The sequence below is a fragment of the Astyanax mexicanus genome, chromosome 2 (assembly GCF_023375975.1).
Source record: "Astyanax mexicanus isolate ESR-SI-001 chromosome 2, AstMex3_surface, whole genome shotgun sequence".
Taxonomy (NCBI): domain Eukaryota; kingdom Metazoa; phylum Chordata; class Actinopteri; order Characiformes; family Acestrorhamphidae; genus Astyanax; species Astyanax mexicanus.
The window spans coordinates 20,929,363-21,073,541 of record NC_064409.1 but is presented as its reverse complement, the minus strand read 5'-3'; the positions used below and the strand labels follow the sequence as shown (position 1 = coordinate 21,073,541).

General features: G+C 36.5%; 3 protein-coding genes across 5 annotated transcripts in view; 1 reads left to right on the top strand and 2 right to left on the bottom strand.

Moving 5' to 3' along the window:
- itih2 (inter-alpha-trypsin inhibitor heavy chain 2) overlaps nucleotides 1–11,942 on the bottom strand; it is a 22,606-nt gene extending 10,664 nt beyond the window's left edge. Inside the window, exons 1-10 of the mRNA XM_007234981.4 lie at nucleotides 11,753–11,942; nucleotides 11,366–11,404; nucleotides 7,651–7,689; nucleotides 5,404–5,576; nucleotides 4,803–4,907; nucleotides 3,781–3,943; nucleotides 3,386–3,622; nucleotides 2,322–2,438; nucleotides 1,570–1,738; nucleotides 67–192 (exon numbers count right to left, since the gene is read on the bottom strand). Of these exons, the coding sequence (XP_007235043.3) occupies nucleotides 67–192; nucleotides 1,570–1,738; nucleotides 2,322–2,438; nucleotides 3,386–3,622; nucleotides 3,781–3,943; nucleotides 4,803–4,907; nucleotides 5,404–5,576; nucleotides 7,651–7,689; nucleotides 11,366–11,404; nucleotides 11,753–11,845 (1,261 nt within the window). The 5' untranslated portion in view covers nucleotides 11,846–11,942. The remainder of the gene's footprint in view (nucleotides 1–66; nucleotides 193–1,569; nucleotides 1,739–2,321; nucleotides 2,439–3,385; nucleotides 3,623–3,780; nucleotides 3,944–4,802; nucleotides 4,908–5,403; nucleotides 5,577–7,650; nucleotides 7,690–11,365; nucleotides 11,405–11,752) is intronic.
- A 13,207-nt stretch (nucleotides 11,943–25,149) lies between these two features.
- Nucleotides 25,150–54,544, bottom strand: itih5 (inter-alpha-trypsin inhibitor heavy chain 5). The gene is made up of 14 exons (XM_022671386.2): nucleotides 54,286–54,544; nucleotides 54,152–54,196; nucleotides 51,938–52,101; nucleotides 50,479–50,589; nucleotides 48,344–48,603; nucleotides 46,696–46,865; nucleotides 43,472–43,588; nucleotides 41,619–41,790; nucleotides 40,293–40,605; nucleotides 36,772–37,400; nucleotides 34,297–34,347; nucleotides 29,275–29,391; nucleotides 27,671–28,048; nucleotides 25,150–26,254 (listed from the first exon to the last, which is right to left on the bottom strand). The coding sequence occupies exons 1-14, from the start codon at nucleotides 54,427–54,429 to the stop codon at nucleotides 25,935–25,937; spliced, it is 2,991 nt and encodes a 996-aa protein (XP_022527107.2). The 5' UTR covers nucleotides 54,430–54,544; the 3' UTR covers nucleotides 25,150–25,934.
- Nucleotides 54,545–70,148: 15,604 nt separating this feature from the next.
- sfmbt2 (Scm like with four mbt domains 2) lies at nucleotides 70,149–135,125 on the top strand. 3 transcript variants are annotated; one of them, XM_049473812.1, is made up of 22 exons: nucleotides 70,149–70,250; nucleotides 81,377–81,518; nucleotides 87,897–87,991; nucleotides 89,595–89,835; nucleotides 95,474–95,494; nucleotides 108,020–108,108; nucleotides 109,036–109,279; nucleotides 112,592–112,689; nucleotides 115,353–115,454; nucleotides 116,071–116,218; nucleotides 116,320–116,402; nucleotides 120,968–121,094; nucleotides 121,920–122,033; nucleotides 123,482–123,524; nucleotides 125,497–125,561; nucleotides 126,672–126,811; nucleotides 127,035–127,144; nucleotides 128,428–128,603; nucleotides 130,047–130,213; nucleotides 131,913–132,161; nucleotides 132,328–132,459; nucleotides 134,153–135,125. In XM_049473812.1, exons 2-22 carry the CDS (start codon nucleotides 81,452–81,454, stop codon nucleotides 134,291–134,293), a joined length of 2,652 nt encoding a protein of 883 aa, XP_049329769.1. In that variant the 5' UTR covers nucleotides 70,149–70,250; nucleotides 81,377–81,451; the 3' UTR covers nucleotides 134,294–135,125. The 3 variants fall into 3 exon arrangements, with proteins under 3 accessions (XP_049329769.1, XP_022527106.2, XP_049329770.1); XM_049473813.1 differs by having other exon boundaries at nucleotides 70,172–70,250; nucleotides 81,381–81,518; XM_022671385.2 differs by lacking the exon at nucleotides 95,474–95,494.
- Nucleotides 135,126–144,179: the final 9,054 nt, after the last annotated feature.

Here is a 144,179-nt window from a genome sequence, read left to right as displayed (position 1 = left end):
TCTGATTGTACGCATGCAGGTTGGTCAGTGTAGGTGTGTGTTGCTGTGGGGGGGGGGGTTCCTCACCCACTGTGGGGTCTCCGTCAGACACCAGGATGATCATGGAGACAGAGCGGGGGTCTAGCATCCCCTGATTGTGGGCTTTCATAAGGATCTGCACTGCCTTCAGGATAGCCTCGTTGATGTTGGTGCCTGAAGTTTAAAGGAAAAAGAGAGCATCATATATTATCTGAACAGATGAAAATAAACATAAATTCATTAAAAAGAAAGGAATGAGCTGGACTGATGAACAAAGCTCAGTTCCAGAGTTTTCCTGAACACTCTAACCAGAGTCCCCAGTGGACCCAGTGTTCAATTCCATCAGCAGCTCATCTGATTTACCAGCATAAAGCTCTGATTATCCAAACCAGCTGCTGATATGATGAGCACTGTAAATAATACTAGACCCTTTAATGAACACAGTGATGTAAAACCATCACTTTTCATATACATGTGTAGCCCTAGCTAAAAATAAAAATCTGTACTTCTGAAATAAATTTAAAGAAAATACTTTAGTCATAATAATGATTTAAAAAGTGATACGTAGCTCATAATAAATACTGTGTTCTGTGTAAATATTTTTTGTACAGAGTAAACATTTTATTTATTTTCTGTTTTAATGCAAGAATGCATCTTAAAATCTATTATGGGAACTACTTAGGAAGAAGTGAGCAAGTTTATTGGGACTAAGGTGTACTGACACTTTACTTTTGCTCATTTTAATAAAGTGGCCATTACATTTTGGGTCACAATGTTCACCAGCATCCACTCAGGCTATAACTTTTTTTTTCTAATTTCTTTTTTTTTTTGAGTGTTTAAGAAAGTAAACACATATTATTTAAGGTGGTATTTCCTATGACAAACAAGTTCCCAGCTTATTTAACAGTGTAAATAACAGATGGTTTTAAAAAGTGTTAATTCAGTATAACTCTATATTCTATGATATCAAGGGTAATTAGGTAGGTTCTTTAAAAGGTGAAATTCTATTATTGGTCTAATTTTATAAAAAAAAAGTGTACATATAATTCTATATTCTATAATATCAGGGCTAATTAAATAATTCTATAAAAGGTGAAATTCTATGATTGGTCTAATTTAATAAAAGTGTATATATACAAAATCTAAATTCATAATTAGCATAACACTTGTATTTGTACAAATAGCTCACAACCATTATTGACTAAAGCCTGCTAAGCTTGTGTACCAAATAAAAAAGAGGAAGCACATTATGTTTTATCTGCCATATTTATTTAAAAAACCCTCAGTGAACATCTAATAGTTTTTAATAATTGTGTGTTTTATTTTCTTTAGTGGTTACAAACAGAGAGAAGGGAAGTGTGGATCGAAAGTGTTATACATGTTATTAGCATTTATTTTAATAGTAGAGTTTCACACCGTAAAGTATCTTAGTCATATTTACAGATGCCTAAAACCTTTACAAACTACAGTGTATATATGACATGACATATGACATATAGCATGTGCATATATAACATCAGTAATTTATGAAAAGTTGAAAATTTCTCTCACCTCCATTGGGTTTAATGTTCTGGATGTATTTCTTCGCCTCCGCCACCTGTATAGATGTTCCAGCCACTAGGTCCTCACTCCAGCAGCGCACATTGTGGTTAAAGTCGATGATGCTGAAATAGTCGTCCATCGTTAGATCATCCAGGATGGTCATCATGGCCTCCACTGTCTACAGCAAAGTGGTGTAAAGAGAAGGGTATGAATGGAAGAAACAATGCAAATACAGAAAAAAACAAAACAACTTATTTTACATTTTCAAGACCAAAAAAACATAGACCAGTTTTTTGTTAGAATCTCATTAAGAAATGCAGTTTCCTTTATGAACCACCAGGAGTCAGAGTTCTTATACAGGAGAGAGGTAAATAATTACAGCTGGACTGTTTTACCTCTAAAACTGTATTTGTATGATATTGAGTTTGTTGTATTCTCTACGTTTCAATATATCAGTATTATAACTAGAGAGTATACACATAACATTAAGAATATTAACAAAATCATTTATAGTAATTACTAATTAATTATCAGAAATGATCAGTAATCAGTACTGTATCACAGCATTGACAAAACAGTTTATGGTAGATACTAATTTATTCTCAGTATATAATTCTCCTTTAATAATTAATTGTAGATACTGAATAATTCATTGATAATAAATAAGAAATACTCAGATTAATAATAAAGATACAGTACATGGGATGAAGCTATTCAGTCCTGTGTGAAATGATGGAATATAGAAAGCAGTGTAGATTTACCTGCTTCATCTTCAGTCCCCACATGCTTCCGCTCACATCAATCACAAACACAATGTTTTTGGAGAGGGGAGTGAGATCAGATGGAGCGAAGAACTGAACAAAGTGACCATCAGACACCTGAAACAGAGAGAGAAAACACAGATAGAGAGAGAGAACAGAGACATACTGTTGGGTTTATGCAGCATTTTCTGTGATCATGTGTGCTCACAATAACTGTTTATAACAATATTTATTTCTTACTTTTTTCCCATTTTAGCTTAGTCAATAAAGCCTAGTAAAACCACTTACTAGGACTCTTTCTATCACTAACAATGCTTTTGGCACAAAGACAGGACCAGCACATGCCTCTTTAGATACGTGACCAATTGTGCTCTTTGTTTCTCTTTGACTTTGGCTGCTGATGGAGAAGCAGTGAAGAAGTGTCTTGGGGTATTTTTGCACCGCTATTGTTTGATCCAGTCCATATCTACTAAACCATATCCTGGTTCATTTGAGGTGTGAAAACACTGTTTTGGATGGTTCAGACTTTCAGATTAATTACATTTAGTTGATTTAATCTATCAGCAACATCTATATATCATTGCAGTCTATTCTTATCCATTAAACAGTAGAAGAAGAAAAAGAAACTGTGCTGAAATTTTTCTCCCCTTGGCACGCAGGCATGTCATGCTGCAGTAGTGAAACAGCAGATTACACTGGTGATTCTTGTATCTACTGGAACTGTAAATTAATGCTTATTTATAAACAGAAATAAAAGGGATCTGAAGGAAATCTGTTACACTCATTCAGCAGTGAGATGCTCCTGCATTCAAAGGGAGTCAGATTCTTGCAGGGACAACACCAGTAAATGCAACTCGACAAGCTAAGAACTTTCTAAAAATCATTGGGAAGTACTGACGTATGTGGTGATGACAGGATATAGTGAAGTTGTTTAGTGCACTTCATTTCTAAACTGCAGTGTGAAACCAAAATTAACTGCACTAAATGTATAGAATACAAAGTAAGAAATACATAAACCTTGCTTGTGTGCGCATATATGTGTTTGTGTGTTTTTATATACATACCTGAAGCTCTCCAGCATTGCTCTCTCTCTCCACATCATATCTGACTGTGAAGACCCCGTCCACGGCGCTCTCCGTGCAGTTGGGACACTTGCGCTGCTGCTGGACGGTGGGCTTGAAGACCACGTGGGCTTTGTCTTTAGTGTGAGTGATTTTAGTCACGCCTGAGAAATGATCCCCCAGCGTGTTTGGTGTCTCCACAAACTTAATACCTTTAGGCTCAAAGACATACACATCCACCTGATACACACACACACACACACACAGTCACCGGTACACAATCAATACACATCAAGTGCTTACAGAATACAAAGTAACAAAGAAGCACAAACCAAGTCACTGTATGTGTGTATTAGTTTGTTTGTGTGTGTGTGTGTGTGTGTGTGTGTGTGTCTGACCTGCAGCACTGGGACGAGACGGCCGGGCTGGATGTGAAGAGTGTGTGTGTAAACTCCCAGTTTGCGCTGCATCAGCTCCTGATAGTGCAGCTCAAACTCCACCTTACTGCCCGGCGGAACATGCACCTCCGTCTTAAACGTCTCCATCTCCTGAGAGTTAGTCCTGACCACAGAAAGAAAGAGAGACAGAGAGAGAAATATTAGTCAATTACTAATAAACTAATCAATAAACTAATAAATGGATGGATGGATGGATGGATGAAAGGATAGATGGATGGATGGATGGTTGGATGGATGCCAGTTGAGGTGTATCAGCCCAGGCTATAGATAGGTAACTGTGAGCACATGGACTGGTGGATGGACAAAAGATAAAAAAGTGGATGGATGGACAGATAGATGCAGCTATGGATGGACATACAAACAGATGGATAGGATGGATGTAGGGATGGATGAACAGAAGGATGAGTGAGTGAATAAACTGATGGATGGGTGGATGGATGAGTGGTTGGACATATGGATCAATGGATGAATGAAGTGATACATGGAAAAGTGGATGAATAGAGGGAAGACCAAATGAAATAATGGATGGTAAACTGATGGAAAATTAGATGAATGAATGGATCAATGGATGGATGGATGGATGGTCAGTGTGGATTGATAACAGAAAAAGGAAAGGATAGTGAAACATCTATATATGTATATGGATGGGTGGTTTAATACATGAACATATGGATGAATAGATGGAAAGAAAAAATAATGAATGGATGAAGTGAATGGATGAATGAAGGATGAACAGAAGAACACACAGACAGATGGATGAAAAAATGGATGTATGGATAAGTGGTTGAATGCATCTGTTGGTAGATGGATCGATAGATCTGTGGCCGATTGGATGATTGAACCAATGGAGGGTTAGATGGATGAACTGAATGAAGTAAATTCAGTGTATCTTAAGTGTATTTTCCTCAGGCGTGTGAGTGTGTGTAGGGTGGGGCTTAGGACAGATGCATGCTGGGATATACCTGACGATTCCGGCTGCTTTGCCGCGGGCTCTGGCCTGAGCATAGAGATTCCGTGCCACAGTCTTTTCTCTCACCGAGCCAACAAACGTGATACCATTCACATTCCTGACCACACACACACACACACACACACACACAAACACACACACACACAAACACACACACAGACATATACATATAACAATGGAACTGTTTTCCTATTATAAAATAAGCTGTTAGTAATACATTTGTCTAAATGCTATTTAAATTTATACATTTAATACATTTGTCTAAATGACCACTCCCTTTTTTTCTACACCCCTTGCCCACAGGAGTTTTTTGGTGGAATATTTTCAGTCTAGCAGTGAAACTGAGGTGTTTAAAAACTCCAGCAGCACTGCTGTATCTGATCCACTCGTATCACCACACACTGACACAACAGCACCATGCCAGTGTCACTGCTGTGTTGAGTATGACCCATCAAAATGTAAAAAAACTACATTACATTTTAGTGGAAGGTGATCATCATGAATTTTAACTGAACTATCACATCCACATGAATTTTTACACCACAAATGTATACTTTTATATGTGTGTGTGTGTGTGTGTGTGTGTGTATTACATGGTGAAGTTGGTGATGAAGGCTCGTTTGGGGATCTGGACGTTGAAGCCGATGCTCTGGGCACTGAGACCTGAGTTTACCACTGAGCTCCTCACTGTGGTGTGGGCGAACCGCGAGGTGATCTTACTCTCCACCTTATAACTCTTCACTGTGATATCTGTCCCCCGTACAGCCTGCACACACACACACACACACACACACACACACACACAAAAACACAGACACAAAAGAAACGCTTAAAACGGGACTGGACCTGGGTTATCAGCATGCTTTGCTTTAGAAACCTGAAGCCACATAACTGCTTAGTGGAAGTGCATGCTAAAGCCATGTTAGCATGCTATTGCTTGGCTAACATCATACAGGATTTTTACAATGCATGTGATTGGTCTGTGACTTTCCTGGACCATTAAACCCTTTAATGCACAACATTGGTCAAAACTAACACGACAAATATTTATTTTTTTAAATCTTAAATTGATTTCATCATTCAGTATTTAAGATATTCCTCAATTCCCTTGATCAATATAAATCCTTATTTTATTTTTTCTTTTCTTACTTTTTATAGAAAAGCCCTTTTAGTTTGACTACCCCTTTAATGCACAACATAAGTCAAAAATCACCCACATTCATTTTCTTGATTTTTAATTTCCTCTCTTGCCTAATAAAGAAGCAGCTTTTGCATTTTCATATCAAGTTTACACACACGGGTCAGACACGACCAACATGCATTTAACATTACACAACTCAGCTCAGCTCCCATCACACAGCTAACTCAGTACTGTTTTAACATTGTTCTAATCTGTTACTTTAGAAAATATCTGTAAATAATTAACACTTATTCAGTATTTGCAACATGTTTATCATTTTGTCACTCACACACACACACACATACTACTATATATTAGTTAGCTAAATCTAATATGTTGTTAGCGACTTAGCTAAGTACATGAAACTGTAATACTATATAAAACATTGTCATTTATTTTGTTTTATTTTGTCAATTTTTTTCAGTTTTTGTCAACAAGAATATCATCATTGACAAAAATACCCTGTAGCTAAATAGCATACCAATGTACTTAGCTAAGTTGTTAGCAAAGCTAACTACAATAGTTAGCTAGCTACAGTGGATTTAGCTATCTAAAATAGAATATGTCAACAGCTAATTTCTAGCTAATAATATTTTTTTGACTTTCTGACAGGTTATGTTGTCACTCTCAAGGTAACCTAAATCTAATCAAATATTATGCAGATATCTTTCACTACTGGCATCAAATATTTCCTAAAGTAATGTTAGAACAATAGTGAATTATATGTGTGACAGGAGCTGAGGTGAGCTGTGAAACAGTAATGTGGATCATGTCTAACCTATGAGTGTAAACTTAATATGAAAATATAAAAGCTTCTTCATAAAGTAAGAAAGGAAATAAAAAATTAAAATTTGTGCTAAAAAAAAAAAACCCTCAGCCATACATGAATTAACATAGAAAATGAATGCGGGTCGTTTTTGACCCATGTGTGTGAATTTGATGTAGTGATATGAAAATTGTTTGTTTTAATAAAGTATTAAAGTAAGAATAAAATTAATGATTGGTGATGAAAAACAAATATTTAAAGAAAATTGGGAATATTCAATCACAAAATAAATTAATATTAAAAAATAAAACAAAGAAAAACTCAGCCAGAATCAAATAACATATGAAATGAATGTGGGTAATTTTTGTCCCACGTTGTAGGGATAAACAGTTTAATTAAATTAATTAATCTGGATTATGATCTGTCTATTAGTCATTTCAGTGCAGATCAGTCAAAAAAAAGTAAAAAAAAAAAAACTAGACTCTATACAATAGGCCAATCTATTCACTTATTAACACTGCAGTCCTGCCAACTTCTAGCTGAACCCTAGAAATGTGATGTTATGCAAACAAATCTCTAATACTGAACTAAAATGCTAATACAGCTAGCACAGAAATCCACAGAGTTCACATTCCAATTTAATATTAACTATTTTAATTTTTGTTTGAATTAATTTTTTATCAAACATAATTAAGCTAATAAACTTTACCAGTAAAACAATATGATAATAAAAGAACAACTGGAATAAATTAGAGTAAAGTGGGTCTTTGAGCAGAGAAACTTTAGAGCAGGAGTCAATAACCGCTGTGCTCTGCAGCCTCTGCAAACACAGCCATCGATCAGTGATAAGAACAAAGAGTGCCTGGAAAAAAGTTCAAACAACAAGACGCCTACCTCAAAGTCCTCTTCCTCCTCACTCGTCAACACGTTCCTCTACAACACAGAGAAAAAAACACCAGCGCTTATAAAACATTCATCACAACTAATCACAACAATATTTTGTGATTAATCACAATTAATCACATTTTCCTTTATAACATTGACATTTTTAATAGTGGATATTTAAATGTAAATAAAAGAATGAGCAAGATTGGCAATATAGATTTTTTGTATTAGTGGTGTCAGTTGTTTAAAAATAATTATATTAATCACAATAATATTCTGTGATTAATCATGATTAATAACATTTTCCATCCTTAACATTGAAGTATTTAATAAGAGCATTTGAATATAACTAAAGCATTAATGTAATAATACAATTATTTGTATTAGTGGTGTCAGTAGTTTAATATAATATAATAATAATATAATAATAATTGTATTAATAATTGTATTAATCACAACAATATTTAGTAATTAATATTAATTAATCACATTTTCCTTTTTAACATTGAAACTTTAATAGTGGATGCTTGAATGTTAATAAAAGAATGAATGTAATATTAGCAATGTATTAATCACAACAATTTTCTGTGATTAATCGCAATTAATCACACATATTCTTTGTAAGACTGAAGTTTTTAATAGAAATGTGATTTTTTTTACGACGGGTGTTTTTTGGATCACATATTTTATTTTAATGTTTTAAATAATTTAATCTGATATTTGATTATATTGATTATTATAAGACTTTGAGAAATATATATTTTTTGACCTCAGGCAATATATTCTATTAATTTTAATGTCAAGAAGTAGGCATGAACATTAAGATTATATTAGGCTTTTAAAATTTACTGTGAATTATATATACAGTCTAATGAACATTTACCTCATATTTCTTCTTATCATCAAAATATTAATAAAAAAAATCAAATAATAGGGTTGAAGGGACAATCCACATTTCAATACAGTATGGATCTTTTATTATATATATATTTTATGCATATTATGCATTAGCAGCAAATATTTGGCATTAATTGCAATTTATATTTGTTTGATGTCCAATGAAAGTGTAATGATGGATTTTTGTTTCATTTTGTTTTATCTCCTAATGTATTCTATTACATTCTATTAAATTATAACTTTATAATGCTTTACGTTGTTTCTATTAATCAAAAATCTTTAAAACAAGTTTAGGGGACATAAACGGCATCCAGTTCAGAGAACCACATAGATAATTGGTAACATTTTGCAAGGATCAAAAATAACAGTACTTAAGGCATTGCTAAATGGTTGTGTAACATCTCAACTAATTATTCATTGACATTAGTTAGGGCATTAACGCTTAAGAATGTTGCAAATAATAATAATACATTGAAACATATAATAAATTGAAAGTCTCAGAATATTTTATGATTAATCTCATTTGTTTCTCTTTATAAGACTAATAATTTTAATTGTGGATATTTATTGTAAAAAAAAAAAAGGAATGGCAAATATGTTAGCAGTGTAATTTGCTTAGAAATAATTGTATTAATCACAAAAATGTTTTGTAATTAATTTTGATTTAAAAGGTTTAGCTTAGCTTTACCCTCTGTAAAATGATCAAAACAGCCCCAATATTTAAACATACTGTATATGTATATACATAAAGAGGTGATACGATACCACATTTTCATGTCCAATTAATATAGATACCAATCAGGTATTAAGGTTTAAACAGTTTCATTTTATAATATGGTTACAATAATTAACAGTACTTGCAACAGTAACAAACATTGGTAAATGGTTATTACTCCTCTCTATTAGTTTGTCATTAAATCAGCCCAATACACTATACTATCCAACTTCTATCTGTGGATGTATTTACATGAGGTTTGATGCACAAAATACTGTATGATATGCGTTATCCTCAGGTATTGCTAACTGCTAACAATGTTAACTTAGCACAATGCTAACAATGCTAACATGGAATCTAAAAAAGGGACATATACAGCTCTGGAAAAAATTAAGAGACCACTTCAGTTTCTGAATCAGTTTCTCTGATTTTGATATTTATAGGTATGTTTGAGTAAATTCCAAATAAAAATATTGTCATTTAGAGTATTTATTTGCAGAAAATGAGAAATGGCTGAAATAAAAAAAAGATGCAGATCTTTCAGACCTCAAATAATGCAAAGAAAACAAGTTCATATTTATAAAGTGGAATAACCCTGGTTTTTAATCACAGATTTCATGCATCTTGACATGTTTTCTTCCACCAGTCTTACACACTGCTTTTGGATAACTTTATGCCACTCCTTGTGCAAAAATTCAAGCAGTTCAGCTTGGTTTTATTGGCTTGTGGTCATCCATCTTCCTCTTGATTATATTCCAGAGGTTTTCAATTTGGTAAAATCAAAGAAACTTATAATTTTTAAGAGGACTCTTATTTTTTCCAGATCTGTATATTGGTTGTTCACCATAAAAAAGCAGCAAATGATCATAAAAGTAGTTGTAGAAAACTCCAAAATAGTTAGCTAACTGGTTTTTGAAAATGTTTTAAAATCATATCATAAGTACCAGCAATGTCTGGCCCTTAATTGACCTTCATATTACCTCTAATAAGACTCCCTTAAAGTTTGCAGCCTATCTGCTTAATATTCTCTGAGAACTTTAATCATCCTACCTATATATATATATATATATATATATATATATATATATATATATATATATATATATATATTAAGATAGAATATATTTAAATTTAAAATGTTTAGATGAAATAGATAAAATTGATTAAAAAATTGGACAGCAGTTAATGTGATGGCAACGGTAGGTTCTGGTAATACATTATTAGTGGGGGTTTTATTTTCTAAAGGGGTTCTATTGGTCCGTTCATCAATACATCTTGGCACAGTGTAAGGGACAGTTTGTCTGTTTAAATTTTGTAGTAAACTAAAAATCTACATAAATTGAGATGGAGGCGACGATATAGAGTGAAAAACTGTTTTTACAGGTTGCAGGTAAGTTTTACAATATTTTCCTTCTAATTTGTTTCTCGACAATTTCACATTTTTTATATCAGCTTTTAGCTGTTTAACAACTGTAAAATAAAAGATTTTACCAAAGAATACTGTTTATATGTTGATATTGTTGATCTGCATATCATGTTCACGTTCAAAACAATATGCAAAAACTGAAATGTAAAAAACATACATTTTCTGTCAACCCTGCTGCCAGACAATTACCTCTTTCTTACAGTTTAAAGACTTTTTTTTGTTATTAATTTATTTATTTTGCAGTGTATAAACACCATTGTCCTTACTAAATTACCTTTAAAGTAGGGGTGGGCAAAATGGTAAAAAAAAATATTATATCACAATATATACCATAATATTTTAACTAAAATGCATCTTAAAATCTGCTGTTCAAACACTCTATCTACTTATCTACTGTACTTATACACAGATTCATTTATTTATTATTTGCTGCATAATTTGCAATCCAATTAAATGGGACTAATAAAATATGCAGCTTTAGTTTTCACAATATCCACAGTATACTCAAGATTTATAATCATACCATAGAAAAATTATATTTCCTGCCCCTACTTATTAACAGCAATAACAAAAAAGTGTCAACTAGTTTAGCAGATCTGATTATAATGTAATTGGATTAACAGGATGCAGAGCCTGTGGCATGGGTCAACTTCACTCTATACAAACTCAAACAATTGATCTCTTACCCTGAATCTGCTGCTGTCGAGATTATCCACATGATCTGACTAGAAGGACAAAGAACATATTATATTTAAAACACATTTGTAGCTTATATATACATTTTTAAATGCGCTTATAAATACTGTAGTTGAAAAAGTATTTTTTGAATAATTTATTATTTGAATTAACATGTATAATCATTACTTTCTGGGTACTGGTTAGACTTTGGTTGGTTAAACATTTGTACTAGATCAGTCTTGTTAAATTTGCACATTACTATCTATGGAATCATTTAATTATGCCATATTTATGGGTATAATGACCCATACTCACATATTAATGACAACAAAACCTTTACATCTATCATTATTCCCTTTAAACAATCACATCCACACATCCATCTCATCTCTTACCATCTCACTCTCCCACTCTCCATCTATAATGAACTCGAAGGCCCGGCTCTGGGCCAGCAGAACGACGGCCAGCAGCAGCGCTGGGAGCTTCATGGTGGAGGACAGGAGTGAAATCCTTCCAGCAGAATGCAGAACGTCCAGCTGAAGTCTCTCACTTAGCTGAGAGACGAGGCCAGATTATCAGAAACTAGACTCTGGCCCTCTGAGCCTCGTCAATATTTGTTGTGCTCCACAGATCTCCAAACAGGGGAGCTCAGAGAAAGAGCAAACCTTTGAAACTTGACCTGTGGAGCGTGTGTGCAAACAGTGCACAAGCCACAAGCCACTACAAATTGGAGGACTGATCATTTTATCATACACCCACACAGGCTTAGATTAGTGTTACATTATTAATACACACATACAGTATAACACACACTGAATTTACTGTATATAAAGTATTTAGTGCACTAAGTTCTTAATAAATGCTAGTCCTCCATATGTGCTTTGGTAAAGATTTTCACAAGTCTTTTTTGCAAGTTCAAGTCAAGTCTGAAGCCATTATGGGATGAGACATGGTCGAGTCTATATACTAGTTCTATTAACTAGTTAAGAGACTTATGAAAGCAATTGATTGCACTGGATTTTATTTAGGGGGTTCAGAATAAAGGGGGCTGAATACCTTTGCATGTCACATTTTTCACATTATTATTTGATTAAATTCTTAAAAACCATGTAAAAGTTATCATTTTCATTTCACTTTATAGTCGTGTGCTACTTCGTGTTGGTCTATCACATAAAATGTTAATGTAGAAGAACTCTACGTAAAATTGACTTTTGGTGTAGTAAAACAAGATAAAAAGTACTTACTCCCGTTCTCCCACACCTCTGGTCTCCCACAGCGTTCTGAGATTTTACACCAGAGTTCTCTTTTAAGTACATTTAAGTTTGGATAATAAAGTGACAAAATGTGAAAAAAGTTCTAATGAGCATATTCAAATTATTCTAATGAGCATATTCTACTATTCTGCTGACCAGATGTGCAAATGCACACACATAGCTTGTCTAATCCCACATAGAGAAATGCTGCCTATAGAATAGAATACTCTGGATCAGATAAATAAACATAACTCTGTGAGCGCAATGCATAATGCTGTGAGCTAGAGGTGTATAAAGCCCCCAGTATTGAGCTGTGGAGCGGTGGAGGAACTTGGAGTAATTAAATGAGCTCCGTCCAATACTTTTGAATGGGATGAGTTGGGGAGTTTTTGCTTTTGCAATCGAATCCTCACAGTAATTTCCAAAAAATGAAATAAATCTAGTAATAAGGACAGTAGAGACAGTTACACCAACAAAAACAGGATAAACTCTTTAAAAACTCTTCATTTCAGAAGAAACAATGAATGAGCAGGTGTCCCAGTACTGTTGTCCATATTGGGCATGTCAAATGAAACACTTGCCATATATTCTGTCCACTAGAGGGCACTCTACTCCATCAGTTTTGCTTCCTTAAAGACAGCAGGTAAACAAAAAACACAAATATTCCATGTATCCATATAGGCTGGATAATTCTGTCCTGAAATGCTGAAGCCAAGAGGTCAGAGAGGTTAAGACCAAACGTTGTATTTAAAACAAATCCTTTAACTTCTCCACTGTAATATCACATCTCTCTCTCTATGTGTGTATGTGTGCGTTTAGTTATGGGAAAGTATGGGTGTGTGTTTTCTGGAGCTAGATCAAAGCTAGACATTCCTGACCTTAGGGACAATAGAAAAGAAAACCTTTTAGACTGAGCGTGCAACAGCAAACCCTTCACTTCCCCAGAGTGTGAACTATGTGTGTGTGTGTGTGTGTGCAAAAACACAATAATAAGTTAGAATTGGGCGATATGGCCCAAAAAAAAACTTAGATTTTTTTTTTTTTAAAAATCCGATTTTCGATTAAAATCGATTTTTTCCCCTACTAAAATCTCCTAAAAGTCGCTAAATGACGTCATCGCCTAATTTGCATAATACATGTTTTTGAAGCTGTAAAGGATTAACATTGTGAGAGAGAAAAAGGTGAGTAAAAAACACTCTAAATATGTTAAAAATGATACAAATGAACTCCAACAAATGAACAACTTCTGTTGCTTTTTAAATAGGCAGTCACGTCTGAAATTACTTTATTTTAACGTAAATTACATAAATCATTTTTTTGCCGTGTTCTTAAATGTTATTATAAGAGCAGTTTTTTTATTTTATTATTTTTTTTAGCTTTCTTGAGTTTTCTTTATTTTCAAACCTATTATAGACAAATTGTTGAATAGCTTTTTACAAAGAGGGAGACACTGTGGCGAGGTGAGTGACAGGCTACGTGGTGAATGAGGTGAGTGACTGACTGAGGTTTTTTTTCGTGTCATACTGAAGACACTTTTATATTTATATTTCTGCTCTGTAAATACGGGGCGGGGTCAGTCAGCACGCACAGTGTGTTCGTGGAGCGGTGCGTGTGTGTGTCTGAGTGTGTGAGACTGCACTGTGAGTGTTGTGGGTGGGGCTCACGGCAGCTCCCGCTGCAGCGCGGGGGACAGTAACTGAGGAGCGTGTGTTCATCTCAGAGTCGCCAAAAGTCTCCAATAACACCACAAAAACTCGCTAGATTTGTCGCTAGCCGTTTTTTTTACAAAAAAAGTCGCCAGAGGGTGTGAAAAGTAGCTGAATATAGCGACAAAGTTGGCAACACTGCTCCGCCGTCATGTTGTGTGTGTGTGCGCGCGGGAGGGAGGGATAGAGGGGCGGGGCTGCCCAGCTCTAATACAGGTATACTGTATGTGTTACTTTAAAGGAGAACTTCTGTGTAAAATTGATTTTTTTGGTGTAGTAAAACATAATATAGAATATTAATCTTTGTTGAATAGCCCCTTTGAATAGCATATTTTGCCCCTGCAGATGAATAGCTTTTTACATGGTTATCCAGGCTCAAAGTAGCTCCACACCTCATTGGTAGAATCCAGAAACCCTGACACTTCTAGCGAGGCATTAATAACTTTAACAGTGCACAATAAGCTTGTTAAAAACCACTGTTATCTGCAGGTGCAAAATATGCCCCATGTCATCTATTTTAAAGCATGTTTGGACAAACTGTAAAAAAATGGCTGGATCTCGGAAAGCTGCAGGAGAACAGAAGTGGGCTATTTAACAAAGGTTAATACTCTTTATCATGTTTTACCACACCAAAATCAATTTCACATCGAAGATCTCCTTTAAATGGAGTTTGTCTATTATCCTTTTCTAATAGGGCTATGTTGGGTGTACACTAAATATCTTAATAGAAGTAATCATCATTCTCATGGGAGAATAATTGTTGATGATGATCCTTGTCTTAACAAAAGTTTGTTATTTATTCCAAAACAAGTATAAACATTATCTTAATGTAATAATCTGTGTTATGTTAATGAGATTGTGGTCATTTTTTTATTTTTAATAGATGTACAGTGTGTTCGTTATCCTAACAGGAATGTGTTCATCATCTCACAGAGATATATGTTTATTATTGCAAAGGATGTATGTCCATGATTTGAAACAGAAGTATGTTCATTATCCTAATGGGGATGTATTTCTGGGAGTATACTCTTTATCCAAGAATGACATCATTATATTAATCAAAAAGTAAGCTTTTAATTAGTGGGACTGATCATTGTCTTAAGCTTATGAGTAGCTTAATTTCCGAAATGTTCATTATCCTAATGGGAGTATGTTTTTTGTACTTATGTTCATTATCCTAATGTTCAGTATATTTATAGGAGTATGTTCACTGTTGCATTTGTGAATGATCATTATATTAAAGGGAGTAAGTTACTATTATAATATTATATAAATTCTGCACTTTTAATTTGTTTATTGAGCCCTAAATTGATTGTCAATTAATTACAGAATTTTTTTACACATGTAAAATTAAAAAAGAGTGGAGAAACATCAGCTCTACTGATGAATGTTGGATGAGTGAGGATGCGTTAGGGACGGGTAATTGGGTATGGAGGAGTCTAGTCTTGGATTAACCGCAGTGCCAGTGATGATTCACCTCTGAAGTGTCTTTTCTGGTCTGGGTGTAGGTTTAATGACCTGAGGAATCTGTGCCTGGAGAAAACAGTATTCTGCAGACTGAGATACACTTATAGAATTTAATGAGCTACTTTGGATAATATTCGCTTGTGGTTGACTTGGAAAAGTTGGAACACGTATATGTGATGATTATATGTCATTTTAACCACTCCATTAACCAGCCAAGTTCATTGCAAGTGCAAACAGACACCCAGCTAACAGAGAACGTTAAAGGAACGTTTAATACAACATTTTGAAAAGGTTAACTTGTAACATTACAGAAATAATGTTCCAGGAAAGTTTCAAAAACTGGTGACATAATAATGGTTTGCATCACAACATTTCTCACATAATGTTCCCAGCTAGATAAATACTGTACTAACATTATGAAAACATGAAAGTAATATTCCTAAAACTAAAAACGTAAATATAATATAAAAACACCTTTGTTAGCCATATTGTTAGCTCCTATCCCAACCTCCTATCTGTTTGAATGGGGAGACACATACAAAAAATGGTCTAATTATCAGTTTAACAACATATTTTAAATCCCTGATAAAAACCTTACCATAACCTCATGAACAGTTTATAGCATTTAAATCAATAATGCACTAAAAATTTGATTTTTTTTTTGGTATTGTTCTGGCTACTGCGCTTACACAGATCTCCTTATTGAGGATTGGCTTCCCCACTAGCATGCTGACCCTGGAACATACTTACTTTTTTACTGAAAGGTCCTTGAATGGGTGCTATGATAAATGATCGATCCCATTAATAACATCCCTACTTATAAGCAGTCATAGGTTAAATTATTTTCCTGTGCTTCAGTGTCAGTATTTTACATTGCGTCAAAATTTGATGAATGGACCAGTAGAAATGCTTGAAACAAAATCTTTTAATTGAACTTCCATTGAAAGCGCAGATGTTTTTTTCTTCTTCTGTTAAACTGCTGTTGTTTTTATTGAGCAATAGATGAAAGTGAAAGTAAATGTGATATTTTGATCAGTGTGGGAACAATGTGCGGAAACACATGGGTCACTGTGTTCAGCTGTGTGTGTGTGTGTGTGTGTTTGTGTGTGTGTGTGTGTGTGTGTGTGTGTGTGTGTATGTGTGTGTGTGTGTGTGTGTGTGTGTGTGTGTGTGTGTGTGTGTGTGTGTGTGTGTGTGTTTGTGTGTGTCTGCTTTTCTCTTCATAGTTGTGTGTGTGTGTGCTCATATATCCCTGCAGTACAGGCTGTATTTTGTATTGAAACACATTGGGGAATGTTTGAGGAATTTCCCTGTAATCTTGAGGGAACAGGGCTGACAGAAGCCCACAGCTTGGAGCAGAACTGAACTGGTGCTGTTATTATTATTCATGGAGTTGGACTGGCTGTAGTGTTTTGACTATTATATAAAAAAACTAAATAAAATGATGTAACTGTAAAGAATTCCATCTGCTGCTCTGTTACAGATAATTGGTGTCACACATTTTTTGTCAGTGCTGCTACACCTGTTCATGTATTTGAAGGCATGCAACCCAAATTATGATGTTCTAGACGTCTGGGTCAGAACTTCTACAGAACATCAGACTGGTATGCCTGACATGTAGTAGTCAATACCTACTAAAAGATCAATGTGCTTCAATAAAGGACAACCAGTAAACCAGAGATAGGGTCATGGGTACCAAAGGTTTGGATTAACCTCTAAATTTACAGAAATTAAAGGATCTGAAGCTATTTTATAAGTATGTCCAAAATAAACCCCACAGAAAACCTTCAAAGGTTTTGTGGAGTCCATACCTTAAATATGTGTGTATCTCTATATTCAGCTCTGGAAAAAATAAGAGACCAGTAAGAAATGATGAGTTTCTTTGATTTTACCAAATTGAAAACCTCTAGAATATAATCAAGAGGAAGATGGATGATCACAAGCCATCAAACCAAGCTGAACTGCTTAAATTTTGCACTAGGAATGGTATAACGTTATCCAAAAGCAGTGTGTAAGACTGGTGGAGGAGAACATGCCAAGATGCATGAAGACTGTGAACTGTAAAAACTGTAAAAAAACACATACACTCATTATTATTTCACCACAATATATATATAACTAAACATTTAGACTGACATCAGCTAATAACTCTAGGTTATATTTATTTAGCTACACAAACAGAAGTAGTATCTAATGCATGTGTAACACGTGTGTAATGCTGCAATATGCAAAACATCTCAGCATGGAGTTGTAGAGGTTCCTAATGTAGTCCTGTGATAATCCATCCCATGCAGCTCTAATATTCTCACAGTTCCTTCAGATTTTGCTGTAGAGGCGTAAGAGTGTTGATATCACATTAAAGAGCATCCCAAAGATTTTCAATCAGGGATAGATGTGGGGATGCAGCTGCCCTGGCATAGTATCTGTATCTTCACGGCAAGCTCTTGAGATGACGTACATCATACAGAGTCAGAAACCAAATAAACAAGTGTTTTAGACATGACTTGAGCACCTGTTAATCTGCTGCTGCTGTACTGACCTCAATTTCTGTGCATGTGTGTGTGTGTGCATGTGTGTGTGTGTGTGTGTGTGTGTGGAAGAGGGATTGGTAGAGACTGTTGAATTTTGATGGCCCAAGGCCACCATTTGGGTCCAGGAAAAAATTAGTCAGCAAGGGACTTCTTCTCCCCACACACACACCCACCAGTCATTCTCTCTCTCCCTCTCTCTCTTTTCCTCTCTCTCTCTCCCTCTCTGTCCCTCCTTCTGTCCATCTTGTGCTGTTTTTTCTTCCATATGCTAAATGACAGTGGGAGTTTTTGACTGAAATGTATCCCTACTCTAATGAATCTACTAAAATCCAAAAGTCATGGGAGAACAGAATGTTAGTCATGAATCAATAATCACTGGTGCAGAAGTTTAACCTCAGGGGGAGGGTTGGGAATGACCACACCTGCATATTAAGCTGTGGGGTGTAAGTCATAAATACTTATAATACTTCAAAAGAATTTTATTCTAATAAATGAGTCCCTTTATTAAACTGCCATCTCTGCTGGAGTAAATAGCTACCACACCTTCAGTGGAACAACCGGACCACAGTCTGTTAAAGTGAACCCCAGACCACCGAGATTGGTTCTTTTAACAGATTCGATGCTCCAAAGCAGCTTTCTCACTTTACCAAATGTGCCAAACCTGCAGAGCAAGCGAACCAAGGTCATTTACTCAGAACATCCAAAGCTAGCGTTGATAAACCCTTAATTCAAGGTGCTTTAAGCTCTAATGCCAACACAAATTTTGGCAGAATATACACATATTGTTAGTGATACACAATTTCTAGATTGTAAATCTAAATGTAGAGAATACTAAATTATTCAGCACAATAAATGGCGAAAATGCAATAAAAGCATGCTGCATTTACATGCTATTACTGGATATATGTATGTGAACATCACAACAATCTCCTATTTACCACCGACTTTCCAATGTAGGGGTGTGACCATAACAAAAACACTGATTTACACGGCTGAACACTTCTTGACTTCTTCAAAGAGTTTGGTGTCAGAAATCATTTAATTCTATGAGCCGTTTGAATAGCTCCCTTATTGTGACATCACAATAAAGAAAACCTGCATGGAACCACCCTGGCACCACTCCTTATTCATAAACCCCTACCAGAGCCCCACCCACTAGATCAGTTGAAGAAACATCATTTTGGTCTGCTGGTTAAGAACCTACAGTACAGTACAGTACAAAGCAAGATAAGCCAGCAGACTTTGTCTGACTGAGGGATCTGTACCGTGCAACGCAGTTCAGAAGATGAGGCAGATAAAAATACTTTCAAAATAAGCATGAACTAGCTTATTCATGTTTTACCATTTAGCACAAGCTAACACTAACACTAACAACATGGCCGGCAAGAATAGAGCTAGTGGTATCTCTTCATGTGAGAGTGATTTTGCGTAAAGAACTTCATGAACATGTTTTGTATAGTCCATAGACCTATTCTAGGTATAATATTTCCCCTTTTACAGCAACTGCAGATAGTTAAATAAATATTGCTGACCTAATCCTCATACCTTAGGAACTGGACTGTTGCTGTTCCTTTGTTGGACCCGACAAATAGTTTGATATCTGATATGAGCCGCTACAGTAAGATAATGAAGGAGTCGTAGAAGGTTTTCTGGCTGAGTTTGGATGTAAATTTTGTTCTATCATGTTTGGAGGTACTGGAATGACAGAATTTATTAGAAGTCATTACAAGTGTGAAGTTTTCCTGGGGTTCTCCACTGCTCTGTGAATAGCTGATTGAAGTGGACAGTAATTATGGGATTGTGGAACATCAGTGTATGAAGTTCTGCTGCAGTAGAATGGCCTGTATTGTGTATCTCTGAATGCAGTGATAACACAGAGCCACTTCATTTCAGCATGGGCTCTTCCCACAGAGTGTGTACATCTATTTGGTTGTGTGTGTGAGTCATCACAGCATAGTGACCTAGAGGGACACAAAACTCCATTCGCTCCCATAGATAATATGTCTCTCTCACTATCTGTCTTTCTCTCTTTGTTCTTTTCCCCTTTTTTTCTCCTTATCCCCTTTTCGCCTCCTCCTCTAATGGCGCTGTGCCAGTCTCTCACAAATCACCCATTTATCCAGTTTGAGTGCTGACATTTGGAACATGTTTCCAGAAGCTGATGCTATGGAGAATCGGAGAAGTGCTGACAGAACTTTGTTGTGTGTGTGTGAATACACAGTATAGAGAAGTCAGTTTCACAGGTCTGTTAAAGACAGCTTTCCTTTGAAGAACATGTATTAATGCTGCTCCCAGGTGACACAACTGTCTAAGTGCTCAATAACTGGCAATAGGGTGACCTTTCTTCTTCCACCATCACTCAGCCCAATGCCAACCAGCATGGTAATTTGTTGATGTAATAGCTTTAGAGTGATACTGCATCAGTAGCAGTTTGAAAGGATGCAATTTTGAGGTTCCGGAACCAGGAAGAATACTAGGTTCTTCCGCTGTGATGACGTATGATGTGATGTTTTGACGGTTCCACTAAACACGCTGAAAAACACCACAGTTCTTATAGGCCCGTACAGTGCTCCAGCGGTCTAAAGTGCTGCCACTATGAGCGGGAGGTCGCAGGTTCAAACCCCCGTTCATGCAGCTTTGCCGTCAAGCTGCCTGCGCTCAGAGGGAGCAAAATTGGCCCTGCTCTCTCCAGGTGGGTAGATGGCACTCTCCCCCCACATCACTCCTAGGGTGATGTCCGCAGCACAAGGCGTCTGTGAGCTGATGTATCAGAACCGAGTCGCTGCGCTTTCTTCCAAGCGCACTGTGATGCTGTTCAGCAATGTTGCCTCAGCAGCAGCTCGAAAAGAAGCTGTGGCTGGTCTGACTTCACATGTATCAGAGGAAGCATGTGCTAGTCTTCACCCTCCTGGTGTGTTGGGGCATTACTAGAGATAGGGGGAGTCCTAATGAGTGGGTTGGGAAATTGGCTGTGCTAAATTAGGGAGAAAATGGGAAAAAAAAAAATATATAATTATTTAAAACAAGAGAACCAGAGTTGTGGTTTGTTGTGGCACATTTTGGTACAGTTAAGTTTATGTCTGTGTGAAAACAAACCAAACCAAGATGGAAAACCATCCAAGATTCACACTAATAAAATACAGGTGTGAAACCGCCTTAAGTTGCACCCATTGCTGGCACAGATGTGCAAATGCACACACACACACACACACAGTCCAGTGTATAGTGCCTATAGAAAGGTACAACAGTAGTTGTCATTTGTATTTGAGTATGTAAGTATTGTGTATGAAAGTATGGATAAGTATATTCTTACTATAATCTTACTATAAGACTGAATTGAAGCACTTTATTTTGTAAATACTATCTTAAAACTATTGAAAATCAGTAAATATGTGAATAATGAATTGGCCTGCAGAACCATTCACATTTTAATATGAATATTCATCAATATTCTTCTGGATTTTTGGGCTTGTGAGGATTTGATTGAATTTGGTGACAAGAGGGTTAGTGAGGTCAAAATGTTCTTCTATTGTTTAATGGTTGATAATAAATGGTATAAAAATCTGAACCATGCAGGAAGGGGTTTTACACTGCAAATGAACTGAACTATAGTTTGAACCAAATTAAGATTCTTAGGTCCTGACTGTGTCTTGCAGCACCTTTCACATCTGCTATGTTGAACAGTCTGAAGGCCAAGTACGGAACACAGGTTTAAAAGCACCTTCAGTCTAAAACTCGGAGTACTTTGTGTCTCTCTGTTTGTGTATGTACTCGCGTGCATACATGAGCGTGTGTGTTTAACATCATCAATGTCATAAACAGAGAATGACGTTTTAATGTTTTATTCATGGGAGGGTTTCCTGACAGATTTAAAAGCAAAATAAGATAATTAATAGCAGAAGAGTCTTTATTTAAAGGCAGATGTTCACCACAAACCACATGTTAGATTTATGCGTGATTTTCTTCATATACGCCAGTAATTAAAATTAAAGAGAGACAGATAAATATAGATGTTTTCTTAAAGCTCTAGGATGTCGGCATGTCAGCACCTGAGACAGACATGGCGGTATGATGATAACTAAAAATAATACTAGACTCCGCAAGGAGAGCTGGGGATGTCTTAAATAAAAACAAATATTTAAATATTTATGTGATTGTAAACAGATGATTGTAATTATGATTTGGTAAAAAAGCAGTGTTTGTAACAAATGCCTGAAAATGTAACCAAAACCAAAAATGTAAAGAATCATCCAGACTGTTATCAGCAACAAGTCTGAAAGCCAGGGTTCCCTATCTTACAACCTGCGAAAGGTGCACCTGCCTTGTTTAAATAGCAACAATAAAAGACCACTTCAAGTAAAAGTTTGAGTAAAACTAACATTTTTGTTTTTTTCCATAAACTATGGACAATATTTCTCCCAAATTCCAAATAAAAATATTGTTATTTAGAACATTTATTTGCAGAAAATGAGAAATGGCTGAAATAACAAAAAAGATGCAGAGCTTTCAGACCTTAAATAATGCAAAGAAAACAAGTTCATATTCATAAAGTTTTAAGAGTTTAGAAATCAATATTTGGTGGAATAACCCTGTTTTTAATCACAGTTTTCATGCATCTTGGCATGTTCTCCTCCACCAGTCTTACACACTGCTTTTGGATAACTTTATGCCACTCTTGGTGCAAAAATTCAAGCAGTTCCGTTTGATTTGGTGGCTTGTGATCATCCATCTTCCTCTTGATTATATTCCAGAGGTTTTCAATTTGGTAAAATCAAAGGAACTCATCATTTTTAAGTGGACAATTTTTTTTTCAAAAGATGTATACGCTGATGGATATAGTGGTTTCGAAATAAGATGTGTTCAGATAAGTTTCTCCTGTATTGCTGTCTGAAAACAACCTAGACACATGTCAACGGTCAGACCGTTCATTGCAATCTTGGCAACACATGCACATTCAACACGTGTACCCCCATGCTTCTTTTGTGCACATGCAGCAGTGCACAAACCTAACTTTTACATCAATTGAAATTGCTGTTCACGCAAATGACCTGCTCATGCAATACATATACATTCTCCTCTGCTGAAAAGCGCTGGACACGTTCAAGTATCTGCACCTCTGAAATAGCAATATGCAAAAGTCAGAGCGCACCTGTCTCTAAATAGATCCCAGGGATCACATGGTATGATGGTATGAGTCATTGCACTTCTGTGATTCAGCATTAATGCACAAAATCACTGAGATCTTAGAGCAACACAAGCTGCCTTTAAGACCACATCTTTTCCAAGAATGGCTATGCAGTTTTCAACAAGACAGTGCAAAACCACATGCTGCACATATTACAAAGCCATGCCTGAGGAAGAAAAGGGTACGAGTAATGTGTGGGGAATTTAAAAGCAAAAAGGAAACACCAACAATCCAGTACTGTTGTACATCTTAAGACGTGTTTGCAGGAAGAATAAGACAAAACAAACCCTAAAACATTTTATCCCTTGCTTTTACCAGTGTAAAAATGTATTTTTTGTAACAGACACAGATGTAAAATAAAATGCAATAAACGGAGAACTTCAGTTTAATGGTGGTGTATTTCAGAGCAGACACTGTAATTTGAGACGTGACCCCTAGTTCACACTGTAGGCTCTCTAAAGTACACACCTGATTATTTATATTGGTGTGTGTGTGTGTGTGTGTGTGCACCTGCTGGTGGGTTTACTTTAGGTGAGTGGGGTCACCTGTGTCCATAAAGGGTCCACAGAGCCGCTGGAGTTTTCCTTGCGGAGGTTGTGCAGTGTTACTATATATAAAAAAAGGTATTAAGCCATTTTAATCCAGTATGATTCTGCAGTGCTTGTAGAATTTATAATCTCATAGCAATATCCATAAAGTGGTTTTAATCCAGTATGAATCTGCAGTATGTGCAGTGTTTACAGTCTCACATTAATAATTGTGAAATGGTTTTAATCCAGTATGAATTTGCAATGTGTATTATTTTTACAGTCAGACAGTAATAATTATGGAATGGTTTTAATCCAGTATGAATCTGCAGTATGTGCAGTGTTTTCAGTCCTAATTTATTATTGTGCAAGGGTTTTAATCCAGTATGAATATGCAAAGTGTGCAGTGTTTACAGCCTCACTTTAATAATTGTGGAATGGTTTTATTCTAGTATACATTTGCAATGTGTGTAGTTTTCACAGTTTGACAGTAATAACTGTTTAATTTTAATTCAGTATGAATCTGCAGCATGTGCAGTGTTCATAGTCTTACATTAATAATTGTGCAAAGATTTTAATCCAGTATGAATATGCAAAGTGTGCAGTGTTTGAAGTCTCACATTAACAAATGTGGTATGGTTTTAATCCAGTTTGAATATTTTGATAGTAATAACAGTCATGCATTTTAATCCAGTATGAATCTGCTGTGTTTGTTGAATTTATAGCCTCACAGTAATAATCATGAAGTCATTTTAATCCAGTATGAATCTGCAGTATGTGAAGTGTTTACAGTCTTAAATTAATAATTGTGCAGGGGTTTTAATCCAGTATGAATCTGTAATTTGTGTACATTTTACAGTCTGACATTAAAAAAAGTATGCAATTGTTTTAATCCAGTATGAATCTGCAGTATGTGCAGTGTTTACATTAATAATTGTGGAATGGTTTTAATCCAGTATGAATCTGCAGTATGTGCAGTGTTTACATTAATAATTGTGGAATGGTTTTAATCCAGAATGAATTTGCAATGTGTGCAGTTTTCACAGTTTGACAGTAATAACTGTTATGCATTTTAATCCAGTATGAATCTGCCATGTGTGTAGTATTTAAAGTTAGACAGTAATACTTTTAGAATGGTTTTAATCCAATATGAATTTGCAGTATGAGCAGTTTTAATAGTTCGACAGTAAAAACAGTTATACTTATACATATTAATCAAATATGAATCTGCTGTGTTGTTAAATTTATAGCCTCACAGTAATAACCATGTCATTTTAATCTAGTATGAATCTGCAATGTGTGTAGTTTTTACAGTCTGACAATAATATTTTGGAATGATTTAAATCCAGTATGAATCTGCAGTGTGAGTAGTGTTTACAGACACACACAGATAACCATCATAGATTATTCATTATAAAAAAAAAATCTGTTAGATTTAATTTACAGAACCAGTATAAAACCATTATACATTGAATGTCTTTATATTACATTAGATTTAGATTAGGTACAAAATGTAAACATATATAAACAGTTAAGTTATGCAGTAGTAGTAAGGCAAAACGGAGCACAGATACAATAGACATACTGTATATCTGTATAACAAAACCTCACATCTCTCAAATGGTAACTTTACAGGTGATGGAATAATCTAAAATTTAATGGATGTTTAGGATCATTTCTGCTGATCTAAAAAATAAATCATAGGAAATATTAAAACAGTGGAATGGTATTGCAAATAAAAAAGTGTAAAATGAAAAAAAAAATTCCAATGTGAGTAATATCAGTGTTACAAAATGTAGAAATTTGAGTGGAGGTTCCCGTAATTCAGAAACTGTCATTCAAAATCTATGTATGGAGGTGGGTAATTGAGAGTGTGTATACAGTATGTATATAGTGAATATGTGTGTTTTAGTGTGTATTGGCTGTATTGGCCGAATGAGGCCAGTCCCCTGTGTCAAATAGGTGGGACACTACGTAGTCCTGATACTGTCCATCGATGAGTTTAGCAGCGTTGTTTTTGGCGAACCAGCAGTCCACTGTCTGAGTGCCGGAATAGATCCGCCGGCTCTTCTTCACCACATTAACGATTCGCTCTTTCACCTTCAGCACCTTCAGACCCGACTGCAGTGGGCCAGCAGTAGCGTTAGCTTCCTGTGTGCCGTTTCCTTTTGCTACAGTGATGTTTCCAAGAACCTCAGTTAATGCAACCTCTTCATGTAGAAACTGACCTGAAGAATTATACAGAGTATTTGGCAGATTTTAGGGTATATTAACACAAAAAGCTCAATTTAACAGGAGTTTAACAGGATTTTTCTGGGGAAATATAAAATAAGATCCTTTATCCATATTAAACAAACTAAACCCAACTGAGATGGTGATTTGGGATGAGCTGGAGCTTCACAGCATGAAGAGAAAAAGCAGCAACTATTGTTCAGCACCTCCAGAAACTTCTTCAAGATGCTGAGAAAACTATTCCAACTATTATAAATCAGTCATTAAAGCTAGATGTGGTAGCTATAAGAATCTAAAGTATTACACATATTCTGGCCTATTTAACACTTTTTGTTTACAGAATAATTCTGCATGTGTTCATATAAAGCTTTAATACAGTCTTCAATATTAAGTTTACAATGTAAAAAAAATCATACAAATAAAGAACACACATTGATATGAAATGTGTCCAAACTTTTGACTGGTACTGTAAAAGATTCTGTACTTTATAATGTACAGAAAGTTTATATCCAGATATAGTAGATTCTATTACCAGGCAGTTGCTTGGCTGTTGAGGTTTCCCGTGTTTTTCACAGTGTTGCTGGCTGGTTCCTTCCCTGTGGCTAAGCCGTTGGTGTGGTGTTTTTTTGTGGTATCCTGGGTGGTTGCTATGGCTTTGCTAAGGGGTGGCTGTGGAATGCCAGTTGGTTGCTACGGTGTTAATAAGTAATTGTTAAGTGGTTGTTATGGTGTTGCTAGATACCACATCTATCTTTGAGGACAGATCTGTACACTCTTGGTATTTTAATCTCAATGTTTTCATGAGGGAGAGTCACCTGGAATAGTTTTCTCAGCATCTTGAAGGAGTTTCTCAAGGTGCTGAACAATAGTTGCTGATTTTCCTTCACACTGTGAAGCTCCAGCTCATCCCAAATCACCATCTTAGTTGATCAGGTTTAGATCAGGGGATTGTGGAGGACAAACACTTTTTTACTGTTTACTACATAATGTTTCCTTTAATTGTTTTCATGTCTTAAATAGTAATCTATAATGTAGAAAATAAATAAAGAAAGAAATAAAGAAAGAAACATTGAATGGGAAGGTGTGCCCAAACTTTTGAATGGTACTGTATATTTCTGTTCTATTTTGTTTTATTTTATTATACCAAAAACTTACATGCGAGTCGACTCAATGCAAATACATTGACATCAGGTTATTATTGGAAGAAAGTGGATTAAATGGCAGAAATGACTGTAGTGTCCACCTGCACTGGGGAGTTCATGGTATATTTGGAAACTTTAACAATGTTTCCATATTAGATCTAACACTAATATTTCAACAATGCGAGGATAAATAATAAAGTTCTGTATGATTATTAGCTATATAAAATAAAGCATTATTAATATAGTAGGTGTGAATGTGTGTTTACTTACCTAACAGCCCGTGTGTGCTCTTGCTAAGACCCCCGCTCTTCGCTATGTAGAATCCCAGGTGGTCTCGCTGATAGGGGGCGGGGTTTTTGTAATTATGCAGCAGGATAATGAACTGGATGGTTCCCTGAATGGTCACTGTAATGTTGGCGTTAGCAACAATGGCCACGCCCAGACTGTCGGACTCCACGGCGATGCTGGAGCTGCAGGGGAGGATCATGCGGTCCCGGCCGTCCAGGATGACCTTCCTCGGGGTCACCTCGATATACGAGCGCCGGGGTCGATCCACCACCACGATGATGGAGCTGAAGTACGTACGCTGCTGCTTGTGACTACCGGCCGGCGCTGGAGCTCCAATCAGCTTACCGTTCACTGTCACACCTTAACCATCACACACACACAAATATATAAACACATATACATACATATACCTATTATTAATGATAAAATATTTGTTTAAAATGACTCAGTGTATATTTTATTTAGTATCTAATAAGTGTATTCAAACTCTATTATGAATTATCTGATATTTCCTATAGTATATCATTTTATATATACTATGAATTATCCAATATGTCCTATAGATAAGATTCTCATGTTAATTACTTATTATCCATTATGGATTATCCAGTACCTACTGTGAAGTATTCAGTATCCACTATGAATTACGCAGAATTTACTAGAGATAATTCTCAGTCTACTATAAATTGTTTAATATTTACTATAAATTGTTCGTTGTAAGCTATGAACACGCTACAGTACCAGTCAAAAATAATTTACTGTTTTTCTTTTTTTTTCCTACATTGTAAATGAATACTGAGGTCATCCAGACTTTGAATAAACACATAAGGAACCGTGTAATAATTTAAAAGTGTTAAAACAAACCAAAATACTCTGTGAAGCATTTAGGTGGCTCTTATTTTGGGTGCTGTTAACTTGTGGTTTCTGAGGCTGGTAACTTTAATGAATTTGTCTTGTGCAACAGAGGAACTCTTGGTCTTCCTTTCCTGGGGCAGTCCCAATGAGAGCCAATTTCATTATAAAAATTTTGACAACCTTTGCCATTGCACTTGAGAATACTTTTAAAGTCTTTTTTTTTCAGATTGACTGACCTTCATTTCTTAAACTATTTTTTTTCTTTACTTATTTTTTATTGCCATAATATGGATTGGAACATTACTCAAATACCTCTTCACAAATTTACAACTGATGCTCTCAAACACATTAAGAGGCAAGAAATTTCTCTTAACAAGTTCAGCATAGCTGTTAACTGAATGTCTTTTTATAGCTGCCTGAACACAGCTGTCTTCGAAGCAAGAGGTGTTACGTTAAAGAATGTGAAATATAAGAAATATTCTGGTTTGTTTAACACTTTTTTGTTTACTTAATAATTCCATATGTTTTTCTTTACAGTTTGCATAATCTACAAGGCAGAAATGTGTGTCCAAACTGTTGACTAGTTCCGCACATTTTTTAATATCTACTCTTTATTATTCATTAATTGTTACCAACAATTTATAATCCATCTGTGTTGACTTATTCAGTATTGTCTATTCATTATTGAGTGACTATTATGAATTATGAAAACAGTGAATTCTGTTGTTTACCGGAGTGTTTGTGGTCAGTCACCAGTCGCAGGACGTCTCCCGGTTGCCCGTTAATGTTAAAGCACACCGTAAGCTTACTGAGGGGGAAATCCACCACAAAGTGAGGATCTCCATCCGCTACAGAGATACACAGATAAAACGATCAAAATACTGTAATAAATACATACACATATCATCAACTAATAACACCCAAAATATACTGACAGGAGTGTAACTTGGTGGGCCTTACTGACTCTAAGGTATATAGGGTTGAGTCCACAGTTGAGTCCACTACACTAAAAGGAAGTAAATCACCTGAGTATTCATTTCACCTGTTCACACACACTTTCATGTCAAACACACCTTTCCGAGTACTGTTTGGTTTACTCACATTACAAACAGTTATTCCTTGCCTGTGGTGGCTTTTCCGTTATAATCTTGTTGGAATGGTATGGTTATTCTCCTATTTACTGGCATTGACCCTGCTTGTTTTGACCTCCCCTTGTACATCTAATTTATTTAATAATGTATTTAAACTGTATTTGCAAGTGTCTGAGATTATGTGGAATGTTGACCGACTCTATAAGATATATGGTCATCTAGTTGAGCAATGCTTTCCATTCTGATTCATAATCTTGCGTGAACTATCAACTATGCCTCGGAGAAGAATTCAGAACTGATTCAATTAGTTTTGGGGTGCAATTTTAAACGTTTCCAGATCAGGTCTTCAATACTTCACTCCGACAGCCAACGATACTTTAATAAGGTCCTGCAACCCTGCAAAACCTACCTTTCGAAAACCCACATTCCAGTACACTATTCCAACAGGACAATGCTCGTCCACATACTGCCATGACCAGAAGCATCACCAGACCTATCCCTGACTAAAAATGTGTGTAACGCCTGGTGCAGAAGACGCTCCTGTCTCTCCCACACTCAGCTCTACCTGCAATCTTCAGCTTTTGGACTACGATACCTAGAATGCCCCTCACACTGACACTGCACACCGCACTACCAGCCAGTCAATCACCTGAGTATTGATTTCACCTTTCACTCCACACAACATTGAGTATTGTTTGGTTTTCCCCCAAATTACAAAGAGTTATTCCTTGCCTATGTTTGCCTTTCTGTTCCAACCTTTTTGTGTTTTACTGACTCTATTTTGCTACTACCTTTCTGTGTATGAAACCTGGACTGATTTTCACTGCCATTTACCGTTACTGACCTGGCTTGTTTTGACCTCCCTCTTGTACATCTACTTTATTTAATACAGTATTTAAACTGTATCTGCACGTCCTGTGCAGCCATGACAATGTGTGGGATTCTATTAGACGAATAAAAATTACAACCTGACACTTCTTTACTTCTCTCTGAGTGCAACTACTATTTTTATGATACGTGTGTAGTAATCATTAATTATGTTTATTTAGTTTTAAAACCTACTAAATTTGTTGTTCGAAGAACTGGCACAAATATGAAGCCACTTCTGAGCAGCCAGACTGCACTTGATCTCCACAGTGAGTTAATCTACTGAACCAGCCTCGCTCCACTTAATCTGTGAGGCAGCAGCCCTGCCCTGCTGTAACTGACTCCAGCTGATGTCCAGTTGATGGAGGCCTGCTGGTAAATGCCTGTTGGGTAGTGTTGCATGGTCACACAGCGTATCAGCAGAGACGGGTTCAGGCTAGAACTCTGTTCATAGAGAACCCTCTTATTCCTCTGCTGTAGTAATCTCTGAAAGGCCATCTCAAATAGCCACTTAAAATCTGCTCTGTTCTTCAAAAGAGCTTTACTTTAAGCTCCTCCTTTAGAATTCACTGTGATTAACACACACACACACTTGCTCTTTTTTAGGACACGGGGTCAGTATGTGTCCCAAATGTATTATCTACTGGGTAACACTCTACAATAAGGGTCACAATTAACAGTACTTACAACAGTAATAAATATTGTCACATTGTGGATATTTGACTATTCTCAACTTTTATAGTTGTATCTACACTACTTACATACAACCCTAATTCCAATGAAGATATTGAAGATATTGTGCAAAACTAAAATAAAAACAGAATACGATGATTTTCAAATTCTTTTCAATATTTGGTGGAATAACCCTGGTTTTTAATCACATTTTCTATGCATCTTGGCATGTTCTCCTCCACCAGTCTTACACACTGCTTTTGGATAACTTTATGCCTTTACTCCTGGTGCAATAATTCAAGCAGTTCAGCTTGGTTTGATGACTTGTTATCATCCATCTTCCTATTGATTATATTCCAGAGGTTTTTAATTTGGTAAAATCAAAGAAACTCCTCATTTTTTAATGATCTCTTATTTTTTCCCAGAGATGTATGTAGCCTAGTATAAAGATCATCCGATCTTCAGAGACTCAAAAGAATTTGTGGGAAATGTCCCAACTAAGCTTCTTCTTAATATATTTGCACTGTACTAACATGAATTCAATATATGCAGCTGCAACAGGGAGCCTAGCACACCAAAAAATTATCAGCATTAAAATTTAACCCTCCTGTTATGTTTATTTGTCAGAAGAGCAATGATGTTCACAGACACAGGTCAGTTTGACCTGTTGCATGTTTAATTTTCCAAAAGTTGTCTGAAACCAAAAAAATCCGTACAAACAGTGTGAATATTTCATGATTAACTCCATTAATAATTATTCTATAAATATTTAGTGCAATAGTGTTCCTTTCCTCTAACAGGTAATGGTTCAATTAGGATAATTCACTCATTTTTTATAAAAAAAAAACATGATTAAACTTAAACTTTTTAATGTTTCACTACTTTTTTTTACTTTTGAAAGACCACCATATAATTAGGGTTGCAACGGTATGAGATTTTCACGGTATGATAACCGTCTCGGAAAATACCGCGGTATCACGGTTATCACGGTATCACAGTTTGTTACATATATTATTAAACTGACCCTTAAAAAAATTACAACAAAGGTTTTTTGTTCAATTAACTATTTATTGTAGAAACTACACCATCAGGTGAAGGGAACCATGTTTTTCCACTACTCTTAAGGGCATTAAGAGTGTATATATATATAAAAAAAGTTGGTATATAACCAGATACTGCAGAAAGAGGGGATTTATATCTGACATGATCCTCACAATAGAGATTTCTATTTTAAGGCTTTCACACCTTAAAACCTTCAACATATGAAAAACAGGCACGTCAGAATTTGAAAATGAACGCATGTAAATGAATGGCGTCTTTCACATCCAGTCCGCCTAGGACCTTTACACGGACACGTGAATCCATCGTAGCACGCACTTCACGCCTGTACCTGCGTGCCCAAATTTCGGATAACTCAGCGCTTTTGCGGGCGCTTACCGCATGGGTTGTGCACGACTACATAGAGGTTTTATTTAGGTTCAGATTAAAATTATAAACTAAACACATACTTTGCGCTGCACAGCAGGGTGGTGTTCTCGGAGATGGAGAACAGGTTTGATGTATTTCCTCCTTTAGCTGTGACTTTACGGCCACATTAATTACAAGCTTGTTGATTACAAGATTACAAGTCTGTTTTCAGGCTGTTTGAATGAGCGAAATATGATCAGAATTATGTTAATTAACACTAACATAGAGGCATATAACTATTATTTAATTCAAATGATTTTTAAGAACAGCTAAACACAGTGCGGAGAAGTTCACGTGCGAGAGAGAGACAGAGAGAGAGAGAGAGAGAGAGAGAGATTTGCTTGTTCTGATGTGAGCTACTCACAGGTAAAGGTTCTCTTTTATCTCCTCATGCTCATTTTAGTCCAATACATAATTCTGCAGTTTCTCAGTGTTTTCTGTCGTATTTTGCGGCCAGCGCGAGCGCTTACAACTAATACCGCGGGCCGCGAGGTGCTGCCGCGCTGCCGCTGTTATGCCGAATCAGACTCCCTGCTCAATCCGACTCCCGCTTCGCGGACAGAATCGGCACAACACCCTCCGCTGTACAACTGCGGAAGTGAAAACAGCGCCTATAAATAGGTTAGTTAAGTTTCACTTTCAGTTTTCGTTATTTATTTCTCCGCTGGCTTGCGTTTTACCGGTAATAAGCAAACACACACGGTATGATAACCGTGCATTTTAATACCACGGTATACCGTGAAACCGGTTACTGCTGCAACCCTACATATAATACACAATATTTTTTACATAACATTTAAACATAACGTTGAAACAATTTTGTTTAAGTTTTGTTTTTGCAGGGGATGTTTGCAAGTATGTGAGATGAACCATTTTCATATTATATGTTGATTACACTAATTAAGGCAAGCAGAAAACATTTTATAATGATAAAAATACTTTTAACTCATTTTGCTAGATCTTTAATCTTTAAAACGGGTCAATTTGACCCATAAGATAAAAGGAGGGTTAGTATAACATTATAGTCATTATGGCATGGAGTACAATGTGTTTTTGGGGAGGGGGTGGAGCATCATAGGCTTCTGTGGCACCAGCTAAGCTTTTGTCCTTAATGGCATTTTCTACCCTTACATTACTTTTACTCTTATCTTTTTATAAGTAGTTTTAAAAACACTACTTTTACACTTTTACTTGAGTAAAAATCTTTTTACAGAAGCATTTTAAACCATGCTATCTATGTTTACCAGAGTAATAAATGTCAATATATGCAACTGGGATGCACACCCAGTCTTTCCCAATTCTGTGAATTTCAATTCTAACACAAAGTGCATTCCACAGCTCACCTCACACACATACACACCAACTCACACACACACACGCCCAAACAATCCCCCCTGGCTCTGCTTTTTCTCACCCTCCTCAGAACAGCCTCAATTAAAGCCTGCAGTCAGCCCTCACCGGCACTTAGCCCCTCTCAGCCCAGACCCCTCTACTCACCTGAGCTAAATTACAAGCTGTTTACACACACAGCGCTTCAGTTACGCTGCTCTGTAGTCTTCTCGCTACTTTAAAACACACACACAAACACTCTCTCAGATCACACATAATGGACTTGCAGCAGATGTTCCCAGTTGCTTCACACAGAAGAGAAATTACCGGATGTTTTGGAGAGGGTGACAGACGTTTTGGCGGTCTTTTTAACTCCATCTGTAGACGAAACACAAAGGGTCACAGTGGTGGATTTAAATGAGCTCCAGAGAGTGTTTAAAGTCCATTTCTAACGTAACGTGTGGCTTTGTGCAACAAAAACAGCCATAATTCTCGATTATATGAGCATTTCATGCCTTAGAACATAGAAGCTGCTTTTTATTACAGTGACTGTTCCGCACAGTATGAACCCAACATATTTCTTCATTTCATGCTTTTTTAATGACGAAGACATTAAAGCTACACAGGAACACATGCAGAATGTGTTTTATTTTGTTTAGATTCTTCTAGGTAGCACATTTAGCTTTGAGGACAGATCTGCACAGTCTTGGTATTTTAAAATCAGTGTCTTTATTAGGTAGAGTCACCTGGAATAGTTTTCTCAGCGTCTTGTTTTAATGTCTTCAATATTAATTTACAAAATTAATATTAATCAAATTAATCAATTAATCAAAAAAATTAATAACTAAAGAAAAATATTGAATGAAAAAGAGATGTTCTGATTTTATACTGGTACTAAGCACTTCCATTCCTACATTTTATGCCTGCAAATACATATATTCCAAAAGTAAAAGTTGGTACAGTAATTGGTTGGTAAAGCAATTGCCACTATGCAATGCTGCCATTTCTTCTCAAAACACTTAAAAGATGTTTTTTTCGCACTGAGGATACCAAGTGGTCAAGTGTATTACACATCTCTTAAGACATGCTTTTATAATTTGTGGTTTTGCATTGTCTTGTTTTTTTCCCATTTTTTCCCCAATTTACACGGCTAATTACCCAACCCACTCTTTAGGACTCCCTCTATCACTAGTAATGCCCCAACACCAGGAGGGTGAAGACCAGCACATGCCTCCTCTGATACATGTTTTCGAACTGATACATGTTTTGTTGATGCAGCATTGCAGAGTAGCATCACAGGGCGCTCAGAGAAAGCGCAGGGACTCGGATCTGATACATCAGCTTACAGACGCCTTGTGCTGCGGACATCACCCGTTTGGAGTAATGAGGGAAAAGAGCGCCATCTACCCACCCAGAGAGAGCAAGGTCAATTGCGCTCTTTTAGGGCTTTGGCAGCTGATGTCAGGCTACATAAACAGGATTCGAAGCTCCTGATGATAGTGGCAGCGCTTGCATTGCATTGTCTTATTGAGAAACTACATAAAACATCCCTGGAAAAATGTTGTCTTGAAGGCAGCATGTGTTGTCCTAAGAACTCAATGCAAAACCACATGCTGCATACATTACAAAGACACGGCTGCCTTTATATGAATATATGTGCTATGTATTAACGTATGTGTTAGGGGTGGGAATCTTTTACTATCTCACGATTCGATTCGATTCCGATTTTGGGGGCCACGATTCGATTCAAAATCGATTTTTGATTCAAAACGATTTGATTTATAAAAATTTATTGAAAACTTATTGAAAAAAAAGCCTCCAAAATATACACTGGTCCTGGAGCAGGTAATGTGTTACAAAAACAATAAAATGTGCAGGAATGTGGGTCTTCAGTGACAGAGGAATCACTGGGATATCACAATGACGTTAATGAACAATAAATAAATAATAAATAACACTGCTTTATTACCAGGCTACTAGCGGTGGTGTGTAGGTGACGCTGCTGGGCTGATGTGATGATAGCAGTGGAGCGCTAAAGTTCAGGAGCAGCTGCTGATTAACTAGTTAATTTTAGGCCGTTGTATTTCTTCTGAAAGGGGGCAGGAGGTGGAGAAATTAATTCATATTGTCCATTCCTTAATTCCTCTGTGATGGGGAGCTGAAATTAGCTCTGATTAGCTTATTGTTATTTTTCCGTTCCGCCTTAAATGCTGCAGCCCGCTGCCACCTGTAGCGTTATTTAAGGTGGAACTGGAAAGTTAGCTAGTTAGCTAGCTAACAGAAACTGAAACTAACTACTAGCGATCTTTTTTATGCTTGTTATGAAGCATTCTGCCATAAAACATTAAAACTACACGTTAATCTAAGGTAATATAGTGCTTGTTCTGCCATCTTACCGGTGATTCTCATACACCTACGCTCTGTGTGGGTCTGACGGTAAGTTCAAACTGCAGCGGCCACGGTCGCTTTGGGCAGTGGGAGGCGGAGCGAAAAACGCTTCGTGCCGCTGCAGTGTGAACTTACCGTGAGGGGTAGGGCCAAGGGAAGAAATGGGATTGGACCTTAGAATCGATTTTGGGACATTTTAAATCGATTCTGAATCGTAGTAAATGAGAATCAAGATTCTTATGTGAATCGATTTTTTGGCACACCTCTAGTATGTGTTATATATGTATTTAATATATTGAGTTCATACTTTTTTTTTTTTTTTGCATTTTCAATACTATTTAAATTTTTTTTAATTTAATGTTTCACCCTTTACGCAGACTGTTACAAATCAGAACGAACGTAAAAAAATCTCACTTTTTGCTTTGCCAGCTTCTGGACTCCGACCAGTCTGCTCCTTCTTTCTGGTTATGCTCTGGGGTGTGTCCCCAGCTGACTCCTCTTCTGGCAGCTGATTGGCTGACTCTGAATCAGTGCTGGTCGGTGCTTTCGTAGGCTCCACCCCTGCTAAAGTGCCATCGGCTAGTACCTGCGGCGTCTCCACGGACATTTGCGTGAGCGGCGTGAGGAAGTTAAACTCCAGCGAAAGGTTGGCGGCCTGCTGGGTGAACTTCTCTCTCTCGCTGCTCGTCTGGCTGCGCAGTCGTTCCTTCAGACCATCCTTTACACTCAGAAACCCCCACAGGCGCTCGACGTAGCCGCCTGCATCTGACCCCGCCTCCGCCTCGGCCAGCCGACGCTTGGTTTCCCGCTCACGATCGGTCAGCTGCACGTCCGTCTCCAGACGCAGGCTGCGATCGCTGTTGCTAGCCGTTACCTGCACGTGGAGAGAATCCGAACTGTGATTGGTCAGCTTGCCGGCCACCACGATCTCAGAGCCATTAAAGTAGTTGGAGAAGTGGTGCTGGGTGACGTATTCCACAGCATCCTCAGAGTAATCCACACGGATGTCTGAGAGCAGAGGGGTACCGATCTCGGCATAGAAGCTGGAGAAAAAGTTAAAAAGAATATATTATAGGTAGTGTTTTCCAAAAAGTTCAAGTATTGGGACCTTTACTTATTCATTGTTTCTTTTGAAATCAATGGTAATGTTCTCCACTGTCCAGAGAATACTTTCTACTAGATTTTGGAGGATTGCTGTAAGGATTTGATTGCATTCACTGAGGAATAAGAATGTTTATGCTTATGCAATGTATAGGACAATTCCGTAATCTAAGGGGGGAATTTGACAGGGGACATGCTGCTGCTGTTGTCCAATACAACCCATTGCACACAATCACTCCAGTGCCAGTGTTGCAGGGTGCCTCCGTGTCTATGATACCTCCTGGCTCCCTTCCTTTAGTTAGGCTAATACAAACAAATCTGCTGGAATCATTAGCCATACAATCATACAGCCCACAAATTTCATCTTTCTGTTTTCCTCCAAGTTATTGACTACCCACCTGTCCAGCCAGACTGGAAGTCAGGCTTCCCTGTCACCTACCACAGATCAGCTGCCCACCATCCTACTACCGATTACATTAAAGTTTTCTAACTGCTTCCACTGCTAGTGTGGCTATTCATCTGAACATATTAGACCTAAATGAATGTATAACAACTTTTTAGCATTAATTTATCAGTGTTCTGACCAGAGGAGGATGGGTCCCTCTTATAAGCCTTAGTTTCTTCCAATATATCTTCCTCCTCCAGCTCTGAGGGAGGTTTTCCTGACCTCTGTTGCTCACTGGGGATTCTGTATTGTATTTTAATGTTTTGTCTGATTCTCTGTGCTAATACCACAAAGCTGCTTTGTAACAACATTAGTTGTTTAAAGCGCTATTTAAATACATTAATACATTCTGTATTTTATGGAACAATTCTGTATTTTTTTACTACATGTAATCAGAATAAAAAAAATGATCTTAATAACATTTAAAAAGTCATTCCTTTAGCTGTCTTCATATGTTTAAACAAATATTTTTACGTCTTAGTCTTGCAATTATGGTGTGAACAATCTTTATAGCTGACTAAAAGTGTCATGTGACTTATTTATACTCGTTTGTGTGAATTCACACAGAGATATTTACTCCTGAACCCTTTAACCCTCGGTGTGAACTAATGTTATGAAACCTCATGAGCAGAATTTGGACCAATCCTGTGACTTTCTGAGCTTGACCTTTGACTTTGAGGCAGGGGTTCAGTTTGGGCTCATATGTAAACAACCGGACACACTCTTCAAACATGAGCCTAAAACGAGTGAAAAACAATTAACCCAACTCCATCTCTCTCTCTCTCACACACACACACACACACACACACACACACACACTCTGATTCTGGAGCTGTGTTGTCATTGCTGAGATCACACACTGCAGTCACAGGGTGGGGATTCCTCACAAGGAGCTCCAAAAGTTCACCACACTGTTTCTCATCACACCACGTTCAAATCTGCACTCAGGTTACACTCATTAACTCACATTTAGCACTAAATAGTGGAATTGTGGATTTTTTTTTTCATAAAATGGTATATTAAACTCATATGCCAAAAGTGATGGGACAGAAACTAGTATTATGTTCCATAACTGACCTGTGGGACATGTGTGTGGGGTCTCCAGAGATTAAATGGCAAAAATATCCTTCTTTTATCATGATCACTTTCTAGTAATAGACTTTGTTTTTAAGTATATATTGTGTATACACATGGTGGTTGTGTGGGGAGGGATGGTGGTGGGTAAGGTGAATTGGAAGTGGTGGGATGGATGTGGGTGGGGTGGGATGGATGTTGTTACATCTGTTATCTACTAGGGGTGTGACGAGACACTAATATCAAGAGACGAGGCGAGACGTCATACTGGGTTCACGAGAAAAAGCTTTAAAAATAAAATTTTAAAGAAAACGTCAAAAATGAAAAATGGCTTGAAAACTAGAGTTTTATTTGACAAAATCATATAACACAAACTTAACAGACTGGTTTCTCTCACACATTGATTCTATAAGAAATAGAAATAAGAATAAGAATAAAAAAAAAAAACTTTTCTAGGTCTTATATAGTGCAAACAATAAGTGCAAACCACAATCAGTCATATTAAGACTATGGTTTGTGTTTTTTTTTCTCCTAAATTTCCTAAAATACCGTTTATTGTTTCCACTGCAAAGCCAAAATGCAGCCAAACATACAACTTAAAAAGGGGGTATGCAGCCTACGCGACGCATAGGGGCGCTGCACTAAAGGGGGCGCCAAATGAAAACCTCAAATAAATTTTCTTTCAGGAGAAACAGCCATTCAGCTTGCTGGTTTTGCGGAGCGCGGTGAGCTTGTAATGACAGAACGTATCTCCTCCAACCCCTCCCCCCCGGGGGCGCTGATACTACTTTTGCTTACACCACAAACAGTATGTAGTTGCGCTCCTGCTGTGTTGCCAGATCCCTCTTAAAAAGTCCACACTAACCTATTTTTTCCCGAGACAGGTTAACGCTTGATGAGAAATATCGTCACGTTTTAATCTCGCGAGATCTCGTGCCACGAGATCACGTCACACCTCTATTATCTACAAAATGTTCAATAAAATCTTGATTAAAAAAAATAAATAAATGGCAAAAATAAAAAATAAAAAATTGGGGATGTTCTAAACTTTAAAAACTTTAAAAAATTCTAGATGTTCTTTATATTGTGGCCAAGTATCATGATGAATGGACCAACAGACAAGATCCAAAATGAATTGGAATTAAATTGGATTCAATAAGGATTTATATTAACAGGATATTTATCCTCTCGTATTAAGCTATTACGTTTTGAAGATGCAAGACTTTGTTTAGCTTTTTAAAATGATAATACATATGTGCATTATTCACATATGCACGCACACACACACACACACACACACACACAGTCTCCTCACCCTTTCAGCATGGCACTGGCGTCAGCGTCCTCCGGGATCCTCCTCATGGTGCCGCAGTTCTCCAGAGCCATTCTGTCCAGCAGCCTGTAGTCCACATCGTTACCCATCCCGATGGTGAAGAGGCAGAACTTCTCCTGCACCGCCGTCTTCGTGTTCCCGAGGATGTTGGGGGACTGCACCTCGCCCACCGTGGGCCGTCCGTCCGTCAGGAAGATGATGAGGGACACGCTGTTTTGGTTGGAGTCTACAGTGGAGGCCAGGTAATCCCGCAGTAACGAGGAGCCGGTCTGAATGGCGTTGTTGATGTCTGTGCCTGAGAGCGACAGAAAGAAAACAAATAAAGCATTATATATTGATAAAAGCTGGAGTGATATAAAGTTTGTTCACTAACATCAAAACATGGGCTTAATCTATGGAAGCCCTTTCCCGCCACCTAAAAAAAAATCCACCAGGATTTTTAGGAATAGTGTAAGAAATCTTTGAAAAGATGAGTCTTCAGTCTGCGTTTGAAGACTGTGAGTGACTCTGCTGTTCTGACACCCAGTGGAAGTTTGTTCTACCATCTTGGTCCAGCATAGAGAAGACTCAGGATGTTGGTTTTCTGTTGGATTTGAGGGATGGTGGTTCGAGCCGAGCCGTACTGGAAGCCCTAAGTGCTCTTGGTACAGATCTGGCTTTGATCATAATTGCCATCAGGTAGGTAGGAGCTGGTCCGTTTTTGGCTTTGTTGCCCAGTGTCAGGGTTTTGATTCTGATATGTGCGGCCAAAGGAAACCAGTGGAGGGAAAGCAGCAAAGGAGTCACATGACTAAACTTCGGAAGATTGAAGTGCAGTCGAAAAATCATGATGAAACATGATAAAACTGGCTCTCATCAGGACCGCCCCCGGAAAAGAAGGCCAAGATACAAACATGCACAGGATAAGTTCATCAGAGTTACCAGCCTCAGAAACTGCAAGTTAACAGCACCCCAGATAAGAGCCACCTTAAGGCTTTACAGAATATTTTAGTTAGAGTAACACTTTTATGTTTTAACTACATGATTCCTTATGTGTTCCTTCATAGTCGGGGTCACTACAGTATTCATTTACAATGTAGGGAGAAAATAAAAAAAATAAAAACATTAAATGAGAGGGTGTGCTGTGTATGTGGTAATTTAGGCATGTATATTAACCAATGCTAACTGCTCATTAATTTCTATTGCTTTCTAGGGAATTTACAGCTTCTCTCTCCTGAACTGAAGAAGCATACTGCAGATACTAAACATGTCTTGGCTGATCAACTACATCTGGAAGCCTGAGAGTGTGAGTAAGGTGTGGTAGGCTACCTCCAGTGGGTGAGATCATGTAGATAAACTTCTTGGCGTCTCGCACGTTGTTTGGAGTGACAGGTACCAGCTGGCCCGGCTGCCACACCCGGATACGATTGGAAAAGGTTACGAAGTTGAAGTGATCATTGGGACGCAGGTCCCTCAGGATGGTGAATAGAGCATCTTTAGTCTGCAGCAAAAAACAAAAAAGCTTTGTGAGTGCCACCAACACAGCTCTGACACATCGACACTTCTCAAGACCCCAAAGGTGCTCCATCTGTGCTATCTGGATTTTTTTACATGTTAAAGCAGATTCTTTATGTTGTGTAAGATGATATGTGAGAGGGGATCCATCTTGTCACTGATTCAACAGGTTTTTGTTAAAGATAATTTAGAAAATGTACCATATTTTTCGCACTACAAGGCACACTTAAAATTCTTTAATTTCCCCAAAAATCAACAGTTCGCGTATAATCTGGTGCACACTAATGTATGAATTCTACCAGTCTTGTTGTAAAGAGCAGTAAAGCCACTCCGCTGAAGTGCAGCGTTATACAGAAGTTTTAGTTTAGTTCTCCAGCACCGAGGCTGGAGCAGCATTAGCATTAGCCGCTCAGCTTTAGTGATAATATGGAAATAAACTGAATAATAAACAGTTAAACAGTTTTCACGAGAGAAATCTATGTAGATTCACATCCAGCGCTGAAATATTTTTTTAGGAGTTACAGTTTTGTTTAATTAGCTTACCTTTACTTAACTTAGTTAACTACCCCCACCACCATCCAGCGGTGAGACCTGCTGAATTAAAAGGAAAACATGGCAACACCCTTGTTTCTTACTAGTGTCGCAGAATGACAAAAAAACACAAAAAAATTAGCTTTGGCCCAGATCCATCTTCCAGATCCAAGTTGTTTTTGTGAATTACAGTGAACTGAACAGAGTTTTTTTTAAATATTCCTGAGCCCATGCAGTGATTTTAGTACAGAATCAGTACAGCCTGTTTTTCATGCAGTGCTGCCTGAGGAGCTAAAGATCATTAGCATCCAATACTGACCATTAGCCTTGTTCCTTCTACACAGAGATTTCTCCAGATTTTCTGAATATTTTGATAATATTATGGGCTGTAGATGGTGGGATAGCAGATGTCTTTGTAATTTTACGTTGAGGAATATTTTTCTAAAATTGCTCCACAGTTTTTAGAAGCAGTTTTTGGCAGATTGGTGAAACTCTCTTAAAATTCTATTTTTATATCCACTCATATTTGCTCTTATTGCAGCTGTTTTTATTAGTCCCTCTTACTTTTCCATGTGTTGCTGCGTTAAAAAAGGTAACTAATTCAGTTGGTAAAACGTCTCAATTTTAACATCTGATTTATGTTCTATTGTGAATAAAGTTAGATTTGCAAATCATTGCACCCTGTTTTTGTTTCAGGGTTTTTAACCAGCTTTTTTGGAACTGGAGTGGTAATTATACTTTAAGGTAATGTATGGTCTATTTGAAATACTTCTATCCATAAGTGCTAGAATAACCTCTACATATGCATTTATTGCGCTTAGCTTATGAGCAAAATTCAGACTCATGCCTTGGCTGAGCTGAAACATTTCTGAGTGAAAGGGAAAACTGTAAATCGACAAATTCACTGAACAATTTCAAAAATAATTTGGGAAAAGCACACCCCCACCCCTGCACACCCACAGGCTGAGTAATGCTAACTGCTTTCTGGATCAGTGTTCAGTCATGAGGGACTGTTTAAAGGATTGTGACATTTTTACTGTACACCTCATTCCTCCATCTCTACAGCAGATGTGCAGAGGTTCAGGGTGTAACAGGCACGGTGTGTGTGTGTGTGTGTGTGTGTGTGTGTGTGTTACCTGTCTGATTTTGGTCCCAACCATGGAGGCGCTTGTGTCAATAACAAACACCACATTCTTGGGTACGACAGGCAGGTCTTTGGGGGCAAAATAATGCACAAAATGTCCATCCAGAACCTGGAAAAGAGGAGATCTCAGTCACCTTCTTTCACAGTCTTGTAATAACTAGATGCTCTCATAAAAATATGAAATGCAATATAAAAATACTACGTAAATGTAGGTCATTAGATAAAAAAAGACAAAAATTTATACAGAAAAATTACAAATTTATTTTAGGTCATATTGCAGTGTTTCCTCTAATGTTAGTGGGGTTTATTTCAGCAGTGAAAGCAAAACAACACTTAGTAATTGGAGTTTGGCCCTCAGCCAAAGGTTTCATTTTATAGTTTTTTTGCCAGAACAATTCATTTTGATAAATTCCTACTTTAGATGGATTACCTAGTTTACTTATTTAGGGCCCTATGAATTCTGTGAGGCGGAAAACACACACAGAAACACAGAAAAGAGGAATAAAAGGGAATTTAGATATAAACACGGAAATACATTGAATTAAAATATCGAAATTAAAGAAAAAAAGGAGACATCATACACGTACCATATCAAACATCAGAAGTTACTACATCTGACAAGCACAGTAACATTCTTATAATATCAAAAATTAGCTATAAAACAGCTAGCTAGTAAACAGTTAGCAGTTTCAACACTTTTGGGAAAGTCAGTAGGAATTTCAAATTAAAAGTCCCAGGCCAGTAATATAAATGAGCATATGTTTACAACAACAGTTACTGTACTGACAAAAAATAAAGAACATCATCAAGAGGAATTTATTTTATTTGGAATTTACTAAGTAAAAGTTTACAATATCAAAATAGGATAAAATATCTAAATTCCCTTAATATTTGCAACCTATTTTCACACATTTAATCAGGGCTTGTACATATTATTATTTTCAGTATATTTCATTTATTAATGTAAAAATGTATTAGTGTGTTATTACTCTTTAAGACACACAGCTATGGAAAAAAAATTAGAGACCCTTCAGGTTCTGAATCTGTTTTTTTTTTTCTCATTTTGCTATTTATAGGTATATGTTTGTGTAAAATGAACTTTGTTGTTTTATTCTATAAACTACGGACAGCTTTTCTCCTAAATTCCAAATAAAAAGATTGTCATTTAGAGCATTTATTTGCAGAAAATGAGAAATGGCTAAAATAACAAAAAAGTTTATATTCATAAAGTTTTAAGAGTAAGAAATCGATATTTGGTGGAATATCGCTGCTTTTTAAACACATTTTTCAGGCATCTTGGCATGTTTTCCTCCACCAGTCTTACACACTGCTTTTGGGGAAATTTAAGCCCCTCCTGGTGCAAAAACTCAAGCAATTCAGCTTGGTTTAATGGCTTGTGACCATCCATCTTTCTCTTGATTTTATTCCAGACGTTTTAATTGAGTAAAATCAAAGAAACTTAAGTGGTCTTTTATTTTTTCCAAAACTAGTAGTCTATTAGTAGTCTAAAATCTCCTGAAAATAATCTCTGGCATGTGTAAGGGGTCTTCTATTACTGTTTTTTTATAACTTCCAGGTAAATATAGGTGCAGCTATAAACACTGTAGCTGTTAGTTCTTTGTCAGATATTCATTAATTTACTTGCTCTTTACCTGACAGCACTATTAAAAACCTAAAAATATGAAATTTGATGATGGAATTTGTCAAATGTAAACCTGAAATTTCATATTCTTACACCTGGTTACAACCTCTAATTCTTACACCTGGTATGTTTCAATATAACACGCATTAGTATAAATAAATGCCTGTGGAAGTTTACCTGCTCTGTAAGAGCTACATCAACATAGTTCATTTTGAATGAAGCATGAAGAACGCCAAGTTACAACAATTCAGGAGTGCACCATCACGAGCCATAACAGTACACAGGGCCAACGCGCTGAGACAGAGCCGCAATTACATCACGTTTGGCACATGCTCCCTCGTGCCAGTTGTAATAATACAGCATAGGTTTAGGGTTTTATCCTTACAAAGAAATTTAGACTAGTGCACTTTTAGATCTACCTGTAGATCCTGTGATGATATTTTAGTATTGTTGGATTCTTCTTTACGCTGGGAGGTTATTGTAATTTAATATTTAAAACGGGATAATGGAGACTGTACATCTTAACATACAGAAGCTGAAAGATGGAATCTCAGTAGATAGGATTGTACTTCTGTTAGAAACCAGGACTCTTTTATATGCCAGTGATTTAATGTACATATAATGTTCACTTTTACTAAATAAAAACAGATATATAAGTAAGCTATTTTTGCACCTTAACAATTTAAAAGCTGCTGTAAAGTTAAACATAAAAACACAACAACATAGCAAAATTAGTTGTTATATAAGAACTTAATCAATTGTAATTAATAATCAAATAATATATTGCTGTGGGGACTTTTTCTGTTTTTGTTTCATATAGGTTTATGTTTGAGTAAAATAAACGTTGTTTTATTCTATAAACTACGACCAACATTTCTCCCAAATTCCAAATAAAAATATTGTCATTTAGAGCATTTATTTGCAAAAAATGAGAAATAGCTAAAATAATAAAAAAGATGCAGAGCTTTCAGACCTCAAATAATGCAAAGAAAACAAGTTCATATTCATAAAGTTTTAAGAGTTAAGAAATTAATATTTGATGGAATATCCCTGGTATTCAAACACAGTCTTTATGCATCTTGGCATGTTCTCCTCCACCAGTCTTACACACTGCTTTTGGATAACTTTATGCCTTCACTCCTGGTGCAAATATTCAAGCAGTTCAATTTGGTTTGATGGCTTGTGATCATCCATCTTCCTCTTGATTATATTCCAGAGGTTTTTAATTTGTTGTCTTTAAGTGGTGTCTTTTTCCAGATCTTTAAATGAACCAGGCTCCTCCCTCATCATCTCTTACCATGTTCTGATCACCTGCAGCTAATTTCACACACTTTCAGTTGGAATGAATGTGGGCAGGTCCTAACCTTTTTTTTTTTTTTTTTTTACAAGAAAAGTATCTCTATGTTTGACAGAAGAAATTTCTTCAGTCATGTGTGTTTAGTGTTAGTGTTTAGTAATACTCCTTACAGCATCTTTCAGTATTGTTCCAATTTATATAATTGCACACAGTATGTAACAAATATAGGGATAAACTATATACAAAAAAACATATGTAAGTGTAACTCTTTCCATACCTGAATATCTCCAATCCCCATTTCTCTCTCTACATCATAACGCACCACAAAATCTCCCAGCATGCCATTGTTGGCGATTTTGACCTGCTGAACGATGTTGGGGGTGAAGGTGATCCTGCAGAAGGTCTCGTTCTGTTTGATCACGGTGGAAACTGGCGCAGACGCTTTACCTGTGGATAGATATAAAGTTAAGTTTACGTATATGTAATGGTGCTAATTTAACATCATTCATGTATTACATACTCTGTGTTATAAATGTGGAAATGATGCAAAGTTTTGACTCAAGTGTTCAAAGTGCATCACATTTTCCAGAGTAGTAGGCAATCCGAAACCAGAGAACAAGGTTAAAGTGCCAGAGTGTGTGTGTGTGTGTGTGTGTGTGGGCGTGGGCTGTCCCTGTAGAGATGGTTCTGGTATGAGGTTCCACTGTAGAGTATTAGAGCAGAGCATGGTGTTCTGTCAAAACAATATCAGGCGATTGATTACTCTGTCAGACAGGCTGGAAATATGGGCTGGATAAATGTAATGTGCACTGACGGAATTTTTTCCATGTCACATTTCAACACACAGTAACGTAAAACAGCAGAGCAGCTCAGACAGCTGCAGCGCTCACTCCGGCTCTTGTTGTGGCCTACAGAAGTACAGGGTGGTGATTATAGGCCGTAATTGATGGGACGGTGGTGGAGCTCTAGTTTACAGCTTTAAAGCTATAACTCACTTAGCCCTCACATTATGTAAACTATCCTACTACACATGTCTCGTCTGTAGCACAACACTGCTGTCATGCAAGAACCTTTAAATGGAAGTTAATGTTCGGCCACAACAACTGCCAGATTCACATGTTAAAAAAAATAAAATAAAAGAAGGATAACAGCAACAATAGCTTCTTAGTTTTGATAATATAATACAGGCCAACAATAAAATTCTATACCAACAATTGAATATATTATTGGTGCACATAAAAAAGTAAAGTCATGGTAAAATGTAATGTTTAATGTAAAACTAGTGATTTTGGATGATTTCTATTGGTCCATTCATCATAAAAGTCCAATACAATGTAAAGAACAACTGCCAGATCTAAAAATGAAAAATATCAAAAGTGAAGATAAAAGGTTTTTGCATGACAGTGACGATATGATGGATCACCATTAACAATATTTTCTCAGTTGTTGACCTCTTGACCTAAAACATGCAAAATAAGGGTCAACTTTATTTTTCTACACCAAAAACTTCTTATTATGTTTATTAAAATTATTATTTTGCTCATAAGAATGTGTTTAGTGCAAGTAAATATTATGTTTCCTGCAAAAATCCTGTATCTCCACAATGACTTTACAAACTTTACAGGAGAAGTAGAAACACTTTCTTATCTTTCTGTGGAGGTCAGTAGCCTTGGAGCGATAAACAATATTATTGAATATTGCGATAAATAAAGTCAGTAGTGATATTAAGTGCACTATCATTATAATCATAACCATGAAGTCACAGGTCATGTATTATTGAATTAAGCGTGTGAACATAACAGGTTCATATATCCCACAGGTCAGTGCAGTGTTCTTTTTCTAGCTTCCTTGATACATGACAAAAGTCATGGCACATGATAGTAATTCATGTCACATTAAATGTGGCATGTTTTTGTGGAACATACCGTCTGTCTTGCTGCTGCTGCTGGATGTCAGTGCTTTGCTTTTCCGTAAAGGAAGCACCTCCAGGTATTTGATGCGTGAATGCTCCACTATGGTAACGCCCACACTGAGCTTGCTGACCAGTTGTAAAGGCCGGACGCTGGTCACATGCTCGTAATAACCCAGTCTCCTCTGCAGCAGCTCCTCGTACGTTAGGAGGAATACGGCCCGGTTCCGTCCCGGAATGGTAACGGCCATGCGGAACGTCTCCATCTCTCCATCACTGAGAATAAAGAAAGAAAAAGAGTGAGGAAAATAGAGAGAATGTCTAGTAATGTGAGTTTTAATCTGTGGACTGTTAGTATACTGAATATAGCTAGACAATAAAGTTGATATTACGGAACTGGAAAATGTGGCTTTTTTCCTATTGATTTTAGTCCAGTTTTCTATTTTATTAGATATTTCCATGTGGAAACTTTACATGTGGAAAATAGACATGAACATAGAAATATGAATCTAATTTACAGTTATCCCCCTTTATCTTATTTAAGGGAGCGCCCTGAGGAATCATGTACATACAGGTCTAATTCTAGAATTGTGGGTACATTTGGAAAACATGAAAAGATTTGGCTTATCAGTCAACTCTGTTATCATTAAATGGTTTAAAGCGAGTACTGATAAGAATTTTTTTGTACTTGCCAATAACGATACCTACTTAGAATCAGAAGCATTATGTAATAGAGCAGATGCTAGTGTATAGTAGTGCAACAGTCAACAGTTAAAAATAGACATTAGTTTTACTGTATGTTTTCTTACCGCAGCATAATCATGTGATATCAGGACCACATCAGCCAATAGAATGAGACTTTGTCAGAAATCAAGTAATCAGGTCTATCAATAATTATTGAACAAATCCACAGGGTCTGAGGCAAGTCTTTGATGATTTAGGCAGTGTACACCATGCCTTATGTATGAATTCTACCAGTCATGGTGTAAGAAGCAGTAAAGCCACTCCGCTGAAGTGCAGCGTTATACAGGAGTTTCAGTTTAGTTCTCCAGCACCAAGACTGAAGCAGCATTAGCATTAGCCGCTAACAGTGCTAAGTGCTAGCTCTTTTAGCTTTCAGAGGTGAGTATTATCAGACTATAGCACTTTACTTACCTAAATAAACATTTTTCAGAAGAGAAATTTGTGTAACTTAATATCCAGTGCTCGTTTGACTTGAGGAAAATGTTTTTTTTTTTTTTTTTTTAAGAATTACAGTTTTGTTTAAATAGTTTAACTTTTAGTTAACACTCCACCACCCCTCAGGGGCAAGACCTGCTGAATTAGAAGGAAAACATGACAACACCTCTGTTCCTTACTAATGTTGCATAATGCGCCTTATAATCTGGTGCCTTTTATGTATGAAAATAGACCAGAAAATAGATGGGAATTGTTGATTACGTTCAACATTAAGCAGACAAAGAACTGAAATACCAGTTGTGGTAAACTCCAAAGCCTGTAGACAACTGTTTTTGGAAACTTATTTAAGTAGTTTAAAATGATTTAAATGTTTAACTGGAACACCAAAAACTGCATAGCCCAAACAAGACTGCATTTTCATTTTAGCAATGACTATCACGATCACTCCACCTGCCAACCTGCAGCTCTTCTTCTCTCTGCTCTCAGTCTTCTCTCCACTGCTGAAACTGAGACTTAATCCAGTGTTAAGCTGAGCTAAAGACGTTGCCATGTAGGTCAGCCAGACCTCTATCTGTACCAGTTTTTTCCAGTTTCCAAGTCTCTTAGGAATGTGTAGGAAACAGTACTCGTTACTCTCTGGCTTTTTAATGTAATTTTTCAAAAGGAAGATTTTTACATTTAATAGTTACAGAGTTCTCTGTATTTCTGTGTCTTTTTCTAGTTATTATGATGAAAGTGTGAATTTGCAGTGTTGTGTGAATGCTGCAATACAGAGTGTAGTAACACAGTCTGCACCAGCATGGCCTTTATTCCATGAAAGAGTGTGTAAATAAATGTAAATGTTAATTGTTCATATACATTTTTAAAGTAACAATACATTTCCATTGTTGCAAAAGTTGGACAAAAACACTATTTTTTTAACCCATATACACACACACACATATATACACAAACACACACAAATCACCTTACCTGACCTCTGCCGCCTCCTTGGTCTTTGATTTGCCGTTCTGCTCTTTATCCTTTTTCACTTTTTTCTCCTTTGCTTTTATCTGACTGGGAAAGACTCTTCCTCCCACAATCCTGTTTTTACCAGCATAAACAAAAAGCAGCTTTCAGAATCTGATGGCACGAACTTCTGTACTTTATGAATGAAATAATGTGTGTGTGTGTGTGTGTGTGTGTGAGTGTGGGTGTGTGTTTGTGAAGTTAATACTAATGTAAACTCTCACAGGCCCTGCGGTAACCTCTCCCTCAGAAAACAAATAAAAACAAAATCCAAAATATTGTGTTCAGTCATGGAAAATGCCCTGAACTGTGTTTGAGCAGCTTTACAACATGATGCCACTTGACTACATCTAACAGCAGTGTTGTACTGTGATGTACTGTGTAGAGTGTGCTTTTGTCTTTGTTTTGGATTTTTAACGACTAGTTTTTGATAGTATAAACATAAAAATGAAGATATGATAAATAGAACTAACGCAAAAATAACTAAAAATGTACAGAGACTTTGTAGTAATTTTAGGAAAACATTTCCCATTACTTCTGTACATGACAACATGCAAAGCACAATAAGTGTTACTGATCCAGAGAACGCTTTTAGCCTGTTTGGAAGATACTGCAGTAGTGTCATGTACACTCTGTCCCTGGTGAAGATATGCTACTAATTAGTGATGCAACAAAAAGAAAACGCAGAACACCAAACATGTTTTTACAGGCTTTTGTTTATTTTGTAATTCTTTCACCATTGCATTAATTAAATAGCCTGAATATATTTTTGTTTTACTTTTCAAAGAAAAAGCAATTACAAATCTGCAACGTAAAAAAATATTGACATTTTTTACCAGCCAACAATCATATCAACAAAGCACCATACAGTGTTTTTACAACGAATACATAAAGCACCATACAGTGTTTTTACAACGAATACATATATTTTGCAGTGGTGGCTCACACAATTGCAAAACCTGCAAAGCACTTTTAATTCCACTGTTTTAACTGTTTTCCTGAGCTGGATTACTTGCTATGTTAATGACAGACCTGAGAGATATTTACACAGGCCACTGGCTATAAGAATGTTTCCTGTTACCATGTATTTTAATTTTGTTGCTAGAATACTTTATTTCTGTTATATATTTTTGCTATTTTTTTTGTTATATTTGTTATTTCACACAAAATCAGTGTCTTGTTGAGTTAATATTTATAAAATAGACAAAATTAAATAGTTTTTTTTATTTTATTTCAACTAAATGTATGAAACTCTTTTATTTTGTAAAAGTTGCATATTGCTGAAATGATTTTTTAAATAATATCACCCTTACCTATGTATGGTATTTTAACTTATTCAGTATTTTTTTTTTTTTCCATTTTTGGATGAAACCTTTTGGTTGCCAAATATTCAGTGTATTCCTACTATTACAGCTTTACTTACATGGTGAAGTTGGAGATATATGCAGCCTGTGGAACTTGGAACTGGAAGACCCCCTGTGTGGCAGCAGTGTGCCTGTTGAACATGGTGCAGGACACTGCAGTAAAAGCATAGCGAGAGATGATGGTGGTCTGCACTGAGAGCTCCTGAATGTGGGGTTTAGTTTCCTGAAAAAAGGTGTGCACAAAACAACTGTCAGATAACATAAATGTTACTTAAAAACATTTGTAATGCCCTGCTAGGTGCAGTTCAGCCACTGATCTGGTCTTAGAGTCTCTGTAAAAGAAGAAATCCACCAGAGATCCTATTTAAATCTATTTAAAAACACAGAGGTTGGTAGTCTAGGTCCAGAAAGTAAAAATCCACCCCGGGGTTTTGTCGCTGAGCCGCAGTAGAGCCACCCAGGCATTGGAACAAAATCCCGGGTTTGATTTTTACTTTTAACTAGTGTAAATAGAACTTAAACATGCACCACCTATTTCAATTGTACTTCACTGGTGGTGTTTCATAGACAAATTCTAACCATTTGTTCCCTATCTCTGAATTCCTGGGCAAAGCATAAAACACTGATGTGTTATTTACACCAATAATGTTATTTACACTAATAACACAGAAACAAACTAGCTACTGTCTGATAAGACATACCGCTGTATGGTTTCAGGGCTGCCTGTGGGCAGTAACGAGCCAAGGTGGGCGAGGCCATGAATACTAATTTACTTGTTGACGTAGAAACAGTGCTTTTCCTGATCGATTTGTTTCAACTTAGAGAAACCTATTGTATTTTACACATTTAAATACTATTTGAATTCACTTAATGCAAAACGTTGCCTTGATTTTTTAAAGTAAATCCAACAAATATATTTTTTTCAGTGTACATGACCTTTACTGACCTGCTGCACTGCACTGTTTTTCTCAGTATCTGAAGTTAAACCTCTCAGCAAGGCAACAGCAGTAAATTGTAATAGGCCTATTTTATGGCTTAAAATATGTCTCAATATAAACGCATTTATTTCCAAATATTCCGCACTGAGCTACGCAACCTCCCTGCCACTGGCATGTGCACACATTTCCCATTGCCTGATGCTTCTGCTTGCATCATTTTTACATCCCAAAATACCAAGTATAATCTACCTCACATGTGCAAATAAAAAAGCGAGTAATAAGCGCATGAGTTATGTTTGGGGCTGGGTAATGCAATTCAGTAGTTTTGTAATACTAAATCACTCCAGTATTATCATGAAACAAACAGCTGCATGTACAGTACCAGTCAAAAGTTTGGACACATCTTCTCATTTAATGTATTTATTATTATTTTTTATATCACCAGAATTTTTAAATACCGTGAGCGATATTATGCTGTAAAATATCGTGCCATATCACAGAGCCCTTATTATCACATCATCTATTTTTTGCTGCGTTTAGCAAAATTAGTATTGGATATATGGAGATATCTGGAGTGCATTATTATTATCATGACATTCTGTATTACTGTCTTCTGTTACAAGTCTGATAAAATACTTTTCTAATATCTCAATTAGGGGTGTGCCTATATAGCATATCGTATGCAATAACAAAATTTAATTTTCATTTTGTTGCAGTAGTGTATTCTTGATTTTTTTTTTTATTCATTGTTGTGTCATATCGCAAAAAACGATAAGTACCGTTATCGCAAAAATACCATGAAATATTGTGATATTTTTTTAGGGCCATATCTCCAACCCCTAGTCTGTTTTATGCAAAATTGCATATTCACACATTACTCAACTTTTATAAATTTGGTGAACTGAGTTTAGTATGTTGGGACAAACTATTTGCATTTTGAGTGAGTTTTTGGCACTCACCATAAGTATTAATAGTCATTCCCCCCTGGGCTACTTTTGATAAACTTGTAGATCATATATTATGATTAACTGTTTGGCCTCGAATTTCACCTTTTTCCAGGCATACAGTGTGAATATTTATAAAATAAATATTTAAGTAAAATGTGATTTAAAAAAAGTAAGAGGAAATCAACATATTTGTTTAGTTACTTGATGTTTTAAGTAATGCTAATTTAAGTTTAATTGCCCATTATTTAACTTTTTTAAGGTAACCGTTTGCTCAATGTTTTATTTAAACGTAACTTATCCGGGCTGACAGTGCAGGTGCGCAATAAAATGCACCTACCTGCGCAAAAAGCGCAAAAGCAATCGCACGCAGACGCGCGTGCCCACTCACCTTAGTCAGTATATTCTTGACCTGGCGCGCGACTCTCCGTGGAACCTGAGGAGGGAATGAGAGCAGGGGTGAGGAAATACCCGGATTAAAGCGGCTGTCCCCGGGCTCGTGCCCCGCGCTGTGGTGGTACTCACTGCGATCAGGTCCAGTGCGGAGAGCGCGCCATCCTCAAACTCCGACAACTCCGCCAACTCCGACAACTCTGCGGCATCAGCATCCTCAGCTCGCGCCAAACTCGCCACCTGGCTGAGGCACAGGGCCAGCACCGCGAGCTGCATGGCCAGGGGAGGGCTGGAGGGTTCTCACGCGATGGAACGAGGCACCCGTTTCGGTGGGTGTTTGCGCACGAGCTGCACTGGAGCGCAGTGGAACTGAAGATGGAGCTCGAGCAAGACCCACCCACCCAGTCTTCAACACTGGGGCTGTGTCTCAAACCAAGCGCTCAAGGGCATGACTCTACTGCACTCTCTACTCCTGAGAATTTCCCAAAGATCTTTTATTATAGAAGCCCATTCATAAATTGCTATTTTATTATATCTCAAAAATAACGACTTAGTATCTTAACATATGTTAAAAAGTCATTATACTTCCAAATATGCAGGGGTGAGCAGCTAGTAAAATCAAATCAAATAAAATCACATTTATTTGTATAGCGCTTTTTTAACTGATGTCACAAAGCAGCTTTACAGATATGTGATCACAGGACAGAAATCAGGCAAAACATTAAATATAAAATATAGAGAATACAAAAGCCCCCAGTGAGCTCAGAGGCAAGTAAAAACTCCCCCAGAGCTGGAGGAGGAAGAAACCTTGGGAGGACCAAGAATCACATATAAGGGGGACCATCCTTCCACTGGTAAGGCTAGGCCTATCACCATAACAGTTTTTTGTGGACAATATATCATCGCAGAATGTATTACTATAAACAATACTATTTCATTTTGAGATCATTTAAATGTCTTAGCCAGAAGGTAACATAGACATTAAGGAACCTCAAAAACACTGATTGTGTGATTGTGTCCAGTGGGTTCTAGTGGACCAGCACCCTGTGATCTAAGCCGTCATGATGGTTCATAATAGGATATGAGATCTCGCATATATTTAGGACAGAGCTGCATGTAGGGATTTATGCGTTAAGAGGAGAATTGTACTTTTTTTTTTTATTTGATTTGATTTTGTGAAAGTCAGTGCAGTGCTGATGGTGGTTCTCCAGCTGCATGATACACTCCATTTCAATTACTGATGCATGGTTGTTCACAAATGTATCTACTGTTGTTCCAGATGTGAGTAGCTCCTCCACACATACTACTTGTCCAGTCCTTGTAAACATATACTGCCAATAGAACAGAACTTTATTTAGCTAATAAACTTAAACCTATTGAGGGGTAATATAGCGCCCAGCATGAAGCACTGAGGTGGGCTGGAAATCACCTTTGTGGCAGAATGCCGTCAAATTCTCACAGCAATGCAAACGCAAAATGTAGTAGAAAATCTTTCTGGACAGTTTAGGCAGTTATTCCAACAAAAGCAGCATAAAGTCCTTTATATTCCAAGGAAATAGTTAAAATTCAGGACAAGACAAAACATCAACATTTTTTCAGCTGATTCTAATGACTTAAAACATGTGAATCCTCATGTTACTTCAAATGCAACAAAGTGGTCAGTTTGGGCCTGTTTAAAGACTATAATTACCCTAAATACACATTCACACACATTCACACTCACCAACACAGAGCACCTTCATACTGACCCCATGCTCTCAAACCCCTTCATTTAGAGCCCTTTTACTTAGAATTAAAACACTATAATAAACATCTAAATTGGCAAAGAAAAACTGCAAAGAATTTAACAAATGATAATGTGTTTCTGAGGTTGGTAATTCTGATTAACTTATTCTGTGCAACAGAGATAACTCTTGGTCTTTCTTTCCTAGGGGTGGTCCTGATGAGAGACAGTTTCATCATAACATTTTGATGGTCTTTGTCACTACACTTGAGAATACTTTCAAAGTACTTGAAATTTTTCAGTTTTACTGACCTTTATTTCTTAAAGTATTTAATTTTTCATCTTAGTTGAGTAGTTCTTGAGATATTATATATTATCATTACTCAAATAAGGTTATTCATTGTATACCAACTCTACCTCTTCACAACTTCACAAGTGATGCTCTCAAACACATTAAGAGGCAAGAAATTCAAGTAATTAACTCTTGACAAATTTAGCACAGCTGTTAACTGAAAGCTGTTCCAGATTACTTAATAAAGCTGACTGAGAAAATGACACGATGTGCTGATTTGAAGAAAGTAAAATATAAAATATATTCTGTTTGTTTGTTTGTTTGTTTTTTGCTTTTTTGGGTTTTTTTTGTTTGCTAAATAATTACATATGTTTTTTTTCTCATAGTTTGGATGACTTTAATATTATTATACTATGCAGAACATTTTAACTTACTATATTTGCAGATGTATAAAGATATAGAACTTTACTTTCTAGTTTTTCTGTTTTATGTTGTCCTCTATGTTTTAAAAACACAAATTTAAATATTTTAAGTGGTATTTTAATCAATATATAAACAATAATGTTAAAATTATAGCAATTATCATTTTTATAAGCCAGACACATTACATTCATCCCCGTTTTAAAAAAAATAATGTTGATTCAGGCTGAGATTGTATTTTGATCAATCTAGGATTAGAATATGTAATCTAGGATTAGGATTAATTCCTGTCCCTGACATTTTGTCTAAAGTTGTAGAACTAAGTGTGACAAACAGGATATGTCTAACATACACTACAGTAAGGCCAGGTGTCAACTGTAGAAATCATCTGTTGAAAAAGAGAGATAGCGACCTCTGTTGACTACATTGGCAATTTACAGGCAAAAATCCTGAACGAATCCTTTTTTGTGCCTTAAATTTTATGATTTTCCAAGCAAGTTAAAGTAAAAAAAAGTATATTTTTAATGTCCTGTATACCTTTTGTATGCACTGGTATCCTTAAACTGCTTAGTTTGACCCAAGGCTGTAATATCAATAATTTACACATTTGTGTTGGATAATGTTTCGGTTAATACTCTAAGCATTTTTTGGACGTTTAAACTGCTGGGATCAAATGAACGTTCAAAATCAACACCAAATCCAACATTGATTCAACCATAACATCAACGTTGATTCAACAGTGATTTAATGTTGAAATGCCGGCTGGTTATAATTACTAAGTATTTTTAGGTATTTTTGCTGACTGAAACATTTCTGATTCAAATCAGGTTTTTCTCCAGTAAACTGCATCACAGTCACCTCTGTTTATCAAAATTGGTCGTGATCTAATAAGGGATTGATTTATAATCCTGAGTCTGTTACAGAACTATCTGAGAACTATCTGATCAAATCTGGTCTGCATATTTATGACAGAACCTGTCCTAACACACTCAAGGCACATATGTGAATCACAGCTACAGTACAAAAGCAATACATTATGTTACAGCTTTGAGTGAAAAATGATTATATATGGATCATACAATGCGGGATTGTATATTTGGGCTACTAGTGATCCTAACATTGCGGGGTTTATGCGATCAGTTATGACTCAGCAGCCAAATCACAGTAATTGGTTTTCCTTCGCTCAAAAATATGGAGCAAAAATATATAAATAAATGAATAAAACTATAATGTCTAATTTTTGACGTGGGAAAATTTTATTGCTTATTAAATTTACTTGTTAGAGTAATCTATAATCTTTAATTTAGTAAATATATCTAATTACAGGCATATAAATTAATCAAACAGTTCTGGTCAGAGTGCATGAATAATTTAGGTGGCAATTTAGCTGGAAGGACAAACTGAGGGGAAAAAAGTGAAGAGTTCACCTGAAAGTGTGAAGAAAGAGCAGGTAAGCTGTATTTTTAAAGTATATTTATCAAGCCTGCTAAAAAAATACACTGAGAAATGTTTAGCTAGCTAACCAAAATGTCTGAGCTAACTCTTAGCTAGTGCTAGTGCTAACACGTTAGCAAGCTGTGGCACACAACAGCAGACACAGAAAAGTACATAAGAGACACACAAAACAAACACTATTTTTTTATTTATTTAACCAACTTAAGCAATTTGTTGGCCTTTTTATGTTTGATTCAACTTATTGTCCGGCAATGATTTTTTCACTAAAGAAATTTGCTTACTACACTAAAATTAGTTTAGCACACACAGCACACACACACACACATGTACATACATTTCTAGTCTCTTTAAACACATGCACACAAAGTTGTGATACATGTTTTTCCTGATAAAGTCATGTACTTTTTGTTAAAGCTTCTACTGACAAGCTACACAATAAAATTGGAATGGCGTTGAACCCTTCTCTTGTTTTGGCCTTTGAAGCCGCACAGGAAGTGAGGTAAGCAATTCCCTGACTTGTGTTTTTATGCCTAATATGTCACATGGTGGACAACTTTGTTCCAGACAGAGACAGAACATCAATTAAAAAGTTGCTCCGGTAATGTTCAGTGGAGCCATCCACCATTTCTGTACTGCACTGAAGGAGTTTCTGAATAATTAAGTGTTTGAGATGTAAGTACTCAGTTGTTCAGAGAGGGTTTAAAGTGAAATGCTCCGTTCTAGAAAAAATGGAGCCTATTCAGAAAAGAGTAATGCCTTTTAAAAGCTACATTAATGAAAAGAAAGTACTTATAACAATAATTCTTACATCTCCGATGCTGATGAAAGTGTAACTTATTGAAGAATAAGCTGTCTGTGGTCCGGTGTACAGATACCAGCATGAACTAGGTGGCAAACTGGCAACATCTAGGCAGGTGGTGTTCCATCTTAAGTGTGCCCTCCATGAAACACAACAGCCCTATGGCATCAGGGCACTCCAGCCAGTCTGGCTGGGGACGTCATCTCCTCCATAAACCTTGGGAAGCTTCTGGGGGTCTCACCTAGTGCCCTTAGGTCTCCCCCAGTCCACATGTAGCAGCAGGAATGACTCTGCTCTGTGTGGCTGCAGGACGCAGCTTGGTGGTCCCCATCACCCCGGCTCTGACCAGATGCCCCTCTGCTTAACCAAAGCTTTTAGAGGCATTTCTCTCTTCAGATGTCCCGTTTCCCGTCTCCGCCACTGTGACCAGTTCTGACACTGTATGTTTCTTTGGAACAGAGTGTTTCACACCAACTGACTCTGAGCAAATGGGATTACATCTCAACCAGTTCATGCAGAAAACAGCACATTAAAAACATTAATTAAAATCTTAAAAATGTAATAAATGGCTCTCTCTCATCAATAAAAATAAATATAAACTAGACAAAAAGACACAGAGAGATAGATAAATAAATCGATTTTTTACCTCAATATTTGAACAATTTCCCAATTGCTGAAATGTATCCCAGTGGATACTGTGTGTGTGTGTATGTGTGTGTGTGTGTATACACCGAAGCTTTTTACTCAACTAAAAGTGTAAAAATACTGTTTTTAAAACTACTTAAAGTATAAAAGCAAAATTATTGTAAGGAAAAAAGCATAGGCTGTGCCACATGGTCCTTTTTCTAAAAGCCATAATTACTATGATATAATATTAAACTGTTAATATTTGCTTATTGAAAATAGATTAATTGTAGTACAATGCAAATATATTAAAGAAGCTTAGTTGGACGTTCATCTGGAGTTTCTTGAGTCTCTGCATGGATCATCTTCATACTAGACTACATATGTCTGGTATGTTCTTGCTGTAGTGTGATGTGACATCAAAGGTGGAAAGTACCTAATTACATTTACTCATTACTGTAATTGAGTAGATTTTATGAGTAATTTGTATTTTTTAAAGTAGTTTTTAAATTAGGTAATTTTACTTTTACTCAAATTCATTTTGACACAAGTAATTTACTTCACAACTTACCGTTACTAAGTAAAAAATGAAATGCTGGGGGGAAAAAACTAGTTGTTTTGAATAAAAAAAAAAGTGCTGAACTTTTCCCAGCAGTGTTTATTACGGTTAGCGGGAGAGACGCTGTGTAAATCAGCTGTGTAGCCTGGGGTCTGTGAGCGCGGCTCGGGGGAACCGGTGTTCTGTCGAGTTATGCTACCCATCGATATGCGCTTCTTTACGGCACTGTGCATGCGCCGACCAACATTCTTTTTGTATGATTTTTAATGTTTTTATTAAGAACATTAAACGATCTGTTCGAATGTTAAAAAAAAACATGTAAATAGCAGTTAAAGCATAGCAATGGCAAGTTAAAAATTAATAATGAACTGTAAAACTATAAAAATACTATATGACCATAACTTTTTAACAGTAAAGAAAAAAAAAGGGATCATAGAAACCTATGTCACTTGTTCTTAAAAAAATGTTTTATGGGTGGTCTGAACAAATACTGCCTGAAAGGTCCAAATTATTTAATTGAATAATTATTTAATTTATGATTTGTACTATTGTTTTTACATCAAATAATTAACTAATAAATAATTATGTAACTTTTACTCAAATTACATTTTAAATTGAGTACTTTTTTACTTTTACTCAAGTGGATTTTTAGATGGGTACATTTACTTTTACTTTTTCCACCTCAGTGTGACATGCAGGTATGTTGAATCGTCTATATACCAACAGTTTGTTGGAAGGGTATCTGTTTATGCTTCTCATCTAACCACAATTAAATTCAAAATTTGTACTTCAGTACTTGACACCTCTGTGTATGTGTGTGTGTGTGTGTGTGTGTGTGTGTGTGGTGAAGAGCGGAAGAGCGATGAGGAAGTCGCTGCACTGTGAAAGCACAGTGTTTGGGTGTAGGCAGGAAATGATCTCCAAAATAATAAAGTGGCACACTTAGCTGTTACACACTCTCACTGTACTACACACACTGTACACTATACACAACATACAACTGCTTTTTAATCATTAGTATTTTCCTGTATATAAATAGACGTATAAATGAGCATTTTACGATTGTGAATGCCAAACTAGACTGAATAAACTAATTCAAATAATTAAACATTAATGTCATACATTTTGTGGTATACACATTTTTATTTTGAGATTTAATTGTATTAAGATATTTCAGAGTTCATATAAGGAGAGAAGATTTAGGAAGGATGTAGAAATGATGACTTGGGTCATTTTCAATGAACGCTGCTATTTAAGGGTTAATGATTGAAAGGTTGAGGACGTGTTCATGTGAATCCAGAACTACAGAAAGGTCAGAGTTCACCTAAACTTATTGTGCATTAACTTATAAAAACAGTGCACGTGCTGTACCACCACAACAAACCTCTTACTTTATAAAAATCTGTTTTTTATTTAATGTAGTAAAATATATGTTTAATATACAAAATATATGCAGTACCAATAATGATTTGGGGTTTCCTTAATTTACATTTTTTTGTACTTCATATTGAAGACATTTTCAAAATTCATATTGAAGAAATAACAACTATAAAGAAACACATGCAAATGAATTATCCAGTAAAAAAGGTTCTGACTGACAGCTCAAATTAGATCTCGATTGCATTCAAATTAAAACGTTTTTTGTTGTTGTTGCTGTTTTTTGCAAATCAGATCCAAACCATATTTGAAGGTGGAAATTTGAAATGTCATTACAATCAGATTTTAACACATAGATCTCAGTCTGAACACTTAAATCATATTCAAAATTGACATATTTCTATAGCAAAGCTACAGTCAAACTTGTTACCATTATCTAATCAATAACACATGATCTGCTTCACAGAGTTCAAACTAAACAATCCCAATCATCTGATATACAAAGAGAGAGAGAGCGAGAGAGAGAGAAAGAAAGAGAGAAAGCGAGAGAGACAGAGAGAAAGAGAAAGAAAGAGAAAAAGCTAGAGAGAAAGAGAGGGAGCGAGAGAGAGGCACTGCGGGTAAAATATTGAACACATGTTGAGTCATTGAGGTCATCACTGCAATTGAGCACATAGTGAAGGTCATTCTGTGAAACTTTTTCTTCGTTCTAAGATAAATTATGTTCATTATCTATACAGAATACTATATTCATTTTATAATATATGAAAGTTTAATAAAGCAGTTTGGTAGCATTTTTTTAATTATTTAACAATAACTTATTTAGTAAATATTTATACTATACAGCACTATGTATATATACAACATCAATTACATTTTAAAACATTTCAATGAATACAATTATATACCTTTATACATGCTAAACACTTGTATGCATTATTCAATGCTAAATACCATATTGTTGGTATTGTACAAAACACGTATCTTTATTTTTCAGTTTTTATTACAATGTGAATCTGACAGGAGACTTTATCACCTTCCTGACTTTCAAAAAATGTCAATATAAAAATATTTAATTTTTTGAACATTTCTATTTTATATTCATAATGAGATAATGAACGTAAAGAATGACTGCCAGATTATCTAGGTTTATTGATAGAGTGATTATATACTGCATTTTTAATCAATCATTTCAAAACTTAGTGTAAATAATTATTACTTTGTTCTTTATTATTATTGTATTTTTTTTAAATGAAAAAACATTTAGGCAATACATTAATATATTTTATTGATAAATGTTGGATTAATAGAAATTCTACAAACAGTTTTACCTTGATTTCCATAGAAAGTTATAAAGTTTTTTCAGATTCATGATATGTGAGTGAGAGCAAAAATATATTTTTATATATTTTACAGCAATAAGCATGTATTCTTTTATACATCAAGCAAAACACAATAATGTATATTTTAATAAGTTAAACAGTATCACAATAAAAACATAATCTTCCCTTTTTTTAATCTGCATTTTCAGTCCTAAAAATCTATTTGCTAAAAGGAATATCCTGCTCACAGATAATCCAGTCAGATCTGTGAGTGTTATCTCTGATATTTACTGGTTGTGGGTCATGTGGTTAAGCTATTTGTCAGTAATCACATGATCTACTGTCTGCAGATCACAGCAGGATATTCATTACTAGACTTCTGTTCCTTTTGGCAAAGACTTTTGATTATTCTTTTGACTATTTATCATATTTATAAGACTTCAGACCACACAGAAATCATATTTTTCAACTTTTTGTTTTCCTAGATTTCCTAGATTTTAGATTTCCTGTTATCAATGTTTCTAAAATACATTTAAACTTTCCACAGTTATTTTCATTATCATGTTTTTTTTTTTAACTCAAGAGGAAAGACAGCTTAATCTTTACCTCTTTAAGCTCAGTCTGGAGAAAATATTGGAAATAATAAGTGAAATGAATTGTATTGATTGCTGAACATGCAGCATCGAGAGTTTATTGACAATAAAACAGTGTGAAGCTTGTGGTTTCACTTAATGTGTCATCAAAGGTTAATTTAATAAATTATCCCAGTTATCCCAAGATGACAAGGTGAAAAAATTAAATAGTTAGACACATTTAAATAGCTTCATTTTTTTTTTATTTTATAAAAATGTTAATGAATAATTGAAATGCGTAAATTATTAGACAAAAGTACGCTTTCAAACACCAACACCAGAACTGTTCAACGTAATCAAGCAGAAATGCCTAAATCCCTGCAAAATCTTATGCCCACATGAAAGAAAACTGTATAAAATGTAGAAAAAGTTAAAAAGTTAACTTTTTCTGTTATTCCACTTTATGTGTAAAATGTGATCATTCAGAGTAATGAAAAATGAAAAACTGAAAAAAAATTATTGTTACACAGTGTTTATATATAATTCAAACAAGTATGGACACACAAACTATATAAGCATATAATCTTCAAAGCATTGTACAAATATATTTTTTTGTAGAATTAGCAGTGTGTTCTAGATCCAGTTCTGTAACTCTGTGTTTTTGCTGCTGTGAGGGACCAGTATGAGTAATAATGTCGGTATACAGGCTGCATTTCTGGAAAGCCCGGTTGTGTAATGAGTATAAAGATCACAGCTGCTGAATTAGCACTGTTTACACTGCCGTGCAATACTGAAGTAACACTATTAGATTCACAGCTGAAATGCAGCAGATCAGGTTGGGTAAACCAGCCTTACAAAAGAGTTTAGTTAGTTTAGTAACTGTACAGCCACATTTACATTCATTTTCTCTTTTATGGGGGGTCCTCTGTGATTTTAATTCTGTCCAGAACGGCCATGTACTTGTTTTGCTCAGACGTCCTTTGAGAAAATTACAGGCTGAATTACCTACTGTTTTTTTCGCTGAACTCCTTGGTCCTCCGGTAATTTTAGTCCCGTCCTAACTCACATCTCTGAGTTTCGTCTCCTCGCGTTTAATAAAATAGCTATTTGTCCACTGCAACACACTGTAATCACAGTTTTTCACAGGCTTTTCATCTTACTTAAAAAAACACTGGTATCTTCAAAAAGTAGATAATATATGTTTTTAGATATGTCTGGTGTTTGTTTATATCCTAAATAATCATTCTGACAAGTCAGAAAGCATCAGATTTACATAGCATTAACCACATCACGTCTCTGATTCTGTACTCGAAATGGCAGCTGTACATAGTCAAGAGGCAAGAGGCTTTTATTGTCATTACATCTGAGTACAGGTACAAAGTGTAATGAAATTACGTATATTACATATAAGGAGGTCATATCCATGCATAAAAATCAGTCAAGAGCTATAGCTAACAAGCTAGTCTACCAGTATAGGGTATTTTTTTCTGGATGACCAGCTGGTCTTGAGCTGGATTTTTTAGCAGGCAAGAAATTATAAACTATATTAAATGTATATTGAATGATATATCAATTTCTTGATTTCCAATGCAATCTAACCTTCCAATGCAATCTAAAACTACTTTAAATCATTTTAAAAATGTATATAGATTTAATATAAAAGATTTAAATAGAACATTTCAACCCTTACAACTTTTTAAAATATATTTTAAAAGCAAATCTCTCACCTAGGAATGTATGAGTCTCTTTCACATGAAAGAGCACATTATTAGAAAGTTTTGAAAGGTTTCAATAGGATTTGTGTATAATAATGTGATAATGGTTTGCATCAAAATGTAAATATAACATTTAAAGCATTTTTATTGTTAGAGAACCCTTTTAAATAACATTTTCAAAACTGAAAAATGTAAGACAAATTATACACAATCTCAGTGTTATATAAAATAATATTTAATTAATTTAAAATAAATGTTTTTAAAACTAAAGGACAAGAGCATATAAAATTTGTATATTTAGTTATAATTCTGAATTATTAATAAAAAAATACACTAAAATACATTAATGTGGAGAAACGTGTTTAGAAGAAACAATAAAAGCATTACACATTACACACATTTTTCTAAGATTGAAAAATTCAGCATTTTTGTTTGACCAAAAATATCTATTGACATTTGAATAGTATGAAATGTCTATTGATATTTAAAAACTAATGAAGGCATGATTTAATTATTTTTCAAAAAGGTTAAAGTATCATTTTCACATTTACACCTCATGCCTGGTCATAACCTAGCAACAGTTACTATGGAAGTATGGGATGTGTGGGTGGAGCATGAACAGGTAAAATAGCATCTAGCCATGTTTCTTTTCTTTGTCAAAAACGTAAACATTAATTATAAGAAAAACATATTTAAAACATCTAAAAACATATTTCAGTGTGAAAATACATACTAAATGCACACTAAGTGGGATCATCCACCCATGTTTTTCACTCACCTGTACTTATGTGATGGGACATTACATCTGATGTGATTTGATTTGAATTAATTCAGATGGTGTGAATAATTTAAAATGATTTTTATTTTGTATGCATGTGAAGCACACTTCCTTATTAGGATTACTGGTATTTCTTTTCAGCAACTTCCAGTAAAGCTTGTTTAACCTAGAAACAGTTGCTATGAATATGAGTTGTGTGGGTGGAGCATAGACAGGTAAATTAGCCTCTAACCCTGTTCTTTTTTATTTACATAAGAAACTAAAATATTAGAAAATATTCCACAAATTCACATTTGTGGGTGTTTTTTTATAGTACATTATCACATAAAATGTTAACATGTTAAAAATAAAAAACAAACCAACAAACTAATACTGTTTTTACCCATTACATATGTAAACTGCTCTCATTACATATGTATTTAATTTTTTTTTTTGCTAAAATCTGTAGATTTCCCCAGGCCTTCTGTATGCTCTATTGTATGAAAGTGCTGGGTTGCTGGGCTGCAGTAGAATAAGGAGGCCAGTGTTGGCTGGTAGACTGGCACACAGTAAGGTCACCACCAGTGGAGTAATCCGTCTCCTACACACACACACACACACACACACACACACACACACACACACACACACAGCCCTGTCTCGTAGATTAAACACAGGGCCTGTACCATCTGTTACTGCAGTGTCACTGGGATGTCCTGTTATTAGCCGGATGTGAGGTGTGTGTGAGGTCAGCACATGTTAATTGCAGTGTGTTCTGGCTGACAGGTGACAGGCAGTTTTTATATCATTCTGTACACTAAAACAAGTGAAGGGTTGCATTCAATTTACACTGGTCCCATACAAAAAAGGAATACAGCTCTGCAAAAAATTAAGAGATCACTTGAGTTTCTGAATCAGTTTCTCAGTTTCTCTGAATTCTAAATAAACATTTATTTGCAGAAAATGAGAAATGGTTGAAAGAACAACAAAGATGCAGAGCTTTCAAACCACAAATAATGCAGAGAAAACAAGTTCATATCTATAAAGTTTTAAGAGTTCAGAAATCAATATTTGGTGGAATAACCCTGTTTTTAATCACAGTTTTATTATTATTTTTTTCAGAGCTGTATATGGTCATAGATTTCTTTATATTGTCATTTATATTGTCCAATGAAAAACAAGTGTCTCCATTTTTAACGATTATAAGTTTACTACAAAAAGATTTGAACAGACAAACTGTACCTTAGACTGTGCCAACATTTTCTGGATGAACAGACCAATAGGAATATTTCAAAATGACCCAAAATAAACTCTTCTTACATTGACTTCCATTGAAAGTTTAGAAGGTTTTTCTCTCTTTTGTAAAGTTTCTGTTTTGGAAATACTTGTTTTTTTATTGGACATGAACAAATAATTTTAAAAACAATTTAAATGTTCATTTTTTTAAACATTTAAACTGCTTTCAGAGAAAAAGTTGGCAATTTTCTTACATTTTCAAGTTTAAATTTCTTTTAATACCTTTACATTTATTTTATTTTCCATATAGAAATTACTGTGTATATTTTAATTAAACAATCATATTGTGAAGTGTAGATCACTAAAAAAAGCCAGATCTAGTTATCAATTAAAAAAAAAATTATCTACATCTCTAAAATATAAAATAATCTTTCAGGATACAGTTCTTTGTAATCAACACTAGAGGGCGTCATCCAACAACACAACTCGAAAATACACAGAAATAATAGGGAACTTTCAAGTTAATGAATTAAAAAAAAATAATAATAAGTTGAAGCCAATGTAAATATTATGTACATATTGTTATTATAGCATACAATAAATACAGTTGTGTGATATATAACAATGAATAGTATATGGCTATTAATATTATACAGCTCTGGAAAAAGAAATAATCAGTTTCTCTGATTTTGCTATTTATGGGTATATATATTTATTCTATAAATTACGGACAACATTTCTCCCAAATTCAAAATAAAAATATTGTCATTTAGAGCATTTATTTGCAGAAAATGAAAAAAGGCAAGTATATATTAATAAAGTTTTAAGAGTTCAGATATCAATCTTTGGTGGAATAACCCTGGTTTTTAATCAGAGTTTTCATGCATCTTGGCATGTTCTCCTCCACTAGTCTTACACACTGCTTTTGGATAAGTTTATGCCACTCCTGGTGCAAACATTCAAGCAGTTCAGTTTGGTTTGATGGCTTGTGATCTTCCATCTTCCTCTTGATATTATATTCCAAAAGTTTTCAATTAGGTAAAATAAAGAAACTCATAATTTTTAAGTGGTCTCTTATTTTTTCCAGAGCTGTACATAGTCTGTTTGAAGATGTAAAGGATTTAGCATTGTATAATATGTTTAATTTTTAAATACTTAAATATTTGTATGTAGACTAATATAAAGTAAATACAATAATCCTATTATATATGATGTTCTAAAATATATAAAAAATAAAAAATAAAATAAAATAAACAGTGGCTCTGGTAACAAAGACTGAAACATGACTTATTCTGCACTTAATAAAACAGTGCTTTATCCTCTGTGTTCATCTGAGTTGTGTAATCCCAGTTACCACATAGTCCACAAGTCATTTTAGGTTGAACATATGACACTGTATCACATTTACCTTGAAAATAAACTAATCTCAACAGTTTCATGTAAACCTGGTTAAATTAACATTACTGTGAATTTCCTCTGTGTCCTCATTATTAGCTCATACAGTCTCTACTCTCTGTGTAGAATGATATGCTTATTCTTCCCTGCCATAAACATTAGGAGCATAGTTTCAGAATGACACAGTGATGTCCTCACACCCAACACCTCCTACATCCTGCAGAGCTAGATATGTGTATGGAAGAGAACTCTGTTCCAAACCATTACCTTTGCCACCCTCCAGCTTTAAATCAGACGAAGCTTCTTTAGACCTTTAACAGAAGATTCTTCACACTCACACACTAATCTGCTGATGTGGAGTTGTGTTAACGTTAGTGCTTTAACAACTGAGAAAACTGTGATAAACTGGGAGCAATTTAGACATTTTACACCTGTAAATATAATTTTATTATACTATGTATGTATTTTTTTCTCAAAAGGTCATACAAACAGCCCCACATAAAGGATAGTGAGGGGGATATAAATATAAATTGCTCTGTATGTGAAACTGCACTGTTCTCTGTCCGTATTGTAGTTAATTGAAGAGTCATCATATTTTAGAAAATTTTAGAAAATTGATTGTTTTTTTTGTTTTTTTTTATAAAATAAATTTAAATAAAAAGTTTGGTATATTTTAATCTACATGACAGAAGCAATTGATCATTTGAAAAACAGCAGAATCACCTGAATGACTTTGTCAAAGTGTTTGCTGTTTGTATAAAATGTAATGAGAAATGGCTTCAATAAAGTGGCTAAATGCCAAAAAGCTGTAGTTTTGAGAAACTGTAATCTTGGAAATGCAGCTGGAAAGTTACAGGAAAAACTTTAATTAAGAGACTGATGATGCTCTAGTTTGTTGGAATATTTCACATCAGAATTGAAATAAAGAATCCCTTTCAGTGTCTGCTGTCATACTGACACCATATATCAGCACATTTAGATTGGGCTGTTATGAGTTATGAACAGGACACTGTGGGAACTTTATTTTCATTAAGTAAAATATTTTTGTCTCTATTATGAGGATAAGCAAACAGGAAACACATTTTTTGAGCGAGTAAACTATTTAATCTCCTCAGACAAATATGATTCTCTGAGACTCTTTGACATTTCCACAATACTTTTTTTTCTGCTTCAACTTGATGACAGCTTGATAAGTTATTGAAAATTTTAGAGTGTATATAATCACTATAGGTTTAGATATAGAAAAAACAATTTAAAAAATCTAAAAATGATATTAAAAAATCTACAGTAAAAAATCTTTATAAAAAAGTGGTTCAGCTGCTCAAAAAATTTTGTATTCAGTTTCAGTTACTATTTTAGGAAGCCTATTGAGCAATAGCTTAAAAAAACAGTACATTTTAAATTTAGGAAGCAAGGAAGTGTTGGCAAAAATGTGATACCATTTTTTTTTTACAATTTTTTATTTTTCCTCTAATTTGAACATATGTTTTTCATATGTATTTTTTTATATGTAGATATATAATTTAGTTAGGGAAGTGATTATGAAGAAGTATTTCAGTGTGTTCTGTATGAGAGTGTATTTAATAATAATAAGCAGCAAATTGTTGTTTACAGTCAGCAGGAAAAGACGAGTTTCCCGCATGATGGGAGGAGGAGGAGGAAGAGGAGGAGGAGGAAGAGGAGGAGGCTTCTCCTCTCTCGCTCTAATTGGCTGCTCCAGCCTCTCTCTCTCTCTCTCTTTTTCTCCGAGTGCTGTTAAAGCGCAGCGGCGCGGCACATGCGCACGCGCGGGATGCCATATTGGACGGAGGAGCTGCGCGAGCGGCCCGGTGGGAGCGGAGACCCGGGCAGGTACACGCACGCTCACGCGCGCACGCACGCATGCACACACACACGCACGCACACTAACTATACATGCACGCACAGGATAGTACACAAACACACTATATTTACAACCAACGCGCACACGCACGCGCGCCGTGGGCAAACGCACGCACACTGCACGCGCGCGCACGCGGACTGTAGGCGGATGGTTGTTTATTATTATATGATTATTATCAAATGATTATTATTGAATGTTGGTCCGGTTTCATCAGCCGCGTCCTGCAGGAATGAAGGTAAACACTGAGCGCGCGCTGCGGCACGTTCCGCTTCTGTTACAAAAAAAACGCTTTGATGTTTTTTTGTTAATATAAATAAAATACGTTTTTTCCGACTTTCGGATCTTGAGCGGCAGCAATTCGGGAACCGTCACCAGACAAGAACAACAACAGCAACATCAACAACAACAACAACAACAGCAGCATTTTTTAAAAAATGATTTAATCTAAATCCGGTTCTGTTCACACTAAGCGATTTTTTGTTTCGTTTTATCCCACTATAATTTTCTCCGCGCGGCTCGTTTCACTTTCGCGCAGAAGCAAAAGTAGGAAAAGCAGCTCCTACTCACTCCGCTGGACATCATACTAAACATCCAAACACGCGCCCTGTCTGATCTGTTCTTCTCATATCACACACACATACGCACGCACACGTTCACACACATTCAAACACACATTCACACACAGTGTGTTTCCTGTTTCGTTTTGAACTCTGATCATAGAATCACCAACAAGCTGAATCACCATAACTTCTGTGCCGATATTTATCACTGACTTATTTACAGAGTTATTCAAACACTTACTGACATATTTACTGATTTATTTACTGACTTATTTACGTTTGTACTGAAATTTAACTTAATAATCTTATTTGCTGTCTTATATACTGATTTGTTTACTGAACATTAACTTCTGTGCTGACATTTCTACTGACTTTGCTGGTAATTTACTGGTATTTACTGTCTTTCTCACTGAGGCATACCTTCTTTACTGTCTTATTTACTACATTTACTTAATAGCCTATTTACTATTTTATTTACACTTTTGTTTACAGGTTTATTTGCAAACTTTTACAGACTTGTTTACTTATTTACTAAATGTTTTACTTCATTTAATTTAAACTTAATTTAATTTAGTTTCTGTAGTGACTTTTTGATGTCTTTTTTACTCACTGATTTACTGACTGCTGCACTGAAACTTAACATTTTATTCACTGACTTATATATAACAACTAATTTAATGTCTCATTTACAGACTTATTTAACAACTAATTTAACGGCTTATTTACTGACTTATTTAACAACTAATTTACTGTCATATTTAACAATCTATTTCCTTTTTTTACTGTCTTGTCACAGACTTAATTATTTACCAAGTTTGGCACTGTTTTCTTTACTGACTTATTTACCGACTCATGTCTTATTTACTGACTTAAATAACAACTAGTTTACTGTTATTTACTGACTTATTAAACAACTAATTTAGTGTCTTATTTATGTATTTGACAATATATTAACTGTCTTATTTACTCACTTATTTACAGACTTACTAACTTACGTATTTACCAACGTATGCACTGTTTTCTTTACTGACTTATTTACTGACTCTTGTACGAAAGTTTACCATCTGCACTAACTTATTTACTGTCTTATTTACTGTCTTATTTATTGACTTATTTACTTACTTATTTACCAATTATGTACTGTCTTCTTTACTGACTTATTTACTGACATATTTACTGACTTACTAACTGATGCCTAACATCTATGCACTGCTCAGATTTCACTGTTTTGTAGTGAATGCAAAATAACAAACCTAATGTAGATACTGACAAGCATGCAGAACAGCCGATCTCTAATCTTTGACTTAGAAAATTTAAATACCTTTATGTGTATATTATATGTAAATTATTATTAAGCTCTTCTGTGGCTGAGGGAAATGTATAGTTATAGTTATATACAGTTCAAATATATATAACACTAAGAATGGAGAGTGCGGTGGTCAGATCTGATCTTCATTCCTTCCGGCTGATTCTTTCTTCTGAACTGAGCTTAGTGGATGATTTGGAAATCTGATAGACTTATAAACTGGAAAGATGCTTCAGTATTTTAAGCAGAAGTGCTGGAGTCCATCCAGGACAGATGACTTTCTATATCTCTCCCTCCCTCTTTCTTTCACCTTGTTTCTTTTATCCCACTTTCTGTCTCAGTCTTTCTCTCACGCTCTTTCTTTCTTGTTCTATTTCTGTCTCTCTCATTCTTTTTCTTTTTTATTTACTGTGGTGACTCTCTCTCTCTCTGTCTCTTTCTTTCTCCCACACAGTTTCTAACTTTCTTTCTCTGTATTTCTCTTTCCCTTACAAAAAATCTGTCTTTTTCTTACACTGTGTACCTCTCTTTCAGTTACCTTGTCCTTTTCTTATTTAATGTTTTTCTGTTTTATTTTGTACCTGTTTTTTTCTAGATTTTATATTTATTCATACTTTCTCTCTCCATTTCTTTTTTTTCCTTTCTATTTTTTCCTACTTTTCTTTCCTTCTTTCTGTCCCCTGTTTTTATCCCTCTCTAATTTTCTTTTTGTTAGTTTGTTTCTTCTTTCTTTCTTTTCTTTTTTATTTATTTATCTCTCTCTGTTTTACTTTAGTCTCTTTCTTCAACAGTCTTTAGTCTCTTCTTCCACACTGTTTACTCTGTATCTCTTACTATGTTCTCTATATTTCCTTATTAATTGTCTTCCCTTTCCTTCTTTATTCTTGTTTTTTTGTTTGTTTTTTCTTTCATAGTTGTCTCTCTCTCTTAATTTATTCAGTATCTCTCTTTGTTTCTTTTTACTGATTACTACGTCTTTTTTTCTTTTTTCTTAGTTTTGTTCTTTCTACCTCTATTCTTCACTTTTTTTCATTCCTACTCATTATCTCTCTTTCTCGCACTTTTCTCTTTGACGTTTTTCTTTCATTCTTTGTGTCTTCCATTCTTTCTTTTCTCTTTTTCTTTTTCATTTTCTCTCTCTTTCTCTCTGTTGTGTGTGATGTAATGGGAGTATAGTATCAGGTATTAAGTAGTTTTAGTATTAATGGTAATGTAAGTGTTAGTGTTCATTTACTCAGTGTGTAATGCTAGCTGTCAGTGGATCAGTAGGAGGATGGTGTCGATGTAGGTGTGATGCATTTAATTGTGTGGAAATTATGTTTGTAACTGTATTAAATGTGCGGTGTTTCAGTGCAGTGTGTGTAGTGAAGATTTAGAGTATGAATGTGATCAGCTGTAGAAGGAAATGAGTACACAGAACCTGCAGCTGTCTGGTTTGTGGGGTAAATGTTTGTGTGTTTGTGTGTGTGTGTGTTGAGTAAAGTATCTGTATTATTCAGGGTATGTCTGTAATGCAAGGTCAGTATGCATGTATACATTTTTTACTGAGCTAATGAGAACATTGTGACATAATGTGATTCTGGCATTTGATAATTAATGGATCCATAGATTTGCTCCGGAATTCCTAACAAAATCTTTTTACATTGACTCCCACTTATAGTTCTCTTGTAAAGCTGCCAATTTAAACATGTGCTTTTTGGGGCTTTTTCTGAGTTTTTTTGCTTTTTAATAATAAACTGAAAAGATTAAAATAACATTTTAAGGTATATTTAAGCTTGCTCAACACAAATATATGTTTGAATGAAACAATTGCGCAATTACCCTAGTTTACCTCATTTTGCTGGCATCTAAGGTTTTTTTTGGTCATGCCATATAATAATCATGTTTTTTTTTTTCATAAAAACACTTGTAAAACAGCCGTGTTTGACATCCCCACCCAGGTGTATGTATACAGTGAAAGAGTGAGATGCGAGCAGAGAACTGTGGGTTGTGTACTGCAGACTGTGGCTGAAGTGTCTCACAGAGCTATGATCAAAAGCTTCTTGCTTCTACTGTCTGTTATTGTGGGTTTTCTGAGGTATCTGTTTTTTTTACCGTCTATTGTTTTAAATCAGGCATTAAAACAGCAGGTGGGCTCTTAAAGTGTGAATGCATGCTAGTCAACTGCCGCTAACAACACATTAGCTCTAAGCATTCTAAGTGTGAAAGACTTCTGTGCTCCCTGATGCCTGAAACAATTGGTAAATATTCTATATATTGACTTTTTGAAATGTTTATAAGGATCTATACTCTCATATTTCTTTAACAAAAACGGCATCACCCATAGAACCATTTTTAGCACCTTTCTTATTAAAAATGATGGGACTAAGTACCTCAATTTCCTATATTATACAAAGGAGTTTTAAAGCCGACAGTCTATTATACAAGACCATTTTTCATTGGTTTAGTTTGTTTATGTCAGAGCAGGACTGCATACACAATAACCTTAATAGGATTCAAATCATAACCAAATAAGCTAAATTCAAATCATGATATCCTCTTCTTTCTATAAACACAGACATGGGGTGGAGTGAAGGTTTAGAATGTGTAAAATCAATGGAGTGTCTGAGCCTCTTGAGCTATGAGCAAGAAATAATTCATATAAAATTACTTAGATATCAAATATCACGAGACATGGGACTGGTATCATGTCCTATGACTTTTTCCATGTGCCACAGAAGCTAAAGAACATAGCACTGGCTTTTGGGATATGTGAGAGGGATTTCTTGCATTGACTGTATGTGTGATTTCTGCCAGAGTCTCCCGTCTGTTTATATGGACAATTCTAGCCAGACACCATCAGGCTCCATCATCAATAATAATAGAAGAGTAATATTAACTATATGACACTCTGTATCATGGAATGATACATTTCAGAAATTGAATGTCCCAGCCATCTGCACCAGCTATCAAACTTCACTCCAACTCCCATAATTCACCTACACCCACTATCAGACCTCTTTACTCCCAACTCCCATAATTCACTTGCCCCCACTACCAGACCTCACTCCAACTCCCATAATTCACCTGCTCCCACTATCAGACCTCTTTACTCCAACTCTCATAATTCACCTGCACCCACTATCAGACCTCACTCCAACTCCCATAATTCACCTGCACCCACTATCAGACCTCACTCCAACTCCCATAATTCACCTGCTCCCACTATCAGACCTCACTCCAACTCCCATAATTCACCTGCACCCACTATCAGACCTCATTCCAACTCCCATAATTCACCTGCACCCACTATCAGACCTCACTTCAACTACCATAATTCACCTGCACCCACTATCAGACCTCACTCCAGCTCCCATAATTCACCTGCAACCACTATCAGACCTCACTACAACTCCCATAATTCACCTGCTCCCACTATCAGACCTCACTAAAACTCCCATAATTCACTTGCACCCACTATCAGACCTCTTTACTCCAACTCCCATAATTCACCTGCTCCCACTATCAGACCTCACTCCAACTCCCATAATTCACTTGCACCCACTATCAGACCTCACTCCAACTCCCATAATTCACCTGCACCCACTATCAGACCTCACTCCAACTCCCATAATTCACCTGCACCCACTATCAGACCTCACTCCAACTCCCATAATTCACCTGCACCCACTATCAGACCTCACTCCAACTCCCATAATTCACCTGCTCCCACTATCAGACCTCACTCCAACTCCCATAATTCACCTGCACCCACTATCAGACCTCACTCCAACTCCCATAATTCACCTGCACCCACTATCAGACCTCTTTACTCCAACTCCCATAATTCACCTGCACCCACTATCAGACCTCACTCCAACTCCCATAATTCACCTGCACCCACTATCAGACCTCACTCCAACTCCCATAATTCACCTGCACCCACTATCAGACCTCTTTACTCCAACTCCCATAATTCACCTGCACCCACTATCAGACCTCACTCCAACTCCCATAATTCACCTGCACCCACTATCAGACCTCACTCCAACTCCCATAATTCACCTGCTCCCACTATCAGACCTCACTCCAACTCCCATAATTCACCTGCACCCACTATCAGACCTCTTTACTCCAACTCCCATAATTCACCTGCACCCACTATCAGACCTCACTCCAACTCCCATAATTCACATCGCCTTAGCATGAACACACTGGCCAGTGTTTAAACTTACTCACAAGATAACACCTCACAACAGGTGTGGGCATTCCCAAATAATCCACTGAGGTCATCAGTTTTCATACTGCTGTTGTAAATCCCACCAATTTAGTAATTTAGTATTACTTTTTGAAACTGCAGTTATTTTAACATGCTTGGAAAAGAACACAAACATACATCAGCTAACAGAATGTACTTTTTAAATTGATTAAAAAAATGACTTTATAGAAACCCGAAAGCTATAGCTATTGTAAAGCAGTAAGTTTATCTTTGTAAGTTAACAATGGCTTTACTGTCCCTACACATGACAGGGGTTGGACAATGAAATTGAAACACCTGGTTTTAGACCACAATCATTTATTGTCCCGACGGACAGTTCTGGTGGAAACAGGAGAGTTGAGGTGCACATTGAATTCTGCCGTGATTTGGGCAGCTGTGGTTTTATGGTTTTTGGATTCAATCTGGGTTAGCACCAGAACATCCCTTTCAGAAAACTTCCTCTTGCATCCACAGTTAATCCTGTTGGATGTGGTTCGTCTTTTTGGTGATATGCTGACATTCCCCTGGATACCTTGGCTCTTGATTCATCACAAAGACTTGATGTCTTGGTCACAGATGCGCCAGCAAGACATGCACCAACAATTTGTCCTCTTTTGAACTCTGGTATGTCACCCCTAATGTTGTGTGCATTGCAATATTTTGCGCAGAACTGTGCTCTTACTCTGCTAATTGAACCTTCACACTCTGCTCTTACTGGTGCAATGTGCAATTAAGGAAGATTGGCCACCAGGCTGCTCCAATTTAGCCATGAAACCCCCTACACTAAAATGACAGGTGTTTCAGCTTCATTGTCCAACCCCTGTATTTAACAACTGCTTATGAAGACTGAAGTATAGTAAAAACAAGCTTTAGTATCTCAACATTATTGTAGTGCACCCAATATTTGCTGTGATTGGTATGTTTTAAAACTTATTTATGGTGTGAAGGCTATGTTTGGCTATATTTGCACTGTGTAGACAGTGTGACCTATCAGCAGACAGCAGACTTTAACATTTTTTTACAGATGAGTTTTGCATCTAAACGCTCTGACTGGCATTTTCTAATGTACATCTTAAAGATTCAATTCTGAAGCAACTTTGAAAACATTTGCTGGAATTTCCCTTTTTATATCTCTAGATTTGGAACTTTGAGGGGATATTTACTAAAGATCAAATGACTGTTTTTCTGATCAGCTGTTTTTACTGTGAGCAGAGTAATGTCATCACATATCTCTGCATGACATCAGTAGAATTTACAGCAGTCGCTTCCCACTTAAAGTATTACACACATAAAAAAACACAAACTCATACACTTAGTCAGTGTTCTCAGCTATTGTGCTTGTGCCCCGGGCTGTGTGATTAACGTAGATTATTAAACGTCTCTAAGACTGGAAAAGCTGAGCATTATTCTGGAAAGAAAAGCAGCAGCAAATTGTGTTCAAATAATCCTTTAATTCCCCTCTGAAAACTTAACCGAGCTCTGGATTAGACAGACCTGGACCACACTCAGAGCATCTGGCGCAATCAGGGCTAATCGATAGCAAGAGCCCCACAAAGCCTCTGAAATGGTCCACATCTGAGATTAGTTCAGATAATGCAGCGTAATCTCTCCTCAATCTGCGTGAAACTGCGGCGCTGCTGGCTGGAGCACCGTGCTGAATAACGCTGGAGTTTTTCAGATGCGTCACACTGTATCATTTAGATAGGTTGATTCTTAATAAGGGCTTAGTGAATCATTTCATTCATCTCAAATAGTTGTGATGCAACAAAACAAAAATTTAGGCTGAATCCAAAACTGAAAAAAAAAAGAAAAATTTGGCCAGAATATTGAATATCAAACTTTGAAAACTTTCATCATTCAGTTTTCTTTTTTTTCAATCTTTTCAATGGCACAAATTAAATACCATAAATCTAGTTTTTTCTTGCTCTTCATAGAAAAAAAGTGATTAAAACATTTTAATGTCTCGGCCGAAAAATTTCACCAAATATGAAACCAAACACAATAAAGAAAAAGTTTTAATCTCAAATCTAAAAAAAATCAATTGAAGGCTTCCTGAATAAAAAATGTCTTGACTTTTAGTCAAAGTCAATGTGAAAGATTTAATTTTAAGTCATTTTTGGAGTGTTTCTATGGGTTCATTCATGTTGACATTTTGATGTGATTTTTTTTTCATGGGTCATTTAGATGAACCCAACTAGTCCTGAGTCATTTCTTAGCAAGGTTTAGTTAATCATCTAATCTTGAGGTTGTCGTAAGTAAGTTGCTATAAGTAATGATGCACCATAGCAAAGTTAAAACCAAAAAAAAAAAACATTTAGCAGATGACAAAATATCAAACACATGATGCTTAGGCTCGGCCACTGGCTCAATCGTTGACTTGGCCATTGGCTCAGTCATTGACTTGGTCATTGGCTCGGCTGCTGGCTCAGTTGTTGGCTCGGCCACAGGCTCAGTCATTGCCCTGACCACTGACTCAGTCATCGACTTGGTCATTGGCTCAGCCTAATCACTGGCTCAGTCATTGGCCTCATCACTGGCTCAGTCATTGACTTGCTCATTGGCTCGGTTGCTGGCTTAGTTGTTCTCTCGACCACTGCCTTGGTCACTGGCTCGGTCGTTGGGTCGGCCGCAGGCTCAGTTGTTGGGTCGGCCACTGGCTCAGTCGTTGGCTTGACTACAGGCTCAGTCACTGGCTCGACCACTGCCTCGGTCACTGGCTGAGTCGGTGACTCTGCCATTATGCTCGGATGTACAAATTCCTCTTATTGTTATGTATTTTATTATTATGTCTTTTCAGTTCTCCAGTATTCTGTGTTTTTCTTCCATTTTTGGCTAAATATATTTAGTTGCCAGTTTTTATATGCAGCCCTAATAAAAAGAAGTGAAATCTTATTGCTTGGGAATTTTCTGAGGAAAATTAGGCCTCACCATTGTTAAGCTTATGGAGCAATCTCTCTTCCTGTCTCTTTACAGGCTGTCTTGGAACATTGTTTTAGAAATGTTGACAAGTCTAAACTCACTGTATTGACTTCATGCTCTGCCACGAATCTCCCATGAGGCAATGCTGCTTCCAGATAGTGCTGAGTCTGTTTCTAATGAAGAGTGGCATACAAGTCTTTGAGGAATTAGTTTTCTGTGGAACTGGTGGCCAGCCGTGCATGTCAAACCCGTATGCAGCTCACACACACACACACAGTATAATAGACGCTGCATGGTGCTTTCTCCATTTATTCCCGTTTGTAAGATTTGTGCCAGTTGATTTCATGCGTGGTAGGTTCTGGGCAGAGGCAGAGCTCCACATTAATAAACGCAGACGAGCAAATCGCTGTTATCTGTAGATTTAATATGAAAAAGATTTAATACACTTCCTCTAATCTGTTTTTATCAGACTGAGGCTCGTTAATGATTAGAGCTGTATTGTGTTGTGTGGAAATACATTCATTCTCAGGGAGTAAAGAACATTGTTTTGTATTAGGAATGCACAATGTATGGCTTTAGCATTGTCATCAATGTGCAGGCATACATAATCGTCACATCACAGGACATGCAGTAAAACTTGTAAGGATAATTTAACTAAATGTCATGGCATGTTGAGGCAAATTTGCCCAAAGATGCTGCAGCTGGGCCTTTAGATCCTGATACACACTTATAGATTAATAAAGCTGCCATCCCAGCTGCTCTCATAAATGCTGAATTGGTGATAAATCTGGAGACTAGGCAGGGCAAGGAAGTGTTGCAAACTGGAGGAGACATTCTTGGGAAACTCTTGCTGTGTGTTGGTGAACATTATCCTGCTGAAAAATGCCAGTTGGAAAACATGTAACACATATCACTGAGGTGTTACTGTCCCTCGTATAACTACTTAGGGGAACCGACTGTTGTATGTGATGCTCCCCAGATCATCACATCAGCAGTTAGGACAGTGTGTTGCTCCACACAAAAGGAAGGATTGAAACACTCACCAAAGGGCCTCTACATTCAAACCCAGCCATAAACATAATACATAAAATTAACAGATACCATTAATAACACAATAGTAACAGAAATAACCAACAAAATCTAGTCAGTTATTTATTTTTTATTTATTTATTTTTACATATTGTTAATATCTTTTTTATTCTGTTTTTATTCACCAGCTGGCAGGTTCTGATTTTGCTAAATATCATAGAACTTTGTGTAAGCATTGGATTTAACTTAAGTCCAGGTGACCACCCTCCAGCACGGTTTCAGGTACTGTCTGCCCCAGCACACCTGATCACCTGATCCAGCTCAAGAAGCAGCTGGATAATTAGCTGATGAGCTGGATCAGGATCAGGTGTAATGGGGCCGGGAATAGGAAACTATGCTGGGCAACGGGTCAGAAGAGCATCAGAGCTGAAAACCAGCACAACACCCTTTTTGCTAAATGGTTCTTGGCTTGGGTCTATGGTTCTTAAAGAAAAACTTACAGAACTTTCAGAGAAATGGTCTCGAGACAGTTCAGAGTGGTTCTTTTGCAATAGTTCTTTATTGTATTTTTGCTTTTAAAAGTGTAGTTCAACCAATTGCAACCAAATATGGAATTACCTACCAGGGGACAACTTAAGAACAAACACACAGCTGTGTAAACTGAAAAATGTGGAGACTTCACACACATATTCAACAGGTCATTGCAGTGTTCTTTAGCTTCCGTGGGGTGGGACATGGAAAAATAATGGGACTTGATACTAGTTCCTGTCCCATGACATTTGGCATACCAGTGTAAATGCATTTTGCCATGAATAGATTCATAGTCTAAGTATTCATAGTCTGACATTTCCTGTGTCATTTGGAAAGAATGCTGATATGATAATTCCTCTTACAATGAATTGATTGATTTTTGTTTGTATATTTACAAAACACTTAGATCATACTGCGAATAACTGTAGGCTGTGGTGATTTTCTGGGTGATTTTCACTGGGTTTTTACCACTGCAATAATCTGACCTTTGATCTTTACCCTCCCAACCCACAGGCAGCTAACTCACTGTGAGCAGACGCAACTGGAAACTACAGCTTACCAACATAGCAGCCTTTACACCACTGCAAAATGATGACATCAGCAGGTGGGAAGATCCAGAGCCCAACCAATGGCAGAGCAGAACCGGGTCTCTCAGGTGAGGCTAACTATTCACAAACATCTCTGAGCACCCCTGCTCAAATAACATGTGTTTGCTGCACATCTTATAGCATTATTTCTCAAAATTTAGGCACTTTGGTCAAATAGCATGCACTGTTCTAGCATGTATTATTAGAAAAATAATATTATTATTTATTTTTTACACTGTTAATTAACACTGAAGCCATCCAGACTATAAAGGAATAGGGAATCATAAGGAATTATGTCGTGCTATTAACTTTTAGCTGTTTCTGATGCTGGTAACTCTGATTAACTAATTCTGTGCTACAAAGCAAATGCTTGAGTTTCTTTTCTTGGGGTGGTCCTGATGAGAGCCAGTTTCATCTTAAAGTTTTATACTCATAATGTCTTTGAGACTGCACTTGAGGGTACTTTGAAAATTCTTTAAATTGTTTGGATTGACTTATGTTTATTTTTTAATTTATGGATTAGAACATTACTGAAATAGAGATATTTATTGTAGGGGTGGGCAATATTATATCGTATACAATATATCGTGACACAGAAATATCGTGATATTAAAAATCCATAGAGATGTTCTGTCTTAAAAGTAGTCTATTATTTACTGTGAAACTTTCTGTGTATTTGTTGTGTAATTGTTTTAGTTTGCAGTTTATATGCATGCACTAAATATTCTGCAATATGTTTTGCTGCATTATATTATTTTATGCTATATTATTTATTTTGCCACATTATGATTATGCTGTTATACTCTTAATTAATGAATTATTTTTCTGTTTTCTTATATCGCCAAGTATATCGTTATCGCAAAAATACTCTGAAATATCGTGATATTATTTTAGAGCCATATCGCCCACCCCTAATTCATTGTATACCAACTCTACCTCTTCACAATTTTACAACTGATGCTCTCAAACACATTAGACAAGAGAGCGAGGAATTCAAGTAATTGACTCTTGACAAGTTCGGCACAGCTGTTAACTGAAAGCTGTTCCAGGTGACTTTACCTCATGAAACTGCCTCAGAAAATACCAAAATGTGCAAAGCTGTCATCTAAGTAAGAGGTACTACTTTAAAGAATCTTATATATATAAAATGTTCTGATTGGTTGAACACAATTTTGTTTACTAAATAATTCCATATGTTTTCGTCATAGTTTGGCTGACTTTATTATGAATCTACAATGCAGAAAAAGTTGAAAAGTTGAATACACTGAATTTATGGTGTGTCCAAACTTTGACTGGTACTATAATTCTGCACGTTCTACTGAATAATAGCTGTCTATTTGCTTTATTTCTGCATATTAACATATAGAACAAGTTCGTAAAGGAGCTGTAAAAACATGGCTTATGGTGAAGTGAGTTATGTTTTTGTTATTTCTCAGTCCGCTGAGTCTGATGGTCATATTGCCAAGTGCATCATGTTAGTTCTGACTCAGTGTGTCGATCCTGCAGTGTGACTCAAACACACTGGAGAGTGAGTCACTACATTAAAATATACCTCAGCCCGTGCCTCTAACGCTACACAAGTCAATCCATCTGTCTGTGTTGTCGTAGGTGGTGTTATACCTTGATGACGTCCTCGTTTTCAGTGCACCACATTGCGCTGTGTGACTGCGCAGTGGTTTATGTGTGTGTGTATGTGTGTTGTTGTAGGTGGTATTATACGTTGACGATGTTCTCATCTTCAGCGCACCACACAGCGCTGTGTGGCTGCACAGTGATGTGTATGCGTGTGATAATGAGTTTAAGTATAATAGGTGTGTGTACAGATCTGACTGTTGCCGTGGCTGTGTGTGTGTATTTAGGCTTGCTATTAGTCAGCAAGCAGCGATGAGGATGATGATGTCACGGGTATTGTAGTGATGTAATGAGATTAGTCCTAAGGGAGGGATTAGGACTGTGTGAGTTCATATGTAACTACTCTGGTTATTTGCTTTTGTGCTAAAACATGTCCTTTTTCTGTTTGAAAATAACTGGCAAAAAAAAAAAAAAATATATATATATATATATATATATATATATATATATAATATAATGAATTACGTTTATTGTATCAGTTGAATGCAGTGAATTCATATACTCTTACAATTTCCTGAAGAATTAAGATGGAGAAAATGTGTATTTTCACTCAGAAAATCAATTAAAAAGAGTGACTGAAACAGGGTGCCTAAACATGAAACTTATGTCAAGCTATGTTTAACATCTGAAGGACGTTATTACTGCCAAAAGAAGTTGTACTAAGTACTTATTTTGTATGTGTCTAATGAATAATATTGTCAATGAGAAAATCACAAACATTTGTTGGTATATTTAAGTTGCATTTGTCTATTATTCAAGTTCATATTTGATCTGATTGTGAACAAGATAAATGTGAAAAAAATAAATGTTAAACTTTGCTATACACTTTACTGCAGAGAGGGTTGAATAATTTTAAACACAATTGTATCTTATCAATATGTGTAACTGTGTATTTCTTCCAAAAATAAAGCAAAACAATATTTAACTGCATAACTAACTTAAAAAGTTAAAAATAAATTACTAATTTTAGGTAAATACACCAACATATACATATACAAATTCTGAATAAAAATATTGTCATTTAATGCATTTTTTGCAGAAAATGAGAAATGGCTAAAATAACAAAAAAAATATGCAGAGCTTTTAGACCTCAAATAATTCAAGAAAACAAGTTCATATTCATAAAGTTTTAAGAGTTCAGAAATAAATTTTTGGTGGAATAACCCTGTTTTTTAATTACAGTTTTTATGCATCTTGGCATTTTCATCTCCACCAGTCTTACACACTGCTTTTGGATAACTTTAAGCCACTCCTGGTGCAAAAAATTAAGCAGTCCAGTTTGGTTTGATGGCTTGTGATCATCCATCTTCCTCTTGATTATATTCCAGAGATTTTCAATTTGCTAAAATCAAAGAGATCAAAGAAACACGTCGTTTTTAAGTGGTCTTTTTTTTTTAGAGCTGTATAATACTTCCTAAAAATTAATGCATTTAGCTACTTTAACTAGAAGTCACTGCTGTCACAGATGTGCAAATGCATTTAAACTTATCTAGTCCCTATACAGAAGAGTCTATGACCTACGTATTACAGTCCCTTTAAAAGATGTTTTTTAAAAGTGCTTTGTCTTTCACTTTACTCATAAAAGCCCTAAATGACATATACTGAACTTTCTGGATGCCTCACAGAACAGTCTGTGAATGTGTATGCATGTGACCTTTAAAAAATGATTGCTTTAATAAAATGTTTGTATAAAAAAACATTTATGATATGATTTCTAGAACAAAATGATGAAATACAGGTGATTTATTATAAAATAAATAAAACAATGTTGTTGTGCCATACATAAGGATTACATAAGAATTTTACCCATAACTTTTAGACAAAAAACACATGAGCTGCTTAATTAATTTAACTGATTAAAGATTTTGAACCAAAAATCATAAAACTTGGCCTTTGCTCTATGGGATTGACATAAACGTTGTAACTATGCCTAATTCCAGGTGTGAGCTAGAGGGGTATAATGCCTTCAGTATTAAGCCGTGGAGCAGTGGAACTGTGTTCTCTGGAATGATGGAGGTCCATTCAATAACTGTATGAAGCTTCAGTAGAAAATGCAGCAACTTTCAGTTTAGAAAGACTTAAATTTGTATAGCTGGAATGCTTTATATGTTCATAGATACAGAATACAGGACATTGATTATGTTTATGAATATGCAGTATAGATACTGACATATGCTGAAACATATCTCTCCAGAGCCAAGAGTAAAATTGGCATTATTTTATACTCACCCCTCCCCCTCACACTGCTTATTGGCATGTATACAGTATATATTCAGCCCCCCACATCTACAGTATCTGCCTTTCCATGGTTTGAACATATGTTGATTTAAAGCCTATAAACACTGCTGGATATAGAAGTATATCTCTGCAGTCAGTTGGGGATTTTTTATTTCAACCTTCATTAAACAATAGAAATGTTATGTCCTTGTCTGGTTATGTTCCTTTTTCTGAAGAGAGGACATTTGCAGCATCTGCAGCAAATTAAATAAGAGCTTTTGGGAACACTAGGGAACACAATGTACAAGGGTAATTCATACAACAGTACTTACAACAGTAATAAACATTGTTGAATGATTAAGTAATGTCTCGACTAGTTGTTTATTAAAACTACTTAACACATAATTAAACATGGCTTTACATTTAATGTAACCTTTAATGCTTAATAACATAGTATAATGTATTAACTAGTATCAATAAATAATCAGTTTGGATATTCTGTTGTAAGTACAGTAAGTGCTGTTAATTATGTTACTGTTAAATACACTATGACTCCTAATATTGTTGCATACCTCTTCTAATTAATGGATTCAGTGCATTCCAGTTGCTCCTTTTGCTTACAAAGATGTGGAAATGCACACACACAGATTGTCTAGTCCCTATAGAGAAGCATTGCCAATATACCATATTTTTCGGACTATAAGGCACACTTTAAATTTTCCCACTTCGCTTAAATGCAGTGTAATACAGGAGTTTCAGTTTAGTTTCTCCAGTACCAAGGCTGGAGCAGTATTAGCATTACCTGCTAATAGGAGATAAATCTGTGTAGATTAATATTCGGTACTCGTTTGACTTGTGTCAGGTCTTTTGTCTGTCTGCTTCTCATGTCTGTGTTATTCTCAGGTCTGTGTTTCTTTCCCAGTGTTTTTCCACTCACCTGTGTTCATTCGTAGCTCCGCCCCTTCGTCCCAGGTGTTTCCTGTTCCCTGTGTGTGTGCACCTCTATTTAAGGTCCGTGTTCCATTTCCCCGGTGTCGATCCATGTACGTTTATCGTCTGTCAGTGCTCCATGTTTTCCCCTGTTTCCTCAGTCCTGTTTTCGTTAATAAATCCCATTTTGTTTGCATTTGGGGCACCCTCCTATGTTTTTGGTCCCCCTGTCTCTCCCTGTCCTGGTCCCCGTATCTGTGTTCGTTCATGTTCCTGTCCCCTTAGGTTTTTCTGTTCCTGTCCCCGTCACTGTGCTAGTTTCTGTCCCTGTAAGTGTATTTGTCTCAGTTCTCTCGTCCACAGTCCAGTCTCTGTCCCAGTCTAACGTCCAACCCCCTGTCCAGTCTTTCGTCCAGTCTCCGTCCCCTGTCCAGTCTTTGTTCATGTCCCCTGCCCTGTCTGCATCCCTGCCCGATGTACAGCCCTCTGTCCAGTCTCAGTTCTCGTCCCCTGTCCGGTCTCTGCTTTTCCCACCTCCCCAGTCTCCATTCCGGTCCCAGTCTGTATCCCCTGTCCAGCCCAATGTCCAGTCTCCGTTTATGCCCACTGTCCAGTCCCCTGTTCAGTCTCATTTCCCATCCCCTGTCCTGCCCAATATCCTGTCTCCATTTGTGTCTAGTGTCCAGTCTAACATCCAATGTCCGTTCACATCCTTAGTCCAGTCCCCTGTTTGATCTCCAGTCCAGTCCCCTTTGTTGTCTAGGGTCCAGTCTGTGTTTCAGTTTCCTGTCCCGTCCTTTGGCCAGTCCCCTCTCGTCTTTGCTCAGTCTTAGTCTTGTTTGGTATCCTGTTGTGTTTTCCACCCCCTCTTGCCCGGCTCCTGGGGATCTGTTTTTACGCGCCCCGGGAGTTGCGCGTTAAAGGGGGGGTTCTGTCAGGTCTTTTGTCTGTCTGCTTCTCATGTCTGTGTTATTCTCAGGTCTGTGTTTCTTTCCCAGTGTTTTTCCACTCACCTGTGTTCATTCGTAGCTCCGCCCCTTCGTCCCAGGTGTTTCCTGTTCCCTGTGTGTGTGCACCTCTATTTAAGGTCCGTGTTCCATTTCCCCGGTGTCGATCCATGTACGTTTATCGTCTGTCAGTGCTCCATGTTTTCCCCTGTTTCCTCAGTCCTGTTTTCGTTAATAAATCCCATTTTGTTTGCATTTGCGTCCGCCTCCGCGTCCTCCCTGCACCCGCACCTGACAACTTGTAAGAATTACTGATACAGTTTTGTTTGCCTAGGCGTCCCCAGTGGCAAGACCTGCTTGAATTAGAAGGGAAACAAGGCAACACCCTTGTTCTTTACGATTGTCACTTAAGTTGCATCTTATAATCTGGAGCGTCTTTTGTATGAAAACAGACCAGAAAATAGACATTTCATATTAATAGTGTGCCTAATAATGCGGTGCACCTTAGTCCATAAAATACGGTAATCGAACTCCCTGGAGCAGATAAACAAACATGATTTTTTTGACACCATTTCTAATGTCAGGTGTGAGCTAGAAGGGTATAAAAAACCCTCAGTATTAAGCTAGAATGAAGTCATTTTCTAGAATGATTGATCTCCATCCAATACTTTTGTTTAAATTATTTCTCTCTCTCTTTCTCTCTCTGCCTCTCTCTCTCAGATGTGGAATGTGGAGAGATGGATATGGACTTTAACTGGGATGAGTATTTGGAGGAGTTGGGAGCTACAGCAGCCCCCCACACATCATTCAAACATGTAAGTCCACAGATTAGCATGCACACTCTAGCATGGGTGTCACTACCTAGAGACCAGTAAGACCAATATACAGCTCTGAAAAAAATTAAAAGACCACTTTCTGATTCAGTGTCTCTGATTTTGCTATTTATAGGTATATGTTTGAGTAAAATGAACATTGTTGTTTTATTCTATAAACTACAGACAACACTTCTCCCAAATTACAAATAAAAATTCTTTCATTTAGAGCAGGCATCGGCAATTAGTTTTGGCTGCGGGCCAGATATTTTCCAAGCCATTACGTGGCGGGCCACAAAAAAGATGTTTTTGGAAAATGAAGAAGGTAAACCCAAGAAAAAAGGAAAAATTAAATAAATAAACACACCGCTCATCACGCAAGGATCTAACCGAAGTCATCAGGGTTGCGGTCCAATATACTACCACTGCCCCGGCTAGTGAACTGTGTTACAGCTGGGACAAAAACACCTTATAATAAGAAGGGAGCCCAAGAATGGGCGGAAAAACGAGAACGAGCGGAAACTTACGTCACACGACAGAGAGACAGAGAAGGCATGTAAACTAAAGTTCGCCAGAGAAGCTTTTACATTTTTTTTTATATAATCGTTCATTATAGTTCAAACAACCTCACCGGCCAGATGTTTCACGCTTGCGGGCCATCTGGCCCACGGGCCGCCTGTTGCCGACCTATGCTTTAGAGCATTTATTTGCAAAAAAAAAAAGAGAAATGGCTGAAATAACAAAAAAGATGCAGAGCTTTCAGACCTCAAATAATGCAAGTTCATATTCATAAAGTTTTAAGAATTTAGAAATCAAAATTTGGTGCAATAACCCTGGTTTTTAATCCATTTTTCATGCATTTGGCATGTTCTCCTCCACCAGCCTTACACACTGCTTTTGGATAACTTTATGCCACTGGTGCCACCCTGGTGCAAAAAGTCAAGCAGTTCAGTTTGGTTTGATGGCTTGTGATCATCCATCTTCCTCTTGATTATATTCCAGAGGTTTTTTATTTGGTAAAATCAAAGAAACTCATAATTTTTAAGTGGTCTCATTTGTTGCCTGAGCTGTATATATACAACCAATCATCTGTAGACAGCACCAAGATGAACAGTTTAATGCCAGATCACCTTTGGTCTTCATTACATGCACATTGACAGCCCAGAACTACTATAGTAAGACCTTACATTGCCTAAATGCACTCTCCAATGCGTTATTCCAACATCACAATGTTCGTCCACATATTGCTGTTGTTGTCTCAAGGTCTTATCCCTAATTGAAAATGTGTAGGATGCTTTAGGACACCCTTTTAAAACTGTGTGAGAATATTGGCGGTGCATGGGATGGATTATCACAGAACTCCATTAGGAACCTCTACAACTCTATGCTGAGACATCTGACATGTTGCAATGTAACAAATGCGTTGCACATTAATATAAATAAAAATAAATATGACCAATAGTTTCCCATATCAGTCTAGATTCATCATAATTTATTGTTCCTGCTAACCTTAGTCTTTTATTCGGAAAACCACTGCAATCCCACAAATCCTTCTGGGAGTTTACAGTGTGTAAAATACTATGGTTCTTCTGAATTGCTTTCCCAGGTGGAGATCAGTCTTCAGAGCAGCTTCCAGCCCGGAATGAAGCTGGAAGTAGCCAATAAAAGCTGTCCAGACACTTACTGGGTGGCAACCATCATAACCACATGCGGACAGCTGCTGTTATTGCGATACTGTGGTTACGGGGATGATCGAAAAGCAGACTTCTGGTGTGATGTCATGGCTGCTGAGCTTCACCCCGTGGGCTGGTGCACCCAGAACAACAAACGACTGCAGCCGCCTGAAGGTAACTCACTCACACACACACACACACAAACAAACAAACGCTCCAAAACACACCCACACTTAAAACACTCCAAAACACACCCACACTCACATACACAAACACACCTGCACCCACTGATACACACACAGTCACACACAAACACATATGGCAAACATACACACACACACTCTTCTTATAGAGCTGCATACATTATTCATTATCAGCTGCTCAGAACCAGACCAGAAAACGAGAGAGAATATCTGCCTGTTATTAACCCTTCCTAAACCCTCCCCTTTCTCCCTTCTCTCTCTCTCTCTCTCTCCCTCTTAATTCACTCCTTTCTCTTTCTCCTTATTTTCTCTCTAAACTGCTCCCTTTCTGTTTTATATTTCTCTCTTAGGTTCTTTCCGTCTCTCTTTTCATTTATTCATTTACCTCTATGTCTGTCACCTTTCTTTTTGTTTCTTTCTTTGCCTTTTTTCTCTCTTAATTTCTCACTTTACTTTTTTTTTTCTCCTCTCTCTCACTGTCTAATTTTTTCCTTTCCTTTCTTCCGCACTTTTTTCTGCTTCTCATGTTTTCAGTATTTCTTTCTTTGTTTTTCTCACTCTCTCTATTCTCAATTTCTTTCTCTTTTGTTTTCTCTTGCTTTCGTTTTATTTCTCTTTGTCAATTTTTCATATTTATCCTCTTTCTTTTTATTTTTCTGTCTTTCTTATATTTCCTTTGTTTTTCTGCTGTCTGTCTTTTGATCACTTCCATTCCATTTCTTTCTCTGTTTTACCTCTTTCTTTTTCTTTCTTTTTTTCCTTTCTTTCCTTCTTTCTAACTCTCTTTCTCTCTCTTTTCCCTGTCTCCCCCATGATTGCCATGTATGGTTAGACAGTGTTTGACTGAGATGCTCATAAGAGGACTGGATGATGTGTCTGTGGTTCTCAGTGAAGATGAATGGAAAGCTCTGTTATTTTTTTAAGATAACATGGCAAGCTTTATCTGTAACACGACTAACATTTCATAAAATGAAGGGAACATTATCCATCTAGGAGCTAACCACTATAATAGGATTTTCACAACACCTTTTTTTAAAGTTGTATGTGGATAGGGTTAGTTTTACATGAGTGTGAAAACATTTAAATAATCTTATTCTTATTTTCAGAAGCTCTTCTCTGAGTAAATGCCAGTGATGAGTGTGGCTACTCAAATTAACACACTGCTGTCACCAAAAATCCCATAACCCACTTATTGTAATAATATGAATGTAACTTGAAATGAAGCAGCTACATATTCATAGGCTATATTGTTTGTTATATAATGAGTTTGGCTAAAGCTGCCAAAAGCATTGAACCTCTAAGGAGTTATTTGCCTTGTCTGAATGACCTGAGGTATCTCTGCCCTGCACAATAAAACAAAACTCCTGCTTGAGTGCCTTTATACTGGATAAAAAACATTAAAAAAAACATTTTCCAACTCTTTCCTGAAGCTGTATTTAGTCTGTGTAAAAGATTGACATGGTGTATTTTGGTGGGACTGACATCACTAAAAAAATCTCTTGCATTAATTACAGTACCCCATAACACCATTTTTAACTAAACCTATTCAAATATGACTTAAGAGTTGTGAAATTATACAAATTTTCCTTCTTTATGAGGTTAAATACTGTACATCATTAGGTTTGAGTTGGATTGAGTAAATCCATCTTGTTAAAATACCCCTTTTTATTCAGGGTTTTAATGCCACATGTTCAGTACTTTTAGCCGACAGTTGAACAGCATAAATGGGAGTAATATATGTGGATAAATGAACCAGCATCGTGTTGCTAATGCATATATACACAACAGTCGGAACGTGCAGAAGATTTAGTGACCGCAGAAACATTTTAATGTGTAACCTGAGACCACTTTATTATGTTTTGTATCAACAACGTGAAGGAGAATTACTCAGAGCTTCCACCTGTTGACGGTAAAGCGATGGAGGCTTGCAGGAATAGGAGCTGAAGAGAATCTAATAAACCTGCATTTCCTTTATTTATAAGCTTCCAACTGGGTATAAAGTGCAGTTGTGAGTCATAATTACGAGCTGAGTCACACACACTTCTCTCATCCCGATACACACTCAGCGTGATTAATAACTGAGCACAGTGTTCCTGCAGTTCAGAACGTTCCAGTAAACTGTGTACTGCTGATTGGAATACAGAGGAGCTGCAGAGTTTACAGCATCCTAACTGTGGACTCAGGGGAGTGGTCCGAACCAGTTGTGCATTGTAAAAAATCCTTCCATAAAAATTACCTGGAAAATTTCTGTTATTTTACAGGAAATCTGTATAAAAAAAAAACTGATATTTGTCTGTAAATCTGCTGATAAATGCTGTGTAACAACAAAAGATCACATAGGTAAAAAATCCTGTTAAAGTTCTGTCCAATTGTTTAAAATGTAGAATTAAGAGCTTTTAAAATGTAGAATTTAGAGAGAGTTACCCATCTCGGCTAGCTAACTGCGTAGTGGTTAGCCAGCTAGCAAGCTAGCTATCTAGCTCACTGTTTGGTGGGCTGTGTGATGATAATTATGCAGGTGAAAGCCAGGAAACTGAACCTGAATTTTAGTTACTAGATTAACTATTGAAATTAGCTTGAAGACTAGCTAACTAGCTAGTTAACTAATGTTTATACCTACTGGTATCTATGCTATATAGCTTACTTAACTAACTACTGGTATACATAGCAATTCTAGCTAACTGACATATCTAACATAAATATAGACTGGTATACGTAGCTATGCTAGCTAGCTAACTTAACTAACATTAATAACTACTAGTACATTTTGCTATGCCTACTAGTTTTATCTACCTTTGATCTACAATAATCACGAAGGGAATGTGGATATTCATTATTTTTTACATAAAGCAAAAATACAGGGCAGTTTCAGGAATTAAAAATGAATATTCTTACTGGAAAGAAACAATATCAACGCGGAAAGAGTGGGGAGGAATCTGCAGGGCCCGGCAGGCACTCTCTATTCACATCGCAGCATTGATAACATTTCTCAGCCACGGGGCGAGCGACGCTAAGAGTCTGACGTTAAGTGAAGTTTAAGGGTTAAGTTTACCTAGCATTGAGTGCTATATCTTTATAACTAAGGCTGTATCTTTGAAAACATTTTGTCCTTTAAATTTTTGAAGATGTAAAATTGACAGTGAGGGAAGGCAGGTAGGCGTTCTCTGCTGTTAACCAATCAGAGGTGATATATTTGCATGTATAAATATTATTATTATAATTATAATTATTATAATATTCATGAGCAAAAGCCAAATCCTGTATTTCTTCAGAGATCACTAATTCAGTGATTTAAAAGAGGGCTAAAAAGAAACACCTGAGCACTAGATTTCACAAAAAACAGCTCTATACTGTTTAAAATGAATGAAAAAACGATGGAATGAGATCTTTAAACACTGTGTTCACTGTCCTCTACTCTATTCGACACTTCTACCTCTATCTGCTCCACTTTAAAGTCAGAGACAGAAGCTCTAAATATGTTACTGCATAGTTTGTGTTGGTCAAACTCTAGTCCTTTATCAGTGATCACATGACACTGCCTACAGTTTAAAAACGCTGAGGTGTTTAAAACTCCAACAGCACTGCTGTCTCTGATTAACGAATAACAGCACAACACACACTAACACCTCACACACCCAAATGATAATAGCTTCTCTGTGGTGGTCTATCCTGTGGGGTCCTGATCATTAAAAGACAGAGTGAAAGGAGGATAATAGTTAATGTGTCCTATATAATCAGTGTAGCTGATAAAATGGATGATGGGCGGTATAGGAGGTGGTTATAATATTGTGTTTATTTGGTGTTTATTTGGTGTATGCATTTAGAAGTTGTGTCTGGATATTCTTCAGTTTGGTGTTATGTTAAGGCACTGTCAGTGAAGGATGTGGAATAATTTATAGTGTGGTCTCCTCATTAAAAACACTGTATACACAACAACAGCTGCTCATCAAATTCCAGTTTTCATGAAATTAGATATGTATGTATTTGATTGAGCATCTGTTAAACACAACACTGGTGTATGTATGTATAAATATATATATATACAATATATATATATATATATATATATATATAGTAATTTAGGATCATTGTTTAGTGACAAAATGTGACAAATAGCATAAATGAAGATACAGGGCTTTTTGCTTGACATTATATATATTAATCTATACGTGTGGGTGCGTTTATATATAGGTGCAAAATTCTGTCTGTGAGAACCTGAGCACATGATTTGCACTTTGCGAGTGTTAATACAAGGTTGTAAAACATTGTGTGTGTGTGTGTGTGTGTGTGTGTGTGTGTGTGTGTGTGTGTCTGTGTTTCCACAGCTATAAATAAAAGCTGTGTTTGTGCTCCTGAGAACAAGTAGAGCATTATAAACTTACAGGATAAAATTGCGCCCTGCACTCTGCTCAGATATTGAAAGTACAGTTTTAAAAAATGAAAAAATATGATTTCTGGTTCAAACCTGTTTTTATCAGTTTGCCTGAAAGCAAATCCATTCCCTATTAAATTAACTTTAAATAATTTATTTAACTCAAATAAATAAATTTCAATTGTTTTTTAATATTAGAATAATAAGTCATATTGAGTTATTCTAGCAATTTAATAAGTTTTATTTTTGGCTGAAAAGAAAATTACAGAAAGTTTATAAAATTAACTAACAGAATTTGAAAATTCTTATTAGTTTAATCAAAGCTAAAACTTTACATGGCTGTAATAGAAATTAATAATTTTTTTTTTAGATTTTAAATAATGTAAAAAATGGTATTAATTATAAATCATATTTTTTAGTTTTGAAGAACTTTTTGATACTTGGGTTAAATAATATATTGATTGATTTTAAATCAAAATGTTAGATTGTAATTAAATCATAAATATAAGTTGAACAAAAAAAACTAACTAACAAATTAGAGTAATTTTTCTAGGTTGGTCAAAAGTATCTTTTTTTTTCAGTGTAGTATCATGTCCCTTGACTTTTGCCATGTCCTATCTATATATCTATAGAATGCTGGACAGGCCTGTGGGATTTGTGGGCGGGGTCTCCTGCATTGCATGTGTATGTGATGTCTTTGTTTGCATGGACATTTAAAACTGACGGCAGAGGTCACCATCATTACCACCCCCTGCACTGCACTACTGTCCATTGTGGGTGGTAATATTAGCTGTCTATAGTGTATTCCAGGAACGTGTGACACTGTGGATGGAGGAATGTTAAAAATCTGCACAGCTTCAGAAATAGAACTTCCAATTGACCTGCACCCACTATCAGACCTCAGTCAGACTCACCACGAGTATGCCTCAATCACAAGATAACACCTCACAACCTACAGAGGTGTGGAAATTCCAAAGTAATCACTTCACACTATTAAAGCTGCTTGGGTTAATTAGGGGAAATCATTGTGTGTGTTATATAGTGGACATTAGTGGTGAGTGCAGTGCAGGATGTGAATTAAAGGGTCGATCACAGCTGTATTACACTGTGTACACACACACACACACACACACACACAGTCATTACACACATGCTGTTACAGAGTGTTATGATAGGGACTGTTTGCAGTGTGTGTGTATGTGTTAGTCATCTGTGTTCCTGTCTGTTTGTTTCTCAGATAACATTTATCTCAGAGCAGGTAAGCTCTCTCTCTCTCTCTCAGTCTCCCTCTCTTTCTCTCTTTCCTATCATTTCTTTCTTTCTTTCTTTCTTTCTTTCTCCACCTCCCCCCTCTCTCTCTCTCCCTATTTCCCTCTTTCTCACATTAAACCCCCTCCTCTTTGTCTTTTATTTCTCTACTCTTTGCATGCTTGGCTAATTAATAGCTGCACTGTGTGTGCATGAGAGAGAGGTATAGAGAGAGTGAGAGAGAGAGAGAGTGTGTGTGTGTGTGTGTGTGTGTGTGCATGGCTGTGTGAGAATTTGCATGCGTGTTGTAGGTGAAATATATGCTTAAAGTAGCTCATAGGTCAGATGAAAATCAACCGCAACTGCTTTGTATAGCAGGTTTCACCACACACACACACACACACACACACATACACAAACACAAACACACTTCAGATTCCTCACATGCTTTCACACATTTCTTTTGCTATTTTCTAGAAAGGGTTATGTCTGCACAGAAATATATTTACGCTGTACTCTAAATAATATTTAAATAAACCCAAAATAAACCTAAAATCAGTGGTCTGTGAGTGCATCTACCTGTAATTAACTCTATATAACTTTAGAATACTAAGCTCAACTACATATAAAGCCAGTGAGTAGTGAGAGTGTCTACCTGTAATTTACTCTATAACTTTAGAATACTAAGCTCAAATACATATAAAGCCAGTGAGTAGTGAGAGTGTCTACCTGTAATTAACTCTATAACTTTAGAATACTAAGCTCAAATAAATATAAAGTCAGTGAGAGTATCTACCTATAATTAATTCTATATAACTTTAGAATACTAAGCTCACATAAATATAAAGTCAGTGAGAGTATCTACTTATAATTAATTATTTATAACTTTAAAATACTACTCTTAAATAAATATAAAGCCAGTGATCAGTGAGAGTGACTACCTGTAATTAATTCTATATAACTTTAAAATACTAAGCCCAAATAAATATAAAATCAGTGAGAGTTTCTACCTGTAATTAACTCTATATAACTTTAGAATACTAAGCGCAAATAAATAAAGTCAGTGAGCGCATCTAACTGTAATTAATTCGATATAACTTTAGAATACTAAGCTCAAATAAATATAAAGTCAGTGAGAGTATCTACCTGTAATTAACTCTATATAACATTAGTGAAAACTGTTTAGTTAAACTAGCTGCTGAATGGGAGCACAGTAGATTCCTTTGCTTCTTTCTGCTTGTTAATATTTTTTGTGTGCACAAAGTTTCACATATAATTTTCACAGATGCTTTTGAAGATGTTTGCACAGTTCTTTAGCTTTGATGGTCTGAAGTTGAAAGAGTTGGACTGGTTTCTGCTCTCAGGATGATGCTAAATGTGGTAGAACTGTCTCTCAGCATCAGAACAGTGTAGACAAGTGTAATTATAGTGATTTTAATTTTAGGGAGTTGTAGAAGTTTAGTGTTTGTGACACTCTGATCTCACATAAAAGCAGGGAATTTGAGTAATTATAAGGCTTTGCTGAAAGGCTTGTGTAATGTTTATGATAACGTAAGATAATAGCAATTTATTCATTCAGACAAATGATGGATTGAATGCTCAGGGACTCAGGCTGCTGCTTTTAATGGAAAGTCTGTTTTATGCTTTAACCTTTAGAAGCTTTTTTTGTGGGATTCTATTCAAATAGAATTATAAAGCACATCCTTGGTCTGTTTATCACACCGTTAATTACACAACATTTCAATGAATTTTATTCATATTTGTTTTTTAATCACATTTGACAATTTACCCCTTTAGCTTTGAGTTTCTGAACCTTCCAAGAAGGCCTAATTTTGTCTTAACACTAACCAAAAAAATCACCAAAGAACATAAAAAAAGAAACTACTGGCAGAGAAAAAGGGGCTTTGAAAGAATTCTAATCGGAAAGAAACTTAAAACACTTACAATTCAGTCATGGAAATGGATGAAATTATCACGTTCTGTTTGTGGTGAGCTGAACTTAGTGTCCAGTTCTGTTTACCCTAACAATGGCCCTATAATTTCCACAACAACAAGAACATGGATGGAGTTGAAAAATTTAGGCGTAAAAATTGATAGAAACTGTATGTGACAATAATAACAAATATGAATGAGGAAAAAAACTAAAATTAAATTTGGTGTTTCAAATCGCCTTTGCTGGGAAAATCGACAGAGTGATTATGCACATTTTAATGTGTAACTTGATGTAAATATCTGATGTCAGTACACAGCCTATACATTTTATTCAGTGAGGGAAATAAGGTAAAACATTTCAGAATTTGCTGATTTAATTATTTTTTTAAATATTTTTACTCTTTAATATTTATTTTCTACCAATTTGAGTGTGTACCATGCAATTGAACTGGCTTTTGAAGGGTTAAGTTCAGGGGTAAAAGTTACATAGTAATAAGCTTGTTTTTTTAACTTCTATGAAAATCTGAAACCATTGAGTTTAAAACCATGAAAACAACAAAAATAGAGGACACCAGTGAATACTTTTTAATAGCATTAAACACACACAAACAAGCATCACATTTTAACGTGTAAATTGATGTAAACGCATCAATACACAGTCACCCATTGGGTCTAATCTCTAGTACACACTCTATTCAATGAGGAGATTAAGGTAAAACAGATAGAAAGTTGGGTTTAAAAGGTACACTGTTACGGGTTACAATGCATGTTAAAAGGTTAATTCCTCGAGGGGTGAAAGGGTGGGTTAATTACTTTTTCACATTGGTGATTAAGGTGTTTCTAATCATCTCTCTGCTTCATTCTATGAGGATCTGAAACCAGTAAATGTGAAACAAATGCAAAAACAGAGGAAATCAGTGAGTACTTTTAATAGCATTGTTCTGCAGCCAACATAGCTACACACACACACACACACAGACACACACACACAGACACACACATCCTAATATTGGATGTAAGGTTAGGGTTGTGGTGGTGATGGTATGGTGAATTAACGCGAATTAAAGTGATCGCTCAGCCTGGCCGTGGCACTGAGCTGGTACGGGGGTGGTTGCCATGGCGATGCCCATGCTGTCCCACTGGCACGCTACTTAAGTGATTAGCACACACACTCGCGCTGGGGAGATTACACACTGAGAGTCACAGCACCATTCTGGGACAGGAAGACACTCACACTGGGTGCTGTAGCTATGCAACTGTGCGTGTGTGTTTGTTGGAAATGACATAGCTGCATAGTGTAAGTTGTGAGGTGTTATATTTAATGAAGTTTAAGTGAAGTTAAACTTTAGTCAGCTCATAATAAGTCAAGGTGAAATTTTTTCATCATTTCTGAAGTTGTGCAGGTATTGATCGTTCCTCCAGCCATAATATCATGTGTGTCCCGGGAATACACTTTCGAATAAAATAGTGGACAGTAATGCAGTGGGTGGCAATGATGGTGACTGGCAGTGTCCGCCTGGAATTGTCCATGTGAATAGAAAAGCATCTCTGGTAAAAATACAAGAGATCCTGCACACAGAAGTCACAAAGAAAAAAGAGTAATGAGACTGAATACTTGGTGGTTGATGGCTGGGATGCTGAAATAGGTTTTTTTTGTTATAGTATTTTTATTATCTATTTTTAAAGCTGATGTCCGTAAGTTTTGGGATTTAGGGCCCTAAATCGCACTGAGCATGCGAAAGAATCATTTTAAACTGGGTGGGTGTGATGCAGTCTCCTTTAAGAGCAGATTAATCTGATTCCAGGTTATGTTCAGTCAGAAGCTACACACTTTGGTTTTACTATGAGTGAATGAGCTACTGAGCTCTGAGTTTCCCCTTCTGAAGTCTCCATTGCTCCACCAGCCGCTCGTGTTCAGTAAAACTGAGCCGGATCCTCTTTTAGAGGCTGTACATGTGACATACTGTAAGTACGTAAAGACGCGTGACATGGCCAGAAGACCTCCTGCGAAAAGCAACCCGAGACCCCAGTTTTTAGAACGGAATATTAGGCTTAGCGGGAATAGTCGTTTTAGCACCCTGTTAAAATTAAACACAATATTATGTCACCTCTCCACTCAGAAATGCTTTTGCTTTCAGTTTAGAAACTTCTACTTTTAGTTATATAAAGGTTCAATTGTTTATTTCTTGCTTTTAATTGAAAAATGCCCTTTTTTAAATCCCACAGTAATTAATTTAAATTATAACCTGCTTATTTGTGACTGGGTATAACTCGCAGATTATACAAACATTTTACTTCTATCTTATAAAAAGACAAGGCAGGATTTTAGCATATGTCAAAATGCTCCCTCTGACATTTCCGTTTTATAAGACTCCACTTATTTAGCTGGCACTTATTCAGCTGGGACTCATTCAGCTGCCACTCATTCAGCAGGCACTTGTTCAGCCGGCGCTTTGTACAGCTAGCACTCTTTCAGCCGGCGCTTTGTACACCTAGCACTCTTTCAGCCGGCGCTTTGTACAGCTAGCCCTCTTTCAGCCGGCACTTTGTACAGCTAGCACTCTTTCAGCCGGCACTTTGTACACCTAGCACTCTTTCAGCTGGCACTCTGTACAGCTAGCACTCTTCCAGCCAGCACTTTGTACAGCTAGCACTCTTTCAGCCGGCACTTTGTACACCTAGCACTCTTTCAGCCGGCACTTTGTACACCTAGCACTCTTTCAGCCGGCACTTTGTACAGCTAGCACTCTTTCAGCCGGCACTTTGTACACCTAGCACTCTTTCAGCTGGCACTCTGTACAGCTAGCACTCTTCCAGCCGGCACTTTGTACAGCTAGCACTCTTTCAGCCGGCACTTTGTACACCTAGCACTCTTTCAGCCGGCACTCTGTACAGCTAGCACTCTTTCAGCCAGTACTTTGTACAGCTAGCACTCTTTCAGCCAGCACTTTGTACAGCTAGCACTCTTTCAGCCAGCACTTTGTACAGCTAGCACTCTTTCAGCCAGCACTTTGTACAGCTAGCACTCTTTCAGCCAGCACTTTGTACAGCTAGCACTCTTTCAGCCGGCACTCTGTACAGCTAGCACTCTTTCAGCCAGCACTTTGTACAGCTAGCACTCTTTCAGCCGGCACTTTGTACAGCTAGCACTCTTTCAGCCAGCACTCTGTACAGCTAGCACTCTTTCAGCCAGCACTCTTTCAGCCAGCACTTTGTACAGCTAGCACTCTTTCAGCCAGCACTTTGTACAGCTAGCACTCTTTCAGCCAGCACTTTGTACAGCTAGCACTCTTTCAGCCAGCACTTTGTACAGCTAGCACTCTTTCAGCCAGCACTTTGTACAGCTAGCACTCTTTCAGCTGGCATTTTGTACAGCTAGCACTCTTTCAGCCAGCACTTTGTACAGCTAGCACTCTTTCAGCCAGCACTTTGTAAAGCTAGCACTCTTTCAGCCAGCACTTTGTAAAGCTAGCACTCTTTCAGCCAGCACTTTGTAAAGCTAGCACTCTTTCAGCCAGCACTTTGTACAGCTAGCACTCTTTCAGCTGGCATTTTGTACAGCTAGCACTCATTCAGATGGTACTTTGCACTCGTTCAGTCAGAGTTTGTACAGCTAGCACTCTTTCAGCTAACATTTTGTGCAGCTAGCACTCTTTCAGCTAACATTTTGTGTAGCTAGCACTTTTTCAGCTAGCATTTTGTACTGCTAGCACTCTTTCAGCTAACATTTTGTACAGTTAGCACTCGTTCAGGTAGTACTTATACAGCTAAAACTTTTTTCAGATGGCACTTGTTTAGCCCGTACTTTCTTTCTTGTTTAGCTACTCGTGTAGCCACCACATGCTTACCTGGCACACATTTCCTCATTTAGCCAGCACTAATTTAGCCGTCCAGACTCCTCCTCCAGAATCAATTCATCCAGTCATTCTCTTCTAACAGGAAGACTTAAGTTATATTTGATTTCTCTGTATCCTGCGATTACGCGAGTGAGAAATCCGCCATTAAATCTGACCTCAGTGTTTAGAGAAGAGTTGTTGGAGAATATGCAAATTTGGTTTTGCATGATGAATATTTACGTTACAGTGTCTCCTGAGCAGCAGTAGCAGAGGGGATGTGTGTGTGTGTGTGTGTGTGTGTGTGTTTTGAGAGGGAGCGTAAGGAAGCATGTTTCACTCTGAATTATGCATTTATTGCTGTTTCTAACAAGCACTCCACAGCCAGAGGCTCGGAGAATAAAAATAAACAAATGCCATAATGGGTTTCATGCAAACTCTGAGAAAAACAGTTGAATGTGACGCAGAAGGGGAGGCTTAAATGCAGTCATAATAGCAATTGTAGTCAGAGCATAATGGCTAAACGCCAATCAGGATGAATGAAAGCCGTGTATAAATACGATTTCTAATTCTGGCACAGAAACAAGCGTGGAATACAAGGAAGACAAAGCATGAAGGATTAACAAGCGCTCTGCATTTTCATACCATTTTTCTGTTCGTGATGGAATTAGTTAGAGTACAAAAGACTCACTGATTCAGTCATATACACCTATTGTTTCTGTCATACTTTAAATTTTAGCAGTAGCAGAATAAGAAATACCTGAACTTTCTTTGAAAGTCAGTGTGAACGATTGTATTTCAAATTATTTTGGATCATTTCTATGATTATTTCTAACAACTGCCTGATTTACAAAGATCAAAAAACGCTACATGCAACAACACACAATTAGCCATAACATTAACACCCCTGTCTAACATTGAGTAGGTTTCCTTTGTGCCACCGCAACAGGTCTCACCGTTTGAGAAAAATGACACACTCATTAAATGCTTATAATGCTGAATAAATGCCTGTGTGGGAAATGAACACTGTTACACCCTCCAAAATTTCTCTTAAAATTTGTTTTTGCTGTGTTATGCAATTGTTCATAAATTTTGCTAGGATCAAACATCTCAAAATGGCGCACATATTAACCATAGGCTCTGCCTAAAAAAGGAATTTGAGAATGTTCAATTTATTAAATGACCTCACTGATATGTGTTTATCAGTTTTATGGCATGGAACCATTACCTTTTATGATAAAATTGGTTAAATATGAATATATTTTATATTACTTTCTTGACTGGGACCATGACAAGGTGTGAACAAGATCAGCTCACAGACGAATACAAAGCAGAACCACAGCACTGTAATAACCATGATACCACACCATCCACTGTTCCCATGGGTTAGCTGAGCAAGCTACAATAATAATCTAATGGATAAAGGTGATACTAGTGTCTGGAGCATGGGTCAACCCAGTCACTCATCTGTATTTGAAAAGGAACTGGAAGTTAGCAGAAATAAAAAATCCAGTCACAAGCATCCCAAAAGACTCATGTAAAACACCTGGAGTCAACCAATATACGTTTTGCAGTCACTGGTGATCTGATCACCCAGTCACATGTTAATACTGGGGAGCCAATTTTAGTGATCTTTAGCCCAGCTTGATTTAGGGTGACTGTGTCTTTGCTATCGTAACAATGGGAAAAGTACACCTTGCTCTGCATGAAAGACAAAAAAGGCAACTAATAAACTATTTCTCTTAAATAATCTTGGGTGCGTTTTGGTTGTAGCATGAAATAAACCAATCAGCATGTCACTTGCCTTTACCTTTAAGAGCCTTTAAGTGTGCTCTAACTTGGTAGATTGCTGTATCAATGGCGCAGCTATCTGTACCAATGCTTCCATTTCAGGCGGTGGTGTACACTTGTTGGGGTTATGCCTGTGTTGACAATTCAGTGCCAACATAGCAATGAACATCTGACTGTTGATGTATATCTAGGTTGTATTCACTCAGTGGTGCACCTTTTTTCTGCAGTCAAGATAGTAACCAGAAATTTACTTGAACACACTTCATTTCCAGACCACCATGCCCATCAGCGTAAATTTATTCACAAGCACCATTGCTGTTTAGACAACGTAGGTGCATGGCGTGAAAATAGCCTTGTTGGCGGGGTGTAAGATAGCAATAAGCACAGCAGCATGCCTTGCATACACACATCCTTCTCTCTCCCCTTTCATTCTCTCTCTTCTGCCTCTGTTTACAAGAATTTCGGTTATTCTGAAAGCAAATCAGCTGAGATAGAGAGTGGTCTGTGAATGGCAAGAGTGTACAAACTGGTTTGAAGCAGCTGATTGCCTCATTGAGGGAGTGATGACTCTCCTAACAGCATCTGTAAAAATAGTTCAGCTATTTCTGACTGCCTGAGATCAAACGCAGATGGAGCAGTTAGAGAGAGAGAGGAAGCGGAAGATCAAGAAGAAAAAAAAATCTGATTCCACACCTTCAGAGCTACCTGTAGGCCCTGTGTTGATATTTTAGGACAGCTTGGGTCATCTTTATATGTATTTTGGTGTCTAGTTTTGAGATGAAATTGTTAGGAGGGTCTAATCTGGTCATGTTTGTCAGTTGCTTTAAATGCTCTCTACTACTAAAAGATTTAGCAGACAGTGAAATGTCGAGGTGGGAATCACAATGCATTGCAATACATGCAATCATGCAATACATTGCCTATGATAGCAAATTTTCAGTAAAGAATGCAAAGGACAAATGGACAAATGGAATAAAGAATGCATGACAAATTGGATAGAGGAAACCTTTTTTTACTTCATTGTAAACATATCAGCTTGGTTGTAAGGATTTCTAAATTAAAACTTAATTTGAGTTTTTACGCCTATAGTTGGTTTCTATGATCCAGATCAGTTAATGAGTTTGTTTATTTGGAGTGTTTCTCCCTCTGTTTGGTTTGGTTTCAAACAGGCACAAACCAAAATGCATCTAATTGCGCAGCAATAAACCTCGCAAGCAAATTATCTCTTCTAAATGGTCAGAACTGTCTGGTGAGGAAGCAAGAAAGTAAATAAAGTGAGAAGATTTTGTGTTCCAGCAGGTAGATCTGTGCAGTGTGAAGCTGCTTTAAAACAGAATGCTGAAAACTTGCCGCTGCACTTTTAAAAACAGTGTTTTCAATGGGACGTGCAGCACAGATGTAGTAAACGGAGTGTTGCGGCTGCAAGCAGTGAACGCTGCACATAATGCAATCTTAGTGTGTAAACAACATGAAGCAGCAGAGACACAATTTATTCATAGCAGTATATAATGAGGCTAATATATTAGATGAAAATGTGCCTTATCAGCAGTTTAGCTCAATTAAAATATATTTGATATATTTGATGACAGTATATTTGACAGATGGGTCGGATCGAGACCAGATTACATTCTCACCACAAGTAAACTGCTGGGCGGTGGCAGGATAGATATGTTCCAATAGTTACGTGACATGCTTGTTAATGTATAACTAAACAGTTATTAGAGATATTATAAAGTGGGTCCACAAATTATGATGGGAACATAGATGTTATGATGTAGCCCATATTATGTATTGACATATATTCGGCCATATTGAAATTAAGACCTGATTATCTGGTAATTAAAATGGAACAATTAGGATATTACTTCAGGATATTAGTTTATGGAGCTGCTGTTGATACGTGTTAAGTCTGTGATGCTGACTGTAATGCATTACATTTAATTCCCAAATATACAGTATTTCACATACTAAAATATATTTCAAAATATACTGCCTAGTTAAAAAAATAGACTGACATGCAAAACGTCATGGGATAGCAGTGAATAAATTGATCATGAAATGTTACCTCAGGATACGGCTTGGAAAGGTTCAAACCTGTATAAGGTGTGAGGTTTTATCTTGTGAATACTGGCCGATGTGCTCATGGCAAGGCAGCAAACATTCCTCGAACCACAGTGTCATGTGCATTCTGGGAATAGGTTATATCAGGCATTATCATTGCACTGTATCTGCACTGTGTATTGTGGCACTGGTTTTGGTTTCGAGTGGTTTATGGAGCTGCTGTGTATAGTGTAGTGTTTGATGCTTTGATGCTGACTATAATGTATAAAAGCATTGAAGCAAGTTTAAAGAAGTAGATCCAGTTCTTCACTCTTCCCCCCTCACTCTCCCCCTTTTTTCTCTCTCTCTCCTGCATTTGTTTACCAGAACGTTCTCTCAGGGCAGAGATCACACCCTCATGAGTGGGGTCATGTGATACGGGTGTTGTGAGGCTGACGTCGCAGCCACAGTGACAGTGTGTTTGGCAGCGCCTCTCAACCGCCTCCTGTTACTACTGCAGCTCAGCCATTCATATCCATTCACTTCACTTCACTTCACAAATGTTCAGTTTAGTTTAGTTTAATTTAGTTTAATTCCATTCAATTCAGTTCAACTCAATTAAACTCAACTAAATACCAGCTTTCTTATATTACATCAGTTAACCTTTTGGAAATTACACAAACTGTGATGCTCTATTTAAAATATGTAACAGTGAGTACATTACTAATAGTTATTAGTAAGTTAATATATAACTACATAGTTATTACAGAAACACTTAAGCTGGAATGCCAAAATCATCATAGGCATGTCAGCATAGTAAACATGTGGCATTATATGTGTCATTTCTTAAAGATAAGTATTATGTATTAATTAATACATTAATTGCTGCTATATATATATATATAATGTTTCACCGTCCACAGTATACAGATATAAAGTGAAGATGCAGGACTAATGCAAATATTTTCCAAAATACCAATAGTTTGGATGCCTTAAATTTAGCTTTTTCCAAACTTTGGAAGAAAAACAGTGCAGTTTTGCACATTTCGGCATCTTGTCAGTCAGCTTTATGAGGTAGTGTCACCTGAAATGGCTCACAGTTAAGTAAAGAAAAAAATGCTTTAAGAAATAAAGTCAGTCAGTCAATCTTAAATATTTCAAGGACTTTGAAAGTATCCTAAAGTGCTGTCGCAAAGACCATCATGACAACAAAATATTATGATGAAACTGGCTCTCATCACGAAAAGGAAGACCGAGAGTTACCTCTGTTGCAAAGTGTACGTTCATCAGAGTTACCAGTCTCAGAAACCACAAGTTAACAGCACACCAGAAAAGAGCACCTAAATATTTCACAGAGTATTTTGGTTTGTTTAGCACTTTTAAGTTTAACTACATGATGTCTTATGTGTTTTTTCATAGTCTGGAGGACTTCAGTATTCATTTACAATGTAGGAAAAATAAAAAAAAATAAACACATTGAATGAGACTGGAATTGTATATTTCGTAAAGCATGTAATTATTGGACATTTTCATACATGCCAAATATACAGCTCTGGAAATACAAATGATTAGTGTCTTTGATTTTACCAATTTAAAAACCTCTGGAATGTAATCAAGAGGAAGATGGATGATCACAAGCCATCAAACCAAACTGACCTGTTTGAATTTTAGCACCAGGAGTGGAATAAAGTTGGCCAAAAAGCAGTGTGTAAGACTGGTGGAGGAGATCATGCCAAGATGCATGAAAACTGAAATTAAAAACCAGGGTTATTCCACCAAATATTGATTTCTGAACTCTTAAAACTTTATGAATATGAACTCGTTTTCTTTGCATTATTTGAGGTCTGAAAGCTCTGCATCTTTTTTATTATTTCAGCCATTTCCCATTTTCTGCAAATTAATGCTTTAAATGATAATATTTTTATTTGGAATTTGGGAGAAATGGTGTCTGTATTTTATAGAACATACAAACATAAACCTATAAATAGCAAAATCAGAGAAACTGATTCAGAAACTGAAGTGGTGTCTTTTTTTTCTAGAACTGTATATTTAAAAATCATAAAAATAATTAAAATCATTTACAATGCATAAAAAAAAAATAATTGTAATATGCATGCATTTTTGTGTGTAAAAATTACAGTACATGCTGAACTGGTGTGTGACATCAGTTTCATCAGGTTCACTAAAACAATATCCACCTCCATAACTCCATAACTCTGCTCTGTGAGTGGGTGTGATTTGTAACAGTGTAAAAGTGCATGTTAGTATTTGAGAAGCTGCCAGCATATTCTGAATACTTTGTTGACAGATTTGGTGGTAATACCGGTCTGTCAGCCGGTTATTCCACTGTCATCAATAGGTGCAGGTAATCACTGTGATCCACCTCACTACTGTATACACACGCACACACACACACACACACACACACACACACACACACACACACACACTGTACATAGTGCTGTGCTGTATAGAGTACTGTGCTGGAGTGAGCAGAGCTTTACGCTCATCAATGTTTCAGGGGCTGGTTCTGCGTGGGGTGGGAGGGAAAGAGGGGGCATGCAAAATGAAATGCATTTATAAACAAAACAGCACTCGTATGCAAATGAGAAGGGTGGGGGTGTGTGCAAGTGTGTGTGTTAGTATGTGGTTGCCTTTGCCATTTTTTTTTTTTTTTTTTACAAAACATCACACACCCACACACACACACACACACACACACACACACACACGTTCACATATCCCTATGCACACTCACCCTGCTAATTCTCCTGTCCTTAAATACAGTATTAGCATGCTAGTCTAGGCCTCACTTTGTTTGTGCATATATGCGTGTGTGTGTGTGTGAGAGTGTGTGTGTGTGTGTGTGTGTTATGTGTAAAGGTGTGTGTTGCACGTTTGTTGGTTTGAATCCCTAATTTTCTCTTCTTTGTTTTTAGCTATTAAAGAAAAGCACAGTGACTGGACTGAGTTCCTCATTAAAGAGCTCACTGGATCACGGACAGCACCGGCCAACCTGCTCGAAGGAGTGAGTGTGTGTGTGTGTGTGTCCAATTTTTAGCGCATACAGGAACAAAAAGTGCATAGAAGGATGAGTTAAGTATTTATATTAAAGTAATAAAAACATACAGAATCAGAACAGAAACACCTCTCACATTTTTTAAATATTTATTATATGTTTTCATGGGACAACATATAAAATGTGAGACTTTGATACAATGTAAAGTATTCAGTGTACAGCTTGTATAACAGTGTAAATTTGCTGTGACATCAAACAAACTCAGCACACAGCCTATAATGTCTAAACCGGTGTCAACAAAAGTGCCCAATTAGCCGTTTTACCTCGCCCATGTCATGTGACTCGTTAGTGTTACAAGGTCTCAGGTGTGAATGGACAGCAGGTCTGTTAAATTTGGCATTTTACTCACAATTCTCTCATACATGGCACTTCATGTCGAGAAAATTCTCTAAGGATGTGAGTGAATTTTTGCTTTCCACAAAGATGACCTAGACTATAAGAAGTTTGCTGACACCCTAAAACTGAGATAGAGGGCAATGGCCAAGGTCTTCTAGCAGTTTTCTAGATGAGGTTCCACTCAGAAGAGGTTTCTCCCTGTTTCAGCCTGCAGTGCTCAGATCATACACCACACACTGCATCAACTCAGTCTGCATGGCACTGTCCTAGAAGAAAGCCTCTTCTGAAGCTGATGCACAAGAAATCCAATCAGTGCTGCCAGCACTGGGAAGCTGAATTCCAACATGTACTGTGGGATTGTTACCCCCCCCCCCCCTCAATGAACATAAATAACAAAGTGAAACTAAATTAACATAAGGAGATAAGGAGAGACTATGTAGTTCACAATTTGTCACAATTCGTCACAAAGAGCTGATCAGTCTGATCAGTAGCTCACATTTTTATTCTCTCTCTCTCTCACTCTCTCTCTCTCTTCCATAGCCCCTGAGGGGTAAGAACACAGTGGATTTGATTGTATCCGGGTGTGTGTTGGAGATTCGTGATGCTAGTGAGCCGTGTGTGTACTGGGCTGCGAGGGTCCTGCGTAATGTCGGTGGGCGACTGTGCCTCAGCTACGTCGGCCTGGATGACCCTGCCCACTGCATCTGGATCTTCTACCTGGACACTAGGCTCCGCCCCCTGGGCTGGACCAAAGAGAATCAGCTCTCAGTGGAGCCCCCTAAAGGTGAGCATTGGGAGTTGTAAAATGTCATGGGACAAGAAAAAGTGTTCAGTGGAAGCTACAGAATGCTGCACTGATCTGTGGGATGTGTGGGTGGGGTCTCCTGCAATGAATGTAAATGTGATTCATTTCTACCAGAGTTGCATGTATGTTTGCATGGACAATTATGGACAGACGCTGTATTCCCCTGCTACCAGTATTGAGCTGTGGAGCAGTGAAACTGTGTTCTCTGGAATGATGCAGCTCCAGCCAATACTTTTGGATGGAAGGATTTGGGAAGCTGGAGATAAGAGTGTGGTGATGGCAACCTTGTATTCCTGAATAAAATCAAATCCTGACATCAGTGCTTAAAAATCTAATATCTAATAGCGATCTCTAGAACGTAGAGAGAGTTCCTCCAACAAAAGCATAATGAATTCTGTTTAAAACTCTTTTTTTTTTTAAATGAATAGGTATCCCAATACTTTTGTCCATATAATATTCAGTGGTTCAGTGAGCATTTGCATAAAATCTCCCAATCTTATCGTATTTTTCTTACTATACGGCACACTAAAAATACTTTAATTTTCCCAAAATTCGTCAGTGCTCTTTATAATCCAGTGTGCCTTATGTATGAATTTTACTAGTCAGGTTGTAAGAAGCAGTAAAGCCACTCCGCAGAAATACAGCTTTATACAGGAGTTTCAGTGAAGTTTCTTCAGCACTGGAGCAGTATAATAATTAGTTGCTAATCGCAGCGCTAGCTCTGTCACCATTCAAAGGTGAGTATTATCAGACTGTAGACTGCACGTTTACTGTGTTAAAACAAACTACGTGGGACGAACCGCTAGCTGATAGCGCCCTGGCTTGCCGGAACAGTATAGCGCTGTCGTGCGGCATTTACTGGCACTAAGCACTTTACTTGTAGTATACAACAATGCAATAAAAGAATATAAGCTATTATAATATTTAATTTAAGTATAGTTCGCACACTTTCTTAAGGCAGCTTTGTTCAGGTTTTTGTGAGCACAGCTGATGATGCATTCATAAAAATAATTCATAATTAACATAAAAGCTCAGGTTATATGTTGTAAATTTTTATTAATATGTATAAATATTTATATTTAGAATGCAATTTTTTTAATGTAATTAATTTAAAGAAACAAAACTAAATTTAACATTAATCTAACAAAAGCAAGATAAGGCATTGGTTTTCGAAAAATAGTCCTATGTGCCCCATAGGCAAGTTCTCGAATCGTAAATTTGAATTCGAACGTGTTTTTAAGGCCACTATAAATTCATCATGATTTATAGTAAACAACTCTGCTTACTACGCAAGTTGAATGTGTCAAAATGCATTGTGAGTCTCACTACTAAGCAACAAATAGCTGAACAAACAGAGCCGTCAGGGTTGCCAGATTGTTACAGGTAAAACCAATCAACACGAGTTTCAAATCCGCAAAAATGCAGAGAAAACCAGCCAAACAGCTGATGTTCAGCATGTCTGTCTCTGCAAGGTTAGCATTAGATATCTACAACACTAATTAGTTCAATTTCCAAAGTCTTAACAAGTTTGACAAGTTTTGTTCACCTGTCAAAGCACAGCATTTCCTCCAGTCAATTTCAGACAGAACCCGCTGATGTGGCATAAAACCACCCAGTCTGGCAAAAAGCATGTAGATGTAGGTGTTATTTTTTTTATGTTTCTCCATTTAGTTCAGTAATATGAGGATTATGTTTCTAAACAGCGTAAAAGTCACAGTCAGAGAGATAAATTACTCCATGATCAGCTCAGAGCTCCACTAACTTTAATACAGAGCTCAGTTTAGTGAGTTTATGGAGTTTTAAACACAGTTCTGCCATTCAAGTGTTTAAGCGTGTTTAAGCAACCAGAGCAGGCGCTAGTGATGTGAATTCACTTGTGAACTACATAGTCTCTCCTTATCTCCTTATAAAGCACAACACTAGTGAGAGAATAGGGAGCCATTTCGGTCACAGCCAATTAGCGAATGCCCAAATACTTGTGATTACAGTAAATGTTTCTCTTTTCTGGTTCTACAGTGTACTCCCCCTAAAGAGTTAAAGAGCTATCAGTTACTGGTGCTGCCCACTCACTCTGACTTCCAGAGAAACCCACTTCCCCTTCTCCCCCCAGAGTTTCTTCTCAACTGAAGAGCTCACAAGTCCAAACAAACCTGCAGAGTTTAGAATTCAGTTTATCTCAAACATGTTGGAGCAGTTTTCCAGTTTAAGATTAGACCTAAATTTAGATTCAGTGGAATATTTACAGATATAACACAGCGTAATCTCGGGTACACTTTAAAATGTAAATGTAAATATTGATCCCTGTTTTTGGAACTCTTCTGAATGGTAATTTAAACATTACTTCTCTTTATTTTGTTATATTATTAAAAACTTTAAAAAAAGATCAAAAACTGTGGGAAAAAAGCAAAAAAAACAAAAAACTTTTTTTACCTTTTTTTTTCTTATTCAGGAAACATCCGGTGCCAACTGTAGGTGTCAGACTTGTGGTTAATACTGGTGAATTCTTACAGCCACTTTCCCACACTTACACTGCCCATCAGACATGTGCACATCCTTGCCCATCAGATATGTGCACATCCGTCCTTATTTGCGACACACACACATTTAACACTAAAGTTTCTAAAGTTAACAGTAACAAAGGACTTATTTTTTCAAGAATTTATAAGTATTTGCATTTTTTTTTACTTTTATTCTAGTTTTGTTACTCTGAAACTGCATTATATATACTGCTAAATTTGCAATAGTACTATTTCTAATCAAATCAATAAATATATATATAAAAATTCCTTGAATAAAGACAATTATTCATTTTTTATTGGGCAGCAAAAATAAAAAAAAACGCAAAATCCAATCAGTCAAACACCTTCAAACAGGAGGTGATGTGAGTAATGATTAGAACTGGGCTGCTAGAGGGGTGTAAAGCCCCCAGCATTGAGCTGCATTTGGCTTACTGTAAGTCAGCTGTTTGTGAAGTAGTAACCAGAGGCTGTGTGTGTGTGTTCTGAGTCATGCTGGCTGTTCTGAGCAGCAGATCTCTATCACTTCTCAGGAACTAAAGGAGACTAAAATATCCAGTCGAGGTTCTGGAGCCGAGCCCGAGCTGCATTGTTTTGAAAGCCTGGGATCATGTGTTTATCCGTGTGGGACGTTCTCACCAAACATCAAAAGTGTTTGGACTCGCCGAGTGACAGATGGATCAATGAAGTGTCAGGCAGATGGAGGGATGGATGAATAGATGGATGAATAAACGAGTACATTAATGTTCCACACTGTTTTTGTTTTGCTCTGCAGAGCTGCGGGACCTGAGGAGCGCTGTGGAGTGGAGTGAGGCTTTAGAGAAGGCCACCTCTGAAGCCATGAAGAACCCCCTGCCCCTGGAGGTCTTTAAGGTAACAGTGAGAGGGGGACAGAGAGGGAATCTGATGGATTTGATGGCCAAAAGAGTGGGATGTACACTCATTGACAACAAACAAAATACCCCAGATTCTAAATCTGAGGCAGATACAGCTCTGAAAAAAACAAGAGACCACTTAAAAATAATGAGTTTCTTAGATTTTACCTGATTAAAAACCTCTGGAATATAATCAAGAGGAAGATGGATGATCACAAGCCATTAAACCAAGCTGAACTGCTTGAATATTTGCACCAGGAGTTACATAAAGTTATCCAAAAGCAGTGTGTAAGACTGGTGGAGGAGAACATGCCAATATGTATGCAAACTGTGATTAAAAGCCAGGGTTATTCCAACAAATATTGATGGACTCTTAAATCTTGTTCATGAATATGAACTTGTTGTCTTTGCAATTATTTGAGGTCTGAAAGTGCTGCATATTTTTTGTTATTTCAGCCATTCCCCTTTTTTGACAAATAAATGCTCTAAATGACAATACTTTTTAATTAATTGCAATTTGGGAGAAATGTCTGTAGTTTATAGAATAAAACAACAATGTTCATTTTACTCAAACATAAACCTATAAATAGCAAAATCAGAAAAAAAAAACTGAAGTGGTCTCTTAATTTTTTCCAGGGCTGTATATAAATGCTTTCAGGTTTGGTTAATTTGCAGAAAAATAAAACAAGAAACCTGGACTCCTACAGCCGTATCATCTGTTTGATGAATATAAGGGTTAAGTTTGAGTATAGAGACCTAGTGGTTCAATCCTGCCTTTGCTGTGGAACGACACACTGCCCCAACTGCTGGTGTGGTGATCTGTGGTGATACGAGGGATACTAAGTGCTCAGTAATGTGTGCAGGACATTCTGCAGCCATCTGTGTTGCCTCTCAATACCAGTTTTTACTAAAAAGTAATTAGTTATCATTACTAGTTACTTCTCCAAAAAAGTAACTAACTGAGTTACTCCATTATAAAAGTAACTAGTTACCAGTGAAAGTAACTATTGCGTTACTTTTGTTACTCACCCCCGTAAGCCCCCCCGACCCCCACCTTCTCAGAGCGTGTTTCATAAGCCAGATGAATAGAGTGTGTGCAGATATCTCATCCTCCCCTCCCTTGTGACTCACACACACAACTCACACACACACTTGCGCCTTTGTCTGTATGCACGAAGTAAAAAAAAAAAAGTTAATTGAGCAGCTAAAGTAACGTGCAGTAATGGGGTGTCGGGAATGGTAACGCTGTTATAGTTACAGTCAGAGTAATTAGTTAGATTATTCGTTACTGAAAAAAGTAACGGCTTTAGTAACACCCTTTATTTCAACGCTGTTACTCCCATCACTGCTCATAAAAGGTCTTCCAACTGGCATTTTTCAGCAGGATAATGCTCAACCCCACACAGCAGAAGTACTTTTTTATATTTAAGAATGTATGGAAGGTGGATGGAAGGTGATGTGTTGAAGCAGATAAAAAGCATAAGTATAAGAATCTGAGAAACTCTATTTAGAATCAAACTGGGATTTCTATATGACTGGATCAGAATATCTACAAAACATCAGGCAGGTCTTCCAAAAAGTTATCAGTGATCCATGGAAGAATAGTCAGTAAACCTCCTGCAACAGGGTCACGGGAGTCACGGGAGCCCGTTTCAAGACTTAGAAGATCTGCTGTTAATATTACTCCTCGTGACAGATACCGTCAATGGTCTGATGGAGTCCATACCTTAACATGTCAGAGCTGTCTTGATGGCACTAAAAAGGGGCACCTACATATTATTAGCCACTGGTTTTAATGTTATGGCTCGTTGCTGTATGTTGCCTGTCTGTCCGGCTGCCTACCAGGTCACCAGGGAAAACATTGGAATGTTAGTCAACCAGTGCTGCACCAGCACAAACCAGCTTAGCCCAGACATTAATAATTTATACTCCATTCACACAACAGGTAAACATGGTCAAAATCTGATTTTCTGACCAAATCCGATATTTATTTTAGGCTGTTCACACAGTCTTTTTAATGTGACCAATATCTGATCTCTGTCTGAACAGTTTATGCTTTTTAAAGTGACATGCATGTGTGACTTAGAGCAATGCTTCACGCTAAGTTTCACTTTAGTCCAGAATAATACGTCACAATCTCAAACTGCCATTTGCTAAAAAAGTATGCATTATTTGGCTACTTTCAGGTATTTTTAATGCTGCAGCTTCAATCTGCGTTTGGCCAATTCATTAGGAACACTGTGTGTCTGCAACATAATCCTTCAAATATTATTGGAACAGACACATCAATCCAAATATTCATTAATACAAATATGTAAAAAGTTTTTCTGTGACACAGAATGTTCTCGATCATCTCTGTTGTTTGCCATAAAAATTGCATGAATTCTGATCCGGCTGTTCAGACAGAGTTGCATTGCTACAAAACAGATATATTTCAGATTTCAATATTACATAATGAAGTGACCCAAATCAAATCTGAATTGGAAATGACAGATTCTATGTGTGTTTTGCTGTTCACACAACCGCACAAACCACACACCTGTGGCACATGTGACATAAAAGATTGGATTTGGGCCACTTTTACCTGCTGTGTGAACAAAGGCATACTGTCAAATTGGAAACCCCTAACTGTGTGTGTGTGTGTGTGTTTGTGTGTTATAGGACCACGCTGATTTGCATAAGCACTCCTTCACAACAGGTATGAAGCTGGAGATGGTAACACCTGGAGAACCATTCCACATCTGCCCTGTATCTGTCACTAAAGTAAGCACACACACACACACACACACACATACACACACACAACCATACACTCACACAATTTTACAGATAAATTCTAATAAAGTGCCCAGTGAGTGGAAGCACAGGGTACAGTAGGTGTTTCTAATAAAGTGGCCAGTGAGTGGAAGCACATGGTACAGTAGGTGTTTCTAATAAAGTGGCCAGTGAGTGGAAACACAAAATAAAGTATGTGTTTCTAATAAGGTGGCCAGTGAGTGGAAGCACAAGGTAAAGTAGGGTATGTGTTTCTAATAAAGTGGCCAGTGAGTGGAAGCACAAGGTAAAGTAGGGTAGGTGTTTCTAATAAAGTGGCCAGTGAGTGGAAGCACAAGGTACAGTAGGGTAGGTGTTTCTAATAAAGTGGCCAGTGAGTGGAAGCACAAGGTACAGTAGGGTAGGTGTTTCTAATAAAGTGGCCAGTGAGTGGAAGCACAAGGTACAGTAGGGTAGGTGTTTCTAATAAAGTGGCCAGTAAGTGGAAGCACAAGGTACAGTAGGGTAGGTGTTTCTAATAAAGTGGCCAGTGAGTGGAAGCACAACGTAAAATAGGTGTTTCTAATAAAGTGGCCAGTAAGACCTTCTTTTTCCTTCTCTGCAGGCCTACAATGAGTACTTCTTCCAGGTCACTGTGGATGACCTCACGCCAGAGGCCACGCCCTGCTCTGTAGTGTGCCATGCTGATTCGCCGGGCATTCTGCCAGTGCAGTGGTGTCTGAAGAACGGGGTCGGGCTGGAGAAACCCAGAGGTGGGTGTGCAGGTTAATTTGAGTGTGTAAATATTTGTGTGTGAGTGTGTGATGTAATCAGGGAGTTTATCTGTCTGCTAATCTGTCTGGTTCTGTTTCAGGTTGTCAGTCTGGGGATTTTGACTGGGCTGATTATCTGAAGTATTCTGGTACTGAAGCTGCTCCAGAGGCCTGCTTTCCTAATGTAAGAACCACTTGCCTCAGATTTTACTTATACTGTTCTTAAGAGTAATGATAAAAGTGTAATAGTGTTTATGTTATTTATGTATACTTATATTCAAAAAATTGTTTCATCCAGAAAGTAGTATCTGTCTGTATACTGTAAATTCAACAATCCATTCAACACAACTGCACCATAACCATCGACTCACTCTCACTGATAAAGGTTGCTAGGAACCTGGGTGTTATGGTTAACGACCATCTCTCCCTCACACACAGTGTTGCCTCAGTTTCTTGGTCTTGCCAGTATCTTTACAATATCAAACAGATTTGACCGTTTCTTATGCAACAGGCCACCCAACTCTTGGTGCAAGCGATGGTAATCTCACTCCTCAACTACTGTAATGCAATGCTAACAAGCAGCACACCTATGTCACTCCACTGCTCCATTGGCTACCGATTGCTGCACGTATTAAATTCACTCGTATTAAAAGTAACTGTATGTGACATAAAGTTATCCAAAAGCAGTGTGTAAGACTGGTGGTGGAGAACATGCCAAGATGCATGAAAACTGTGATTAAAAACCAGGGTTATTCCACCAAATATTAATTTCTGAATTCTTAAAACTTTGAATATGATCTTGGTTTCTTTGCATTATTTAAGGTCTGAAAGCTCTGTAAAATGCTCGAAATTACAATATTTGTATTTGGAATTTGAAAGAAATGTTACCTGTAGTTTATAGAATAAAACAACAATGTTCATTTTGCTCAAACTTATACCTATAAATAGCAAAATCAGAGAATTCAGAAATTGAAGTCTCCTAATTTTTTTATTTTTAGTAAATAGAGTCTAGTAGACATGACATCCATCGAAAGTGTTACCATAAATGTTTTTCATCTTAATAATCAGGAGTAAAAAAAACATATTTTATTCTACATCAGTTCCTCATGACATATTTACCCAGTGTGAAGGACAGTATAATAAGTATAATAGAGGTATAATCCAAAATAATGAATGCTGTATTTGCATGGTATTTTGTAGTCATTGTTCTCTAATGGTTTAATTGTGTGATCTCTACTTTCCTCTACTGTACTGTTATTTTCCATCTGCCATTTTTTTAAGTCTATTTTAATTTCCTGCTAAATTGAATCACTAGTTTCAGTTTTTATGAAACCAGTCTGACTATTTCCCTAAAACTACACAGTGTGATCATCACTGACTGATTTACACTGAACTCTCCCGTCCTGTTCCTCTCCTCCACATCCTGACCACCACACCTTGTATCACTTTAGATCAGTACTGCACACAACAACACAATATGTATTAAGAGAATGAGAGAACTGCTTTTTTTATCAGTTTGGACTCTGATACTGAGAGAATGTATAACAAATTCTCAGAGTTTGATTGAGAGAGAAAAAAGTGTGTGAGGATGTGTCTGTGCATGTATGTGTGTGTGTGTGCGCAGCTGGAAATTATTAAGCGTAGGCTTTATTTAGGGGGTTTCTCTTCCTTATATGAGATAAATTGGACAATTGTCTTGAAGAAGTGAAGGACTTTCCCTATTAGGTATTTGCCCAAAGCACAGCAAAATACACCCACACACATGCACACATATATAATTTTAACTCACAAACTGTCCTTTACACAGTGTCAAAATTAGTTTATGAATAGCCCAGTAATCATTCCCAAAATGACCTGAAATAAACTGTTTTTTAATTGACTTTTGTCTTTTCTGTACAGTTGCTATTTTGGAGATGATAACATGTTTTCCCCAGGACAATGACAATATATTGTACTTAAAATAAAAAAGGACAGTCCATAAAAACCTGACATTCCACTGTCAGCTAAACCATTTACAAGAGGAGACAATTTAAACTACTCACCAACATGACCAGATTAGACCATCCCAACAATATCAGCCCAAGATCAGAGCTCAAGATTTGTAAAGAATAAAACTATAAGATTGTAGAAATCTTAAACATAATACAGGTGCATCTCCAAAAATGTAAATATCATTGAAAAGTTATTTTTTTGTAATTCTGTTTAAAATGTGAAACTCTGTTGAAACATTGTTGATGATTATGGCTTACAGCCAATGAAAACCCAAAAATCAGTATCTTAGATAACTAGAATATTATATAAGACCATTTGGTATTTTTTAGTGTGGGCAGTGTGCCAAGTCCTGCTGGAAAATAAATTTTGCATCTCCATAAAAGGTGTCAGCAGAGGGAAGCATGAAGTGCTGTAAGATTTTCCAGAAAAACACTGCACTGACTTTGGACTTAATAAAACATAGTGGATCAACACCAGCAGATGACATGTCTCTCCAAACCATCACTGATCATCATTAAATTTTATTTAATTTGGCAATCAAGGGAGCAGAGTCTGGAGGAAGAGTGGAGAGACACACAGTCCAAACTGCTTGAGGTCTAGTGTGAAGTTTCCATTATCAGTGATGATTTGTACAGCCCTGTCATGTGCTGGAGTTGGTCCACTGTGTTATATCAAGTCCAAAGTCAGTGTTTTTTTTGGAAAATCTTACAGCACTTCATGCTTCTAATATATATATTTTTTAAGTTGCACCTGTATGTCTTTACCCTGTCACTCAATGGGCAGGAACCCACAGGTCTAATAGAGTGCAGGACAGTGAGTGAACTCAGTGTTTAAAAACTCCAGCAGCACTGCTATATCTGATCCACTTGTACCATTAGCTCAAAACACACTAACACCTTATATACCAGCACTATGCTTATCAGTTTCACTGTAATTTATAGGAGAAGGAAAAAGATTTTATATTTGAGTGGATGTGTTATAAGATTTGACTCCAAGTCATCATAAAATTTGGCATCAGTGGAAAGAACTACCACCAGATTTAGATTATGTGAAGAAGTGAACAACAATCCATTCTTTACTAGATTAACATGCTCACGTCTTTGTTTTTTTCTATGAAATGATGACATATTTACCCTAAAAACAAAAGAAAACACACACACACACCTGCAGTTAATTTCCTTATGACTTATTAACATGTTTTTCAGTAAATAATTTTTCATTGTTCTGGGAAATTATTTTTTATCTCTAGTTATGTCTCTTTGCCGTTTTCATTCTTACTCTTTATTTCTCTTTATCTAATATTTTTTCATTACTGTCATTTTCCATGATATAAACCTAATATTTCTGTCTGTCTGTCTGTGTGTGTGTGTGTGTGTGTGTGTGTGTCTGTGTGTGTGCTTGTAACTGCAGGCTGATTTCATGCTTAATGCCAATTACTGTAATTCCTCTAAACGGTGATTAATAGTGTGTGTCTGTATGTTTTGATTCAGGCTGAATAATTAATATCTGTATCAGTGGAACATGCTTTGATCTTGCTGTTAATCTCACTGTTTGTTTACATCGATTTTACACTCTTTGTTTCTTTTGTTTTGCATAATTAGTCACAAGAGACTGAGTAGCTGACCTATATATTTGAGAGTTTTTTTTTTATCTGTTGCCACGTTGGGCCACTTCAACACAAGCCTTCTAATATGATTGAATACATCAGTCCAAATATCAGTCCAAGGTCTTTTACCTTGTTTTTCTGCCACGGACATCCTTAAATAGCCAGTGCTGTCTTTTATCTTCTCTTTGCCTTAAAAGACTTACTATCTGTTTAGGCAGTTTTTGAGTCGCATTGGTGCAAATCAAATATTTATCGGTTCTCAATTCTATATATTGAAGTGACCCAAATCAAATCAGAAAATGTCAGATTCTATTTACACAGCCACGCAAAGGACATATCTGTGTCACAAATTCTGTAAAATATCATATTTGGGACTTTTATCGTGCTGTGTGAACATAGCCATATTTGGCAACCCGTAACTATGTGTGCGTGTGTGTGTTTTGTAAGTCGAGGGACTTTTGGAAAGGCTTTATTAGGTTTGCCATAGTCATAGTCATATTAACATTGTTTATTCTGAAATTAAGAATAGGGGAAATTGGGATTTATACTTCACAGTAGATGTAAGAACATTGCTGCAAGGATTTGATTGCATTCAGCCCCAAGAGAGCATCAGTGAGATCAGTCACTGACATTGCATGATTCTGATACTCCAAATTATATCTTTAGAAAGGGATTGCCAGTAGAATAGAACTGTCTGAGCCTGTTGGCAGCATGTCTAATGCCAGACATGAGCTACAGGGGTATAAATCCCAATATTGATCTGTAGAGCACTGGAATAACTGTGTTCACTGGTATGATGGAGCTCCATTCAGTACTTTTGGATGGAATGAGTTGGGGATTTGAAGATAGTGAGAGTTGGGGTAGTGATTATTCAACATCCTGATCTCATTAATGCGCTTTTTGCTGAATGCAATCAAATCCTCAAAGCAGTGTTTTAAGAATTTAGCATTTCTTGAACTGTAGAGAGAGATGCTCCAACAAAAGCTGTATAAACTATTTTTAATACCCTTGATTTTAGAAAAAAAAAAATTGACAATGTACTGGTGTCTCAAAACTTTTCTCTGTACATTGTATATTAAAAATATTGTAGGTGTTGGTGTAGGTATAAATATAGTGTTTTTTAATATGTGTCATTGTGTATGTGTGTGCAGGCGTCTGTCAGCAGAGGGTTCTGTAAGGATACCTGGTTGGAGGCGGTGAATCCTCTAAACCCAGCAGAACTCTGCGTTGCCCGCATCACTCAGGTCAAAGGTCGCCTGCTCTGGCTCAGATTAGAAGGTAGGTTCATTGTGTGTTTAAATGCTTCCTCTGATGTTTTAATCTCTGCATATTTCAGTGGGTTCTTGTAGGACTGCATTATATGAATAAAATTGACAGTCACAATAAATTGCTTCATCTTGATCAATGTGATATCATTATGATGTCAATATGAGCAATAGAAAATCACCCAAAACAAATATCTTTTCCTACAAATTTACAGTACCAGTAAAAAGTTTGGAAACTCCAAATGTTTCCTTTTTATGATATTTTACAATTTAAACTTCATATTGATGCACACACTTGGTATTTTAATCTCCGTGTTTTCATGAGGGAGAGTCACCTGGAATAGTTTTCTCAGTGTCTTGAAGAAGTTCCTGGAGGTGCTGAACAATAGTTGCTGCTTTTTCTGCTTTTTTCTTTTTTGTTTACTATATAATTCCATATGTTTCCTTTAATGTTTTAATGTCTTTAAAATTAGTCGACAATGAAGAAAATACATTCAATAAAAAAAAGAAAAACACTGAATGAGAAGGTGTGCCCATACTTTTTACTGATACTGTATGAACAATAAAATTTCCAATTCCAATTCCAAGCTCCCTGAAATGAACATCATGAGTGACAGATGCTGTAAATAAAGTATATTGAAATGTTAAAATGTCAAAACAGTCATATTACCTTTATTAAAACATATTTATATATATATATATTGATATTTAACATTAAGGTTAATAAGTAATAATGGGTGAATAATGAGTCTCTGCTTTATTTTTATTTATGGAAATTAGTTTTAACACTTAACAATCACTTAAACAATTATCTTTCTCTCTCTCTCTCTTTCTGCAGGACTGTCTAAGCCTCTGTCAGAGTGTATAGTGGATGTGGAGAGTATGGATATATTTCCTGTGGGTTGGTGTGAAGCTAACGGCTATCCGCTGACGGCCATAAAGAAAACCATCTGTGAGTTCTATCAGTGACTCTCACTACTATGTCACTACTCTCTGTTTCTTTATTGTTATCTATCTGCCTGTCTGTCTGTCTTTCTGTCTGACTGATATTTAAAGATTAAGAACAGTAAACAATTACATTTTTAAAAATATATAATAAAAGTAATTTGCCATGTTATCTGACATGTAACAGACTGAAAATATGCTTAATTACGATTGATGATTACGATGATTAATTACAAATTTCTCCCCTCACTCACCAACATTGTGTAGTCTTTTACCATCTACATTACCTTATCTGGTTGTCAGTAATTTATATTAAATTGTGCGTGATTGACCTTAGTGTTAAAGGCTGTGACATGGTTCCTGCAGGTCCTTAAAAAGTCTTAAATTAAAATCTTGATAATTAAGGTCTTATATTTGCTGTGGTTATTACATTTTTAGATGGTGTGTTTAATGCCAGTGAGAAAGCACATACTAACATTAGCGGTGAGTTACTAGGGAGAAAACGGTTAATGGAGAGCTAGCTAACATTAGCAGAGAGCTAGCTAACGTTAATGGGGAGAGAACTAAAGTTAGCGGAGTTAACATTAGCGGGGAGCTAGCTAACATGCTAACGTCAGCGGCAAATTAGGTAGCACTACTGGGGAGAGAACTAAGTTTAGCGGAGTTAACATCAGCGGCGAGCCAGCTAACATTACTGGGGAGAGAACTAAGGTTAGCGTAGAACTAGCTAACATCATTGTGAGCTAGCTAACATTGCTGGGGAGAGAACTACGGTTAGCATAGAGCTAGCTAACATTAACGGTGAGGAAGCTAACGTGCTAACATTCTGCATCACAATGGAACAAAAATTGATAAAGAAAATTAGTAACAAATGGGAAAGGTCAAGTTTTAATTTTCCATACAATATATTATTTTCTACTAAGAAGTTATGAATACATTTTTGGGCCTTAAATTATATTTATTGAGGTCTTAAAAAAGCATTAAATTTCACTTTTAAAATGAAGCAAAAACTCTGTGTAAGAAATTTGGATATTAACTAAATATATATATTTCACATAAAACTAGTTTGTCAGTATATGATGAATATACTTTATATACAACACTTTTAGAGAGCTTAATTTTTAAAGTTACGTTAAAGTAGTTTCATTTTTTCAGAAGAATCGGCCCAATTTAGAAGTAGTTCCAATATGTTCTTTTCAGGTTGAGAAAACATACTTTTGTTACATGGAACTACTGTCCTTAATAAATTAAGTTTTTTTAAGTATTATTTTTTGAGTGAACTTTTAGATTTTCATTTTCATTTCATACTACTATAAAAAATAATATGTACTTTATGTAATTACTTTATCCATTAGTCTGGAAAAAAGATATCATGGTTTTATATGATTAAAGACATTGATTATAAACATTTTAAATGAGTAAATAAGTGTATTGGATTTTGTGTGGGTTTTTCAGGTCAGTCTCAGAAGAAGATCGCTGTGGTTCAGCCAGAGAAACAGTGAGTGATCTGTACACTGTAAAGCACTCTGCTTACACTTTCATCCAAATATTTTACCCACACTGTTCCCATTCTCTCTTCCCACTCATAAAGAACTCAGCATTAATGGCACAGTGACATCAGCCACTTAATCCCCTGAACGCCCGGCCTTGCGTAACACTCGTCCTCGGCTCAGCACTGCTCTGATTCTTCTCTTCACTATGTGTTTAAAAAGGCCTTTTAGCACTGCTAAACATCAAGGCTAAAGATCTAACATAGATCTAACATCACAGCAAAAATCAGATCCATTATTGGTAACACTAAAATTACCTACCACAGAATGTCTAAACTAGTTATTAATTGATATCAATAATTAATAATAATTAATTCATTATTATTTAAAAAATTTGTAAGCATTAACATTTAGAACCGTATTTTTTTTTTGCACTATAAGGTGCACTTAAAATCCTTTAATTTTCCCCAAAATCATCAGCGCACCTTATCTGGTGTGCCTTATGTATGAATTTTACCAGTCAAGTTGTAAAAAGCAGTAAAGCCACTCTGCTGATGTACAGCGTTATACAGGAGTTTCAGCTGCTAACCCCGTTTAGCACTGCTGGAGCAGTATTAGCATTAGCTAACCATGCAAAGTAAGCACTAGCCCTTTTGCCATTCATAGGAGAGTATATCAGACTGTAGTCTGTGCGTTTACCGTGTTAAAACAAGCTACGCTGGAAAAAACGCTAGCTTATATGGAAACACTTTACTCACCCAAAAAAACTGTTTTCAGGAGAGAAATTGGTGAAGAGTAACATCTAGTGTTGTTTGACTTTTTTTTTTACTTAGATTAGCTTTACTACCCCCCCTTGCCACCATCCAGCAGCAAAACCTGCCGAATTAGAAGGAAAACATGGCAACACCCCTTTTCCTTACTAGTGTTGCATAATGCACTTACATTTACACACCACAACTGCCATAACTAGACATTAATTCTTTACAATAGAGTATTCAAAAGGGGGAAGGAAAAAAGCTTTAAGCTTCAGACTGCTAAAATGTTCATTAATGTAATCAATTTTAACCCCAGCTAACTTTGGAAAATTTCCATTCGTTATAAAATGTTCAGAAAAAATAAGTAAATTGCTGAAAAGCTTGAGTTTAGTACTTTAAAATACTGTAAGAATCTACTTTTGTGTCATTGTAAAATACCCTTTTCTGGGCAGTAAGTGTTTATTTACTAAAACAACTGAGACTTTGAATCAGGATGCAAGTTCAAGTTTTAATTGAAACAAAAATTATTAATTTCAATCACATAGTTTTAATACACTGCTTCAAAGTCTGTATCAAAATGAAAAAGTCCATGTGACTGTGAAAAAAATCACAACTGTGTTTGTTGTCAACATGACACATGGCAATATTGAAACACTTTAAAAGAGATGCAAAGCATTGTATTGTATTGTGGAAAAAAAATAACACAAATATCAGACTGTAGTCATTTGATTTGATCTCCCAAATCAGTAAGACAAAGAAAGTACTAACAAAAACAATAAAATAAACTGAATAAAGAGAACAAATTACACCATCTAAACACAGTCAATCAAAGCACAACACAGAACAAAGGAAATCATGGGGTCTATGTAGGGCTGAGGAAACAATAAACACTTGGGGAAGATAACAAGGGGGCTGGACAACAAACTAGATACAGGTGTGAAATATACTGATAGGACAGGGCTAGGGCGGAGACAAGACAGCAACAAAACAGAGCTATGTGCTAAGAAAAACAAACAGGCTAGGGAAGACAAGCATGAAAACAAGATAGCAAAAGAAAAGGCCTAAGAAAATAAGAAAAAAAGACAGATAAGTGCTAAAGTGTGCCATTTACTGAGTAACACACTAATATTTAAAATAAGTACAAATTACATTTTTTTAAAAAGTGGTGTTGCTTTCATCATTTTGTTCATTAATACATGATATAAATGTATTGCTTTATTTGCAGGTTGGCTCCTTCACCTGTAGAAAATGGCCCTCCTGACCTTTGCCGGTCTGTTGCAATGGACACAGGTAATTATTTAGAACATTTTTGATCGCTTCCTCTAATGTCTGATCTTTTTGGGGTCAGTCATGATGGTGGTAGATGAGGTGTTAGTGTGTGTTGTGCTGATGGTACAAGAGGATCAGACACAGCAGTGCTGCTGGAGTTTTAAACACCTTAGTGTCATTGGTTGACTGAGAATAGTTCACCAACATTGTCCTGTGGGCAGCGTCCTGTGAGCAGTGTCCTGTGAGCAGTGTCCTGTGGGCAGCGTCCTGGGAGCAGTGTCCTGAATGCAGTGTCCTGTGGGTAGAGTCCTGTTGCAGCATCCTTTGGGCAGTGTCCTGTGAGCAGTGTCATGTTTGCAGCATCCTGTGGGCAGAATCCTGTGAGCAGTGTCCTATTGTCAAAGTTTTGTAAGCAGTGTCCTTTGGGCAGTGTCTTGTGTTTAGTGTCCTACGGATAAAGTCCTGTGGGCAGCATTTTACGCGTAGGATCCTGTGGGCAGTGTCTAGTGTTTAGTGTCCTGTAGGTAGAGTCCTGTGATCAGCATTCTGTTTACAGTGTCCTGTGGGCAGCATTCTGTGATTAGTGTCCTGTGGGCAATGTTCTTTGGGCAGAGTCCTATGAGCAGTGTCCTGTGGACAGCATCCTGTGGGCAGTCTCCTGTGGGAATTGTCTTGTGAGCAAACTAATTGATAAGAAAAAAACTAAAGAATGACAAACTGTGTAGCATCAGATTTAGAGCTTCTGTCTCTGACTTACTTTATCTACAAGGTGGAGCAGCTACCGATAGGAGTGTCTAATAGAGTGTTAAAAAACTCCAGCAGCACTGCTGTATCTGATCCACTTGTACCAGCACAACGCACACAAACACCTCATACACCACCACCATGATAACATAACATGTCACAAACAGATACAGGACCACAGTCTGTAATTATAGAACTACAATGGGTCCTGTATGATCAGTGCAGCTGAAAAAAATACTGCATAATGAATGTAGAAACAATGAGATAATAATAATAATGTTATTGTTGATCATTGTATTACTAATATAACAGAGGCATGACTCCAATTCAGTGTAGATTTCCAGTGTGTTTTGTCCCTACAGTGTGTGTGTTTATTGTGTCTCATAGCCTCTGTGAATGGAAAGTACTGCTGTTCGCACATCTTCGTGAATCATCGCTGTTTTTCTGGCCCGTATCTCAACAAGGGCAGAATCGCTGAGCTGCCTCAGACTGTTGGGCCTGGAAAGTGCACACTCGTCCTTAAAGAGGTACAGCAGAGTGCTGATGCATGTGTATGTGTGTTTGTGTGTGTGTTGTGTGTGTGTGTGTGTGTGTGTGTGTGTGGAGTTGTTTGTGTACAGTTGAATGCCTATGGTGCATTACTCTGGCTATTTAGCAAGCTTTCTATATATATATATATATATATATATATATATATATATATATATATATACTGTAAGTGCGTGTTTGTGTGTGTGTGTTTTTCTGCAGGTCCTGACAATGTTAATAAACTCCGCCTATAAGCCGGGTCGTGTTCTCAGAGAGCTGCAGATGGTGGAAAATCCGAAGTGGAACTGTTTAGAGGAGACGCTAAAAGCCAAGTATGGACACACAAACACATACACACACACACACCTGTTTTCATGCAGTATCAGGACTTTGAGTCATAGATATTGTTCATCGTCATTAAAAACAAATGAAGTAAATCACATTTTAACACAGTATCTCATACCATATTTTTATTATGCCCTCTATAATGTTTGAGACATACAGTTGCAAGAAAAAGTATGTGAACCCTTTGGGATTATTGGAATTATATGTTTGCATGGTTTTATTGAATACAACATGTTAATTTTACAGTGGGGGGGATGAAGATCAGAACACATTTAATGACCAATTTATGCAGAAATCCAAGAAATCCCAAAGGGTTCACATACTTTTTCTTGCAACTGTATTTGTAGTTTTTACTGAATGTATGAATCGCTTATATTTATACTACACATCATCCTAAGGTGACACTTTATTTGGATGGTCTGTAACAGATAACACATACACTCATTCTGCGCTGTTAAGATACCAACATGCCAAAGTCAGAGCGCACCTGGCTCTTAAAGGTAACAGAAAGAGACACACTGATTGGTTTATTTCACTCTACACCCAAAACACACCCATTATTAGAAGAGAATTAGTTAATGCCTGCTCAAGGCGTATTTTTTGCACCCTCATGATACCAGACACATCAACGTGCCTTAAATCCAGCTGCATGATGCGCAGTTGGCAGCTTGCCTATAGATCGCTAAAATAGGGCCCTAAAAATGTTTCAAAGCTTAGAAGTGAATCAAAGCTTATAATTCAGCAGCCACTAAACACACCTGAATAACCATGAACACCTGTGAAGCCAAATGTTCAAAATATTATGGTGCCCTGAATGTATGTATACCTAAATGTATGTAAACATCTTTAAATTAAGGGAATCTAGAATGTAGATTTTTTTCAAACACATAAGATTTTGATGGGTTGATTTTATTATGAAGGCAGTGTACTATTTTACATGCAAACTTCCCCATGTGGAAAATATCCATCATTATGCGTGTGTGTATCGTAGTCGGTGATTTTGTGTGTGTGTGTGTGTGTGTGTGTGCGTGTGTGTGAGCACTTCCAGCTCAGATAAATTTGAAAGTATAAACCCAATGTCCTAATGAACTGAGTGTTTTCCCTCATTTGCATAATGAGGTTCCTAGACAGCTGATTTGCATATTCATGCATGCGCATATTTGAGCACGAAAAAGAACACATTTTTCAAAAAGAATATATTTAAGTGTCAGAGCGAGTGTAAACGGGTTTGTGTGTGTGTGTGTGTGTGTGTGTGTTGTTGTGTGTGCAGGTATAAAGGGAAGAGTTACCGTGCCAGCGTGCGGATCGTGCGATTGGCTGAGCAGGTGTCGGAGTTCTGCCGGAGTGTGTGTGTGAGGCTGCAGTGCTGCCCAAACCTTTTTGGCCCGACGCTCATCTCCGACCACTGCCCCGAGAACTGCGCCACACACACCAAGACCAAATACAGTGAGTGTGTGTGTGTGTAAGAAAGAAAGAGAAAGAGAGAGAGAGAGAGAGAGAATTACTTTAAGAATGAAAGAAAAGGATGAGAAAAGAAAAATTGTATAAAGCTGTATAAAGTAGAATCCTCTTCGGATGGGATTAGTTTTACATATTTTACAGAAGATCTGTAAATATATGACTGATTAACACAGTATATGAATTTCAGCATTTACTTTATACTGCCAAATGTATAATCTCGCCCGCATTGCGTTTGTTGATGTGAGGCTTGGACGAAACTGCTCGGCCATGGAAATCCATTCTTTAATGCTCTCTACTCTCTACTATTGTTAAACTAATCTGAAGACAGTGTGAGGTTGGGAAGTCTGTAGTGATTGAAAATGCAAAGACTAAACTAATTGCTTCCTACAGCACCTCAATACTGTAGAAAACTCAAAATATTTACCTACATGTTGGGTCAAACATAAAGGTTATACATGGGGTTATATCTATTGCTTGTTTACAGAGGGAAAAAAGCCTCTGAAATCTTTACTGATCCCGCCTCCCAGCTAAAACTAATCCAATCCAAAAAGGGCTTATTACGAACAGTAGCTTACGAAAGGGAAGAGTATAAGAAAGTATAAGAAAAAATAAGGAAAAGCAATACAAGAACAATACATTAACAAAGAAAGACAGAAAGACAGAAAATGGGAAGAGAGATGGGGAAAAGTAAAGAAAAGGAGTAATGACTAAACCAATGAAGAGAGAGAAAGTGAAAGAGAGAGTATAGGAAAAAGAGGAGGAGCATCTGGAAAAAAAATGAGAGAACTGAGAGCTAAAAAAAAAAGTAAGGAAAATGAACGAAACTGCCAAACTGATACATAATGACACAAAGAAAAGTAAAGGGAAAATGAGAGAAAGGGGAGTGAGTAGAGAGGAAAGAGGAAAAGAGTGTAAATAGAGAAGAAAAGATGAAAAAGAGAAAAGAGAGTCTGTGAGAGTAGTAAACTGAGGAAAGACAGAAAATGCGGAAAGAAAAAGAAAGGGGAGAGTGTAAGAAAATAGAATAAAAATATTAAAAGCAATAGATTAAGAACAATAGCAAGAATCTAAAAAACAAATAAAAAGAAAGAAAAAGATGGAGAAAAAACAAAAAACGGAGAGAAAAGGGATGCATAGAGAGAGAGTGAGAGTCAGTGTGAGCTGATGAGACGTTGTGCTGATTTGAATTTTTCGTTTGGAATGAAAATGATACGGTTTTAAATGTGAGATATAATTTTTCTCATAAACACCCACTCACACACACACACACAAACACACATCCTCACACATACAACCACCCTGCCCACCCCTAGTCCACCCCCTGTCCACAAACACACAGAAACTGACCTCACCATTGTTCTAGCAGAGAATTTTGGTAAAACCTTTGTATTGACTGTGTGTGTGTGTGTGTGTGTGTGTGTTCTGCAGCGTATCACTATGGTAAGAGGCGGAGAGTGGGACGTCCCAGTCTGGGGGACACGGTGCAGGACGGAGACTCGGCCAAATCCTCACGCTGCAAGAAAAAACGCAAGACAATCTTCGTCCAGAAGAAACGGCGCTCCTCTGTAGCAGCATACAACGGAGAATCACCACAGGTTAGAATACACACAAACACACACACACACAAACACACACACACACAAACACACACACACACACACACAGTCTTCGGTTTTGGGAAGTAATAGACTACATTTAGTCTTGAATATATAATTACAACATAATATATGTGTTCTAATATATCACATATATTACATATATTGTCGTAGCATGTGCAAAATAAATATTATTGTAAGAATTGCATACAGTTCTGATTTGGAACACTTTAATATGTAGTATTAAATTGCTGCAGTGCAACTCAGTCTGGTCGGCAAGATCGGAATTCATGCTACTTTTACAATAAATGGAAAAGAAGAAGGGAAAATGGGTGAAAGAATTGAGTGAGGGTTTCAGTGGGGGTATAGTGAGGCAACAGACCTGATAAATATTTTGAGCTGATGTCGGTGTAAAAACTAAATTAGAAGGCAACTGCTCTGTGTTTCTAAAGCAATGATGTTGCTACATGGTCATTATGATGAAAAGTGTTAAAACTAGGGCTGCAACACAAATAAAATTAAACAATTAAAACAGTTGGTAATAACTTCAATAATAATTAAATAGTTGAATCTTCATTATTATACATAATAAGTACAGTTGCTACCCCATAATGTGAGGCAATAAGCCAACCAAAGCTTTAGCATGGTGCCATGGGTGAAGGAAATTAATGCTTCAAGTTCGTAGTTATGCATTTCTTTTCACCTTAAATTCCACCTTAAATGTGGCAGCTCAACCAGCAATTCCTAAACAAGCTATTGTTTAAATTAAGCTAGCATCAAGTTAGTGACAAGTACTATTTTATCTGTTACTAAATGTTACTAGAGCCTGCTAGAGTAGTTAAACAAGATGTCTCAAGATGTCTTAGTAAATGTATATCTCACTTAGCAAGTTTAGGACGTTTTCTGTTCCACCTTAAATGCAGAAGCATTTACATTCAGAGTAAAAGAAACTCAATCCAAACATTTTAAATAATATATGTAATGCCTTTTTCAAGGTCTGTTCTGACTCTGACTCAATGTAAAAAGAGTTTATTTCAGGTCATTTTGAAGAGTTTCTATTGGTCTGTTCATCAAAATATTGTGGCACAGTGTAAAGGACAATTTGTCTGTTCAAATTATGTAGTAAACTAAAAATGGAGAGTGTTTTTCATAGGACAGCGATGATATTTACATTACATACACTGTTGATGTGTTATTAAATAATGTTAATAATACAGTGAATGTAACTGTCAGGTTATTTTACATAATAGTAGGTTGTATGTTCCTTATACACTTTCAGCACCAAACAGCATTCATATCATTCATACAAAATCATTTATATCTGAACAAAATATGGTCAAACATATTAATTGCATATACATTTCATTTTCAGTACAAGGCAGAAAACCCCACTTAATGGAAGCATGTTATTTTTTCCTTATTTATCCAAATACTAATTTCGATGAATAAACAAAATAATTGTTTATTTAAAAAATCCTCAATCACAGTTCTAGTTGAAACAACAGAGATGATGGACTGTTGACTGATGCATTGTAAGGTAGTTGCTGATAAATAATTAATTGAAAATTAATTGATATACCACCTAGGTGGTTTCTATGTGATTAATGTGGTATTGCTAGGTAGCTTTATTTATCTGTGTGGATTTATCTGTTTGATTTCCCATAATTAAGTGTTTTCTTCTGAATTCTTCTCTTTACAGGACAGTGATTATTTCTATGATGTTGATGATATTGATGATTCGGTGAGTGAAGAAGGCTCCAGCTCAGAGACGCATGAGGAAGCCCATCACCATTCGTACCTGCATGTATCCAGGAGAGGCAGGCCACGCCGCTCAGTCACCCAGCGCAGGATTACACACCCCGGGACCTCTGAGCACCCACCACTGCGAAGAACCACACGCTCACACTCCTACATACACAACCAGCCCACCAGACACACACACACAAAGGTGAGACCCAGGGCATCATGACATTCTGTACAGTGGGATTATTTGAATTCAGTGTAATTATAAATGAATAGCCTTTGTAGTAATAGTGATGCATTTATATGTGTGTGTGTGTGTGTGTGTGTGTGTCTGTGTGTCTGTGTGTGTGTGTGTGTGTGTGTGTGTGTAGACTAATCATATAGAAGAGGAAGAGGGTCGGCTGGTTTTGGAGAGGAATCCTCTGGAGTGGAGTGTTTCTGACGTGGTCGACTTCATCACGTCCACCGACTGTGCCTCACTTGCTAAGATATTCCAGGAGCAGGTACACACACACACACACACACACACACACATGCACACACACACACTAGACCCCTCTTTATAGGACCCATGAATATGTTGGCACTATGCCTAATGTCAGTTATGCTCTGTCCCATTTTCCTTTTCAGAATCCTAGAGCATTATTATAGAGGTTATTAACACTTCTATTATTACGCTGCATTTACACTGTTCCATGCATCAATGCAGACCAATGTATCCCATTCATTTTCAATGGGAAGTGTCGCCTTTGTAGGATGCAGTTGCTCTTTGCTTCATGGGTCCGACACGTTGAGTCCGGGGGATGCAATGCAATAAAAAAAAAGTTGAGCCGAGGTCAACTTTATGCAAATGAATCCGTCCAATGAGATGCTTCTATCCAGTCAGAGAGCAGGTGTTTGCCTGTGTATGAAAACAGTTTATTTAAACTTTCAAGCGTTTCAGAGAAGCATGGAAGAAAAGCTGGTCATTGCGGTTTCAGACTTCCCTGTCCTTTATGATCAATCCCTGCTAATTTACAGGGACACTGATAAACGTAAAACAGCGTGAAGACAGGTTGGTGGGTTTTGAAAATATTAATATAGCGTTTTAATGGAAAAGTTTGGTTTTGTTAGTCTATATGCTGCTCATTAGACAGTGTTATGAAGAAAAAGAAGAAAAAAAGCAGGAAACAGTAAATTCTGTGTTGGGCCTTTGTATTTAGTTTTGTAAGTTTATTTTTTATATTTTATTCCTGTGCTCTTATACTGGATATTGCTTAAGCTTTATCTTTCATTGGATTTGTCCTGTTTCTCTGCCTTTCTGAGTTATTTGTTCTTTCATTTTTTCTCACTCCCTTAATAAAAAATATATGTACAATTTTTATATATACATTTATATTTATTGTTTTTTTATGAAATAAAGCTTAAATAAAACCATTTCCCATTTATTAAAACAACTTAATTAGACTTTGTAACGTCCACATGTGTCCAGTTGGAAGGGGGCAGTGCGTTCGTGTGCATTTACACAATGGAACAGTGTAAATGCAGCAGTAGTGTCTCATTAAACCAGTCATACACACAGTAGTGTCCAACTCCAATCTGTGGATATGTTTCCATTGGGTTTGGAAATTAATATTACAAGTTCTATATTATTTGTTGTAATCTGGCAATTCTGACAATACTAATATTCAGTTGGATTTGCCCTAAAACACTTGGTAAAGGATTGTTAAACTAGTTGAGGAAAACCACAAATCATAGATGTCAAGTAATCAAGCACAGATACTTTGTTACCTTACTTAGGTAGAACTTTTGCTCATCAATACTTTAATGGAGTAATTATTTTTCAGATGACTTTTTACTTTTACTTCTTACATTTTTACACAGTAGTACACTATAGGCCCTTTTAGCAAGGCCTAAGCTTGTATCCTTAATGGCACTTTTCCCTTATTTTTTTTTTTACTTTTATACTTTTAATTGTTTTGTTGTTTTTTTTTTTGCTTAAGTAAAAGCGTGAGTTTATATTTTTCAACTTCTGAAGAATTATTTAATATATAATATAGCATATAAATCATAGAATCTGTTCTTTTACCTGAGTAATGAAAAAATGCCATTCCCACCAGCTACTAACTAAAATACAAAAATGTTATTGGCTGTTTTTTACTGTATTTAGCAACACAATGAACTAACCTTCTTAAAACTCTCTCTCTTTATCTATAGGACATTGATGGCCAGGCTCTGCTGCTGTTGACCCTTCCCACCGTCCAGGAGTGTATGGATCTGAAACTGGGTCCTGCCATAAAACTCTGCCACCAGATTGAACGTGTCAAAGTGGCCTTCTATTCCCAGTATGCTAACTAAGGCTAACATGCCTATTCAGGCTAACTGGGCCAGTTCTAATAGAGGCCTTTCTCTCAGTGGACAAAGAAAAACTTGACGAATTCTCCTCAGGGCCTTCATACAGAGCTCCAGACCTTCAGGAAGAGTGGAAAGATTTTCAGCCAACCCGCCTTTTCAGGCTTCTCCTGGACTGATGTTTTATGCTGAAGTACACAATGGATGTTTGCTGAACATTCAAAACTTTGTGTTTGATGTTTTGTGGAACTTATTCGATGGGGAAGAAGTGGAGCAGGACTTTTGGACGACATCCAGGGAATATCCAGTGCATAAAAAAAACTTTCCAGGCATCGGAGGGTTAATTATCTTGTCTGTTAAAGGATGATCAGGTTCATCTGTGATTGTTAAATCCTTGTGACAGAAAAGACACACCTCTACTACTGTGTTAAATGTTCAAAATGTTACTTTTTGTTGTTCAGAGACCAAATGATTATATTTATAGAGATAATTAGATTTGGAGAATCAGTGTATAAAGTAAAATAATATATTGGAAATATTTATTTTGGCCTCTCTCTCAGACTCTGGAAGCTCTCATGTTAGTTCATGTCTTCAGATTGGCAGGATACTTTCATTCATACAGCAATCGTTATTTCCACCACTTTGTTGCCGGACACTGTATGGACATGTTTTTTTAATCTATGCAAAAACAAAACAAAGGAAAAAAAAACACAGAACATTCATGGTGAATTGTTTTCTACTCCTTTGCTGTTAGACCTGATATGATCATTCTGTAAATAGCTTGTGTATAGAATGTATTAACTGATAGTAAAATCTAGTTTTAATACAACCCACACAATGACTGGAACTGTGTTGTACTTCACGCATCACTTATAAGAACTGGAGGGGGTTCCTGAATATCAGGAAAGTTTAGAAACTGTCCCACCAATGAGTGGGATGATCCTGTAAGCATAGATAAAAAGGGATTTCCAGATTATCAGATACATTCTTGAAACGTCTTGATAACAATAGCCAGAGATTCTTTTAAGAATTTCTCAAAATATATGCACAATAACAACATTTTAATAGGTTTTTTTTTTCAGTAAGTTGTGTTTCCACCCACTACACCACTGTGAAGGAACTTCAGATAATGGACTACAGGGATTACAAATGGCATCAAAACAAGCAGAATGGAGATTTTTAGCTGTTTCCTGTTTTTATTTAATGGTCTTTGTGATGAGATACAGTTTTACTGTATGGCTGTGTTGTGACACCGACAGGATGAGCAGTGGCCCACCTAACAAGGGATTGCAAACACACCATATTGGGTAGTAAAGGGAGTATTTGGTAGTATTGGATAGTATAAAGTATTATAGAGAGTATTTGGTAGTATAGGATAGTATAAAGTATTATAGGGAGTATTTGGTAGTATAGGATAGTATAAAGTATTATAGGGAGTATTTGGTAGTATAGGATAGTATAAATAAGTATAGGGAGTATTTGGTAGTATAGGATAGTATAAAGTATTATAGGGAGTATTTGGTAGTATAGGATAGTATAAATAAGTATAGGGAGTATTTGGTAGTATAGGATAGTATAAAGTATTATAGGGAGTATTTGGTAGTATAGGATAGTATAAATAAGTATAGGGAGTATTTGGTAGTATTGGATAGTACAAAGTATTATAGGGAGTATTTGGTAGTATAGAATAGTATAAAATTGTATAGAGAGTATTTGGTAGTATAGGATAGTATAAAGTATTATAGGGAGTATTTGGTAGTATAGGATAGTATAAATAAGTATAGGGAGTATTTGGTAGTATAGGATAGTATAAAGTATTATAGGGAGTATTTGGTAGTATAGGATAGTATAAATAAGTATAGGGAGTATTTGGTAGTATTGGATAGTATAAAGTATTATAGGGAGTATTTGGTAGTATAGGATAGTATAAAGTATTATAGGGAGTATTTGGTAGTATAGGATAGTATAAATAAGTATAGGGAGTATTTGGTAGTATTGGATAGGTAGTATAGAATAGTATAAAACAGTATAGAGACTATGTGTAGTTTAGGATAGTATAAAGTAGTATATGGAGTATTCAGTAGTATAGAAAAGTATAAAATAGTATAGGGAGTATTTGGCAGCAAAGGATAGTAAAAAGTATTATAGGTTTTATTCGGTAGTATAGGGTAGTATAAAATATTATAGGAAATATTTAATAGTATAGGGTATTATAAAGTTGTTTAGAGAGTATTCAGTAGTATAGGATAGTATAAAGTAGTATAGGGAGTATTCAATAGTATAGAGAGTAGTTGGGAGCAAAGTATAGTATAAAGTAGTATAGGAAGTATTTGATAGTATAGGGTAGTGTAAGGAGTATAGGAGTAAATGATGTATAGAGTAGTAAAAGGTGGTGTAGGGAGAATTGGGGAGTATGAGGTAGTATAAAGTGGTATAGGCTATTAAAGGGTGGTGTAAGGTACTATGGAGGTAGGGGTGATATAAGGAATATAGGGGATATATATTGTAGAATTGGGTAATATACAGTAGTGACGACTAATATATGGAGCATAGAGTAGTAAAAAAGTATATAATGAGTACTGGACAGCTAGTATAGGAATGTTGGGTAGTATATGGAAGTATAGGGTAACTATTTGGGAATAGGATATTTTAGGTTACTAACAGGTAATATTGGGAGTATAGGGAGTATTAAGTACTATATGGTAGTAGGGAGTATAGGGTAATACAGGGAATAGAAGGTAGTATATGGTAGTATTGGGTAATATAGAGTAGCATAGAGTGATATATGAAGTAAAGAGTCCTGTAGGAAAGTAAATGGAGTACATGGTAGTATAGGGAGTATAGAGTAGAATAGGGTAGTATGTAGGTCACTAAAAACATTGTTGCTGACTGCAATCAGATCGTCACATCAGTGCTCTAAAATTTAGTAGAAAAAGATATCTGGACAGTAGAGACATGATAAAACCTGTCTTAATATTCTTGATGTCTGAAGAAGCAATGAACGAGGATGCACTCAAATATTTGTTGTGCATATATTGGATATTGGATATTAAAGGCAAACAACTGTAATGAGGTCATCAGGTCAGTCATGGGATTTTTGAAGGCCATGTGAATGACCTAACAGGAGGATATTATGAGCTAATATTAGATTAGATTTAACTTCTTGTTATTGAGAAAGACCAAATACAAGATCAACTCTCCATATGCTGTACACTCACAAAGAACGTATTAAGAAGATTAGAACCTATTAATTTACTTTCAAAATGAGGAATTGAGGAAACCGGTTGCCTTAAAAAAGTTAAGTAATCGGTAATGAAAACTCAAGTCAGCATAACTTAGAACATCAAGTTATTACAACTAAAAGAGAAGTTGATTTAACTTTTTTATTTTTATTATACTGTAAGTTGAGTTTGCTTAACTTTTTTAAGACAGCTGGTTTGCTCAATTTTTTTAGGTAATGGGGAACAAAATTCATTTAACTTTTTTATTGTTGTTATACTGTAAAACCAGATAAGTTGAGTTTACTTTTTTAAGGCAGCTGGGTTGCCCAACGTTTTTACGTAATGGGGAATAAAAACTTGAGTTAGCATAAAGTAAAACATCAAGTTATTACAACTCAAGAGGAACTTTATTTATTTATAAGGAAGCCCAGGAAGAAATCACTACACACTGATACTGAGTGTTAGTCAGAAACTGTTGGACACACCCAGTATGCAAATAGATGATCACAGAAGCCAATGAAAAAAAAACTGTTAATGGCAACAGACTAAACTCAAAGATCTCAGTTTAAATGTATATGTGTCTTCAAATGTTCAGCTAGCTCAAAATAGTTGAGTATTGTTTAGAAATATCCAATTTTATGTAAATCAGACTTAAATCATTTGCGTTCAAACAACTTCTGGGTTTATGATCTCAGTGATTCTGAGAGAGGCAGAATTGTTGGTGTCAGAAGAGGAGATTAGACTGTTTCCGGAACCTTTGATCTGGGATTGTCAGCAGAACTGTTTTATAGAGTTACTCAGAATGGTTGAATAAATCCATCCAACATCCATCAACCTGAACTCACCAACACTCTTTTCCTAGATTAATGCAATCAAATCCTCACAGCAATATTCTAAAATCTAGTAGAAAGCCTCACTTGGACAGTAGAGACAGTTACTCTAATAACTGTAAGGATAAACTTGTTTTAATACAGAAAAAAGAATGAATATGCAGAATCTTTTAGGGCACAGTAACTACATCATACTCAGGGCCGCCGCTCTGCATACGCAGACAACGCAGCCAGCGTTAGGCCTCAACCATTTTGCAGTTGCAGGGAGCCAAATTGACTGAGAATGAAATGTGTTGAAATTATGACATTATTAAATTTAAAACCCAATGTGAATTATTTATGATACGCTCATCTTTTTTGTCTTTAAACATTGCATGGGGCACCTACTCTACTACTTAAAAGCGGCACGTTATTATTTTTGTGCATAATATAATGCCCCCACCCCTATTGCCTGAAATGGCACGGCTCGGTTTGCTCTGTTGGTTGTTGCCAGATGTGACATTTTCCAGTCAAATAAATAATCAAAAAATGCATGGAGGCGCTAAATCTTGCGCATGTTTAACCATTTTTAAAGTGTATGTGGCCATTCTATACAAAAACTTGTCCAGTGCAATATTTGTGTAAGTTAAAAACTTAAAATAAAATAAACAAATAGGATGAAAAATCGTAACTTATCTGGCAACCTTAGTCCTAACTAAAGTAGCAACGCTACTTGAGTTTGGCAGGAGACAAGTTCACCGCGCGAAGTTGCTACTAAATGGTAATTCAACTATGAAGCGACGGTTTGAGTCTGGAGCTGAGAAGAAGAAGAAAAAGAAGCAGAAAGATGAGGCCCATGCATCCCTTTCTGGTGAGTAACTTCGATGATAAAGGTTTAAATAGTTTTGATTACTTCATGTTCAGTGGTGTTGCCTGAGCTAGTTACGTTGGCTTTGCTGATTTGGTAGCTTTAAACGCTTAACTAGAAACTAATCTGGGTATTGCAAGGCACGTGGCACGTTTGCAAATAGTAGTAGTGTAGTTTGAAGATTTTTAGTGACTTTAATAAAAAATTAATAAACAGAGTAGCCTACCTATTGACTAATGCCGTCAGTGCACTATCCAAATGGTCTGTATGACAGCAGGATCAGACAGCTCTATAGATTTTGACAGGCTGATATAAATACACCACGAATATAAACGATAATTTCATAACCTTTAAGGCTGGCTTGTGTAAATGACGTGTCCACTGCTTAAAATAGACATGCATCGTTTCATTTATTATTTATACATTATAAATAGTACTCTTGTGCTGTTCTTCACTGTTATTGGCCTTACTTATAACGTTGTAAATATTCACAGTTACATGTGTAATTTTAATAAATAGTAAAATTTTGCGTAAACCTTTTGTGTTTGTGTGTGTGTGTGTTTTTTTTTGGGGGGGGGGGGGGGCCTCCCTGACCAGTTATGCTTAGGGCCTCCAAAACCTTAGCAGCGGCCCTGATCATACTGTATGAGTGTGTTTATGTATTTGCTGAAATGATGCACACACTTGAGCCATGCCAATTTAATGCATTATCCCTCTGATTGAAGTGTTATTACATTCCATCTAGGACCCATTTAAATCATAAGAATGAGTCCTCAAGGAATAATACACTGAGCCTTGTTTCTGTCACATAAACATAATCATAAATGTTCTGTATAAATCAGCAGTAAGGCCGTGTAATAATTAAAGTGTTTATGTGTTGGCCTGAGAATCTGCAGTTTATGACTCCAGCCCGGTATTCTCGATTACACCAGGCATTACTTCAGTGACCATCCATTCATTTCTACTCTCCATCAACTCATGCTGCAAAAAAAATATATAATATATATATTTGTTCAACTGCCACCTCATACTGTTGCCAGGCAACATGTTTTCAAAGGTATGCAGCTCGCAGCGTGCCCAGCCTGACTGTAATAGAGGCAGCTTTTTGATGGTAGAGGCGCCCACCTACATTTACAGTGTGCATATGAGGTTTAACAGCTTTGTATAAGAGAAAGTATGGAAACACAACTTTTTTCAGATATTGAAAAAAACTATGATTTTCTTTAAATTGTTTGTTACGGAGTGGAAATCTGTTTGTGTATTTGCACTAAATCCTGCCCATTCCCCAGTCCCACTTCCACACGCCGAGTTGCCAGGTATGGAACACAATAGCAGCCAAACACCAGTAAATACTGTTAATAAATGTGATAGATATGGCTTAAGAGTCCAGAAGGAGTACAAGACGGATGCTGGGTTGGCTAAAGCTAAAGTTAGCTAACCATTGCTAGATAATTTGTCACAGCAACTAATGATGGTCATTTTCCTGCATTACAACATTCAATTGATTGTTATTAATAGCTTAAAAAAAAACCTGTCACATTTAACTCTGTCACACTGGAAAGACCCAGAGATGCCTTGATCCAGGAGTAATCCTTGTAAATGTTTGTTGAACTGTATGTATTATTTACTGGATACCAGTTAATACTGGCATTGCATTTTTAATAGATGGAGCTTTTTAGGAGCCCAGAAGGACTACAAAACAGATGCTATGCTTCAGCTAAAGTTATCTAATCTCAGATAGCTAATTCATCACAACCACTATACTTAGTAGGGACTGCCATTTCTAGTCATTTTAACATTTTAACAGAAACCAGTAATTTAACTATGCAAATATTGGTTTAGCTACAAATGCCATTGAAAATGTTCTTGAACTCGTCTTACGCTCTTTTGTGTTGGTTCAGTCTCCTCAACTTGACAACCCACGTGAGCTTCGCATCTATAGATAGTTGGACTGCAATTGCAAATTTTACACATTATTGTCATGTAGTGCATATTGTTATTTATTATAAACACTATAAAGCTTTCGCTCAGAGGGAAAATGTGGACGTCCAAACTGTGTGAAGTGTAAAAATGGCCGAGGCTGATAGAAACAGCTCTGAAACCACACAGACCTCAGATCAACACAGTCCGGCCGCAGGCCTCCTAAACACAACCTGCACAACCATTTCATCTCCAGCCATTTGTCTCTTGCTGACAGGGTCACACACTGCAGATTTATGGGAGGGCTGGAGCTTCACCAAGGTAGTCATCATTTCTCTGTTGGGGGGGGGGGGGGGGGGGGGGCGGATTGGCTTGACTTTGTAGTAAACCCAGAGAAAAATGCTTTAACCTACAGAATCAACAAAGCCTGGCTCCTGGCTTTATAGAGTGTTTTTCACAAAACTCTGGCAGTTAAGGTTACATGCCTAGAAAATAGTATAAGAACAAGTAAGTACGAGTATACATATATGAGTTTTTGTATTTGCTGATACAGACACCTACTTAAAATTAAGCAATCAGGACTATTGTGTAAGCGTGTAGTTGTCAGTGTAAAGTAGTGAAATGCAGCAGTTAATTTGATTATTTGAATCACATTATATAAACATATTTTTTTACTTTTCCAAACAAGCATATTTTTTTAAAAAATTAAGAGATTGTAAAAAATAAAGTTATATATTTAAATATAATATTAGTGTACTATTTGCAGATTAATACAAGTATATTTATTCTTCTTATACCTACATTTTTACCTAATTAAGCAGTATTTATATACTCTTTGAAAAAGTATACTTTAGTTGGTTGTGCTGTTTTTATACTGGTGATGTAGTTTTTATTGTGTTGCTCATTCTATCTATCTATCTATCTATCTATCTATCTATCTATCTATCTATCTATCTATCTATCTATCTATCTATCTATCTATCTATCTATCTAATTAATAAACTTATGTTTAACATTTTTTTCTAATGTTTATTTGACAGTTAACATAAAATATTTATTCAGCATATTTATATTTCAGGCTTGAGGCATAAATATACCTTTTTGTAGGTATAATATACGGAAATTTTAGTTTTCTATAAACATATCTGAGTTAACTTATAAAAGTATTTTTATTTGCCTGAAAACTTTGTCCTGTGTTTTATTATCATCAAACACATGATTAATTAAAGGAAAACTTACAAATAATTAAATAACCATGAAAATTTAAGTTTTCATTTAAATTAGCATATTGATGATACATTTACTTAATGTATTAAGATACATTACTCTCCCCTACACAAAAGTAGATGGTAGTAGGAAAAAGTATCGGTATTGGTTCGGTATCTGCAATATTGACCCTGAATTTACTTGGTATTGAATTGATACCAAATTTTGCAGTATCACACAGCCCTAGTTTAAAGAACAAAGCTTGTTTCCAAATTTCTCCTGGATGCTCTGCTCCCGGCCAGCGCCCCCAGGTGGACCCAGTGTTCAATTCCATCAGCAGGTCACTTGATTTACTATCATTAACTCTGATTTACCAAATCAGAGGTCCGAGATCCGGAGATTGTATTTTACTTAATACAAACTCCACTTAAAAACACTACTTTCTGTATTAATTAATGTTATTTGTATTTTTTCTAATATTATAAAGTGTTTTACTGCCATATAATGTACTTTAACAGTTCTTTAAATAGCATAATTATTTCAAGATGAATAGAAATGATCCAAAATGACTAAATGAATATATATTTTACATTGAACAGTTAAGGAGATGTTTTCCTTTTCCAGGTACAATTTTAGAGAAACAAGTCTGTTATATGACAATAACTAAATGCAGCCGTTATATCTACATATGGTGTGCCTCATCATGTATTATATGTTCTTAAATGTAATACAGTAAAATTCTATTTATAGAGTATTATGCAAAAGTTTGGGACACATGTCAAATTACATGTGTTTTTGATTTTTGTACACAATTATGCATATTCTAAAGCACAATTACTGATTACTTACTTAAGATTACATTGTTTGGACACACCTTCTTATTCAATGCTTTTATTATTTTTCTAATGAAGTTAATAATGACGTTATCCAAACTATGAAGAAACATATAAGGTAAATGCATCAAAAATCAAATAAAAGTGTAAAACAAAGGTTGCTCTTATCTGGGGTGCTGTTAACTTGCAGTTTCTGAAGCTGGTAACTCTGATGAAGTTATCCTGTGTCACAGAGGTACTCTAACTCTTATTTATACTATGTATGTTGCTATTGGTGTTTGTACTTAGTTAGTTAGTTAGTTAGTTAGTAAGCTTTTGTATCATCATTATACAGTATTACAGCAGGTATGCTAAATAAATAAATACATTCATAATGCATTTTAAATACAGGAAAAAGAAAGTACTCTTTTTTACGCTTTAATTGGATATCTCTTTATCTGTTTCTCGCAGACAGACACACACATACACACACACACCTGAAAGTGGGTCAGTAAAGAGGTGAGGTGTAGGGAGGCATAACTCTGGTTGGTTATAACGTTCTTGTCGTCTAAAAAATGCTGGTGTGAATATCTGCACACTCCTGCATGCATCTCGGAAATACAAACACACACACACAGCTCAGAGAATTACTGACTCTCACACACTGCTGCAGACTCACCACAACCAATATCAAAGGTTAAACCACACACTCTCACACTCACACTCACGCACACACAGACACTTGCACAAGTGCAGAACTCAAGAGAAATCATGCATTCTGTTGTGTATTTCCACGACAGAATAAATTGTTATATAGAGTTAATTACAGTAGAAGATATTCTGCTAACCTTTTCTTTTACAGTTCTAGGTATAAACCAGGTAATTGTGAGGTACAAATTCTGAAGTATTAAGTAATTATTTTGGGTAACAAGATGGTAAGTACAGGACAGTATTGCCTAATTACACTAAAATAAAAAGGTACGTGGGAGGTACTAGGTAATTATTTTGGTTAACAAGATTGTAAGAACAAGCACAGTTCATTTCTATTACACTTTA

What these genes read in the sequence shown, in the direction of transcription:
- itih5 (XM_022671386.2), bottom strand. Translation starts at nt 54,429, where the DNA reads ATGCAGCTCGCGGTGCTGGCCCTGTGCCTCAGCCAGGTGGCGAGTTTG. An exon ending in TCAAGAATATACTGACTAAG is followed by an intron (nt 52,102 to 54,151) that starts GTGAGTGGGCAC and finishes ACCTTTTTTCAG; the next exon opens with GAAACTAAACCCCACATTCA. An exon ending in GCCAGTGCCATGCTGAAAGG is followed by an intron (nt 37,401 to 40,292) that starts GTGAGGAGACTG and finishes CTTTTTCTCCAG; the next exon opens with CTTCTATGCCGAGATCGGTA.
- sfmbt2 (XM_049473812.1), top strand. Translation starts at nt 81,452, where the DNA reads ATGATGACATCAGCAGGTGGGAAGATCCAGAGCCCAACCAATGGCAGA. An exon ending in CCCACACATCATTCAAACAT is followed by an intron (nt 87,992 to 89,594) that starts GTAAGTCCACAG and finishes TTGCTTTCCCAG; the next exon opens with GTGGAGATCAGTCTTCAGAG. An exon ending in CTAAGATATTCCAGGAGCAG is followed by an intron (nt 132,460 to 134,152) that starts GTACACACACAC and finishes CTTTATCTATAG; the next exon opens with GACATTGATGGCCAGGCTCT.